Genomic DNA, 116251 nt, shown 5'->3' on the forward strand with positions numbered 1-116251 from the left:
GATAGAATTACCAGGAAATAAATCTAGGTCTTTTGGAATAATAATACATGTCAATTCTGTGATGGCTCTGCTGCCCTGTATGATGCTGCTTCAAGCCTTGGGCTTTGAGTGAGGATTAGCCTTGGGCAGTGGTGAGGACTAGCTAGAACTGGAGCAAAGGTAATAAGACCTCTGTTTTTCCCCAGATGTCTTTTCTTTCATAGCTTGAGTGGACATTTCAGAACCTGAGGTGCTGTGAAAATGCTGTAGCTGAAGTGAAAAGACCCGATTGTATCCTGAGGCTGGAATCTGTTACCAGCCCTGTTGCTATCTTGCTGGTGTGACTCAGGGCAAATTTTTAAATGACTCTTTCAGCATCTTCAGCAGTTTCTCCCTCCTACAAATACAAGATTATATAATATGAAGTATTCTGAGCTAATAATAAGAATAGTCGGGGGCTTCCCTGGTGGCGCAGTGGTTGAGAGTCCGCCTGCTGATGCAGGGGACACGGGTTCGTGCCCCGTTCCGGGAAGATCCCACATGCCGCGGAGCGGCTGGGCTCGTGAGCCATGGCCGCTGAGCCTGCGCGTCCGGAGCCTGTGCTCCGCAATGGGGGAGGCCACAACAGTGAGAGGTCCGTGTACCGCAAAAAAAAAAAAAAAAGAATAGCCGGGCTTCCCTGGTGACGCAGGGGTTAAGAATCCGCCTGCCAATGCAGGGGACACGGATTCGAGCCCGGTCCGGGAAGATCCCACATGCCGCGGAGCAACTAAGCCCGTGCGCCACAACTACTGAGCCTGAGCTCTAGAGCCCACAAGCCACAACTACTGAGCCCACGTGCCACAACTACTGAAGCCTGTGCGCCTAGAGCCCATGCTCCGCAACAAGAGAAGCCACGACAATGAGAAGCCCACGCGCCCCAGTGAAGAGTAGCCCCCGTTCACCACAACTAGAGAAAGCCCGCGCACAGCAACGAAGACCCAGCGCAGCCAAAAATAAATAAATAACATAAATTAATTTTAAAAAGAAGAATAGTCAGTTCTTCCCTGGAAATTTTGAAGAGGTTTTCCTTCCTGTCTTTATTACTTTGCAGTTCCTGGTAAGGCAGCTGGTTTTCCTGCTCTGCTGGAAAATTTCCTCTGTGGCCCTTGTATTATCTGTATCTCTCCTGGTTCCTGTCTCTCATTTTAACATTTGATCAAGTCCCTACTTTCGATGCTGAAGAGTCATGGCCCCAAGTGTGACCAAGGCAACAAAGAACAACAGGCAGCACAACAGTCTTCCTCTTTGCTGGGTCCTTCCATGTGAGAATTTAGGGGCTGAAAGTGAGTCAAGCTACCTCTGCAGCTGGACGTTGTGCTCCCCATTCCGGGCGAGGGCGCTGTTCCGGGTCAGCTATTCTAAATACTCATATTCCTGGTCTTAGGCAATATAAACAACCTTACAAGTACTATGGGCCAATGTAAGTTAAAAAAAAAAATTCTAGATGCTTCCTCTGAAAACTCAATAATCACCATAAGGAAAAGGGGAAAGTAGGCAGGAATATGAGCCTTGGAGTAGGACTGACCTGGGTTGGAATCCCCCCACCCTCTACTTTCCAGCTTCAGCAAGTTAATCTTTCTGGGCTTTGGTTTCCATAACTACAAAAGGGGATATCATACAGTTATTGTGAAGATTAAATGAGATAATGAAATGTCAGCACAAGGCCAGGCAAAGAGTTGTGAACAAGGGTAGCAATTATTATTGCCCAAGGAGCTTGGGCATAAGGCAAAAATAATTAGTTCTTTCACATGTTTACCTCCTTAGAGGACAAAGTACTATCCGATAAGGGAAAGAACCACCAACAATGGTCCAGTTTGGGAAGCAAAGTCAAAGTACCCACAGCTCTGTGTAGGTGTTCCTCCTCTTCCCTGAAACCTCTTAGTGCTGGTGTGCCCCAGGCCTCAGGGCTGCAACTCTGCTCTCCGGTTATTCTCACTCCTTCATTCCCTAGGTCATCTCATCCAGGCCCATGTCATTAAATATCAGCACCAGCGATATGTTGATACCTCCCAGATTTGCATCTCTATCCCTGACCTTTACCTTGAACTCCAGATTCATGTAGCCAACTGCCAACTCCACATCTTGTCTACTAGGCATCAAAAACAACCTACCCAGGGCTTCCCTGGTGGCGCAGTGGTTGAGAGTCCGCCTGCCGATGCAGGGGACACGGGTTCGTGCCCCGGTCTGGGAAGATCCCACATGCTGCGGAGCGGCTGGGCCCGTGAGCCATGGCCGCTGAGCCTGTGCGTCTGGAGCCTGTGCTCTGCAATGAGGGAGGCCACAATGGTGAGAGGCCCGCGTACTGCACACACAAAAAACAAAAAAACCCACAACCTACCCCAAACTGAGCTCCTGCTCTTCCTACCAAAATTGCTCCTCTGACATTCTTCCCTCTTTCCCCTCATCCCAGTCCATGTTTCCTGTTTCCACTGTGGCCACATAGGTACAAGTATTATCCTTCTGTGGTTTTATTACTGCAACAGTCTCTTAATCAGCTGGCATGCTTCTGCCCTTCCCACCTTCAGTTTATTCTCTACACAGCAGCCAGAGGGATCCCGGTTACATGGAAGCCATGATATTATTCTGTTTAGAGCCCTCCGACAGCTTTCCATCTCCCTCCTTACAGAAACCAAACTCATTTCAGCAGAGATTGTATATCTTGTTTAGTTTGTTGTCTGTCTTCAGTAACCACCCCCACTCCCATCTCCACCAGAGCAGCAAAGTTTTGCTTTTGTTTTTTTTTAAGTATTTATTTTGCTGTGTCGGGTCTTAGTTGTGGCACGCGGGATCTTTGTTGTGGCATGCGGGATGTTTTTAGTTGCGACACGCAAACTCTTAGTTGCGGCATGCATGTGGGGTCTAGTTCCCCGACCAGGGATCAAACCCGGGCCCTCTGCATTGCTAGGGCAGAGTCTTAGCCATTGGACCACCAGGTAAGTCCCCAGAGCAGCAAAGTTTATCAGCTTTGTTCAGGTTCCTGTGGCCCCAGCACCTGATACAGTGCCTGGCACACAGCAAGAGCTTCATGCAGTTCTTGAATGACTTCCAGACAAGATGTCTGAAAAGTGGGAAAGTAACTTTAAAGACTACTTAACTCAACAATCTCTTTTCTCTACAGATAAGTCTTGCTTTATTTTAGAATGATTTATAGGCTTTTCTTGCAGCAGACTTCTTCGATTCCATGATGTTGAATTCAGGCTATAAAATCAGGTTACCTTCCCTGAGGAGCCACTACCTGGCGATACCAGGTAGCTGGAACCAGCAAGCATTTCAACAATGTAGATGATCCACTTGGAAGCTTGGAGCTGGCCATTTGAAGAACATTAGCTCTAAGGAGATTCTGGACATGAGCTGCAAACTGAACGTTGTGCTGCCCCGTTTTCCACTAGATTGCTGATTTGCAGATACTTTCCAGTTGCTCTGTGACCTCGCACAAGTCACTCTTGGCCAGATGTATTGCCCGAGCTAGCAAGGCTCTGTGTAAACTGAGTAAATTTTCCTTCGTAGGTAGGGCTATTAAACCTTTAACACAGATGACACCCACCTGGTATTCCTGAGTCGGTAATACCTAACTTGGAAACCCATCAGAAGGAAAAGGAGACGAGCCTCTGTGACTACTGCTTCCCTATCCTATGGGAGGGTCGGAAAACAGGCTCTTGTGTGGGCCAGAAGCCCCTGCCTCGGAAGTCTTAGGCTGGAGACGCCTCCCTTCCATTTCCTTCATATTAACGGAAAATAAGTCGTTTTCAAGCTACGCAGGCCGGGGCCATATGTGCGCTCTGGCGGGGAGCAAAACTCGAGAAGGCCAAGCCACCAAGAAAATGCACGCCTCGCTCAACTCCAAAGACCGAAAAAGAACTAGAACCCGTGGGCCAGAGGCCAAACCACAACCCCCAGCAGCCCCGGCGGACGGAGTTGGGGGGGGAGGGAAGGGCGCCCTCCCATTGGACGCCGACGAGAGCGTGCTCTTACGTCCCACCCGCGCAGGCAAGCACCGCCCCTCCCGCCCCGCCCTCCGCCCCCCGCGCGGGGTACGCCGGGAGTGGATTCGGTGCGACCGGCCGCGGTACTCCATCTCCCGGCGGGCAGAGCGCTAAAGGCGGCGGCGCCTTTGTGAAGGCAGCGGCTCGGCGCGGAGGAAGTTCCGGTTTCCGCGGCGCTGGGTCGGTGGCAGCGGCCGAGGATTAGGAGGAGCGGGCCGCGGAGGCCGCGCTGCCTCGGTAAGGGCTTGCGGCCGTAGAGAGGGCGTGCCGGAGCCTGGGGGAAAAGAGCCGGCCTGCCAGGCCGCTCTGGACGTCGCGGGCCCGCGCGGGCTAGAAGCTGCAGCTTCGGTGTCGCGGGGCGGCCGCGGCCTCGCTCAGGAAGAGAGCCAAGTGGCGGTGTGGTGAGGGAGGCGCCGCCCACGGGAGGAACGCCCCAGAATGGTCGCGGGCCCGGGGCGGGGCCCGGCGCGGCGGTGGAATTACCGGTCCAGTCTCGGGGCGGCCGGCTGCGGTGTTTTGTAGCTGGCGCGTGGTTGCGGTTCGGTGCTCCTGGTCTGAGGAGCTCCAAGCAGGCGGCCCTTTCTTCCTCCTTTTTTCCTGCTTTTTAAAGATTCTGATACAGTTCTGAGGCATCGTTCAAGAGGGAGCTTTTTTTGTGCTTAGCATGTAGCCTCACTCTCAGACCTGGACAGACCCGAGTGGGCTCAGCCGGACCACAGGGCGCGAGAGTTCGGAGCCCGGCACTCGGGGCTGTAGAATCTGGAGCCAGGGGAGTGGTCTGGTGGGTCCTGCACCCGTTGGGCGCAGGTAGGAGGAGAGGGAAGTTTCCTCGTATTCACTTTTTAGATTCCTTTTGGCGTTGTAAATCTGTGTTTTTCTGTTAATTTTAGAATTGATGTTGTGCTTATGGGCTCAACTCTGGGCGTGCATTTTTTAATAAAACAAAGGGCCTTGTTTTGTAGGGTACATAAACTGTAAGAGTACTTGTATTTTTTGCACATTCCAGGTTTGCTTGTGAAGGTCAGAATTGCGGGGATCTAGGTGGAGTTCAGTAGACTTAGATGCGCCTGGTCACCTGATTCATTTCTGAACTCTGGATTGTGCCCTAGGTTTGTTAGTTTTCAACTTCCTGTTGAGTAGTGCCACCAATGTGAATGGTTTAATAATGTCAACATCAGCAAACTTGTGAGGACTATAGGAGAGGTATCAAGAACTGATAAGTGAGGGTAGGACTGACAATGGTATGTTAGCATTCTGGTGAAACACACAAAAGTTGGACCTGAACCTTGCCTGGTTAACAGGCATCTAACTAGGTACCTAACCTATAGAATAGGTACTAGGTCTCTGTTTCTGGACATTTGTAGCACCCTTCTTTATAGAATTCTGTTACCAGAATTGGGTTTACTTTTGTTGCCTTTAGGAGCCTAGTTTTTTGTAGCCTTTCAGAGGAGAATTGTCAATGGAGAGGTTACTAAGTGAACTCTCCAGTCTTATTGAAGATACATGGGCAAGGTTATACTCTTCTGCCGGTGTTTAAATGTATGAAATGGTGTGTTAATAATCTAACTCAGAGTTGTATTAACATTAAAGCTATTGGAAAATTCTTTTTTTGAAAAAAAATTTAAATTTTATTTATTTATTTTAGGCTGCATTGGGTCTTCGTTGCTGCGTGCAGGCTTTCTTTAGTTGCGGCGAGTGGGGGCTACTCTGTTGTGGTGTGCGGGCTTCTCATTGCAGTCCCTTCTCTTGTTGCAGAGCACAGGCTCTGGGCGCGGGCTCAGTAGTTGTGGTGCAGGGGCTTAGTTGCTCCGTGGCATGTAGGATCTTCCCAAACCAGGGCTTGAACCCGTGTTCCCTGCATCGGCAGGCGGATTCTTAACCACTGCACCACCAGGAAATTCCCGCTATTGGAAAGTTCTGAAATTTTAGAGATGATAAATCATGGACTCTTCTGGCTACATTCCAAGTGCTTAGAATTTATTTTCCTGCTAGAATTCCACAGTAGTTGTTCATCTCATCCCCGTTAGTTAACGGGGCATCTATTGGGTGCCTTTAATAACCTTCCTATCACACTGTGGGACTCAGTAGAGCAGAGTGGGTAACTGTAGGAGCTCTAAAATCTGGTAGGGTTTGAACCCCTGACTCTTCCACTACCTGAGTGACATTGGACAAATTACTTAACTTCAATTTCCTCATATGTGAAATGAGGTTAAGAAATGTAGCCACCTCGGTAGGTTGTTTTGAGGTTTATGTAATCCTTTTAGAACAGTGCCTGGTGTGTGGAAAGTGTTCACTAAATGTTAGCCATGGTTACCTTTTTAAGAAATAGCTTTGTTGAGATATAATTCACACACCATACAGTTCACCCATTTAAGGTGCTTAATTCAGTGTTTTTTTGTATATTACGTTACTTTTTTTTTTTACAAAGTTGTGATGAATGTATTTTGTTACAAACATTGTAACAAAATTTGCCATTTAAGCCATTTTTATGTGTAAACTTCACATAAAATTCATTGCATGAATTACATTCACAATGTAATGAAACCATAACCATTATCTATTTCTAAAACTTTTTCATCACCTCAAACAGAAACCCTAACCATTAAGCAAGTAACTCCTATTGCCCCCTCCCTCTAGCCCCTGGTAACATCTAATCTGTATTCTGTCTCTGTTTATTTACCAGTTCTGGGTAACCCATATAAGTGGAATCATACAATATTTGTCCTTTCATGTCTGACTTATTTCAGGTAAAAATGTTTTCATGTCATAGCGTGTGTCCAAACTTCATTCTTCTTCTTTTTTTTTTTTTAATTTATTTATTTATTTTTGGCTGCATTGGGTCTTCATTGCTGCGCGCGAGCTCTCTCTAGTTGCGGCGAGCGGGGGCAACTCTTCGTTGCGCTGCGCTGGCTTCTCATCGCGATGGCCTCTCCTGCCACAGAGCACGGGCTCTAGGCGCGCAGGCTCAGCACCTGTGGCACGGTGGCTCAGTAGTTGTGGCTCACAGGCTCTAGAACACAGGCTCAGTAGTTGTGGTGCATGGGCTTGCTCCACGGCATGTGGGATCTTCCCGGACCGGGGCTCGAACCCGTGTCCCCTGCTTTGGCAGGCAGATTCTCAACCACTGCGCCACCAGGGAAGTCCCCATTCTTTCCTTTTTAATTAAAGATTTTTTTAAAAACTGAGATGTAATTGACATCTTCATTCCCTTTTAAGGCTGAACAAAACTCAGTTGGTATGTATAGACCACATTTTGTTTAATTGTTCACTTGCTAGACAGTTGGGTTTTCACCTTTTGGCTGTTGTGAATAATGCTGATGTGAACATGGGTATACAAATATCTCTTCATGTCCCTGTTTTCAGTATCTTTGGGTATATACCCAGAAGTGGATCATATGGTAATTCTGTGTTTAGCTTTTTGAGGAACCACCATACTGTCTTCCACAGCAGTTGCATTGTTCCCACCAGTAATGCACAAGGGTTCCAACTTCTCCACATCCCAACACTTGTTTTCTGTTTTTTTGTTTTTGTTTTTTTCCGTAACCACCTAAATGGGTGTGAAGTAGTGTCTCTCTCTCTCTCTTCTCTCTCTCTCTCTCTCTCTTTCTTTAACCATTTTAATGTGTACACTTCAGTGGTATTAAGTACCTTCCCACTGTTGTGCAACCATCATTACCATCCAGCTTCAGAACTTTTTTGTCTTCTCAAACTGAACCTCTGTACCCATTAAACAATAACTTCCTATTCTCCCCTCCCCCAACCCCTGGTGCCCACCATTCTACTTTCCATCTCTATGAATTTGCTTGTCCTAGGTACCTTATATAAATAGAATCATAAATTATACAATATTTGTCCTTTCATGACTGTCTTATTTTACGTAGCAGAATGTCTCCAAGGTTCATCCATGTTATAGCATCTGTCAGAATTTCATTCCTTTTTGAGGCTGAATAGTATTCCATTATATATATATATGCTATATTATGTTTATCTTTTCATCTATTGGTGGGCATTGGGTTGTTTCCACCTTTTGACTGTTGTGAGTAATGCAGGAATGAACATGGGGGCGGGTACACATATCTACTTGAGTTCCTGCTTTCATTTCTTTTGGGTTTATACCCAGAATTGGAATTGTTGGATCACATGATAATTTTGTTTTTAATTTTTTGAGGAACTGCCATATGTTTTACACAGTGGCTGCACCATTTTACATGCCCACCAGCAACACAGAGGGTTCTGATTTCTCCACATCCTCACCAGCCTCTGTTAGGTTTGTTTGTTTGTTCGTTTATTTTTGTTTTGTTTAATAACCATCTTAATGGGTGTGAAGGCGTATCTGGTGATTTTGAGTTGCATTTCCCTAATTGCTAATGATGTTGAGAGTCTTCCTTTGTGTTTATTGACCATTTGTATGTCTTCTTTGAAGAAATGTGTGTTCATGTCCTTTGCTCATTTTTGAGTCAGGTTGTCTTTTGTTGTTGACTTTTAGTTTTCTGTATATTCTGGATGTTAATCCCTCATCAGATATGTGTATTGCAGATATTTTCTCCCATTCGTGAATTGCCTTTTTACTCTGTTGATAGTGTTCTTTGAAGCACAGAAGTTTTTAATGTTGATGAAGTCCAGTTTGTCTTTTTTTTTGACTCTGCTTTTAGTGTTATATCCAAGAGATCATTGCCAAATCCAATGCATGAAGCTTCCCCTCTCACTGTTGTGGCCTCTCCCGTTGCGGAGCACAGGCTCTGGACGCGCAGGCTCAGCGGCCATGGCTCACGGGCCCAGCCGCTCCGCGGCATGTGGGATCTTCCCGGATTGGGGCACGAACCCATGTCCCCTGCATCGGCAGGTGGACTCTCAACCACTACGCCACCAGGGAAGCCCTCTTTCCTCTTTTGAATCCTTTTTTTGAGATAACTTTTGTATACGGTGTTGGGTAAGGGCCCCACTTGATTCTTTTGCGTGTGGGTATCCAGTTTCCCTATGACCATTTGTTGCAAAGACTGTCTTTTTCCCATTGAATGGACTTGGCACCCTTGTTGAAAATAACTTGACCATGTATGTGAGGGTTTATTTCTGGGTTCTCTATTCCATTGTTCTGTATGTCTGTCCTTATACCAATACCACACTGTTTTGATTACTGTAACTTTATAGTAAGTTTTGAAATCGGGAAGTGAGAGTCCTCCAGCTATGTTCTTTTTCAAGGCTATTCAGAGACCTATGAAATTCTATACGAATTTTAGGATGGGCTTTGGAATCAGATGGTCTTGAGTTTGCATTTTGGCTTTTCCTCATATTAGTTATATTGTTTTGGGGCAAGTCTCTCAACCTATTTGAGCCTCAGTTTCATAGTCTGTAAAGTGGGGATTGTAACAGAACTTACCCCATGGAGGACCTGTGATGATTAAGTGAGAGAACCCATGTGAAATGCGCAACTGTGGCAGAGTCAGTACTCAGCTGTGCCTGCCTTTATTACTCTTGTTTCAGAGAGTAGGAATAGACATACTCAGAAAGGTCCTTTCCAGCTTAATGTTATTGTCATTTTAAACACCTGACCATAGTAGCAGTAGTAATAATATTTAATACATTGTTGCTTTAAAATTTTTCAAAACTTTTTTTTGGAGGCATAATTTACATATCATAAAATTCACTTATTGTAACAGTTCAGTTTGATGCAGTCATCACCACTATTCAGATTTAGAATATTTCCAACACCTCAAAACATTCCCTAGTTCCTGTTTGTTGTTAATCTACACTTCCCACTCTTAACTGCAAGTCCTAGCATCCACTGATCTGCTTTCTGCCTCTGTAGTTTTATGTTTTCTAGAAATTTCATATAATTGGAATGTCTGGCTTCTTTCACTTGTAATCTTTTTTGAGATTTATCCATGTTGCATTCCTTTTTACGAGTATATCACATTTGTTTATCCATCTACCTGTGGATTGACATTTGGATTCTTTTCAGTTTTTGGCTGTCATGAATAATGTTGCTATCAATGCAATTACTTCTGATGCATGATCTCATTTACTCCTTACAGTAATCATATGAGGTAGGTACCATTATTATTCCCCTTGTGTAGGAGGAGAGCTTTGAGGCATATAGAAGTTAAATATAACTTACCAAGGGTACATAGAAAGCTAAAGTTTTGGGCTTCCCTGGTGGTGCAGTGGTTAAGAATCCTCCTGCCAATGCAAGGGACACGGGTTCGAGCCCTGGTCTGGGAAGATCCCACATGCTGTGGAGCACCTAAGCCCATGCACCACAACTACTGAGCCTGCGCTCTAGAGCCCTCAAGCCACAACTACTGAAGCTCGTGTGCCTAGAGCCTGCGCTCTGCAACAAGAGAAGCCACCGCAATGAGAAACCTGCGCACTGCAACAAAGAGTAGCCCCCACACACCACAACTAGAGAAAGCCCGTGTGTAGCAATGAAGACCCAATGCAGCCAAAAATAAATTAAAAAAAAAAAAAGAAAGAAAGCTAAAGTTTTGTCTTCCTTTTTTTTTTTTTCTTTTCTCTTGGCCATGCTGCGTGGCATGCGGGATCTTAGTTCCCCAACCGGGGATGGAACCCATGCCCCGTGCAGTGGAAGCTTGGAGTCCTAACCACTGGACCACCAGGGAATTACCAGAAGCTGGAGTTTTGATTCAAACTCAGGCAGTCTGACTCTAAAACATATTCACTAGGCCAATGGTCTTGAAACCCTTTTACTCTTGAACCACCTAAAAGGATTAAAAAAAATTTTAACCCCTAAAATTTCGAAAAAATTTTTTACCACCTTGTACATTTCTATGTTGGCATCTTAACACTTCTGTCATAAATGGCTGCAAAGGATGTATTTTCTGGTATAATATATATGCTGCATATATGCTTTAAATATGTAGTTGACAAAACCTTGGAACTGCAGATTTAATTTATGGAAAATGTCTGCCATTTAATTTAATTGGCAAATCAAACTTTAATGTCAATCATTTAGCCAAACCAGACTGCATCAATGGGAACATTCCAAATCCCAATGATTGTTGAAATAAACTGTTAAAAAGAGTAATAACATTTACTGAGCATTTATTTATGAGGCACCGTTCTAGTGAATTTACATTGTCATTTTATCCTGATAACTATGAAGTAGACATCTTTATCCTGATTTTTAGAGAGAAGTAAACTGAGGCATTAAGTTAAATAACTTGCTTAAGGAGCTACATTGTGCAGAGCCAAGATTTGCCTCCAGGCAATCTAACTGAACCCCAGCAGAGTATGTCCAGAGACTGCACTCTTGTCCCTTCACCACCACACTGTGCTTTCTTATAAAACTCACTTTTAAACTAGGAACCTCACTGTAATTTGCTGGTGTAAGGGACCAGGATATAATATTTAAAATCTGGGAAATTTCTATTCACAAGAAAAAGCAGCTCTAATGAAGTATTTAAATGTCTCCCTATAGTAGTAAAGTCTTATTTGTACATGAGCTTGAGATTCCTATGGGATAGCTAAGTGGCCATTTCTGGCAGGCATTTGGACTTTATAGAGAAGTCTAAGCTGGGGATGGAGATGTGGAAATTATCATCATAGAGATGGTAGAGATAGTGGTTAAATTGGGAATGGGTAAGATTGCCCAGTGTCTTAGCTTGGGCTGCTCTAACAAAATACCCTAGACTGGGTGACTTAAACAATACAAATTTCTCATAGTTCTGGAGCCAGGGAAGTTTTTTTTTTTGTTGTTGTTGTTTTTTGGCTGTGTTGGGTCTTCGTTGCTGTGCGTGGGCTTTCTCTAGTTGTGGCGAGTGGGGGTTACTCTTTGTTGATGTGCATGGGCTTCTTATTTGTGGTGGCTTCTCTTGTTGTGGAGCGTGGGCTTTAGGCGTGAGGGCTTCAGTAGTCGTGGCTTGCGGACTCTAGATCGCAGACTCAGTAGTTGTGGTGCATGGGCTTAGTTGCTCCGTGGCATGTGGGATCTTTCTGGACCGGGGCTCTTTCCCGTGTCCCCTGCATTGGTGGGTGGATTCTTAACCACTGAGCCACCAGGGAAGTGCCGGCGGGGAAGTTTAAGATTAAGGTGCCAGACAGTATGGTTCCTGGTGAGATCCTCTTGATTTGCAGACAGCTGCCTTCCCGCTGTATGCTCACATGGCAGGGAGAGAGAGAGAGCATCTCTCTTTTGTCCCTTTTTAAAAAAAATAAAATTATTTATTTATTTTTGGCTGTTTTGGGTCTTTGTTGCTGCGTGCGGGCTTTTCTCTAGTTGCAGCAAGTGGGAGCTACTCTTTGTTGCGGTGCATGGGCTTCTCATTGCGGTGGCTTCTCTTGTTGCAGAGCACGAGCCCTAGGCGTGCAGGCTTTAGTAGTTGTGGCTTGCGGGCTCTAGAGCGCAGGCTCAGGAGTTGTGGCGCACGGGCCTAGTTGCTCTGCAGCGTGTGGAATCGACCAGGGCTCGAACGCGTGTCCCCTGCGTTGGCAGGTGGATTCTTAACCACTGCACCACCAGAGAAGTCCTCTTTTGTCCCTTCTTATAAGAGCATCAACCCCATTCCTAAGGGCTCTACCCTCATGACCTAATTACCTCCTAAAGGCCCCATCTTCAAATACCGTCACATTGGAGATTAGGACTTCAACACATGAATTTTGAGGTAACACAAACATTCAGTTTAGTCTATAGCACCAAGAGACGGCATCAAGAACCATGCTGGGGAACAGAATAGAGGCTAGGGGATTAGCAGTATTTGGTAGACGTTCATTTATATATTGAACTAATATTTAAAGGTTTTGTATTGGGTGTGTGGGTGTGTGTTTTGCATGAGGGAGACTTGAGTATGTTTACAAACAAAAAGGAAGTAGTCAGCAGAGTGGTAATATAGGTCAAAAAATGAGTTAAGTGATGGAGCAAGGTAAGGGTACGTTCTTCAGACTACAGTCTTTAATTAATGGGTACACAAAAACATCCCAGAGAGACTATGGGCATGTATATTTTTAAAGGAATCAATATGCAGAACTTGCCTTCCATAAATACTTTTCTTAAGAATGATCTGGGGACTTCTCTGGTGGTCCACTGGGTAAGACTCCACGCTCCCAATGTGGGGGGCCCAGATTCGATCCCTGCATGCTTGCCGCAACTAAGGAGTCTGTGTGCCACAACTGAAAGATGCCACATGCTGCAACTAAAGATCCTGCATGCCATAATGAAGATCCCACATGCTGCAACTAAGACCTGGTACAGCTTAAATAAATATTAAAACAAACAAAAAAAGAATGAATCTTGCTTCTGGGTGTAAGAATGAAAACTCTTAGAAGAAAACATAGGGGGAAAGCTTTATGCGTTGGGTTTGGCAATGATCGTTTAGAGGATATGACACCAAGGGCACAGTCAACAAAAGGAAAAATAGACAAATTGGACTTCATCAAAATTAAAAACTTTTGTGGTCAGTGAACACTATGAACAGAGTAAAAAGGCAACTCACAAAATGGGAGAAAATATTTTCAAATCACACGTCTGACAAGGGATTAATATCCAGAATATATAGAAAACTTCTAAACTCAACAACAACAACAAAAAACCTGAATCAAAAAATGGGCAAAGGGGGCTTCCCTGGTGGCGCAGTGGTTGAGAGTCCACCTGCCGATGCAGGGGACGCGGGTTCGTGCCCTGGTCCGGGAGGATCCCGCATGCCGCAGAGCGGCTGGGCCCGTGAGCCATGGCTGCTGGGCCTGCGCGTCCAGAGCCTGTGCTCCGCAGCGGTGAGAGGCCCGCGTACCGCCAAAAAAAAAATAAATAAAAGGGCAAAGGACTTGAATAGACATTTCTCCCAAAAAGGATATACAGCTGGCCAATAAGCACATGAAAAGATTCTCAGCATCATTATTGATTAGGGAAATGCAAATCAAAACCACAATGAGATACCACTTCATACCCATTAGGAAGGCTGTTATTAAAAAACAAAACAAAACAGAAAAACAGTATAACAAGTGTCGGTGAGGATGTGGATAAATTGGAACTTGTATTATTCTGCTAGGGCTGCCATAGCAAAATACTGCAGACTAGGTGGCTTAAACAACAGAAAATTATTTTCTCACAGTTTGGAGGCTGAAGTCTAAGATCAAGGTGTCAGCAGTTTTGGGTTTTGATGAGGCCTCTCTCCTTGGCTTGCAGAAGGCCATCTTCTGTCCATGTCCTCACATGGCCTTTTCCCTGTGCATGCATTCCTGGTGTCTCTTCCACTGATGCCAGTCCTGTTGGATTGGGGCCCCGCCCTTATGGCCTCTTTCAACCTTAATTACTTCCTCAAAGGCCCTATTTCCAAATACAGTCACATTGGGAGTTAGGGCTTCAGCATATGAATTGGAGGGGGCACAGTTCAGTCCATAACAAAACCATTGTACACTATTTGTGGGAAAGTAAAATGGTGTAGCTGCTGTGGAAAACAGTATGGTGGTTCCTCAAAAAATTAAAAATAGAATTACCATATGATCCAGCAATTCTACTTCTGGGTATATATATCCAAAAGAACTGATCTCAAAGAGATATTTGTATACCCTTGTTCATTATTCACATTATCCAAATGATGGGAGTAACCAAGTGTCCATAAGTGGATGAATAGATAAAATGTACACACAATAGAATATTATTCAGCCTTAAAAAGACATGAAATTCTGATAGCTGTTGGAATATGTATGAACCTTGAAGACATTATGGTAAATGAAATAAGCCAGAAAGAACAAATATTGTATGATTCCACTAGTATTGAGGTACTTAGAGTAGTCAAAATCATAAAGACAAAGTGGAACGGTGGTTGCCAAGGACTAGGTTAAGAGGGGAGTGGGGAGTACTGTTTAGTGGGTACAGAGTTTCTGTTTTGCAAGATGAAAAAAGTTTTGTGGGTGGATGGGGATGATATTTGCAAAACACTGTGGATGTACTTAATCCCTCGTAACTGTATACTTAAAGATGGTTAAAGTGGTAAACTTAAATTATTTTTAAAAAATGGCTCTTGTTGATTCTCCTTTTCCACTTCCTCTTTCTTACTAACCCTTCTCCCACTTTACCAAAAAGTCACCTTTGCATTTGCAATCTAACTGAAGTACATTGTGCCAGGGAGGATACCCTTTAGGACACCAAACAATGTTTATATCTCATCCCCCATTGAAGGATATTTGGGTTGTTTCCATTTTTTTTTAAAGCTATTATGAATAAAGCTGTTGTGAACATTTTTGTAGAGGTCTTTTATTTTCATTTATCTTAGGCAAATACTTTAGAAGTGGAATTGCTGGGTCATAGGGTAGTGTTTCTCAGGCCAGTTTCTAAAGTGATTGTACAATTTTGCATTCTTTGTGTGTGTGTGTGTGAACTTTTTTTTTTTTGATTTATTTATCTTATTTTATTTTTGGCTGCATTGGGTCTTCATTGCTGCACGCGGGGCTTTCTCTAGTTGCAGTGAGAGGGGGCTACTCTTCCTTGCCATGCCCGGGCGGCTTCTCTTGTTGCGGAGCACAGACTCTAGGTGCACAGACTTCAGTAGTTGTGGCTCGCGGGTTCTAGAGCACAGACTCAGTAGTTGTGGCACGTGGGCTCAGTAGTTGTGGCTCACGGGCTCTAGAGCGCAGGCTCAGTAGTGGTGGTACATGGGCTTAGTTGCTCCGCGGCATGTGGGATCTTCCCAGGCCAGGGCTTGAACCTGTGTCCCCTGCATTGACAGGCGGATTCTCAACGACTGCGCCACCAGTGAAGCCCTACAATTTTGCATTCTTTCGAGTAGTGTATGAGTTCTGATTGCTGGAAATCTTTGTGTATCTGATTTTGTGAATCTTTTTAATTTTAGCAATTCTAGTGAGTGTGTATTGGTATCTCATTGTGGTTTTAATCTTTTCCTTCTGACTAATAATAGGGAGCATTTGTCAGACATGTGTCACAAATATTTACTTGCTGTTTTGTAGTTTACCTATTCATTTTTTTAACAGTGTCTTTTTTTTTTTTTTTTTTTTTTTTTTGCGGTATGCAGGCCTCTCACTGCTGTGGCCTCTCCTGCTGCGGAGCACAGGCTCCGGACGCGCAGGCTCAGCAGCCATGGCCCACGGGCCCAGCCGCTCCGCCGCATGCGGGATCCTCCCGGACCGGGGCACGAACCCGCGTCCCCCGCATCGGCAGGCGGACTCTCAACCACTGCGCCACCAGGGAAGCCTAACAGTGTCTTTTGAAGAACAGATTTTGATTTTAATATTTTTCTTTATGGCTAATGCTTTCTAGGTCCTTGACAAAAGTCTTTGCTGATACCAAGCTCAAAAATATTTTTCCTGTGTTTTATTTTTTTGCTATGCCTCTTGGCTTGTGGCATCTTAGTTCCCTGACCAGGAATTGAACCCGGGCCACCGCAGTGAAAGCGTAAAGTCTTAACCACTGGACTGCCAGGGAATTCCCTGTGTTTTCTTTTAGAAACATTATAGTTTTAGCTTCTGCATTTATGTAGATCCACTTTTAACGTGGTATGATAGTAGGCAAAGCAAATGCCATCAGTGGGGATTTAGGATATGATTCTGGAGAGGAAGCCTGAAAAATCGCTATTACATTTGAGGAGGAATCTTTTTTTTTTAATTTATTTTATTTTATTTATTTATTTTTGCCTGTGTTGGGTCTTCATTGCTGCTCACGGGCTTTCTCTAGTTGCAGTGAGCGGGGGCTGCTCTTAACTGTGGTGCATGTGCTTCTCATTGCGGTGGTTTCTCTTGTTGCTGAACACAGCCTCCAGGGCACGTGGGCTTCAGTAGTTGTGGCTTGCGGGCTCTAGAGCACAGGCTCAGGAGTTGTGGTGCACGGGCTTAGTTGCTCCGTGGCATGTGGGATCTTACCAGACCAGGCATCGAACCTGGTTCCCCTGCATTGGCAGGTGGATTCTTAACCACTGTGCCACCAGGGAAGTCCCGAGGACAAATCTTTTTAAGTGTAATTGAAATGAATACACTTAAATTTTTTTAATGGGAATTTGCAGGGGTTGGGGGAGCAATGGTGCTTCCAGCAGTCACTAATTCTAGGTCCAATAGTGCATATTAAAATTACTGCTGTTTAAAAACTCATAGTTGGATCATAGTTGGGTAGGTGCTCACACCAGTCCTTGCCTGTTGGTGCCCCCTTGATCCTCTTAGCTGAGTGTCCTGTTTGGCTCAAAGCATTTACTTTGGAAAAAATTAGAATGTTTAAAGCAGGAACAGGCTGCTATATACCACAGCTAAAACTAACGGAATAGTACCCCTGGTTCTGCTTTGTTGGCTTTTGGAACTGAAGTCATGAGTAAGAGGGGTGGCCCTGGGTATTGGTTTTATTTTGCTGGAGGTAAATTTCTTGGATATGTGCAGAATGGACCAAAGTGAAAGTATTTGCCAAGAATTTTTTTTAATTAATTAATTTAATTTATTTTTGTCTGTGTTGTGTCGTCATTGCTGCGCGCGGGCTTTCTCTAGTTGCGGCGAGCGGGGGCTACTCTTCGTTGCGACAGGCAGGTTTTTCATTGCGGTGGCTTGTCTTGTTGCGGAGCATGGGCTCTAGGCATGCGAGCTTCAGTAGTTGTGGCACGTGGGCTCAATAGTTGTGGCTCGCAGGCTCTGGAGTGTAGGCTCAGTAGTTGTGGCGCACGGGCTTAGTTGCTCCGCGGCATGTGGGATCTTCCCGGAGCAGGGCTTGAACCTGTGTCCCCTGCCTTGGCAGGAGGATTCTTAGCCACTGCGCCACCAGGGAAGTCCCGCCAATAATGTTTTTATTAATCAAGAGTCAAAGGCAGAGGAGGCTTAGAAACAATCAGCTAACATCATCATTCTAACCTTAAAGGCTGCTGACCCTATACAATGGGGAGGCTTTATTCCCATACCCACTGGTTGGTTTCCAGGAAACCAGTCTTTATGTTCTGGAGGAGTATAATTGTAAAGCTGAAAATTAAAGGAATTGATGAGAAGGGCATCACTAGGAGTGCAATCCATGGTTTAATGTGATGCTTGCCATCTCTCAGGATTAAATGACTCCTGTTCAACCAGTATTCACGTGAAATTACTTTTCAATTCAGCATTCAGAACTCTCATTTGAGTGTCATACAGAGTGCAGTAAGTCAAAGGAAAACAAATATCTTATATTAACGCATATGTGTGAAACGTAGAAAAATGGTACAGATGAACCTGTTTGCAGGGCAGGAATAGAAACTCAGATGTAGAGAACTGATGTGTGGACGTGGGGGGGAAGGGGAGGGTGGAATGAATTGGGAGATTAGGTTTGACGTAAATACACTACCATGTGTAAAATAGATAGCTAGTGGGAACCTGCTGTATAGCACAGGAAGCTCAGCTCAGTGCTCTGTGATGAGCTAGATGGGTGGGATGAGGGGGTAGGAAGGTCCAAGAGGGAGGGGATATATGTATACATATAGCTGATTCACTTCACTGTACAGCAGAAACTAACACAACATTGTAAAGCAGTTATACTACAATAAAAACAAACAAACAAAAGCCTCTCATTTGACTATTTACTACTACCACCAAGATCTACACCTGCAGCAGCTTCACCTGGACTTACATCTCAGCCTTACCACAGGGGCCCTCTTACTCATTGCTATGTTGCATCTGTTAGGGGTGGGATCTGGGCATTTGAGGTGGCAGGCCTTCCGTTCCCACTTGCATGTTCACCGCCAGGTACGGTTGTGTAATTAGTGTTATAGTGCCACTCATTTTCAGAGTTAGGTGGTATGGCAGGTGACTTGTTATACATTCCTTAGTGGATTCTGACTTTCTTGGCTCCTGTCTTGCTGTGTATATCAACCAATATCCCTGCTGGGTTCTGATGAGCTTCAGAATTTAAAGCCTTAACCTGGCATTCAGTTCATCCCGCAGTGCCAGTTCTGTTTACCAAAAGTAGCCCTGGCTCCATGCCAGTAACTCAAGAGTTTTTGTTTGGTTTTTTTGTTTGTTTTTTTTGCGGTATGTGGGCCTCTCACTGTTGTGGCTTCTCCCGTTGCGGAGCACAGGCTCCGGACGCGCAGGCTCAGCGGCCATGGCTCACGGGCCCAGCCGCTCCGCGGCATGTGGGATCTTCCCGGACCGGGTCACGAGCCCGTGTCCCCTGCATCGGCAGGCGGACTCTCAACCACTGCGCCACCAGGGAAGCCCAACTCAAGAATTTTTACCCATTTAAAGTTTAAGGATAGTTTAACATCATTTCAGCCCCAAGACCTGTAATCATTTGCTTTGCTGGATTAAACTGTACGAAGAATTCCAGCTATTCTGAGGAAAATTTTGGAGGGAACCGCTAGATGTTTGTACATATCTTTGGCCCCATTCACACCAGTAGTATATGAGGGTTCTAATTTCTTCAAATTCTTGTCAACTTATCTTTTTATTAGAGACACCCTAGTGGATATGAAGTGGTATCTTACTGTGGTTTTTTTGTTTGTTTTGTTTTGTTTTGTTTTTTGGCTTATGGGATCTTAGTTCCCCGACCAGGGATTGAACCTGGGCCACGGCATTGAAAGTGCTGAGTCCTAACCACTGGACCACCAGGGAACTCCCTTATTATGGTTTTGATGTGCATTTCCCTTATGGGTAATGTTGAGCATTTTTCTTGTGCTTATTGGCCTTTTAAAAGTATCATCTTTGGAGAAATGTCTATTCATAGCCTTTGCCCATTTTAAAAATTGGGTTATTTTGCTACTGAGTTATAAAATAGTTCTTTATGTATTCTAGATACAGGTCCCTTATCAAATATGATTTACACAAGTTTCCTCCCATTCTGTGGGCTGTCTTCACTTTCTTGATGGTGTCCTTTAAAGCACAAAATTTAAAATTTTGATGATATCCAATTGATCTATTTTATTTTTCCTTTTGTTGCTTGTGCTTTTGGTATTCATCTTATCCAAAAAGCCATTTCTTAATCTAAGGTCATGAAGATTTATGCCTGTTCTAAGAATTTTATAGTTTTACCTCTTAAAACATTTAGGTCTTTGATCCATTTGTATTAATTTTTATACATGACATGAAGTAGGGGTTCAACTTTATGCTTCTGCATGGGGACATCCACTTGTCCCAGTACCATTTGTTGAAAAGACTGTTCTTTCTTCATTGAATTGTCTTAGAACTCTTGTCTAATACACTTGATCCTAAATGTGAGGGTTTATTTCTGGACTCTCAATTCTGTTTTATTGATCTTTGTTTATCCTTATGTCAGTGCCACACTGTCTCGATAACTGTAGCTTTGTTTTCTTTTTTTTTTAATTGGAGTATAGTTGATTTGCGATATCGTGTTCATTTCAGGTATACAGCACAGTGATTCAGTTTTTCGTATACACACACACACACACACACACACACACACACACACATACACATATTCCTTTTCAGATTCTTTTCCCTTATAGGTTATTAAAAAATACCGCGTATAGTTCCCTGTGCTATGTAGTAGGTCCTTGTTGGTCATCTATTTTATATATAGTATTGTGTATATGTTAATCCCAACCTCCCAATTTATCCCTCCCTGCATCCCCCCTTCCCCATTGGTAACAAGAAGTTTGTTTTCTATGTCTGTGAGTCGCTTTCTGTTTTGTAAATAAGTTCATTTATATCATTTATATCATTTTTTTAAGATTCCACATAGTAGCGATATCATATGATATTTGTCTTTCTCTTTCTGGCTTACTTAGAATGATAATCTAAATGTTGCTGCAAATGGCATTATTTTGTTCTTTTTTATAGCTGAGTAATATTCCATTGTATATGTATATACTACATCTTCTTTATCCATTCATGTGTCAATGGACATTTAGGTTGCTTGTAGTTAAGTTTTAGAATCAGGAAATGTGAGTCCCCTAACTTTGTGGTATGTGTTCTTTTCTATTTTGCACAGATGATACCATATTACAAATAATATTTTGCACATATTTTTAAACTTAATATATAATAGTTTATCCTATATAAATTAACATAGCTATTTCATTTTTTGAGAGTTGCATAGTATTTCAGTAGTACAAATATATTCTGTTGATGTAATATAGATTTTATAATCTTTTGCTATTACAAACAGTGCTGCACTATGTACCTTTGTAAACATGTCACCTCACATTGTAAGTTTCTAGAGAATGAATTCCTAGAAGAGGAACTAGAAAGTCAGAAGTAATATGCATTTAAAATTTTGTGAATTCTAGTTTATGTAGAAGGAAAACTATGGAAAACTGTAGAATTTTTCCTTATGTTATTGATGTCTAACTTTATCCTGTTTGGGTTAGAGAGGATACTTTGTACGGTTATTTATCTTATAAAATCTGTTGAGGCTTGTTTGTGGCCCAGCAAATGGTCCATCCTGAAGAATATCCCATGTGCACTTGACAAGATGTGATTCTACTGTTGTTGGGTGGAGTGTTCTGTGTCAATTAGATGTGTTTGGTTTATTGTGCTAAGTTCTCTGTTTTCTTACTTACATACTGTCTGGTTGATCAATTCATTATTCAAAGTGAGGTTTGAAGTTTCCAACTGTTATAGAACTGTCTACTTCTCCCTTCAGTTTCTTTCAGTTTTTGCTTCATATATTTTGAGGGTCTGTTATTAGGTGTATAATGTTTATGATTTATCTTCTTGTGTTTTTTTAACCTTTAAATTAATATATAATGTCCTTTGTCTTTTGTACCTTTTTTGATTTAAAGTCTGTTTTGTCTGATACTAGTATAGCCACCACAGATCTCATTTGGTTACTATTTGCGTGGAATATTTTTTTCTGTCTTTTCCCGTTCAACCTATTTGTGTCTTTGGATCTACAGCGAGTCTCTTGTAGACAGCGTATAGTTGGATTATGTTTTTTAATCTATTGTGCCAATCTTGTCTTTTGAGAAGAAGATTTTAAACTGTTTACATTTAAAGTGATTACTAATAAGGAGGAACTTCTGCCATTTTGCTATTTGTAATCTATATTCCTTATAGCTTTTTTCCCTTCATTTCTTCCATTATTACCTTATTTAGTGTTTAGTTGATTTTTTTATAGTGAAATGTTTGATTGCCTTCTCATTTTCTTATGTGTATATTCTAAAGATATTTTCTTTGTGGTTACCATGGGAATTACATTTAACATCGTATAGTTATAACAATTTAATTTGAATTTATACCAACTTAAGTTCAATAGCATAGAAAAACTGCTTCTATACTGTTCCTTTCCTTCCCTCTGTTTTTTTGTTTTTTAATATATTATCCCATTGCTTCTATTTATTTATTTATGTATGTATGTATGTTTGGCTGCATTGGGTCTTTGTTGCTGCACGCGGGTTTTCTCTAGTTGCAGTGAGCGGGGGCTACTCCTCGTTGCGGTGCGCAGGCCTCTCACTGCTGTGGCCTCTCTTGCTGTGGAGCACGGTCTCCAGGCACATGGGCTTCAATAGTTGTGGCTCGCGGGCTCCAGAGTGCAGGGTCAGTAGCTGTGGTGCACGGGGTCAGTTGCTCCGCGGCATGTGGGATCTTCCCAGACCAGGGCTCGAACCCTTGTCCCCTGCACTGGCAGGTGGATTCTTAACCACTGCACCACCAGTGAAGTCCCCCTTCCCTCTGTTATTGATGTCACAGATAGCATCTTTATAAATTGTGTCCCATTAACCTAGATTAATAATTTTTTTAAATAAATTTATTCATTTATTTATTTATTTTTGGCTGCGTTGGGTCTTCGTTGCTGCACGTGGGCTTTCTGTAGTTGCAGCGAGTGGGGACTACTCTTGGTTGCGGTGAGCAGGCTTCTTATTGTGGTGGCTTCTCTTGTTGCGCAGCGCGGGCTCTAGGTGCGTGGGCTCAGTAGTTGTGGCGCACGGGCTTAGTTGCTCCGCGGCATGTGGGATCTTCCCGGACCAGGCTCGAACCCGTCACCCCTGCATTGGCAGGCAGATTCTTAACCACTGCGCCACCAGGGAAGTCCCCCTTCCCTCTGTTACTGATGTCACAGATAACGTCTTTACAAATTGTGTCCCATTAACCTAGGTTAATAATTGTTTTTTATGCGTTTGTCTTTTAAATCATGTAGAAAGTAAAAACTGGAGTTAAAAATTGAAGTCACAATAATACTAGCTTTTATAATTGCTCTTGCTTTTTAAATCTTTACTGAAGCTTTATTTCTTCATATGGCTTCAAGTTACTTTTGACTTTCTTTCATTTCTTGCAGGGCCCATCTACTGGTAACAAATTCCTTCAGCTTTTGCTTATCAGGAAATGTCTTAATTTCTTACTCTTTTTTTTTTTTTTTTTTCCACGCCAAGTGGCATGCGGGACCTTAGTTCCCTGACCAGGGATTGAACCCGTGCCCCCTGCAGTGGAAACACAGAGTCTTAACCACTGGACCACCAGGGAAGTCCCTCTTTCTCATTTTTGAAGGAGAGTTTTGCTAGATATAGAATTCTTTTCCTATACCATTTTTGCAAAGGCTGTATTCCTTAGGTGTGATCACTGATACCTGTTCTCTTAGCCTTTGTTCATCTAATGTGTTAACCAAGATTTCCTTGAATTCTAGGAGCTCAAACAGATAAAACAAAAATGGACAAAAAACACACCAACAAAAATAAGAGAAAGAAAAACCCACCTCTCTTTGTTTTTGCAGATTGGTTCTGTGCTGGAGCCATTCCTTCAACACTTAGCTAGGCTTGCTCTGAACCTAGAGATCAGCCTGAGGTGAAAGCTTAGAGTCTTCTCAGGTTTTGTCTGATCATGTGTCTGGGTATGCTTGTGGTGTTCTAAATTTTCTCATATTCATGGTGCCTTGGAATGTCCTAACTCCCCAAAGTGTTTTCACCCCAACCTCTCCATATCTGTGAGTCTGTAGTCTGCTTTGCAGCTTTTATTAGCAGTGCCTGCCGCTTTTCCCCCCAGAGTTCTGAGTTAGGTAAAACAGAGGCAAGTACCTTGCATCAGTCCTTCAGATAGCCCCCATACAGATTAGAACAGATGTACACAATAATTTACAAATCAGGTTTCCCTTGGGTTTAGGGAGGGAGCTGAAAACTGGGCTGCCTTCAAGACAAGAACCACTGCCATGCTGGGGTGGGGGTGGGGCAAGGATCAGTAAAAACACCAAAAAACTTTCCTATTATTTTGAGGATGACTTTTTCATTTTTTATTCTTTTTAAAAAATATTTATTTGGCTGCGCCTGGTCTTAGTTGCGGCTCGTGGGATCTTTAGTATGGCACGTGGGATCTTTGTTGCGGCATTCGGCACCTAGTGCCGCTGACCAGGGATCGAACCCAGGCCCCCTGCGTTGGGAGCGCCGGATCTTAACCACTGGACCACCAGGGAAGTCCTGAGGATGACTTTTTCTTGACTGAGTGTTCAGTTGGTTGTTGTAAAGCTTTGACTGTTTTCTAAAGCTACAACAAAGTTGGTTCAGACTGCTTGTTTTTTGATGTTTCTGTTGAGGAATGAGGCTTTGGAATTTCATAGCCTGTTGTTTTGCTGACATGTGGGTTGTGTTTTCACTCTCTTGATAGTGTACTTGGATTCACAAAAGTTTTCAATTTTGATGAAGTCTACTTTATTTTTTCTTTCGTTGTCATAGTAAGAAACCATTGCCAAATCCAAGGTCATAAAAGTTTGCCTCTTTTTGGGAATTCCCTGGTGGTCCAGTGGTTAGGACTTGGCTCTTTCACTGCCTGGGCCCAGGTTCATTCGGGGAACTAGGCTCCCACAGGCCTCGTGGTATGGCCAAAAAAAAAAAAAGTTTGCCACTTTTTTAGTAGCTGGAGCACAGGTCCTGTGATGACTTCTCAGCCTTAGGTTACATGCCCATCTTCAAAGCAATCACTGTGGTGAGGTAATAGACTATTCTTGCTTTTTTTTTTTTTAATTTTTATTTATTTTTTGGCTGCTCTGCTTGGCATGTGGGATCTTAGTTCCCCCACCAGGGATTGAACTTGTGCCCCCTGCATTGGAAGCTTGGAGTCTTAACCACTGGGCAGCCAGGGAAGTCCCAGTAATAGACTATTCTGATTGGCCAGGCTGAATAGAGTAGGATCAGCTGCACAGACTGAGAGTGGTGTTTATGCTAAGGTGCTATTTCCGAAAAGGAAGATAGAATGGGTGCCAGAAAAATAAGTAAATATATTATGAAGCATTCTTAGTACATTGAGAAGTTGATGGTGCCCTAGAGTGCACATTTTAAATTTAAAATGTATTTGTGTTGCTATAAATTAACATGTAAATGTTTAAAAGTGACTTCCAAAAGTATACCTGCTGATGTTGTCCCTGATAAGCCAAACAGGAGGAAATTGGTTTATTCTTTACTTCATGTTCCGATGTACTCATTTTTTGTGGTTTGTTTTGTACAGGTACTGTGATAACCAGAGTTTGGTAGCAAGGATCTACTTATTGGACCCTCTTGACATAGAAAGAGATGTGGGGGGATTCTCGATCTGCTAACAGAACAGGACCTTTTCGGTAAGTCTTTAAATTTGAATATTGAAATGTCAGTATTTTAATGATACAGTATAATATTTTTGGCCTACCATAAGGAGGGATATTTTCTAGAAATAGCTCTGATTTTTTAAAAATAGAAACTATTTAAAATTTTTCTAGTCATTTCTAAAGTGATTGTGAGACTAAATACCCAGTGTGCCAAGTGTTTTGTGTTTTAGCATTTTTAAAAGCATTAACAAAATCCCCCAATTTCTAAAAATATTTTTTGTCTCTTTTAGCAAAGTAATACATATTTGATTAATAAGGAAAGCTAGTAAAAAATGTACATAAATGTATGTAAATGTTTCATTAAATTCAGTAATTTATGTCTAGAATCCAGAGCTCTGTCTTTCCTGTGACATATTGTGTTTCAGCTACCAAAAATAGTTCTGAGAAAGAAAAATTACTCGATGCAATTTTCTAAGCTACATTTCAATTTTAAGGATTACTAGGTACAAAGATAAGTGGAGAAGGTGGTACCATTCAGTTGTAAATGGATTATATTTTAGAATTGTGGGAAGTTAATTTCTTATAGCCAGTATAATAAACACTGATGATGGTATTTTAAAACTTTTGCATTGTCTTTACAATTGGAATATGATTGTTATGGCTTTAGTTGGTATATGGCAAAGAAATCTGACCTTTAAAGCTATACATTAAAAAATATTTATGCTCCAGGGAGTTCCCTGGTGGTCCAGTGGTTAGGACTCCATACTCTCACTGCCAAGGGTCTGGGTTCAGTCCCTGGTGGGGGAACTAAAATCCCACAAGCCACGTGGTGTGGCCAAAAAAAAAAATTTATGTTCTAATTGAAACTTTTGTTACTAGTAAATTTTCTTTTTGATTGGCAGTCTGCAGGATCTTCTTGTGCAAATTCAACAGATGTTTTATAATTTTGAAGCTTGGGGTTCCAATGAAAAATTAAGGGAGAGAACTAAGTTTTAAAAAAATCCGTATAGGGCTTCCCTTGTGGCGCAGTGGTTGAGAGTTCGCCTGCCGATGCAGGGGACGCAGGTTCGTGCCCCGGTCCGGGAAGATCCCACATGCCACGGAGCGGCTGGGCCCGTGAGCTATGGCCGCTGAGCCTGCGCGTCCGGAGCCTGTGCTCCGCAACGGGAGAAGCCACAGCAGTGAGAGGCCCACGTACCGCAAAAAAAAAAAAAAAAAAAAAAGTCCGTATAATATTTAGTAAAACTAGTTTCATGAATAAAGGGGTCTTTACTTTCTGCTTAGCAGTCTTTAAATTAAAGCAGTGGTGGTGATGCTGGTTATGTTTTTCCTTTCACAATATTAAGGTCTGGATCAGTGGTCAACAACAACAAGCTGTACAGCCTGCAGCTTGTTTTTGTTTTATTGGAACATAGCCCTGATCATTCATTTACAAATTGTCTATGGTTGCTTTCATGCTGCAATGGCAGAGTTGAATAGTTTTGACAGAAACTGCAAAGCCTAATACTGTCTGACTCTTTATGGGAAAAGTTTGCAGATCCCTAGTCTAGATTAGTGAGTTTGTACTTTAACATTTAAAAATCTCTCCTTTTTACTTATATTTATGGATAATTATTTGTAAGTAAGGCTGTTTCCTATAAGCCTTCAGGAATTAGGTAACTTTAGCTCTATTGCATCACTTAAAAATTTTTTTCAGAACATTTTCTCTTTGAATTTATTATTTAAAATTGTATTTCCCCACCTTAATTTTAGTTTAAATATAAGTCATTACATGCTATTTTTTAAGATCTTTGACCAGAAAGAGACATAGTTTATATAGCATAACTTTTGGGGGGACTAATTTGGGTGAAAAAGGTATCTTGCAGGAAAATAATTTTGTATTTATTTTAACAACTCATCTTCTTAAAATTTTTAAAAATTTGGTTGAAAATGATTTTCATAGCCACTGCTATTTTATACTAATAGAAGTGTTTCTTGAATAGTCTACATAAAATACAGTTCTAAGAACCCTAGTACAGTGGTTACTCTAGATCTCTTTGATCTTCTCCACTGAAGAGGGTAAGGTAATCCTTAGGGTAGTATTCAAAGACACTGTTGGATGTGTTCTGGTCAGAGAACATGTAGATTTAGATACCTCAGCACTCAGCCTGTGAGTGTCTGCTGAGGCTTAAGTCTTCCTGCAAGCTAACTATTGGGATTTTTTTCCGTTAATTTTTAAATTTTTTGTCTGTGTTGGGTCTTTGTTGCTGTGCACAGGCTTTCTCTAGTTGTGGCGAGTGGGGGCTACTCTTTGTTGCGGTGCACGGGCTTCTCATTGCAGTGGCGTCTCTTGTTGCAGAGCACGGGCTTTAGGCGCGTGAGCTTCAGTAGTTGCGGCGCGTGGGCTTCAGTAGTTGCGGCGTGTGGGCTCAATTTTTGTGGCACGCAGGCTCAATAGTTACGGCGCACGGGCTTAGTTGCTCCATGGCATGTGGGACCTTCCTGGAAGAGGGCTCGAACCCGTGTCCCCTGCATTGGCAGGTGGATTCTTAACCACTGCGCCACCAGTGAAGTCCCTAACTATTGGGATTTGAATGATTTTAAATATGGGTGACACCAGAATTAGTGGTAATGTCTTAATTTTAGTGTTATATTGTATTACTTATGAAGAACATTTAAAGTTGCTTCTCTTATGATGAACCCCATAGATATAACTAATGTTAATAGGAGCTATTGGAAGTTATCATGTTCTGAAAATCCATTAAATATGCATCATTCAACTGTTTAGGTTACTATTGTTAAATTCCTATTACTTTTTGGAAAGGGTTTGGCATTGTAACTGTTTCGCTTGCACTGAGTAACCCAGAAGCAGTTTTCTGTTGAATCTTTCTATAGCAGTGTAGTCTGAGTTCAGAAGGGTCATGTAATAGAACCTGTATATTCTGGAAGGAGAGAACTGAGTTGGACTTGATCTCTTAATACTTTTGTTTTACTGCTAAAAAGCAGGTAACCATTCAGATCATTTCATGTTTTCCTTTTTCATGCCCTTCTCTCCCCTCCCCTTCAAGCTCAGTATCCTAGGTACCTAATTGCCTATTTAAATTCCCTAATCTTTTACCAAAGTCAAAACGTATAAAATGGTCTGGAGCTTAAGACAAAGGGAGGAAGTTAGGTAGTATGAAAGATTGGGCCAATTCTCATTTATCTCTTGAGTTCTGTAAACTGAGAATGTGAATTTAATACTATGCTTATTTTAAAATATATTGTATTACCATGAAAAATTAGATGAGGCATTAGAATCTAGAAAATCAGCTTCTTTTTTGGGGACCTGGTGATAATGCTTGAAGGCCTAATGCTCTCTCTAGGTCCCTTTCAGTATTAAGCTCCTGGATGCTGTTGCTTGGTTTAGTCGACTTAACACATGCTTTGTGGCATGATTCATGCTGCCTTCTGAGATACCCTTGAGTAGTTACAATAATAGGACCCAGGTGAGAGCAGTTCTAGGCAGAGCCACTGTAGAACTAGGATTTAGATGCAGCCAGGGCTGATGCTCAGCTGGTGAACACTGGTATACTCCTAGTGATTTACAGCCAGTGTTTCTTCATTTTGGGCCTGCATCCATTCTGACTGGGTGGTGTCCATACTGTGGCTGTAATCAAATATTTTGGAATGTTACTCCTGTATGCACCAATGAGAAAGACACCTCCTGAAACCTACTGTATAAAATTTACAGTGCATTGATTTTTCTGATGTATAGGAATCATCATGCTGATCTTGGAATTCTAAGTTCCCTGGCTATAGGAAATGGAAATTTTTGTAGAGTGTCACCATTGCTAGCTTATCTGGTGTTGCGGATTTTCCCTGTTGCAGGACTGGGTGAAAGCTTTTTCTGCAGCAGTCATGTTGAAAACCTTGTGTTGACTTTCCTCGTGTTCTGAAATGGGAATATAAAAGTTTACTACGCCACTTCGTCTTAAAATAGCAAAACATTGCTGTTTTCTGCAGATCTAGGACCTTGTTACAGAACTCTGCCAAAAAAAAAAAAATGTTTACAGAAGAATGTGCTGTGATTAGAGAAGAATATGCTGGTGTGTAGATTTCAAACTCTCTGGACAATATGAATAACACTGTCTTTGTTTCTACAGTGGGAGCCAAGAAGAAAGGTTTGCTCCCGGGTGGAACAGGGATTATCCTCCTCCTCCCCTTAAGAGTCATGCTCAAGAGAGACACTCTGGCAACTTTCCTGGCAGAGATTCACTTCCCTTTGATTTCCAGGGGCATTCGGGGCCTCCCTTTGCAAATGTAGAGGAGCATTCTTTCAGCTATGGAGCTAGAGACGGACAGCATGGTGACTATCGAGGAGGGGAGGGACCTGGACATGATTTCAGGGGGGGAGATTTTTCATCTTCTGATTTCCAGAGCAGAGATTCATCACAGTTGGACTTCAGAAGTAGGGACATACATTCTGGGGATTTTCGCGATAGAGAAGGACCACCTATGGACTATAGGGGTGGGGATGGTACTTCTATGGATTATAGAGGTAGGGAGACATCTCACATGAACTACAGAGACAGGGATGCTCATACTGTTGACTTTAGAGGTAGGGATGCTCCTCCACCTGACTTCAGGGGCCGGGGCACTTATGATTTAGATTTTAGAGGCCGGGATGGATCCCATGCAGATTTTAGGGGAAGGGATTTATCAGATTTGGATTTCAGGGCCAGAGATCAGTCCCGTTCTGATTTTAGGAATAGAGATGTATCTGATTTGGACTTCAGGGACAAAGACGGAACACAGATGGACTTTAGAGGCCGAGGTTCAGGTACTAGTGATCTAGACTTTAGGGACAGGGATACACCACATTCAGATTTCAGAGGTAGACACCGGTCCAGGACTGATCAGGATTTTAGGGGCAGAGAGGTGGGACCTTGTATGGAATTTAAAGATAGGGAGATGCCCTCTGTGGATCCAAATATTTTGGATTACATTCAGCCCTCTACACAAGATAGAGAACATTCTGGTATGAATGTGAACAAGAGAGAAGAATCTGCACATGACCATACAACAGAAAGGCCTGCTTTTGGCATTCAGAAGGGAGAATTTGAGCATTCAGAAACAAGAGAAGGAGAAACACAAGGTGTAGCTTTTGAACATGAGTCTCCACCAGACTTTCAGACCAGCCAAAGTCCACTTCAAGACCAGGACAAGTCACAGCTTTCTGGAGGTGAACAACAGAGTTCAGATGCTGGTATGTTTAAAGAAGAAGGTGGTCTGGACTTCCTTGGCCGGCAAGACACTGATTACAGAAGCATGGAGTACCGTGATGTGGATCACAGGCTTCCAGGAAGCCAGATATTTGGCTATGGCCAAAGCAAGTCTTTTCCAGAGGGCAAAACTTCCCAAGATGCCCAACGGGACCTTCAGGTATGTTAATGGAGTGGATTGCTTTTTTGAATTTTGCTTTTTCGTAAGACTTTTCTGAGGGGTGAAGTGTAGAGTCCAGGACCATTAGTCCGAGGTCTTAACTTTGTACATCCATTAAAAAGCAAGATTTGTATTCAGTGTACATCTCTAGAGAAAGGGCCCTCAGTTCAGATCATATTTTTGATGTGTGTCTCTTCATTATTTTGCTTGATGGTACTGATCGAAATGCTTTGGGATAATTTAGTTTGAAAGTATTTGTCTTTGCGAGTTGGTTCTCTCAACTCTTACACGGTCAGGCCTGTGGCTGTTTAGGGCTCATTTTCTTATTTAAACTCATTTAGAGAATACCTAGGATATAGAGATAGAGAATACCTAGTTATGAGGCGGTGATATTAATGTTGCAAGTATTCTGTTGAAGCTAACTTAATTGACTTAAATGTTGAATTTCTGTATGTATAATGTATAATCTAATGTATATATAATCTAAGCGAGGAGAATTATGTTTGCAGTTGGACATTGAAAATATTATCTTTTAAAATAGGTATTACCCATCTCTATTGAAGTTTCTGTTATTTTGGACAGTAATTCTAAGACATGCTAACCAAATAATGGATTTTGAGAATGTTAGAGGTGGATGGCCATATAATTTATTGTTCAAGTCAGGACACTTTCAAGAGTAAAAGAGGGGGCTTCCCTGGTGGCACAGTGGTTGAGAGTCCGCCTGCTGATGCAGGGGACACGGGTTCGTGCCCCGGTCCGGGAAGATCCCACATGCCACGGAGCGACTGGGCCCGTGAGCCGTGGCCGCTGAGCCTGCGCGTCCGGAGCCTGTGCTCCGCAATGGGAGAGGCCACAACAGTGAGAGGCCCATGTACCGCAAAAAAAAAAAAAAAAAAAAAGAGTAAAAGAGGACACTATTTGTAATTGTGCCAGGAGAGTAGGCATAACTGGGAGGTGTGGTCACATAGTTATAGGAGACTTTTTTTTCCCAAAAGTTAAACCCTTTTTATAACTGTTGAAATGAAAGAGGATCAGTTAGAGCTGAGACTTTTTGTGTGTGTGTTGTATGCGGGCCTCTCACTGTTATGGCCTCTCCCGTTGCGGAGCACAGGCTCCGGATGCGCAGGCTAAGTGGCCATGGCTCACGGGCCCAGCCGCTCTGCGGCATGTGGGATCTTCCCGGACCGGGGCACGAACCCGCGTTCCCTGCATCGGCAGGCAGACTCTCAACCACTGCGCCACAAGGGAAGCCCTGAGAGCTGAGACTTTTGTGAATATGGAAAATGCAGATTTCTCTGAATTGTACTGTTAAGTTATATTGTCAGATGACACCTTTTGACTGTTCTGGAATTTGTTTATAGTTGACATCTTTGATAAGTGACATCTGGTTTTATTTATTTATTTGCTGTTTTATCATTCAGGAAAAGAAAATTTTAGTTTTGAGAATCTAGGTGATTTTTTTTCCTGTTTATAAAAGTCATATTCAGTGTTGTTTCTCTTAATTTTCTGCTTTACTATTTTAAAATTCCCTCAATGACCATGGGTCTTAGCACACTTGTATTCTAATGATTTGAAATCAAATTTTGGGGGAATTCCCTAGCAGTCCAGTGGTTAGGACTCAGCACTTTCACTGCTGGGGCCCGGCCTCAATCCCTGGTCGGGGAACTAAGATCCCACGAAAAAAAAAAAAAGAAAGAAAGAAATCAAATTTTGGAACTCAGAAAAATAGACAATTATAATTTTTCATATCTTCATATGATATAAGTCATTTTGATTTTTGATCCTGAGTACCTGTATTTCATGTTGTTTCATTTTGCGCATTAACATGTATTTGTTTCTAAAATAATTTTTTATTCTGGATTCAAGGATCAAGATTATAGGACTGGCCCAAGTGAGGAGAAACCAAGCAAGCTTATTCGATTAAATGGGGTGCCTGAAAATGCATCAAAAGAAGAGGTAAGGCTTATTTTCTTTTTTCCTTTTCCTTTCTTTTCATCAATTAAAATTGTTTTTTTAACTTTTTATTTTGAAAAATTGTAGATTCCCAGGAAAGCGTAAAGAAATATTCAGGGAAATCTTGATTATCCTTCACCCAGCTTTCTCCTGCCCGTCCCCCAGTGTCAACATCTTGTATTACTGTAGTACAGTAGCTAAACCAGGAAATTGGCTTTGGTGTAATCCATAGAGCTCATTCATTTTTCACCAGTTACACATGTACTCAACTGAGGTGAGGTTTGTTAAAAAAAAAAAAAAAATTATGACAAATGATTGCTGTCCTTAGGCCTGATAATCGTCCTTTAGGGGATGATCCAAGATGCAGTTACATAAAGATACATAAAGATGCAGTTTATTGACAGTAGTAAAAACTGGGATCTGCCTAACTCCTCAGTGGTAAAGGACTTGGTGACTAAACTATGGATGACCTTAAGGAAGAGTTTGGTCAGAATATACAACACAGAGCAGACAGTGCCTTACTCTGTATTAGGCAGTGTGTGATGTTTACAAGCATTAGTTCATTTAATTATCACAACATCCTATGAAACACATACTCTTTATTGATTCATTCCAAATATTAAGCACTATTGTATTCCAGGCAGTGTTCTAGGCACTGAGTGATATAGCAGTGAACATTATGAAGTCACTGCTTCCATGGATAATAAAAAAAGGAAACTAAAGTAAGGGTTTAGAGCATCATTGGGGTATAGGCTATTTTAGATTGGGTAGTTCGGGAAGACATCACTGAGGAAGTGACATTTGATCCCAGGCCTGAATGCAAGTGAGAGAACAGTCCATTTGAAAATGGGGAGAAGAACTGACCAGGCTGAGGGAGTTCAGGTGCCATGGCCCTGGACTGGAAAGAGCTCAGTGCATCATCTTATGTTTAAAAGATGAGAATCCGGATGCTGAAAGGTTACACAGCACATGAGCAGGAGAGGCTTGGAATACAGGCAGTCTGATTTCAGAGCTTGAGTTCTTGAGGTTATGCTCTTCTGCTTTTTTTATGTACTTGAGAATTTTTAAATAATTATGTTCTACTTATTCAGCAGTTTTTGAATGCCTGGAGTGTGTATGGCTCAATTTTGCCTTTGTAAAGTAATCATAGCTTTAAATTATGTAGAATAAAAGCCACTAGGGGAAATATAATATTCAGTATTTGATTATGATGTGTATCATTACTGTACATACCATATTCTTGCAGATTCTTAATGCCTTTCGGACTCCTGATGGCACGCCTGTAAAGGACTTGCAGTTGAAGGAGTATAACACAGGTGAGTTTCATGACTTGCATGCAGCCTTGGGTTAGGAAGAGTCTTTGTCAGATCTCTGCATCTTGTGCTACTCAAAATTTTTTTAAGAAACCATAGTTAAGATTTTCGGAAGTCTCCTGTTGATGCCTTCAAATAACAGCCAGCTTTAGTGTTAGCTGTGGTTCTTTGTGGATGTTCTTCCACGCATGGGCAATAAAGATGCATGTTCCAGTTCTTCTGAGTGCCTGTGAGATATAAAGTGAGTGTTGTAGCATTTGTCCCCAAATATATTTTATATAATTGAATCATTAAACTTACTGCTTATGTTCTTCATGGTGGTGGAATGTTTACGTTTGAGCCTGGTAAGATTTTAATTATCTTACTATATGTAAACTTTTACATTTCATTTCTTCAGCGTGGAATTTTCAACTTTCCAGAGAAATTGTACAAATTAGTGGTTTCTTGAAATTTTAGTCTTATTCTGCGAACAGACTCCTGCAACAGCTATTTTGTTGAAACCCATGAATAGATCCAGAAGAGCTTTCTTTTTGACCTCTGTTCTGTGGTCTGAACTGCTGATTAGACTTTCAGAATATCCTCCTAGTATTTTAGAGTACCAGGTTTGGTCAGTTTCTTCAAATCTTATTACAGAAAAAGTAATCAAAAGTGAAATGCCATGCACTCAAGGTATTGGACCAATATTTTTAGGACTACACATATGAAATGGTTTAAAAAGGTAATATTTAAGTGATCTATTTTGCAGAATTTTAAATTGAAGAAGTAGAGCATTAGTCTTTTCACAAAACTTAGAATTTCAGTAATTCATATTAAAGAACTCTTCAAGTAAGAGTAAGCCATATTTTTGAGTAGTTTACTTTTAAACAGTTTACCATGGAATAAAATTTTTGCATTAACTAGATAGCTTCTTTCGATTGGTTCTACAGAGGAAAACGATCCACAAATTTCAAGCACAAATAAATTTTTGTGCTTGAAATAATCTGGTGTTTGAGTTAAGTACAGAATTTTTTTTTCTGTAATTTGACAACAAACTCAGAAGCATTATTTCTCAGAAAGCTATTGTTCCTTTGTTTTAAATATGTCAACTCTAAATTTTTGGAAGCGTGACTAAGAGTAGTTAAGTTGTTCTTGCACACCACTTTTTTGGCAGGGAGGGGCATGTGTCTCATACATACTTTCTTGATTTACTATTAACTTTGGGAATTAAAAATAGAATTTATAGGCTGCCGTTGCTTTTTGACTCATAGGGTAATAATTTCAGCTTTTATGTTGTTTCATGAACTGTGCTTTCGTTAAGTATTGGTATTTTTAGGAAAAAGACATGTCTTGATGTTTAAATACCAGCAATTGCAGTTCTTCCATTTCTGTAGTAGTCATTGACTTTCTATGTGTATTGTCAGATTTATTAGCAGAGTAAAACCTACATTAACTTACATGGTTCACAGAGGGAGTTCTTAAATTTCCTGGCTGTGGTAGCTATTAAAATTGTAGCTGGCACACCAGAGATACTGATACACATGTGAAATCATTCAAGACAGGACAGTGGTTTAAAAAAAAAAATCAGCTTTCAGGAAATGCACTTTTCTTGACATTTTAATATATGAAGTGATAGTGTAATAAAAAAATATATATGCACATACATATATGTGTATATATATATATACCTTTTGAAATGAATGGATTGGATTACCAGTCCCATGTTATCCATATTACATCACTGTGTGGCAAGTAGAATGAACTTTTTAAATTATCAGTCAGATCATGTTATTCCCCTGCCTAACACCCTTTAACACCTTTCCATCTCAGTTGGAAGAAATTCCCAACTTCTTGTTTTGACTTACACAGTCTTGCATGAGTTTGCCCTTGGCTGTTTGTCTGACCTCATCCCATACTGCTCTCCACCTTTCTTATTATACTGTAGCCACACTGAGCCTTTCTCTAGTCCTTGGCGAATAAAGACTTCTTTCTCTGTCAAGGCCTTTGCACTGCTCTTCCCACTGATCCTCACTTGTCTTTTGGGGTTTAGTTCTTGACTTCAGTTTCAACTCTCAGAGACCTTGCCTCACCATCCAATCTGAAATCACTCCTCAGTCATTTTTTATTGTATCTTGGTTTGTCATCATAGGATTTATCACTTTGATATTTTTCTCAGCGGTTTTGTGTGTCTTATTCCTCTCACTAGAGAGTTAGCTCCATGATAGCAGGAGCCTCGTCTGTCTTGTTCCCTCCTGTTTACCCAGTTCTTGACACTCTGCCAGGCCCTGATGGGTTCCCAGCATGCCTGGAATGAATAACGTGGTGTATGTGGAGTAATGTATATGGAGAGCAGCTGTGGTCTCCTTTCAGGTGAGGTGCATTAAAGGGTAGTTTAGGTTTCACAGCCATGCACTCTTATATATCTGCTGAAGAACATACCTTGAAACAATCAGATGTTCTGAGAACTTTAACATTTACTTGTTCAAAGGTTTTGTGTGAATTTTAGTAGAAATGGTGTCTTTTATAAATGGCAGTCAATTTTTTAGGCTAGGATAACCTGCAGAGACCATGTAGGATGGATGTTGATCATAAGAGGGGGATTGTGGGGTAGAGTTCATCCTTTTAGTTGATGTATTGGGGAGCTAGTCTGTAACAGAGAAAACATTAATGCCTCTTCACTGACTCAAGTAATATCAGTTTAATTTTTGTCTCATTTAGAGCTGTGTAAGTACAGGGCCACAACTTCTATCCAAAATCTGTGGGATCAGATGAATTTATGAATTTTTTTGAATATAGAAAGGTAATGTGGTACATAGCTCATACATGAATTATTTCTCCCAGTGGGATGTGTATCAGACGTAATACTTCTGCAGCAAAATGAATATTCTTACTAAGAAGATGACTATAAAGAGACTAAGTGTAGTATATAGATCAAGATTTGTCTCCAAATGACTTCACTGAAAATTTACCAAAAACTTGGTATTTAGGGGATATTTAGATTTTGGAATTGCAGATAAGGGACTGTGAACCTACACATATTGTGTACGTTTGAGTTTTTCTATTGCCATGTGCAAATATATAATAACCCTATTAGTTGTAAAAGTACCTTGACTTACATGATTATATTCCTGGGGAAAGTACCAGGAATGAAATGTCTTTTGGTGACTGAGCAAATAAACTCTGATATACACATACAATGGAATACTACTCAGCAGCAAAAATGATGAAACTATGTGTGCATGTAATAACATGGATGAATCTCAAAGGCATTATGCTAAGTGAAAGAAACTAGACTCAAAAGGCTACATACTGCCCTGAAAAGAAATAAAGTACTGATACATGCTACAACTTGAATGAACCTTGAAAACATTATGCTCAGTGAAGGAACCAGGCACAAAAGACCACATATTGTCTGATTGCATTTATGTGAAATATCCAGAATAGGCATATCTGTAGAGACAGAAAATGGATTGGGTAGTTTGGTGGTGGTTAGGGGCTGGAGAAGAGGGAAAAGGGGAGTGACTGCTTAATGGGTATGGGGTTTCCTTTTGGGGTGATAAAAATGTTCTTCTGGAACTAGATAGTGCTGATGGTTGCATAACACGGTGAATGTACTTAATGTCACTGAATTGTACACTTTAAAATGGTACATTTTGTGTTCTCTGTACTTGATTATAATTTTAAAAAATACTGCATACTGTATGATCCTATTTATATGACATTCTGGCAAAAGAAAAATTATAGTAATAGAAGATAGTGGTTGCCAAGGTATTGGGGGAGGAGTTGACTGTAAAATGGAAGCATAAGGGAATTGGGGGGCATAATGGAACTGTTTTATATATTGATTGTGGCAGTGGTGTATCAATGTTAAATTCACTGAAGTTGGTAACTACTGTGGTTATGTAAGAGAACATCCTTATTCTTAGGAAATACACAGTGAAGTTTTTAGAAGTAAAGGACCATGATGTATGCAGTTTTCTCTCATGGGGTTTAGAAAAAAAATTTGATGAATATGGAGAAGCAAGGGAGTAGATATGACAACATGTATCAATAGATGAAACTGGTAATGGGCATATGAGTGTGTTCTTTGTACTGTTCTTGCAACTTTTTTTGTAACTTGGAAATTATTTCCAATAAAAATATGAAAAACTGACATAAATCTGATGTATCCTATTTTAAAACAATCAGCAGAAATCTCGCAAGATAAAGACTACAATGAACTATTTCTGTCAACAAACTATAGAGCAGTGGTCCTCAGAGTGGATCCTGGACCAGCAGTGTCAGTACTACCTCTCACTTGTTAGAAATACATATTTTCAGATTCCTTTCTAGTCCTTCTGAATCAGGAACTCTGGGGGTGGGGCCTACCAATCTCTGCTTTAACAAGCCCTCCATGCGATTTTTTTTTTAATGCTTATTTTATGTATTTATTTGGTCGTGCCGGGTCTTAGATGCGGCAGGCAGGCTCCTTAGTTGTGGCATGTGAACTCTTAGTTGCAGCATGCATGTGGGATCTAGTTCCCCGATCAGGGATCAGACTGGGGCCCCCTGCATTGGGAGTGTGGAGTCTTAACCACTGTGCCACCAGGGAAGTCCCTCCATACGATTTTTTTTTTTTTTTTTTTTTGTGGTACACGGGCCTCTCACTGTTGTGGCCTCTCCCGTTGCGGAGCACAGGCTCCGGATGCGCAGGCTCAGTGGCCATGGCTCACGGGCCCAGCCACTCCGCGGCATGTGGGATCTTCCCGGACTGGGGCACGAACCAGTGTCCCCTGCATCGGCAGGTGGACTTTCAACGACTGCGCCACCAGGGAAGCCCCCTCCATGCGATTTTTGATGCACCCTGAATTGTGAGAATGATTGCATTTGATTATTTGTTTATAGTCTTTATTCTAGAACTTTTTTGCACCGTTTAAAATAGACAGTAAGCAAGTGGACCTTCAGTAAGTAGAAAAGCCTAATGCATATGTGCCTTAGGAGCCCATGGCAGGGCCTTGCCTACCTGATATCAGTTCTCCTGTACAGAGCTGGGGCAGGAACTGGAGTAGTGTTGATGTTATTTTATGTTCTTAGTTGTTCTTTCTGTTTATGTAGCATACTTCCTCCAGAGGTCTTGGAATCGTTGTAGATGTTCGCATTCTCACAGTGTTTTTCTGATATTTGAATGCAGACAGAACTGCTGTTGATTTTTAGATGGACTTGAATACTGACAGTATAAAGCTTGCTGTGATTTTTTTCCCAAAGGAATTTGTATCATTTAAGTAAAAACAATATAGCTTATGGATTATGTTTCCTAATAAGTCTCAGACATAGAAAGTAACTCTCTTACAGTAAACTGCAGTACTACAGAATTGTTTTAGTACTGCTTCATTAAGTAGTGTCAGAAAGTTAGAAGGTTAATAGGGTGGTGTTAGTAGGAAGAAGCAATATCTTGCTTTGATTCTGTCAGTGTTCATATAGTGAGTGGACACAGTTTTTGTGACCCTGTGAAGGAAATTTCTTCTTAGGAAGTAAGCATTTGCAGCAACCAAGTCACTTGGTCTCGTACCCTAGCATTTTGGGTATATTGAAAGTGTCAGAGGCTCTCTGCATTTGTTAAGGGAATAGGCTCATATCCTTTCATTTTTCACAATTGAAATGGTTTGAGTTTTTACGTCTGTGTTGATGAAACAGAAGTGCCTTCCTTAAGAAAAGAAAAAACTCTAAGAGAATCTTTCAGTTTAGGGGCAGAAATCCATTGTGAAATGGGTTGACATGGATGATACAAAACATGCATAGTTTATGGTATTCCAGATGGAGTAGCTCAACATCATTTAGAAAAAATAAATTATAGTTGGAAAATGCAAATACACATTTTTGGGTTTTTTTCCTGGCACTTACAGAATAGACAAGTAAAACTTTTAGTTCTTAGGGGAAAACTGACAAATCAGAAAATATCACACTTACTGTCACATCTCTAAAACTACAGAAGATCTTTTCAGCCAGGAGACTTACTGGGTTTGGTACCACATTTGGGGAGGGTGTTTACAGATGAGCCTTAAGGAAAGGTGGCTGAGCTTTAAAAATAAGAATGTCTGGAAAGCCAAGAGGCACTTTTTAGGGCTGGGTGGGTCTTGTGGAGGCAGTGGATGGACTCTATGGCTGAGTGGAGAACAGTACACCTGGAGAAGAATCCTGTGATGCGGTCCTAGAGGGATCAGGTGAACTGGGGAGAGGTGCTGGAACTAGGGTTAATTTTAGTCATCCTTGGCATTACCTGGGGATTGGTCTTGTTTATTTCATTTTTAACGTTTCCCATCCCAAAGACTTTGAGTAGAAGGTCCTGTTAGAGAATATGGATGTTTTGTGACTCTTACCCTCACTTTAAGGGATTACCTCTCCTGAGAGATTACCTTGGTGTAGACTCTGGAAATGGACAACTTGGCTAAGTACCATGAGCAGAGACATGAGCGAGTTGTCTCTGATGATGATGTATTCTGAACCTCATTAGGTGGTGTGGTACTTACTGCAGAATAGGGGCTCACTGGACTATTGGGAATGATAGCTTGAGGTCCCTGTAGAATTTATAGGAGCAGTAAGGCACTAAGGGTTAGTGACTAAGGGAAGTTTGAGTTTAGGTCTGTCAGCTAGTAAGGGGAGGGGTAGCCTAAGAGGATATAAGTATGTTTTCAGGGCTTGGTCAGGGCTGGGTACTTTTGAGGGTTTGTTGCTGACTTTAAAGTAGAATCCCAGTACTGTTTTGGAAAGCAAGACTTTATAATTTCTGGTTTTACTTAATCTTTTTCTTTGGGGTAGTTAACTTTCCTAACACTTAAGATGAAACTCATTTTGTATTCTGGGAGCTGGCTTATTCTTCAATTTAAGCTTCCTTATTAAAACCCCTTAAGTTAGCAAGGATGGTTAGTGGTAGTTTGCAGCCCTGGTAGGGAAGTTTTAATATTTTTATTGACTTTTTTATTGGGCTCCCTGCATGCTACCTTTCCTTGGGGCTTTTGGGTGTCGAGTCTTTTTTTTTAATATGGTATTAATTAATTGATTGATTGATTAATTTATTTATTTATGGCTGTGTTGGGTCTCCGTTGCTGTGCGCGGGCTTTCTGTAGTTGCGGCGAGCAGGGGCTACTCTTTGTTGTGGTGTGCGGGCTTCTCATTGCAGTGGCTTCTCTTGTTGCGGACCACGGGCTCTAGGCACGCAGGTCAGTAGTTGTGGCTCATGGGCTCTAGAGCTTCTCACTGCAGTGGCTTCTCTTGTTGCGGAACACGGGCTCTAGTCACACAGGTCAGTAGTTGTGGCTCACAGGCTCTAGAGCGCAGGCTCAGTAGTTGTGGTGCACGGGCTTAGTTGCTCTGCAGCATGTGGAATCTTCCTGTACCAGGACTCAAACCTGTGTCTCCTGCGTTGGCAGGCAGATTCTTAACCACTGCGCCACAAGGAAGTCCTGGGTGTAGAGTCTTAATCTGGATCTGAGAATGGGACATCTTTCGCAACCCAAGGCATCAGTTATTCATAAGCAGGGACCACCAGCTTGGCAGTTTTTGGTTGGTAGACTATGTAGCATTGGAGGTCTCTATCTAAACCACACAGGACATCTGTAGGTAGAACAGACAGGTGACAGTATAGCATGACAGTGATGAGCAGATGCCTTAATTGGCAAGTTATATTCTCTTCCCTAGAACTCTTTGGCTGAGATGGAATTTGCCTCTCTGAAATGCAGAAGGTGTTTGAACTCTGTTTATAGCCCTGTGTCAGTTCACTGCCTTTCTGAGTTCCTCACTCTTCTTTAGGTAGAATTGCTATAGTCCTCACTTGTCTTTTTGGTCAAATGCTTAGGTGGCTTTGGCCGAATCTTAGTTTGTATAAGGCTGTATGGGGTTTCCTGTGCCTTTTGGTAGTTAGAAGAATTCACTGAAGAGTTCCCTCTGATGGGGTAGCAAGAAGAAAAGAGTCGTTAATCAGCCTGCATAGTGCAGGAGCCTGCTTGAGTCCCAGCTTCAGTCCAGGGAGGAAAAGTCATTTATACAGTTACCTTCAATGGGAAGTAGATAGAGGCCATCCATAAAAACTATTTATGGGATTTAAAGTACATTGGCTTCTTCCTTTAACTTTCCCCTTGCAGAACATCTGATTTGTACTCGCCCTTTCTAGCTTACATTCTCTACCCTCAGAATGTAAATTAAAGCAATTTTTCCCTACTTCCATGTTTCTTACTTAGGTTATCACTTAGGTCTTCTATCTAATTTAAATACAAGCCTCTTAGGAACTATTTGGTGGTTATGGTTACACTACTTTGTGAATACACTACTGAATTGTACACTACTGAATTACACTACTTTGTGAATATACCACTGCATTTTATGGTATGTGAATTACATCTCAATTTTAAAAAATAAGCCTTCTTGAAAACTGGTTGACAACTTTTAGAGGCAACAGGATTAAAAGAGAATAACACCTAAGTGAATGCTTGAAAGTAATCACTGGTCAAAGAGATCAGCAAATAAAGTGATGTCCCCTGAGTTTCAGAGAAGTAAAATAAATCAAGACTTTTCATGGGTATTATAGGAAATGATCAGACAAGAAGTAGAGAAAAATGCATACAGATGGACCTTTTTTGTGTGCTTTCTGGAAGGCTCATTGTACCTCTGTTCCAATGCATTTTTTAAAAAATAAACATGATCCAACTATATGCTGTCTATGAAAGACTCACTTTATTTTATTTTTATTTTTTATTATATTTTTTTATTTTTGGTTGTGTTGGGTCTTCGTTGCTGTCCACGGGATTTCTCTGGTTACGGCGAGCGGGGGCCACTCTTCGTTGCGGTGCAAGGGCTTCCCATTGCAGTGACTTCTCCTGTTGGGAGCACGGGCTCTAGGCATGTGGGCTCAGTAGTTGTGGCACACAGGTTTAGTTACGCTGCGGCATGTGGGATCTTCCTGGGCCAGGGCTCGAACCCATGTCGCCTGCATTGGAAGGCAGATTCTTAACCACTCCGCCACCAGGGAAGCCCCCAATGCATATTTTTTAAAAAGAATATTTTCAACCTCTAAAAATGTAGTTGGGTTGTAAGAATTTGTAAATTCTCAGAGAGAAGCTGTTTTCTACATAGGAGACCTTTGGAGGCCTTGAAGGTCTTGGTTATTTCAGTCTCAGTATTGGGGAAGTTTCTCTACTATTTCTCCTTACTAAAAGAGGGCTGCTTTGCCTTCAGGGGAGTTTTTAAATGATCTGGAGCACTTTGAGATGTTTAGAGTGGTCTGAAATGTGACTTCTAAACCACCTCAAAATGTACCTTAGGAACCAGGATAGGGGAAATGGTAATATTTCGTTTGTAGAACTTAGTCCTGGCTCTGTTGAAAGAATGTTAGTTTTGTTGTGGTATTGCCTCTTTTGGTTTTGTGGGACCTACTGTTTTTTTTTGCGGTACGCAGGCCTTTCACCGTTGTGGCCTCTCCTGTTGCGGAGCACAGGCTCTGGACGCGCAGGCTCAGCGGCCATGGCTCACGGGCCCAGCCACTCCGCGGCAGGCGGGATCTTCCCGGACCGGGTCACAAACCCGTGTCCCCTGCATCGGCAGGCAGACTCTCAACCACTGCGCCACCAGGGAAGCCCTTGTTTTTGTTTTGACCACGATTTTAAAAACTAGATTTGGACTGGAAAGAGAAAAAAAAGATATTTATTGGCTTGGTTTATATCTTTCATGGTTCATTCAGTTGTTTTAGGGGCAGGGGGAACAGGAAAAACAAAGTAAAACAAAACAAAAAATTCCTTTCATGTTTATTTGAATGCCCACCAGTGCTTTTGCATTTACCAGAAATGAATGTTGGTTGTCACAGTCGTCAGATACATGTTAGAAAATCCCATGGTACAGGAGTTGGGGTGGGAGCTGCTGAATAGTACTTCATAGCTCTCTGGTGAGGGAAAGTGACAAGATAAGATGATTTTAATTTTATTTATTTATTTTTTAACTGAAGTATAGTTGATTTACAATGTTGTGCCAGTCTCTGCTGTACAGCACAGTGACTCAGCTATATACATATAGACATTCTTTTTTAATATTCTTTTCCATGATGATTTATCAAAAGTATTGAATATAGTCCCCTGTGCTATACAGTAGGACCTTGTTGTTTAGATAACATCATTTTCAAAAATGAATCAAATGTCCCTGACAGGGTAGGAAAATCATTGCTTAATAAATGAAGCTTAAGCTTCATTAGTTTTTTCCTAATAACCGAGCAATTGAATTTGTGTCACAAATTAAATGATTTCCTGCCTTTGCTTGTCTTCAAATCAAAGAAGAAAATATTAGCCAAGCTACAAAAATTCCTGGTAGCAATGTGTGAGGTTATGTGTGAATTGGTGGTTAAATAATATTTGTGTAAGTATTGGAATATGTTTCTTCAACCTGAAAGTATTAGTTAACATTAGTTAACATGTATGTGCTAACTTTGGAAATAAAATATTGGATGAGTAGATCCTCTCAAGAAATTTTTGTCAAAAATTCTGACATACTTAATTTTAATTTCTAAAACTATGCAATGGTGTTATGTTGAGGGAGTAGAGTGTTCTGTTTGTATAATTGTAAGTAATTTAAAATTCTATATTTTTTAGAAAATTTTTCATTTTAGCTTTCAGATTAATATCAAGTCCTAGAAAGTGCTCACCTTGTTTATCAGACAATGAGTATGTTTGACAATGTACAAGCATATCTGATGAAAGGTTTTGGTAAATCTTAATCAAGAATAGTCCTGTATTTTACTTATTTTTTTAAATATTATTATTATTATTTTTTTGCGGTACACGGACCTCTCACTGCTGTGGCCTCTCCCGTTGCGGAGCACAGGCTCCGGACGAGCAGGCTCAGCGGCCATGGCTCACGGGCCTAGCCGCTCCGCAGCATGTGGGATCTTCCCGGACCGGGGCATGAACCTGTGTCCCCTGCATCGGCAGGCGGACTCTCAACCACTGAGCCACCAGGGAAGCCCAGTCCTGTAATTTAAAATGGCTGCATGGTGGACAAGTGCTGTCAGTAAGTTAGCAGCAATACAGGGGCAGCTGTCTCATCTTTAGTCCCTGAGAGTGCTTTGTAATAGAAGCACAGGGGTACTGAAATGTATTATCTCATGCACCCCTGAAACCACCCTGCAAAGGAGTTACCATCATTGCTACTTGGCATATGAGATAACCCAAGCCCAGAGAGAAGTGCCTTGCCTGAGGGCACATGATGAATTAGCTGTAGCTTCTTGCCTATGTACATAACTGTAGAAGTTACTTTGTGTGTTGCTCCAGTGAAGATACTCATTACAAGTGATGTGGCGTTGACTGAGCGCCACCGTGTGCCGGGTATTATGCTAGTGTTGGGTGTACAGAAATGAAAATATCCCCCTCCCCCACTTAGTCTGGGACCTCTATTGTTCTGGCATCATCTCTCTGCATGGGCAGTTTGCTTCAGCATTGATCCTACTCCTCTCTTGGGTGATCCTTTTGCCACTCCTGTACCATCTTTCCTGTCAGGTTGGAGTGTTCTTAGCTGGGGGGAGAAACTCAGATCTTATTCCTGATGGTTGCTCTGTAGGTTTTTTTGTTTGTTTTCAAGTGAACAAAAATTGAACTAGATCATTGGCTCTAAAAAGAGTAGTTGTTCCCAGATTTTTAAAAAGTCCTGGGGATTTAATATACAGGGTTGTGACTATAGTTAACAGTACTGTATTGGATATTTGAAGGTTGCAGTAAGAGTTGATCTTTAAAGTTCCCATCACAAGGAAAACAAATCGTAACTGTGTATGGTGATGGATGTTAACTAAACTTATTGTGGTAATCATTTTGCCGTATATACATATATCAAATCATCATGTTGTATCCTAAAAGTAATACAATATTATTTGTCAATTATAGTTCAGAAAAAAAAAAGTTCCCTTTTTTGACTTACATAGCATTTTGAGATGGTGTATGCTTATCTACTTGTCATAACTCTTCCATTAGGCTAAGCTCTCTGAGGGCTAGGACACTCCCCTCCTCTGTGCTCACATAGCGTTGTAAATGTCAGTGGAAACTAATGAGTTGAATAAGGGTGAGAATTTCCTAACAAATGTTAATCTGGGCCCGAGGATCATCAGGATGAAGTGGCCCTAAGATTAATTTTGGATTTTGAAAACTACTTGAAAATACAAACCAATAAAAAATATTAAAAAAAAATAACCATCTGGTGCAGATGGAAAGCTAGATAAAATAGAACCATATGCAGTTTTCAAAAATTTAGCAAGTAATCATCAGTGCATATCTTCGTAGTTTCATCTGTCTTATTATAAACCAGCAATCCTTATATGCATAGTTGAAGGAGAGAGAATTGAAAGTGCTTATAAGATGTCAAAGTGATGATTTCATATAGGCCAATTTCATTCTTCCCAGATGGTATTTTGACATGTAAGTCAGATATTTTCCTAATTTTCCTAATGAAAGCTGCAGGTACATACTCATTTGAGGTTTTAACATAGCAAAGTACCTGTTGGAAATCTTTCACACAGGCCTCCTTTGTCATGTTATTTCCATTGATGGGAATTCAGATACCTGGATCAGTTCTGTTTGACTTTTGTTAAAATCTCTAACCTGATAATATTTTACTTTTCTTCTAAACACCTATATTCCCAGTGAAATGGAATTAAGAAAACAAGACCGATAGAACTAAGCCCTCTTGAATCTCTATTAATATTTTTCATGGTGCTTTTTATATTCATAATGCTTTGTTTCCACAGAAATATTACTCCTTGTTTAAAGGGGGAAATCCCTGTGTTTTCTTTTTCCTCAAAGATACCCAATAACATTTAAAAAATTAATTTTTCCCTCTGCCTGTGTCCTTTAAAATCCTGATTCTTTTTTACATTTCATAGTTGGTATGTATATTCTGGCCTTTTTCAAAGTCAACCAGTACTCTCCTAATGGGAAATTCAACTGGACTTGTTTATGTTTAGTTGGGTTTTTCTTGGTCAGTTTGAATATAGGGCTGCTCATCTCATTTGCCTAAATAAAAATCTTGGTGTATAACGGTTACGAAAACAGGGCTTGGTATAGACTAACTGTTGGCTTGAATGATCAAGGGCCATGTTTGTCAGCATCACTGAGTCAGCTTTTCTAGGGACAGAGACTAAAGAATTAGTTCTGGGATTGGATATTATTTATCAGGGCTTTGTTTTCTGTACCTTGTTTTCCCCTAAGCACCTGGTTAGCTATTATCACAGATACTTTTTTGGGGAACAGGCAACCACATGGTTAATGAAGATGGAGAAGAATTGAAAATTTAATATTAGCTTTATAGATTTCCTTCCTTTGCCTTGTTCTCATCCTTCTCAACTGCAAAAAAAAGTATAAGGAGCATTCACATTTCTATGAGAAATCTATACATTTAGGTTAGGAAATGGAGAAAGATATGCTTTTTAATAGTCATACAAATAAGCCACAAAGACCCATCAGCCCACCAGGTTTCTTCCCAGCATGTGATGATGGAAGAAAAAGGTAATAAAAGAGGTTTTTTTATTACTCTTTTTAGGTGAGAATTTGTCTGTGGGACTGTTAACACTGAGTTTACCATCTTGATGATTCCAGATGGTTCCTAGCAATTCTGAATGCAAGGTTGGTTGGTAGTCTTCAGAACATTTAGGTCTCTGAGTGGAACATCTTCTGTGTCTACTAGAACTTTTTCTGTGAATTATAAAATTACATTTGAGAACTAAAGGAAAAAAATCACAATTAGCTCAATACAACCACTGTAATCATTTTTGTTTACAGTTGTGTCACATTACATCATTTTCAGATTTCTGTATATTCACTTGTGCTTGCTCAACTCCTCTCCCCTACCCCACACCCCATTTTCCCTCTCATGGAGTGAGCATGAGAGGTGGGGTGTGACTCGGCTATGACTTCAGGTGGTCTCTCCAGTTTTCTCTGAGTATGAGCGTTCACTATGCTGGCTGTGATTCTGTCATTTAAAGTGATATATTTTTCATACGTTATGGCCCTTAAATGCAAGCCAACCTCTTCATCTGGTGTCAGCCAAAAGAAAAGTGATCTGTTGCGACGCTGGAGGAAAAACTGGCAGTGTTGGACTTAACCTATATTGAGAGATGGTATGTTGTTCTTCACCTTGGGGTGTTCAAGTATGATATTGAAAATGCATGGTTTTCATCTCATATGCTGACTTTTGTCTCTGACCTCTGAATTAGATGCAACTTCATTGTATTTAATTCTAGTTCTTTTTCCTATACACATTTTATATAATTGTTCTCAATTTTAAAGTTTTTAAAATATACTATATTCAATATACTATATCAAGTATCTTATCATATTGTAATTTTTATAGCCATCATTTACAACAAGACTTTTGGGGTTTTGTCTTTTCAGAAGAATTTTGATAGCCAGTATATTCAGTCCATGAAAGTGAATGCTTTCTAACTTGCACAGTCAGGCCCACTCACAATGGTTCTGCCATAGATATTTTAGAATAAAAATAACTGTTGTGCTCAAATTTCAATATTTCTTAACTGTAGACATAGTCTTATCTGTGCTTAGGCATGTGGGATCCTTTCTGTGATTGGGCTCCGTGGAGGTTGGAAATCAGATTAATTTATACAGTGTAGTGGTTAATAGCATCAGTTTGAATCTGGACTGACTGGGTTTGAAGCCAGGTATTGCTCCTTACCATTGAGGTGATTTTGAACAAATTACTTGTTCCTTCTTTGACTGCTTCCCCATGATGGGTAAAATGAGGTTAATAATATTTACCTTATAGGATAGTCATGTGAGGATTAACTATATGTAAAATATTTAGAATACAGTCTTGCACCTACAAGTGCTTTGTAAATATTACTTGATATCATCACCCGTTTTGGCAATTTATGAAAATCCTTATAGTACAACTCTGTGTCTTGGACACACAAAATGCTTTGGATCAAGATTGGGTCCTTTTTAATTTTTATTTATTTATTTTTAAAGTTTTAGGTATTATAGTTAAACTTTTTTGCTTTTTCTGGCCACACTGCATGGTTTGCAGCACCTTAGTTCCCTGACCAGGGATCAAACCTGGACGCCAGCAGTGAGAGCACAAAGTCATAACCACTGGACTGCCAGGGAATTCCCTAAACTTTAAATTTCTGTTTTTGTTTCATAAAGTTTCAGGCAGAAGAAGTTGAATGTTGGGCTTATAAATTTAAATATTATATCTGAAGTACATTGTCAACATATAATATCTCAGGAATGTATAGAGATGCTATTAGATGCTCATTATGTCTGCTCTAGATGCTCATTATGTCTCCTCTAGTATCTTTTCCTTTGCAGTGACATTAGTATCAAAGTCTGTTTGTTCTTTAGCAAAGTATGAATGTTGCCATGAATCCTTTCTTTTTCTGCACATAGATTCTGTGTGCTCCTCTGGGCCACAATAGTTACTTCTTTAAGAACAGAAAGGAAACTCAGGGCTTTGCCAATTTGGTGTTGGTGTTCTGTGTTTTTCATTTTGGCAGCTATGGAGAGGGTTTGCTTTCCACACACCTGGATGCTCCTTTGACAATGTTCTGTAGAGGTAATCAACACACTTTAGAGTATATCTGCTTGTTCTGTGGCTGCCCCTTTCTGATTGTGGACATACATTTGAATGTTTACAGTAGATACTTGGTGATAAAAGGCACTTTAGTTGCTTCTGCTCTTATGCAGTGTTTCCCAAAAACACTCAGAGCCCTTTACAAAATGCAGAATGTTTTATGTATGAGATGTTCACTGAGTTGAATCAAGAAATCCACTTGAAAGGAAATATGTAACAAAACAATTTCTCCTGTTAATAGGGTATGTACAAATGCATATACTGTTTCTCTAAAGTAGTTTCATTTCTCTAAATAGTTACTAATTAGAGAAGACTGATTTTGTTGTGGTAAGTTTAAATAGAGATTCCAGGGGTTAGTTCTAATCTGTGTTGGTCAAAGCTGTGAAATCAGGTAGAAAGTTTGTCCACCTAAGGGGGTGCTGAGATTTCTAGTAGCTTTCTTTTCTTCCTGGTCATTTCCTAAAATTCAAAGGAAGAATCAAATTATACCATTGTAACATTTCATAATGAACTTGGAGTATGTAACAGATCTAAAGCCTTACCTATATCATAATAAAACATTTCAGGCCATTCATTCCATGTGACAAGGGATCCAACCCATTTCACCAAGTTTGGTCTGTTTTTAAGTTATATTTTCTCTTGCCCTAGCTTTTTTGTTGTTGTTTTCCTTTTCCCTTTTTTTTTTCTTTTTCTTTTTTTGGCCTTTATTACCTTGATTCAATGATACCAGTTTTCTATTATTATATATACTTTGTGCTCAAAATTGACCTAGGTTTTGTGTGGTTACTCTTTCCCTGAGTTTTATTTCTTTTTTTAAAAAAAATAAATTTATTTGTGTCGTTTAAAAAATTTTTGGCTGTGTTGGGTCTTTATTGCTGCACGCGGGGCTTTCTCTAGTTGTGGCGAGCGGGGGCTACTCTTCATTGCGGTGCGCAGGCTTCTCATTGTCGTGGCTTCTCTTGTTGCAGAGCACGGGCTCTAGAGCTCAGGCTCAGTAGTTCTGGCACATGGGCTTAGCTGCTCCGCGGCATGTGGGATCTTCCCGGGCCAGGGATCGAACCCGTATCCCCTGCATTGGCAGGAGGATTCTTAACCACTGCACCACCAGGGAAGCCCCTGAGTTTTATTTCTTATTTGAGCAAATCACATCTTTTTCTTGGTGTTCCATCTGCACAGTGTCACTCCTAAAGATGAACTTCTTTATCCTGTGACGCAGTAGAGTGGCAGAAACATGGAAGCCACTTGTGGAGCATTGCTTTAATAAGTATATTTTTGTAGTCATATGGTGGCAGTATCAAGGAAATTATAGGATGGGGTTAGTGTTAGAGTTTGTCAGCTTGTAAATCCCATGACTTCCCATCTCATGGGTCACGAGAGTCACAAATGACACTTGCTCAGGAAAATGGTGAAGGGTGTTTTGTGCTCTGATGGTACATACAATTCTTGAACATGTACTGATTGCTAACAATTCCTGTCTCTCCCCCAGCCTACCCCAACTTTGTGCATAAGCACAGTTTTGGACCCAGCCATTTGTACTTACTTATGCTTTTACACCTTCTTCCTTTCATAAAGATTTTAGCTGGCTTATGACTTGAGTTGAAACAAGGAAAAAAGAGGAGACCTGATATGGTCTGTCCCCTGCCAACCAGAAGCTTCCTGTGGTATATAGTTGCCTCAGTCTGTCAGCACTTCTGTCTTTGAAGGTGGTTTCTGCTTGATAAGTGGTGACTATTAGTATAGCTTTGAGATAATTGCTTCTCCTTCTTCTCTCGGTATACATTTTTTTTTCCAGATACTTTCCTGTTCTTGTTGACCTTGTTTTTCCAGAAGACTCAGCCTGTGGTTAAAATGTTTCGGGTCCCCCTTTGAACTTTCTGTGGGATTACCCAATTCTGGGGCACCCTCACCAGATCAACAGTGCTAAAGAGGGCAAAGAATCTTCTTGGTTAATAGAAAAGGCCATTTTGGAATGACTTTCTAAGTCCAGAAACATCCAGACTTTCCTTCAGTACTTTTTTCTGTTTGGGGTAGCAGCTTTGCCTAGTACAGGGGAGGGGGGGGGCTATGGGGAGGGCTTGTGTTTAAGGGGTTCAGAAACAGGGGATTTAAGTGTGTCTTTTGTGTTTTCAAGGCACTAACACCACTCCCGTCTGTATTTAAATGCTGTCCCCAGGTTACGACTATGGCTATGTCTGCGTGGAGTTTTCACTCTTGGAAGATGCCATCGGATGCATGGAGGCCAACCAGGTTGCTTTATACTTCGGTCAAATGATGCTGGAAGGATATATTTTTTATGTATGGGGAGGGAGGGCTTCAAATGATTAAACTTTGGAAAGGCACCAGAAATATGTATTTGGAGCATACCACATTCCAACCAGGAGAAACTTTAAAAGAAGCTGGGAAGGTTTCTCTAGAAGAGTTAATGGGCACAGAGTGTATTTTAAAAAATAGCATTCAGTTGTAGTTGCACCATATTCCAAGGACAGTAGATGGAAAAAAATGACAGGTCTGGAGTGCTTCCCTTTGGGATGTGACTGAGCTTGGGATCCAGATGCAAAGAATGATCCTTGCCTGTCTGTGATCTGAAGGAACTTCCTGGCACAGGAATTCTAGGTCAGTACTTAACACCCAGACCTAGGGTGAAGACCACTGATGGCAACTCCTGTGGCACTCAGGTCCTGCCTGCAAGTGCTACTTTTGGAAGAGGGCCAATGGGGAGAAGAGAGTTAGTTGTTGATTGTTGGGGTCTTTTGCATTCATCATTGTTCTTTGCAAATTGGGGTTTCGTACTCAAGTTCTTAGCTGCATATAGTCAGAGCTGGTGAATCTGAATCTGTATTTACCTTATGTTTTAAACACCTAGATGTATTTAGCTTGCCACCTAGAACTGTCATCTGGGTCTTTAATTGAACGCTGCCTGGTAGTTTTGGGAGGAATTATGAAATGGATAGAATCCTTGTCATCGTGTTTCCTTGGGGAAAGTTGTTTTCTCTGTGGTGTGTTAGTTCCTCCATCTGTAAAGTGGGAGAAAGAAGCTTAGTGATACAGTTTGATTTTTATGTACCCACTGCCTGTGCTTAACATTGTGATTGCGATGCACCCAGAATCTTAAAAGAAGGTTCTGCCAGAGAAGAGTAGTATTGCATGAGAACTGTTTCTCTTTCATAGCCGAATGCCCTTTCATCAGCTTTGTTCCATTCAGCATGGCTCATCACACTTAACTTTTTCCCTTCTTTGACCATGTTCCCCCTTTATGGCAATGGAGATGACATGCTCTAAATCCTCTGGGATCAAGAAGTAATTAGAGGAAACTTGATGTATCCATTCCTATTGTTAGTAGTATAAATACTGTTAGATCCTCAGAAAATGACTGCAATAGGACTATATCCCCTTCACAGAGTTCTCGTTGCCTGATTTGTTCAGTGTCCATCATTGAGTCAGTCATTTAACAGATACTAATTATGTGTCAGAAAATGCTATCTGCCAATATTTGGAGAGAGGAATAAAAGTCCTAGTCTGTATGCTTATGGTTGATTCCATTCTAGCAATCTGTCCTAATTTGAGAACATTCATTTAATTCATAAGCATCTTGTCTTTATCAGTGAGTAATCTTTAAATCCTTTGACACTGTACTAAAGAATATTGTGAGCGGTAGAAACATAAATGGGGAGCCATGGCAGATGCCATTTCTTTAGTATCATTCTCCCAACTGTGTGTTTCTCCTAGAGGGATGTTGCTTTTTATCAGAGCTATATAATCTTAAAAATAACCATATTGTGTCTTAACTGCCTCTTCCTTCTATCCCCCAAAAAATCCTATCTAAAGTATCCAGCCTCCTAAAGAGTAATGTCAAATAGAACTAGGGCAGCCTTCTTTAAAAATAAGGATTATCATAATGCTGGATTTCTGTTAGAGGTACATCTAGAAAAATGTTCATTTACACAAGCAGTGTCAAGGGGGTGTGGCCTATAGACATATCTCCCCCCACCCTTCCCACCCATTCTTTGAACACTCTCCCAGATCCCTCATGAATGACCTTTGCCCAGTGAATGGGACACCAGAATAAAGCAGGAGCAAGGCCAGAATTTTTCTAGATGTGAAATAGAATGTCTTGACGGGTAACCATGCTCTTGCATATGTCACTCTGTGCAGGAGAGCAAATAAGAGACAGCCTCTGTCTTCTAGGACTTTATAATCTCATACTAAGAAAGGTGACAGAGATTATGTGGTACTCATGGATTCCATAGAGTGTTCTCTCAGATAAACTCCAAATTCTGTCCGATAACATTTTCAGTATTCACTGGAGTTATTTCTTTTTCGTTATTTTTTTGTTTTTTTTGCGGGACGCAGGCCTCTCACTGCTGTGGCCTCTTCCCATTGCGGAGCACAGGCTCCGGATGCGCAGGCTCAGCGGCCATGGCTTACGGGCCCAGCCACTCCGCGGCATGTGGGATCTTCCCGAACCGGGTCACGAACCCGTGTCCCCTGCATCGGCAGGCGGACTCTCAACCACTGCGCCACCAGGGAAGCCCTGGAGTTATTTCTTAATAAGATATCACCATATCCTTATTCAGTCAACCCGATTTCCTAGATTTTTATTCTTCCCCTAGCCATGGGACAGAGGTCACACTGCTAACACTGCCATGCAATAGAATCCTCTCGCTGAACTGCATAGACTTCATGACCCAGTCAGTATTCTTCTAACAACCTTTACCACAGCTCAGATGTATACAAATCATTCTGATGAGAAAAATTTTGAGAATGGAATATTCAGGGGGATTTTTGTAATTAGGTAGTATAGCATAGAAAAGAGGAGTGTAGGTTCTATAGTCAGATGTTACTTCCTAGCTGGGTTGTCTCTGGCAAATTTCTTAACCTCCCTTGGCCTCAGTTCCCTCTGTTACCAGTACCTCATGGGACCCTGGAGTGGATTAAACGAGATCATGCGTTCACGAGTGCCTGCTGTGTACTAGGCACCTTTCTGGATGCTGGAGATGCTGCAGTAAACGAGACAGATTATATAACTTCTGTTTTAGTGATAGAAGTCAGAGCATAAGCAAGTAGACAAATTTAAAATAATATATGATAATGCTAAGTGCTATAAAGATAATGAAGCAGGGTATTGAGAGAATGCATATGAGGGCAGTTTTAGATGAGGTGGTTAGGGAAACTTCTTGAGGAATAACATAGAATTTGAGTAGTGACTCTTGGTGCATAATGTATACAGGACACTTAGCATAGCATCTGATACCTAGTAAGCATTTGAAATTAGACAGTCGTCTCCTCCTCCTCCTCTTCTTCTTCTTCATGTCAAGTAATTTCCAATCATAATTCTGGGAAAAAAAATTTTATATCTGGATTTTCCTTAAGGAAATGGATGTGGATCAAGCTCCCAATAACACAGCAGTTTAAAATCTTATGAGAGACATAAGAATGTGAGGGACGAAGTCCTTACTCCTTGGAGTAAGGTGCAAGTGTTTGTGGAAGATGTCTATTCATCCATTCTCCTTCCGTCCAACTTTTACTTATAGACAAAATTAGTATGAATTCTGAGTCACCATCTACAGGGCACCTTTGAGTAGTCTGTGTATATGCTTCTGAGGAGGGTTCTATGAAATGCTTTGGGTTGAGATTTTTATAACTCTTCACTATCCTGACTCTTGATGTGAAATGTCTTTTATTTATCATTGACTGATACTTATAAGTCTGGGGAAGGGGATAAAGGAGGCTTCTGTCAGCTTCGTTTGTCAGATACTGTGGGGTATGTGTGCATAATGAGGTTGTTCAGGATGATAACTAAGGCCCCTCTAGCCCTTTCCCAGTGCCTTAATGGAGACATCAAACTAGTAGGATGCTCTGCAGCAGTACTGAGGATGGTGTCCAAGGGGACTCATCAGGGCATCACTTAGCCAGCAGCTGTCTGTCTGGGAAAGTAATTTCCTACAGAGGTCTGTCAGCTCATACCTTCACCATCTCTGTCTAGGAGAAGTATAAAGCCAGCAAACACTGTGAGATGCAGAACCTTTTATTCTATCCCTTCCTGGGAAAGGTATTTCTAGCAGTGTCATATACCCTTGGCTTTCTTTATTGTCCAAGTCCCTGAGGATTGAGAGTGACTATTATCTCCTTTCTCTTTGTGTGCCATTGCACTGGGACTTGGGGAGAGGAGTAAGAGGCATTGTGTTAGAATATCTCTCAATGGTTGCCCAGTTGTGCTAGTTCTCTCAAACCGTTGTCATTTGGTCTGCAGCATTTTATTTTCTCAAATTTGCAGGTATGATGTTTGTTGCCTATTTCTGTTTGACCAAATAGTCACTAAAGTGCCCTTATAAAAGGGCTCTGGGAGAATAATTCATTTCTCTGCAGTTTTTACTCAACCTTATTAGCATCAGTGACCTTCTTTACTAAGGATGACTTGGCTACATGACAGAATCAGCCTGACTTTATAAAGTGCAAGGGAAAAGGATGCTGTTATCACCTAACATGAAAATTCCTTCAGACACTGGCTTTTTCTAGTATGTGGAATGAAGACTGTAGAATACATGAAGTTTTATGAAATAGTGTTTTTTTGTGTCAACAAACTTAAGAGAGTTTGAGTTTTTGAAGATACCAGGACGGCCAGGGTATTTCTGAAGGTATGTGAAGGAAGCCAAATCTTAAATAGGATCCGTCCTTGTGATTAAAATGAGATGAATAGGGAACGCTTATGTTTTGGGGGATGGGAAAGACTTTGTTGAGGCCATGATGGAAAAAATGAGCTGAGACTCAGTTTGTTGGAATCTTATTTAAGTTGTTAGCAATATTGTATGAAACATTTCAGTACTTGAATTGTGTGCTTTCCAGGTAACAAAAAAAAATAATCTTTATAAATACCTGCAAGGCTTGTGGCGTTGCCTAAACCTGCAAGGCTTGTGGCGTTGCCTAAACCCTCACCCTAAAACTACTTCACTGAAGAGAATGTGGCATCCTGGCCAGAGCTCAGCTGTATAACTTGTGGCTTGAGTCATGCCATTCTTTCTGGAAATCTCAATTTCAGTACCCTCTCTTGAGTGCCCTCAGTAGAGGTATTGGTGGGAAACAGAAAGGAAAATGAATTCTAAAATGTGTGTAAATCAACAATTGAAGATTCTCACTCACCAGAGAGTTGGGGAATTCTGGAGAATTAAAAATGATTTTAAGGGGGACTTCCCTTGTGTCGCAGTGGTTGAGACTGAGCTCCCAATGCTGGGGGCCCAGGTTCAATACTGGGTCAGGGAACTAGATCCCACATGCATGCTGCAACTAAGAGTTTGCATGCCACAACTAAGGAGCCCGCCTGCTGCAACTAAGACCCGGCACAACCAACCAAATAAATAAATAAATAAAATATTTTTTAAAAATGATTGTAAGGATTGATGATCTGATTATGCAGTTTGGTTACCTGTCCAGTGATTGAGTCTTGGCTGGGCACCAGCCAATATATCATAGTAGTTAAATATATGGACTCTGATCTCCATCCAACTAGCTCAGTAGGTAAATACGTGGACTCTGGAGGCAGACTGCTCAGGGTTGCTTCTCAGCTCTGTAACTTGGGCAAGTGGCATAACATAACATCTCTGTGTCTCAATGTCCTCTCATACTTCTAGGGATTAAATGAGTTAATGCATGTAAGGTGATTCGAACTGGGCCTGGCACGCAGTGAACATTGAGTGTTTATTTGTTATTAGCACACAACTTCTTATCTGACTGGACAAGAAAGTCCTAAATTATAGCAGCTCCAGTTTTGGCTTCATGGAGTATATGGTTAAAAAGAGGATTTGGTGGCAGTGTCCAGGGGATTATTTTTACATCAACAATACTTCTTATTTAGCCTGCTGATTGGGACTGATTATCAGGTCTTTCTAGGTGTTTCTCCTGCCTCAGTGATCAAATCTTAAATTTTCTCAAGAGGAAGTGCAAGAGACATACCACATGTGGGGCATGGAGTATGGTTAGACCACACTGGGAATCTAGCCTGTGACCTTAAAACCCTAAACTCTGGTAACTAGCCACTGGCGTTGCCTATCTCAGATTTTTTCCAATAATTGTAAAAGGTACTCTAAATTGGAGTCAGTTTAGTTTTCTTGAATTTGAAAAGTAAATATTTATCATTTGGCAGTTTTAAGGGAAATTTCCAATGTGTCTCCTATAATGAGATTTATGATTATTTTTGTTACACATGGTTCATTTCTGTGGTTGGAAGAAATTTAGTTCCTAATTTGTTCTGAATTGGGCATGTGCCTGTATATTTTAACCTTGTGCTTTGTTGTTGCCATATTTCTTTCAGCTTGTATTTTTTTTAAAATTAATTAATTTATTTATTTATTTTTGGCTGCGTTGGGTCTTCGTTGCTGCACGTGGGCTTTCTTTAGTTGCAGCGAGCCGGGGCTACTCTTCGTTGTGGTGCGCGGGCTTCTCATCGTGGTGGCTTCTCTTGTTGCGGAGCACGGGCTCTAGGCATGCATGCTTCAGCAGTTGCAGCACTCGGGCTCAGTAGTTGTGGCTTGCGAGCTCTAGAGCGCAGGCTCAGTAGTTGTGGTGCACGGATTTAGTTGCTCTGCGACATGTGCGATCTTCCAAGACCAGGGCTCGAACCCGTGTCCTCTGCATTGGCAGGTGGATTCTTAACGAGTGCACCACCAGGGAGGCCCCCAGCTTGTATTTTTAGTTAATGTTTGACTTTTTATAAAAATTGGGATTGTGCAAAGTGCTAATTTTGGAACTTGATTACAGACAGTTATTGAAAAAAAACAAGCAGAATTTGTATAATTCTAACTAACTAGTACAGGGGTTATACAAAGGCACAGTTCCCTTTGTGGTCTTGGTTATAGCTTTGGTTTATGACTTTGTATACCTCCAGACAGTATAGTGTTAAGAGCACAGACAGGTTTAAGATTCCAGCTTCATCAGTTCCTAGCTCTTGTAACTTCTGAAGCTCAGTTTCCTCATCTATAAAATGGAGGGATAATCACAGTACCTACCTCAGAGCAGTTGTGAGATTAAAGTATGTAATGTATGTGAAGTGCTTGGTATGGCAGCTAGCATATGGTATATACTCAGTAGTACAGGGTGATTCTATAACACTGGACTCTACTTGGTTGCCTTCCTTTTTCTTGGCTGCTTATATACCTCTTGGGACGCAGAGATGCCTGAAAAGTGGAGGCAGTGCTTTGGGTGTCAGCTAGATCTTTTGACAGCCAGTTCTGTGTTGCTGCACAGTGTCTCTCCCATGAAACTTGGGGTGTCTGGACTGAAAGTGAAAGAGGCTGGGTAGCACCTGTCTTGACAGTGTCTGAGGGATGAGTGCACAGGCATCCAGGCATGTGAGGGCAGACGATCATGGCCATACCAGCACTCATATGGTGGAGAGCCTTGTTTCTGAATCTAGCATTGCTGGTAGTTTTGTCACAGAATTCACTTAGGCCACAGGTGGCATTGAATGTTTATTGGGTGTCTTCTCCATTCAAGTTGAACTTGGAGGTTATCATGTGTCTTTGTGTCTCCGTTCTCCACAGGGCTAATTGTTCAGATATTGTCATTCCGCCCTCTAGCTCATTTGTATGTGAGCTAGATACATAAATATGTGTCTATGTAATATGTATTATATATAATATGTACATATTTCTTGTTAAGAGTATTGATGGTATGACTTTGATAATCATGGATAAGCTTATCTAGATTAATAATTATCTTTGGGACTTCCCTGGTGGCTCAGTGGTTAAGAATCCTCCTGCCAATGCAGGGGAAAATGAGTTCAAGCCCTGATCCGGGAAGATCCCACATGCCATGGAGCAACTAAGCCCGTGCGCCACAGCTACTGAGCCTGCACTCTAGAGCCCGCGAGCCACAACTACCAAGCCCACGTGCCACAGCTACTGAAGCCCGTGCGCCTAGAGTCTGTGCTCCGCAACAAGAGAAGCAACCGCAATGAGAAGCTGGCACCACAACGAAGGATAGCCCCTGCTCGCCACAGCTAGAGAAAGCCCATGCGCGGCAAAGAACACCCGATGCAGCCAAAAATAAATAAATAAATGTATTAAAAAATAATTATCTTTAATCTCTCATGGTGAGATTTAGTAATGCTGATGTTGTATACTAATGATACATATTTTACCAAAATCTATGACCAAGTGAAATTTGTATTTAATCTGTATGAACACCATTTCCAAAGGAAAATATAAAGAGAAAAAGAGGTCTATCACAGAAAGTAGATAATTGGTTACCAGGTTCTTATAGAGAGGGGGAAAGCAAGAAGGAATAGTGAGTGACTGCTAATGGGTAATAGGGGCTCTTTCTGAGGTGGTAAAAATGTTCTAGTATTAGTTGGTGGTGATGGTTGACCAACCTTGTGAATATACTAAAACCCACTGAATTGTACAAAGTACCAAAGAAGAGTGAATTTTATGGTATGCGAACTATATCTCAAGTTTTAAAGTCTTTAAACTTAGCATGGAATTTAGTTCAGGATCCCAGCCTGACAGGAATGAATCCGGGTCTAAAATAAAATACAGATTCACTTACAGAAAAAAAGGTGGTATGTCAGTTTGTCTGGAAGCTAGAGATTTAAAGCTTTGATCGTAAAATGTCTGAAGAATTTTTTTGTTAATGGTATCTACATGCCACAGAAGAACATTTAAACTAAATGTCTGAAAGGTGATGGATGGAATTGGTAACAAGCCACATCTGAAGTGGCCACGTAGCTTGTGCACAGTAGTTGCTCAACACAGTAGTTGCACAGTAGTTGCTCAGTAGTGCACAGTAGTTGCTCAGTACAGAGTGGGCTTTCTGTTTTAGTATACACACAGTTAGAAATAAAGGAAAGGGGAATTCCCTGGCCGTCTAGTGGTTAGGACTCAGCGATTTCACTGCTGAGGACCTGGGTTCGATCCCTGGTCGGGGAACTAAGATCCCACAAGCCTCGCGGCACAGCCCAAGAAAAGAAAAAAAAGAAGGAAAAAAAGAAAGAAAGGAAAGGACTATTTTGAAGTATTGATAGATTTGAAATGAAAGTGCTGCTGGGAAATCCTTGGGCTTTTTTTTTTTTTTTTTACAGAGACAACATTCCTGTAACCGAATGCTTTGTAGGTACCAACATGGATCTTTCCTGGTTTCCTGGAATTGTTAACCAAAGCTCAAAACTGGAATGTGGGTAGAGAAGAACAAATCACTGCTGAGGGAGTTTCCCTCCCTGTATCTTTCTCAGAGGCTTCTTTTCGGCAGGTTTTTTTTTTTTTTTTAATTCTTTTTTTGGGGGGAGGCTGCGTTGGGTCTTCGTTGCTGCGCGAGTGGGGCTACTCTTTGTTGCGGTGCGCTGGCTTCTCTTTGCGGTGGCTTCTCTTGTTACAGAGCACAGACTCTTAAGAGTGAGGGCTTCAGTAGTTGTGGCATGTGGGCTCTAGAGCGCAGGCTCAGTAGTTCTGGCGCATGGGCTTATTAGTTGCTCCACGGTATGTGGGACCTTCCCAGACCAGGGATCGAACCCATGTCCTCTGCATTGACAGGCAGATTCTCAACCACTGTGACACCAGGGAAGTCCCTTTTCAGCAGTATTGACACTGTAGCTGTCATCTTTGACCTCTAGTACCAGAGGGTCACAGAGGTTCTTTTTTTTTAAAGAAAAAAATTATTACGATAATTTAAGTATCATAAAATTCACCCATTTTAAGTATATAATTCAGTGATTTTTAGTAAATTTACCAAGTCGTGCAACCATAAAGTGATTTCAGACTTAAAAGTTGTAAAAACAGTACAAAGACTTTCTATGTGCTTTGCACACACAGTCCCCAAATGTTAACATTTTACCACATATGGGTTTTTTTGGGTTTTTTTTAATTTGTTTATTTTAAAACATGAAACCCAAGCTGAATAGAAACCACAGAAATTACATTGACGAGATTTTTAGTATTTGCCAAGAAAAATAAAGCCCCCAGAGAAATAAAAATCAAACCCCAAACCCAGTTAAAAAAACCCAGAAACACAGCGGCAGCACATATAGCCATGGGCCTACGGAAGCTGGAGAATGCCAAGCGATTCAGGCCTCAGTTCCTCGCTCAGGATGCTAAATCACTTTGTGGAGGGATGCAAGGACCAGGAGAGAAACCCGGGAGGGGGAGTCTTAACAAATGCAGAGATTTTTGAATGATCCCTTCTCTTGAAGAGGCATCATTTAACTTGTCTTCCCATCACACCTCCTCCCTTGGTGGTTTGAGGTACTCTTTGGTTGGGGAAAGTAAGTAAATTTCTGGTGGGTTGAGTGGATGCTTTGGAAAGTGATGAGGGCTTAAGCTATCTTGTCAGCGCTCCCAAGAGGGTTGGTCCCCTGCTGGGCAGAGCTGAGGTTGGGGGTTGGGGTTGGAGGATGGGAAATAGGACCAGATTCAAATCTCCCACTCCTGCACACTGTAAGGTTTTTGTGGGGCTTAAAAAAAAACCCAACAAATGTTTTCCCCCGTGAGAGACCTGGCATTTGGATGCCTGATACACAAAGAAGGACTTGTGTGCTAGCTAGCATTAGACCAAGAAGCAACAGCAGCCAGGGGAAAGGCAAAGCAAGCTTACATCCATTGGCCTGATGTTTTTTTGTAATACAGTGGTTCTTAACAGTGGGGAGAGGGCGGGGGGAAGGCAGTTTGGATATCCTTTTCTCCCCTCCCCAGCCACTGGACATTTGGCAATATCCAGAGACATTTTCGGTTGTCACTACTGGCACTAGTGAGTAGAGCCCAGGGATGCTGCTAAACATCCTACAACACACAGGACAGCCCCCGTAGTGAATTATCTGGCCCAAAATTTAAACAGTGCCAAGTTTGAGAAACCCTGGTATAAGGGGACGGGAGTTATGGTTAGCCATAGAGAGGATGACCCAACTTGCCATGGGTTGACTTTTTTTTTTTTTTTTTTGCGGTACGCGGGCCTTTCACTGCCGTGGCCTCTCCCGCTGCGGAGCACAGGCTCCGGACGCACAGGTCCAGCGGCCATGGCTTACGGGCCCAGCCACTCCGCGGCACGCGGGATCCTCCCAGACCGGGGCACGAACCCGTGTCCCCCGCATCGGCAGGCGGGCTCTCAACCACTGCACCACCAGGGAAGCCCCATGGGTTGACTTTTTTTTTTTTTTTTTTTGGGGGTTGACTTTTAATGAATCACCTTTCTCTTTACCTTCCTCCTGGTCCTAACAGAATGGGGAGTGGTGGGTGGGGTTAAGAGTGTAGTGATAGAGTGCAGACATGGCTCCTGCCCACCTTCCAGACTGCCAGTCACAAGCCTAGCCTGTGCCCTTGGGGTAGGAGCTTCAGAATGAGACCTACTTGATATATTGCCCAGAATAAGTTCTTTAAAGAACCAAAGGGTTTTATGGGGTTTTTTTTTTTTTTTTTGGTTTTTGGTTTTGGCCATGCTGCGCACCTTGCAGGGTCTTAGTTCCCCTACCAGGGATTGAACCTGGGCTTGGCAGTGAAAGCTCCAACTCCTAACCACTAGGCCACCAGAGAACTCCCCCCCAAAGGTGATTTTTAGAATCAGTCTGAGAAATGACTAAGATATTCTGTTATCCAGCAGACATACCAGCTGGATATGGGGCTTGAGGGTCAGCAGATCACACACATTTGATAGCAGTTGCTAGAAAAACAAGTTGAGAATTCCCTAAACAGATTGTATTTCACTTGTCAGTTTTCCAGGGAGTATTTAAAATATGGGTGCTGATTTTCATAGCCCTTGGTTATAGTGTATCAAATATTGGAAGCCAAATGAATATCTTTTCATTTGGCTTTATTTTGGAAGAAGGTTTCACAGAGCCTTATAACTGGAGCCAGCATGTTGAACTAGTTATAGAGACTCAACTCAAAGTAAAAGATGCATATATTTTATCTTAATATAATAGCATTTTACTGTAAATGGGACATACCCTCCTGTGCAAAACTGGTTGGTCTGTCTGGAATCATGTTGGATATATCAGAAATAACTCATTTTAACTTTTGTTAACATGGTGAATACTGAGCTCTTCTATGTGTAAGACCTTGGACTAAGTAGTATACATTTATTAATGAAAAAATGGACATGTCTCCTTATGGTCTAGTGGGGTGACACTGTTTAAAATTTTTTAATTTTTAAAACTTTTCATTTTGAAATAATCTCAGTCTTTCAAGGGGGTACAAAGTAGTGGAAAGAATACCAATACTCTTCAACATTTCATAATCATTAAGTTAACATAGATATAATATTATCTAATATACATAACTTTTCAGATTTTGCCAGTTGTCCGCTAATGTCGTTTCTCTGGTTTAGTATGCAAGCCAGGATCATATGTTGCATTGAGTTGTGATATCTCCTTTTATTCTCTGTGACACTCCTCAGTTTTTCTTTGTCTTTGATGGCCTCGACACTTTAGAAAAGTACTGGCAGTTATTTTGTAGGACATTTCTCTGTTTGGATTTGTCTGTTTCCTTGTGATTAAATTCAGGTTATGCATTTTTTGGCAAGAATACCCCAGGAGTGATGTGTGTCTTTCCTTATATATCATCAGGTAGCACATGGTTTTGTCCTATTACTAGTGATATTAAGTTAGACCACTTGGTTAAGGTGGTGTTTGTCAGGTTTTACCACTGTAAAGTTACTATTTTAGGTATAATTAACTTACTATTATAAGTTATAATTAATTAATTATAAATTATAATTATTATAATTAATAAGTATTTTGTGGGGGCATACTTTGAGATTATAAATATCCTATTTCTCAGCATGCCTTTTTCACTTAATAATTTTAGCATCCATTGATAGCTTTTGCACATAAAGTTACTACTGTGGGTTTTTGTCTAAGGGCAATTTTCTATTTCCATCATTTCTTACACATTTGTTAGAATTCTACTATAAGGTTGAAGCATCCCATCTCCCTTATTTTATGTAGTGAATAGAACTAAAAAATACGGTGTATACACACATATGCATTTTTATATCTATCTGTGTATATATATTAAAAACCATGATTTCATGATGTTATAAATTCCAATTCTAATCCAATATCACAGTGTTCATTCTAGCTTTACCTCATTCCTTATTTGTAATTCTTTTTGCTAATAGTAAAAATCCTGGCTTTCATTATCCACAATATGTTTACTTATTTGCTCAATCCCAGAGTATACATAAAGTAGTTTCAGATTGTTAATTCATCCCCCTGTGAAAAACTAGAATCCAGTATTTGGGTACAGTTCTTTTTGTCTTTAGCCTGAGAGTATATAGTCAAAATACTGTTTCCCAAAGTTAGTTAGGGTGGTTCTTCACCACCTCACCCACTCTTCTATGTGGTTGTTACTCATTTTACTGTAGAAAAAGTAGAAAGCACGGGTTAAGAGAAAAGGGTTAGTATCTCCAGTGATCTCTATATTGCTTTTTATTTATTTATTTTTGGCTGCATTGGGTCTTCGTTGCTGCACGCAGGCTTTCTTTAGTTGCGGCGAGTAGGGGCCACTTTTCGTTGCGGTTTGCAGGCTTCTTATTGTGGTGGCTTCTCTTGTTGGGGAGCACGGGCTCTAGGCACGCAGGCTCAGTAGTTGTGGCGCATGGGCTTAGTTGCTCTGCGGCATGTGGGATCTTCCTGGACCAGGGCTCGAACCTGTGTCCCCTGCATTGGCAGGCGGATTCTTAACCACTGTGCCACTAGGGGAGCCCTATATTGCTTTTTTTAAAAAAATAAATTAATGGACTTTTTCTTTTCTCCTTTTAGATAGACTTTGTTTTTTAGAGCAGTTTTAGGCTCGCAAAAAAATTGAGCATCCCACCTCCAACACCACACCCAGAGCCTTCTTCACCATCCACTGTGTACACTTATTACAATCAGTGAAACAACATTGATACATCATTGTCAACTCAAAGTCCATAGTTTACATGAGGGTTCACTCTTGGTGTTGTAGATTTGTGAGTTTGGACAAATTGATAATGACATATATCAACCATTATAGTACATGCAGAGTTGTTTCATTGCCCTAAAAATCCTCTGTGCTTTACCTGTTCATCCTTTCCTCAATGGTTGCTGGATTGCAAACCCCTAGCAACCATTTTCTTTTTACTGTCTCCATAGTTTGTTCCAGAATCTCATGTAGTTGGAATCATACAATATGTAGCTTTTTACAGATTGGTTTCTTTCACATAGTAATATGCACTTGCTAGTAATTGTCTTCTTTCACTTAGTAATATGGATTTAAGTTTCCTCCATGTCTTTTTGTGTTTTGATAGCTCCTTTTTTTTTTGAAGCTCTGAATAATACTTTATTGTCTGAATGTACCACAATTTGTTTATTCATTCACCTAAAGGGCAACTTAGTTGCTTCTGAGTTTTGGCAGTTATGAATAAAGCTGCTATAGGATACATCCATACGTAGGGTTTTGTATGGGCATAAGTTTCCATTTATTTGGGTAATACTAAGGAGTGCAGTTCCTGGATTTCACGGTAAGAGTATGTTTAGTTTTGTAAGAAACTGCCAAACTGTCTTCCAGAGTAGCTGTAGCATTTTGCATTCCCACCAGCAGTGAATGAGAATTCCTGTTGCTCCACATCCTCACCAGCATTTGATGTCAGTATTCAGGACATTCTAATAGCTATGTAATGGTGTCTCATTTTAATTTGTACTTCCCTGTTGACATAGAATGTGAGCATCTTTTCATAAGCTTATTTGCCAGCTCTAGGGTTCTGCCCCACCCCTCTCCACCCGCATTGTTCTTTAGCAAGTAGAAGAGGTTCCCATCTATTCTAGTTTGCTGAGAGTTTTTATCATGAATGGCTGTTGGATTTTGTAAATGCTTTTTCTGCTTCTATTGATATGACCTTGTAATTCTTTTCTTTTTTTTTAGCCTGTTGATGTGATGGATTATATTAATTGATTTTTCAAAGTTGAACCAACCTTGCATTGCATACCTGGAATAAATTCCAGTTGTTTATGGCATATAATTCTTTGCATACATTGTTGGATTTGCTTTGCTAATACTTTGTTGAGGAGTTTTACATCTACCCTCATGGGAGATATTGGTTTTTTTCTTGTAATATCTTTGTCTGGTTTTAGTATTAGGGTGATGTCTGCCTCATAGAATGAGTTAGAAAATGTGTCCTCTACTTCTGTCTTCTGGAAGAGACTGTAGAAAATTAGTATAAATTCCTTAAATGTTTGGTAGCCTTCATCAGTGAACTCATCGGGGCCTGGTGCTTTCAGTTTTGGAAGATTATTATTGATCCAATTTCATTAGTAGATATAGACCTATACAGATTGTCTTTTTCTTCTTGTGTGAGTTTTAACAGGTTGTGTTTTTCTAAGAATTGCTCCTATTCACCAGGGTTATCAAATTTGTGGGCATGGAGTTGTTCATAATATTCCTTTGTTATCCTTTTATTGTCAATGAAATCAGTACTGATGGCCCCTATTTCATTTTTGCTATTAGTAATTTGTATCTTTCTTTTTTTTAGTTAGCCTGGTTAGGTGTTTATCCATTTTATTGATATTTTTAAAAACCTAACTTTTAGTTTCATTGATATTTCTCTATGAATTCTCTGTTTTCAGTATAATTGATTTCTGTGCTTATTTTTATCATTTCTTTTGCTCTTTTTGGATTTAACTTGCTCTTCTTTTTATAGTTTTCTAAGGTGGAGGTTTAGATCTTCATTTTTTCTATTATGTGCATTCAGTGCTATAAATTTCCTTCTGAGCACTGCTTTCCCTGCATCCCACAAATTTCAACAAGTTGTGTTTTCAGCTTCATTTAGTTTCAAATTTTAAAAAAAAGTTCTCTTGAGAGATTTCTTCTTTGATCCATGTGTTATTTAGAAATGTGTTGTTTAATCTCCAGGTATTTGGAGATTTTACAGCTATCTTTCTGTTATTGATTTCTAGTTTTATTATGTTGTGGTCTGAGAACATACATTTATAATTTCTATTTTAAATGTGATAAGGTGTGTTTTTTGGCCCAGAATGTTGTCTGTGTTAGTGAATGTTCCATCTAAGCTTGAGAAGAATGTGTATTCTTCTATTTTTGGATGAAATAGTCTATAAACATTGAATAGATTATTGCTGTTATTTTGATGTGTACCCTTTCAAATTTTCCTATGTACATATCATCCATAACCTTTGTATTTACAAAGTAGGATAATCTTGTACACGTGATTTTATAACCTTTTCTTTTCAAGTATTGTGGGCATATTTCCTTGTCATTAAATACATTTTTATCATACCACTTTTAATGGCTCTGTAATGCTCCATAGTATAGATTACCATGATTTAACGAGTTCTTCATTTGATATTTTGAGATTATTTCTTTATTTTATTAAAGAATGCTATGATGAATCTCCTTGCAGCTAAATAGCCATACATCCTTAATTACTTCTTTAAGTTAATTCCTCCAGGTAGACTTACCAGATTAAGAGGTAAGCATATTTTATGACTTAATAAATATAGTCAAATTGCCATCCAGAAATTTCCTGACTTATTTTTTACCAACAGTGTTTGAGAGTACCTGTCTTCCCTGCATCCCAATGGGTGCCAAGTGTTAATAACAAAATATTTTTATTGAGTGGTGGTACATGGATGTGTGTTATTGTGTTCTCTAACTTGCTGTATGTTTGAAATATTTCATAATTTTTAAAAAAAATGTTGCCCGTGTAGCAAAGAAGGGAGTGATTTAATCTTCTGTCTTAGGTTATTAGTGAAATAGAATGTTTTTACATTTGATTACTAGTTATTTGTATTTCTTTTGTAAATTGTTGGTTCCTGATGAATATTCAGCTAAAAGTGAAAAAAAGAAGACATCTTAGTTACCCTGTCTAGTCTTAAGGGATATCTATTAGACTTTTTGAAATGTTGAAATTAGGTATATTACCTGAATATGACATGGGGTTTCTCAAAACTTTATCCCTCAGAAAAGAGAATCCTTTTTTTTTTTTCAAGCAGGCAAAGAAATTTAACACAGTTTTGGTGATTATTCCAGGGTTATAATCTCAAAAATAAAAAGTTGGATAACATGTTTAATAAAACAAGTATTCAAATTCACTTACAGGACCATTGAAAGAATTGACTATTGTAGTTTCATGCCAAAAAATACTCGGGCTTACGATAAACTTCCCCACAATAACATTATTCACAGATTCAAAATGTGGTATATCTTCTTAAAATTTATTTTATTGAAGTTTAATTGATTTACAATGTTGTGTTAATTTCTGCTGTACAGCAAAGTGATTCCATTATACATATATATACATTCTTTTTCATATTCTTTTCCATTATGGTTTATCACAGGATATTGAATAGAGTTCCCTGTGCTATAAAGTAGGACCTTGTCGTTTATCCATTCTATATACAATAGTTTGCATCTGCTAATCCCAAACTCCCAATCCGTCCCTCCCCCACCCCTCTTCCCCCTTGTCAACCACAAGTCTGTTCTCTATGTCTGTGAGTCGGTTTCTGTTTCTTTCTCTCTCTTTTTTTTTAATTTGGTTGTGCTGGGTCTTAGTTACGGCAGGCGGGCTCCTTAGTTGTGGCATGCGAACTATTAGTTGCAGCATGCATGCAGGATCTAGTTCCCCAACCAGGGATCGAACCTGGGCCCCCTGCATTGGGAGCACAGAGTCTTACCCACTGGACCACCAGGGAAGTCTCCCAACATGTTTTGATTGAAGTGAAGACTTGCTACATAAAGCATTTATTAGCATTATCAGCAGCTCCAAACAGCATGATCTGTATGTCTTGGGCTTCGGTTGTACAAATGGTTCCCTTTTTAGAGCACATCATTTTAATTGCCATCAAATTTGCTTAAGATATACCACATTTTGTGGGCAGAAGACCTAAATAGACATTTCTCCAAAAAAGACATACAGATGGCTAACAGGCACATGAAAAGATGCTCAACATCACTAATTATTAGAGAAATGAAAATCAAAACTACAATGAGGTACTACCTCACACTGGTCAGAATGGCCATCATTAAAAAATCTACAAATAACAAATGCTGGAGAGGGTGTGGAGAAAAGGGAACCCTCCTACACAGTTGGTGGGAACGTAAATTGGTGTAGCCACTGTGGAAAACAGTATACAGGTTCCTCAGAACCTAGAGTTGTTATATGATCCAGTAATCCTACACCCGGGCATATATCTGGATAAAACTATAATTCAAAAAGATACATGCACCGCTATGTTCATAGCACTGTTCACAATAGTCAAGACATGGAAACAACCTAAATAAGTGTCCATTGACAGAAGAATGGGTAAAGAAGTTGTGGTACATATATATAATGAAATACTACTCAGCCATAAAAAAGAATGAAATAATGCCATTTGCAGCTACATGGATGGACCTAGAGATTATCATACTAAGTCAGAATCTAAAATATGACACAAATGAACTTTTTTTTTTTTTTTTTTGTGGTATGCGGGCCTCTCACTGTTGTGGCCTCTCCCGTTGCGGAGCACAGGCTCCCGACGCGCAGGCTCAATGGCCATGGCTCACGGGCCTAGCCGCTCTGCGGCATCTGGGATCTTCCCAAACCGGGGCATGAACCCGTGTCCCCTGCATCGGCAGGCAGACTCTCAACCACTGCGCCACCAGGGAAGCCCAAATGAACTTATTTTTGAAACAGAAACCGACTCACAGACGTAGAGGAAACTTGTGGTTTCCAAGGGGGAAGGGGAGTGGGAGAGGGAGGGATGGACTGAGAGTTTGGGATTAGCAAATGCAAACTATTACGTATAGAATGGATAAACAACAAGGTCCTACTGTATAGCACAGGGAACTCAGTATTCAATATCCTTGATAAATCATAATGTCAAAGAATATGAAAAAGAATGTATATATATGTATAATGGAATCACTTTGCTGTACAGCAGAAATTAACACAGCATTGTAAATCAACTAAACTTCAATAAAATAAATTTTTAAAAAATGATGTGTTTGGACTTCCCTGGTGGTGCAGTGGTTAAGAATCCGCCTGCCAATGCAGGGGATATGGGTTCAAGCCCTGGTCTGGGAAGATCCCACATGCCATGGAGCAGCTAAGCCTGTGCACAACTACTGAGCCTGCGCTCTAGAGCCCACGAGCCACAACTACTTAGCCTGTGTGCCACAACTACTGAAACCCATGTGCCTAGAGCCCTGCTCCACAACAAAAAGAAGCCACCGCGATGAGAAGCCCATGCACTGCATCGAAGAGTAGCCCCCACTTGCCACGACTAGAGAATGCCAGCATGCAACAACGAAGACCCAACGCAGCCATAAATAAATGAATGAATGATGTGCTCTAGAGAACTGCTAGATGACCTAAAATGGCTCTGTTGGTGATTAAAAATGCAGCATGTAAAAAGCTTGAATAAAATAGAAGTGTACAAATGGAAGGGGTACTGTCTCTAAATCATTATTTCTTCTCTCTCTTCTTTGCTTTTTGAAGTATCACGTACTTACAGTAAAGAGCAGAGATCATAAGCATACTATTCAGTGAATTGTCACAAGTTGAATACACCTGTTGTCTTAGTTTGGGTGCTATAACAAAATATCATAGACTGGTTACAGTACTTAAATAGTAGAAATTTGTCACAGTTTTGGAGACTGAAAAGTCCAAGATCATGGTGCCAGCCAGTATGTTTCCCTGTGGGGGCCCTCTTCCTGGTTTGCAGATTGCTGCCTTGTTGTGTATCCTCACATGGTAGAGCGAAAGATTCTCTCTTGTTTGTCTCTTAGAGTACTAATCTCATTCATGAAGGCTCTACCCTCATGACCTAATTACATCCTACCTCCAGGTACCATCACATTGGGGATTAGGGCTTCAACATATGATTTGGGGTAGGGGGGTGGACACAAACGTTCTGTCCAAGGACCTATGTAACTGCAGCCCAGGTTAATAAACAGGATGCTGCTCCATGTGAAGAAGCCTCTCCTGGTCATTAATCTTTCTCCCCTTCCCAGAGGTAGTCACTGTCCTAAGTTGTCATTCTGTAGAGTCCTTTGACTTGCTTTTGATCCTTATGTATATGGAATCACACATGATGTGTTCTTCTACCTGACTTTTATACTGAGTATTGTTTTTAAAATTCATTTTGTGTTTAAGTGGGATGTGTTCATTTTCATTGTTGTACGGTCTTCCAGTATAAGAACATACCACAGGGATTTCCCTGGCAGTCCAGTGGTTAAGAATCCCCCTTCGAATGCAGGGGACACGGTTTCAACCTCTGGTCAGGGAACTAAGATCCCACATGCCACAGGGCAACTAAGCTCATGTGCCACAACTACTGAGCACTCGGGCCACAACTACAGAGCCCACGTGCTCTGGAGCCTGCGTGTCGCAACTAGAGAGCCCTTAAACTGCACCTGCTGAGCCCACGTGCCCCAGCGGAGAATCCTGCATGCCACAACAAAGATCCTGCCTGCCGCGACTAAGACCCAATGTAGCCAAAAATTAAATAAATAAATAAACAAACAAATATTTAAAGAAAGAAAAAGAACATACCACAATTTATTCATTGGTTCCACTGTCAAAGAACATGGAGGGTTGGGTTTTGTTTGGTTTTTTTTCCATTTGGGGCTATTTCGTAGTTATTACTTCTCTTGGTGAATAGGTACACTCATTCCTGTTAACATATACCCATTGGTGGACTTGGATTTTGAGTGTATCCTCAGTCTGTCACCTAGTAGTTTAAACTTCATTGATTGCTGCCTAGATACAGTCATTCAGTAGCTGCTGAGCTCCTTGCTGTGTTTATATGCCTGCCAGTGTATAGGTATTGGGGGTACAGTTGTAATTCAGACCATGTTGTTTTATAATTTAAACATATAAAACTAATTAATAAATTAAGTAGACATTTGGCTATCCCTAAAGTTTATTCATTCAAGGTTGGTCAAATTGGGCTTCCCTGGTGGCGCAGTGGTTGGGAACCTGCCTGGCAACACAGGGGACACGGGTTCAAGCCCTGGTCCGGGAAGATCCCACATGCCACGGAGCAACTAAGCCCATGCGCCACAACTACTGAGCCTGCACTCTAGAACCCGCGAGCCACAACTACTGAGCCCACGTGCCACAACTACTGAAGCCCGTGCACCTGGGGCCTGTGCTCCACAACAAGAGAAGCCACCACGACAAAAAGCCCGCGCACACCGCAACCAAGAGTAGACCCCGCTTGCCGCAACTAGAGAAAGCCCACACGCAGCAATGAAGACCCAATACAGCCAAAAATAAATTTATTTTTTTAAAAAAAAAAGGTTGGTCAAATTGCCTTTTGCAGCCAAAAATAAAGACCCAATGCAGCCAAAAATAAATAAATAAATAAAATAAATTTTTTTAAAAAAGGTTGGTCAAGTTGCCTTTTGGCCATCTTTTTGTTGGGAAAATGGATGTTCCCTTCTAGTTAGAGTTCTCTAATTTTCAGTTATATATGGTCATTGGGAACCAGAGCTTTGGGCAAGAATTGAGGTGTGCTAAGGAGGATGAGTGTGGCAGTGGTATGCACAGTTAGAGGAGAAAAGGCTGGGGGCAGAGTACTCACTGAGAGGCTGTGAGGTGGGGACAGGTTAAGTGGGCCAGGGTATGGCAAAGAGAGAGGAATGAAATAAATGAATGTCTTTGTTCTGGCAATAGTCTTGCAGCCCTGAAAGCTTTTTTTGTTTTGGTTTGTTTTAATTAAGATATAGTCCACATATCTTAAAATTCACCGTTTTAAAGTGTACAGTTTAAGTGGCATTTAGTATAATATATTCACAGAGTTATGCAGCCATCACCACTATCTAACTCGTGAACATTTTCATCACCCCAAAAGAAACCTGCACCCATTAGCAGTTGCTCCCATTTCCCTTCACCTTTCCCTGTTTCATGCTTTTACCGTCCACTAATATACTTTCTTTTTTTCTTTTTTCGGCCGTGCTGTGCATGGCATGCGGGATCTTAGTTCCCAGACCAGGGATCGTACCCATGCCCCGTGAAGTGGAAGCATGGAGTCTTAAACACTGGACTGCCAGGGAAGTCCCCTAATCTACTTTCTGTCTCTATAGATTTGCCTGTTTGAGATGTTTCATATAAATGGGATCATACACTTTTTTGTGACTGACTTCTTTCACTTAGCATAAAGCTTTCAAAGTTCATTCATGTTGTAGTATGAATTAGTACTTCATTTCTTTTTATAGTTGAATATTCCATTGTATGGTTGTAATACATTTTCTTTATCCGTTAGTTGATAGACATTTGGGTTGTTTCCACTTTTGGCTATTATGAATAATGCTACTATGAATATTCATCTACAAATTTTTGTGTAAACATACATTTTCAGTTCTCTTGGATGTATGTCTAGGAGTGGAAATGCTGAAGTTTTCAGGTATTTTTTTCAAGAGCTTTCTCCAAATGGATTAGGCCCCATATTGGAGTGGTGTGTTATTGAAAACATGGAATACTCACAGTTCCAATGGCCAGGTTTCAGTTCTGTTTTGGATGCCTTTGGGCATTCATGCTGCCATTTTGAATTCTCCCTTGGACTATGGATTGTTTTTTTGTTGTTGGGTTTTTTGTCTTGTTTCATGTTGTTTTGTTTTGTTATTTTCAGCCAGATGCCTCAGGGCACTTGTTGCCCTGGACATAGATCAGCCTTTGTTATTTGGGTTTTGAGCATATCCAGGATTTGCAGTTGATGGTTGAACAGCTAGTTTTCTTCTTTCCATTCCTTATAGGTTCTCCTTCTCATAGTCAACTGTTAAATGGCACATTTATTATTTCTGCCTATGCATCTGATAATGCTCAGGTTGTCTAATTCCTGAGGTTTTTTTTTTTTTTAAATAAATCTATTTATTTTATTTATTTATTTTTGGCTGTGCTGGGTCTTCGTAGCTGCGCGGTCTGGGCTACTCTTCGTTGCGGTGCACGGTCTTCTAATTGCAGTGGCTTCTCTTGTTGCAGAGCATATGCTCTAGGCACACGAGCTTCAGTAGTTGTGGCACATGGGCTCAGTAGTTGTGGCTCACAGGCTCCAGAGCGCAGGCTCAGTAGTTGTGGCACACGGGCTTAGTTGCTCCACGGCATGTGGGATCTTCCTGGACCAGGGCCTGAACCCTTGTCCCCTGCATTGGCAAACGGATTCCCAACCACTGCGCCACCAGGGAAGCCCCTCCTGAGGTATTTTAAAGATATAAAGGTCTTTTTCTTTCTTCTTCGATGTGATTCTTGTGCACTGTGAATCCAGAGCAATGCAGGATATGTTTGGTTCCCTATAAACTGGAGGAGTGCCAGCTCAGAGAAATGTTTGTGTTTGTTCCTATCTGGTTTCTAAGCTCAGCTGGACCTCTTTAAGGTCAGAGAACATTAGTTTGGGCGCCTTGCCTAGGAAAATTCTTCTTGTGGCTCATTTGAGTGCTTGGGAGGAACGGGACTCTGTGTTGTCAGGCGTTTGCTTAGGTAGTTTCAAGATAGCACTGGAACCCTGAGAAATACGGAATAAAGGTGTAAATAGCTAAACCAGACAAAGTGCCCAGGTCATGACTAACAAAGATCTATGTACAGTAAAGCAGGTGTTACCAGAAATAGACGTCTCTGGATTTAAAGATCCAAGGGGGCAGGGACTGTTTCTTTTTTTCACTTTTATTTCCTTCACTGCCTAAATGGTTTAGACCTATAACTGGCAACACATGATGTGCTAAATAAATATTTGTTTCTGGATATTAATACAACTTAAAAGTAGTTTCTGACTCTGTATTCCTTCTTCATAAGCCTTTAGTGATCTTTTTAGTCTCTGCATAATGTAGAAGTCTCTTGTTCTCCCAACCTGAGTAGCCTCTTGACTTGCCAGATTCTGGTACTTCTATTAGGCTTCTACCTTGTTATCTTTGATAGCAGATAGTAATATACTGTTTCTATTCTAACAGAGGTTGCCACATCTTGTTTGTTCTAATTTCCAAGTTTCTGTTTGATTATTGTCCTCATACTCCAGGAATTAGTGAAAGGAATAGCTTGGAAAGTGCAAGGTAGGTTGTCAAGGGCCTTACATTTAGTCTTTAATTTAAAAACATGAGGGAACCACAAGAATGTAACAAAGTCAAAATGACACTATAGGGAAACTCTTCTTGTGGTAGTATATAGACTTGACTAGAGGGGTGAAACTGAAGAGGAAAAGGTCTTTTAGAATCTGGAGCAGAAATTGAGATGTGAGGAGATGATGGCTTCCACTAGGGGCTGGGAGCAGGTATGTAATGAAGAAGTTAGGTTTGAAAGAAGACTCTCTGAGGTTTGGTAACACTGGATATTGGACAGAGGGGCAAGAGGGAGGGTAGACTCAGAGGCCACTCAGAGGTTAGAAGAACGGTAGTACCTTGAACAGAAATAAAACATCTGGAAAAGGAAGGCATTTGGAAGGGAGGGACGAAGATGGTTGTTGAGTGTGAAGTGACAGCAGGACCTTTAGGTAACTGATAGAGATACAAGATTGATGCCTGGCAGAATAAACATGCAGTTTTTTCACTGTCATTTTTTGTATCTTTCGTTTCACTATTTAACTAATTTACAGCTTTCTTTTTATTTCATAGTCTTTACGGCAAAATACCTACCTCTGCCTATCACCAATAATTTCCAAAAGCATCTCTATCAGTTAGGATTAGATTTGGTGAGTGACAAAACACTAGAAATAACGGTGGCTTAAAATGAGGTGATTTATTTCTCTTTACCGTAAATGAAGTCTAAGCCATCCAGGTTTTCTTATGGTGGTATGATCATCAGGGACCCAGTCTCTTTTAGTTGTGTAACCCTATCATCCTCAACCTGTGACTTCTACCTGCTTGAGTGTCAGCCATCACTTTGACTTGCTGACCAGTGGAAAAGAAGAAGGGATGAAAATGGACATGGTTCTCCCTTCAAGAATAGTTCCTGAACTTTGCAAGTACTATTTCTGCTTATGTCCAGTGTATTAGAATTTATGGCTTCACTTAACTGCAGGGAGGGCTGGAAAACTTCTTTATTTCAGGCAGCCATGTACCCAGTTAAAAATCAGGGGTTTGCTTCCAAGAAAAAGAAAGCAAATAGGCATTGGGAGACTACTTGTAGTCTCTTAATTTTCCAGGCTAAGAACCAGATTCCAAATTCTTTTAGGTTATGGAACTTATTTCTTCAAACTTTAGTTATCCTGATAATAATAATAAATATACTAAACAATAATAAACTATATAATTAAAATGTATGCTTCTGTTTTTGTATTTTTTAAAATGTCACATAGACTTACGACTAGTAGCTAAAGCTTATGATGTGGAATAGACCAGTGTTGATGTCAGTGTCTAAAATTTGAATATAAGATCAATAGATTCAGAAGCTAGAGAAGTTATAGTATGATAAAGACCATATTTTACCTAGGCAGCTTTGGATGTAGTTTTTCTGTATGAGTTATTCTACAACTTATTATATGTAAACTGTAAGATTTATAGAGGGCAGAAGTAGAATGCCCCATTCCTGAAGGCACTAGCATTTCTGCCAGGCCCGTCTTAGCAAGAAAAAGAATATATCTTGATCTTATTTATTTCTGGCTCTCTTACTCTTCTTTCTTTCTTTTTTAAGATTTATGTATTATTTATTTATTTTATTATTTATTTTTGGCTGTGTCGGGTCTTAGTTGAGGCATGTGGGATCTTTTGATGCAGTGTGCGGGCCTCTTTCTAGCTGTGGCATGCGGGTTTTCTCTTCTCTAGTTGTGGCGCGGAGGCTCCAGGGTGCGTGGGCTCCAGAGCAATGTGGGCTCTGTAGTTTGCGGCACGCAGGCTCTCTTGTTGACGCGCACGAGCTCAGTAGTTGTGGCGTGCGGGCCTAGTTGCCCCGCGGCATGTGGGATCTTAGTTTCCTGACCAAGGATCTAACCCGCGTCCCCTGTGTTGGAAGGTAGATTCTTTACCACTGGACCACCAGGGAAGTCCCTCTCTCACTTTTTTTTTTTTCAATATAAATTATTTTATTTTATTTTTGGCTGTGTTGGGTCTTCATTGCTGCTTGCGGGCTTTCTCTAGTTGCAGCGAGCGGGGGCTACTCTTCGTTGCAGTGCACGGACTTCTCATTGTGGTGGCTTCTCTTGTTGCGGAGCACGGGCTCTAGGCACGCGGGCTTCAGTAGTTGCAGCACGAGGGCTCAGTAGTTGTGGCTCACAGACTCTAGAGTTCAGGCTCAGTAGTTGTGGCACACAGGCTTAGTTGCTCTGCGGCATGTGGAATCTTCCTGGACCAGGGCTTGAACCCGTTTCCCCTGCATTGGCAGGCGGACTCCTGACCACTGAGCCGCCAGGGAAGCCAGCCTCTCTCACTTTTCTTAAGTGTGGTTTATCATTTTCTCCTCTCTGGGTCACATCCAGCTTTGTCCATTGTATGTGCTGCTCACAGTGCACTTTATACCTGGTGAACTGTGTCACACAGTTGACCTCTTAGCATAAACTTTCTCACTCTCCTTTTGTCCCTCTTCACTTCTGGCAATATTAAAGAACACTTTCCATTCTGTATTTCTCCTGATAAGAATTTCAGATAGAGATATGTGCTGTTTATTTGTTTAAAACTGTACTTGTTTGTTGTCCTAGTGCTTTAAAAAATAATCTTCATGAGAGCCTTGCTAGGTTTTGTTCACCACTGAACCCCCCCATGCCTAGTCTGCTGTGAGAAAACAGTTGTTCTTGAATAATGAATACATAGCCTGTTCTGGCTACTGATTTTGGGGGATGAGGAGTCGGTAGGCAAAGGGTAAAGGCATTTTTTAATCTATAAAACTCTAGAAGTCTTTCCACAAGAAGAAATAATCTTAGTGTATTGAACTGAAATCTTTTGGAGAGGAGCCAGCTGTGTTGTAACGTTAACCATCTTCAAATGTCAAATTGGTTTGCGTTGCCTGACACATAGCCTTTTTTTTTTTTTTTTTTTTTTTTTGCGGTACGCAGGCCTCTCACTGTTGTGGCCTCTCCCATTGCGGAGCACAGGCTCCGGACGCGCAGGCTTAGCGGCCATGGCTCACGAGCCCAGCCACTCCGCGACATGTGGGATCTTCCTGGACCGGGGCACGAACCCATGTCCCCTGCATCGGCAGGTGGACTCTCAACCACTGCGCCACCAGGGAAGCCCCACATAGCCTTTTGATAGGACAAAACATGAAGTTGGAACTTTCTTAAAAAATCTAGACATACCTGCTATTCTGTGTGCTAGAAACCTCAAGATGCTTCCTGACACTGCTCAAGGCTCTCCCCTTTTTAGTGTGTTTTTTTCCCCAGTTTTTCTTATAAAGAGGAGAAATTTTCAATTACATGATCACTTATCTTGGTTATTTTGGTGGTCTTCAAACAAATATAAGGGATGCCTTTTAATACATTGGATGGTGTATCTTAGGTCTTGAGAGTGTTTCAAGGCATCCAAGGGTTAAGTCTCTGTTATATTTCCAGGGCACACAGGTCTGACCAGGAGGGTTTCTTCATGGCCAGAGGCTGTGCCTTTGTAGCACTTGATAGTACCTCTAGCTGGGATAGTGTTAGAGACCCGCTGGCTTTGTCTTCTCCCAAACTCCTGGATTACCAGAGATTTCTGCGCTGTGCAGAGATCATTCCCTCATTCTCTATATGTATCTGTTGCAATGGCAGCCATGATATTACAGCTCAGCAGATGTTGCTTCCTCAGTATGGACTAATTTAATGTGGGCACATCTTCCATGTGAAAAGCCATCCCTTGTTTTTATTAGGGGCTGAAGTTTGATAATTCTGTTATTTGCATGTGAGAATGAGTAGATCTAAGAGTTAGGAGGACTTCCCTGGTGGCGCAGTGGTTAAGAATCCACCTGCCAATGCAGGGGACACGAGTTCAAACCCTGGTCCGGGAATATCCCACATGCCGCGGAGCAACTAAGCCCATGTGCCACAACTACTGAAGCCTGTGCGCCTAGAGCCCGTGCTCCGCAACAGGAGAAACCACCGCAGTGAGAAGCCCACGCACCGCAACGAAGAGTAGCCCCTGCTCACCGCAACTAGAGAAAGCCCGGGCGCAGCAATGAAGACCCAACACAACCAAAAATTAATTAATTAATTAATTAAAAGAGTTAGGGATCCAACTTGTTCTAGTGGACCTTTTCTGACTTGAAACTTCCATTGTTAGTCTTGTAGCTTCTGTCAGAGTGGCAGTGGGTCTATAGCTTTTTGACTAAGAAATAAAGAATGGTGGGTGGTTACTTCTGCTAAAATGGCAGTTGAACAGTGAGTGTTCAGAAGTCTGGCAGCTTTGTATTTTATTCATCTTTTCAAGGCCCTGTTTCTGCAGAAAGTATGTTAGCAGGATTCTCTGAAGTGTCTGAGCCCAGAACACTGAAGCCAGAGAGGCTAATAGAGACCACCTTCAAGAGAGCTAAGATTCTTGGGTGGGAGGTAGTAGGTAAAGAGCCAGGAGAAATAATCTCTTTTCAATGGTGAGGCCAGAAGAATAGCTGCTGGTTCTTTGGGGGATGCCTGGGGAATATTGTGCAGCCTTTGTGGTAGGCTCAGCAGTGTGGCCTACTTGTGGGCCTCATCTGCTCTCTTGGCTGTTCCTGCTACCTCCAGTCGTCAGCTCTGTAAGAAAAAGAAATGAGAGAGAAATGGTTTGAACGTTATTCAGCAAACAAAGCAAAATAAGAAGCTGTATATTCTCCACATTGATTTTAGCAACTTGCTTTTTCTTCCCCTACGGTGACTCAGTTTAGAGACCTAGACAATGAAGCATGAGTATATGTTGAATTTAGGGTCCACTTTTCCCAGAAGAAAAGAGCCAGGGGATCTAGAACAATAGTCATCTTAGAATATGAAAGAATAAAATGGAGGTTATAGAAACCGGAATTCTGAAAGGAATTCTGAGGATATCAGTAAGATATGTTCAAACCTAATTTTCTAATTCCACTAAGAACTAGATGGTATCTTTATTTGGAAATAAGTAATTGAATAATCAGGGAAATCTTAACTAAACTGAGGTCTCTATAAACATTGGCTGAAACATTGTTCTAAAACATACAAAATTATAACAAACTGAAAGTTTCAAAAGTATTTGCATTTTAGTGGTTCACAGTTGTTTGATTATTCTAAGCACTGTTAACTGGAGCTTGTAAATTGTTTCTTTATGGTAAGATATTTGTGGTGAGGGACTTTGCTGAGTGCCCCATCTGCCTGGCAGTCTCAGTCTTTGTAATAGGACCTCATCTTCTCACAAGGAACGAAAAGACTTTTGGCTGTTTTGATTATTTATTTGTTTGTTTGTTTATGTTTTCCCTCTTTGTTTTTGACTCAAATGACTCTTAGAATAGAAGTCTCTCATAGATCCCCTGGTAGATGAGTCTATCCATCCTAAGTCTTCCAGGACCTAAGTTAATGAAATCATCTCCAAGACTGCAGATCACTGATTTTCTTTCACAATGATAGAGGCATTTTATGGGATCTTACTTTAAAATACACAAAAGAATGGCAGGGAATGGTGGTGGAGTGGGTGGAATATATTCTCAGCACCAGATGCCTGTGTCGTCAGCGCCTGTGTTGTGTTTCTGGAACAGAGACCTTACTTCCACCAACTCTGAGCCTGGTGAGTAGGGCCCAGTGAAACACAGGTCAGCCATACTGCTTCAAAGAGCACAAATAAGGTTTTAGTTTTAGCAAGAGGTAGGTTGTGTCCTCTTAGGAAATGACAGTTAAACTGGTCAGGCAGTAAACAGTGTTATTAAGTAGCATTTTAGAAAACGTGTTTGTTGTGCTTTTGTCTGGAGAAGAAAAGATATCCAGATAAGTAGCCGCCCAGAGGGCAGTGTCTCCTTGCTTCTCAATCTTTTTTTTTTTTTTTTAACATCTTTATTGGTGTGTAATTGCTTTACAAGTGAATCAGCTATACATATACATATATCCTCATATCTCCTTCCTCTTGTGTCTCCCTCCCACCCTCCCTATCCCACCCCTCTAGGTGGTCACAGAGCAGCGAGCTGATCTCCCTGTGCTATGCGACAGCTTCCCACTAGCTATTTTACATCTGGTAGTGTATATATGTCCATGCCACTCTCTCACTTTGTCCCAGCTTACCCTTCCCCCTCCCCATATCCTCAAGTCCATTCTCTACATCTGCGTCTTTATTCCTGTCCTGCCCCTAGGTTCTTCATAACCAATTTTTTTCTTTTTGGTTCCATATGTACGTGTTAGCATACAGTATTTGTTTTTCTCTTTCTGACTTACTTCACTCTGTATGACAGACTCTAGGTCCATCCACCTCCCTACAAATAACTCAATTTCATTTCTTTTTATGGCTGAGTAATATTCCATTGTATATATGTGTCACATCTTCTTTATCCATTCATCTGTCAGTGGACACTTAGGTTGCTTCCATGTCCTGGCTATTGTAAATAGAGCTGCAGTGAACATTGTGGTACGTGACTCTTTTTGAATTGTGGTTTTCTCAGGGTATATGCCCAGTAGTGGGATTGCTGGGTCGTATGGTAGTTCTATTTTTGCTCCTCAGTATTAATTGGACCCTCAAGTGCTATTTTGTTTCTGGTGGAGTTTCCATCTGGTGGCTGCCCTCCTGGTGGCTCAGAGGGCAACTCAGCTTCTGTTGGGTGAAAGGCCATTCTAAGCAGAGGGTACATGGCAGTCAGTGGACCAAGCTAGAGTTGTTGTCAGTGGACCAAGCTAGAGGTGTCACAGAGCCTTCTGTGTACTTCCTTCAGGATTTTTGGCCTCTACTTCCCTCCTTCCTTCCTTTCCTTTTCTCTTTCTGTCTCATTCTGGTTTTGGCCTTTGGGGATACTGAGTTTTACAAGATGTTTGAACTGTAACTTATCCTTGTACCAGAAGGAATGAGCCTAGCTGCTATGCAAAAGAGTTCTATAAAAACTACCCTTTTATACTGAGGGGAATGACATATGGTCAGCCCTCCATATGCACAGGTTCTGCATCTGCAGATACAGAAGGCCAGCTATACTACACCATTTTATTTTGTTTTATTTTTTGTATAAATTTATTTATTTTATTTATTTTTGGCTGCATTGGGTCTTCGTTGCTGCACACGGGCTTTTCTCTAGTTGCAGCGAGCGGGGGCTACTCTTCCTTGTGGTGCACGGGCTTATTGCTGTGGCTTCTCTTGTGGAGAATGGGCTCTAGGCACACGGGCTTCAGTAGTTTTGGTTCGCGGGCTCTAGAGCACAAGCTCAGTAGTTGTGGCTCACGGACTTAGTTGCTCTGCGGCATGTGGGATCTTCCCAGACCAGGTCCCGAACCCCTGTCTCCTGCATTGGCAGGCGGATTCTTAACCACTGCGCCACCAGGGAAGCCCTACTAGAGGCTTTTAGATGAGACTTCAGCATCCTTGGATTTTGGTATCCGTGGGGGTCCTGAAACCAATCTCCCACAGTTACCAAGAGATACATCTGTTTTAAACCTGTTATTTTGTTCCTCTTGCTTTACTCTTTCAGCAGGTCCATTTGATTGTTGTTGGTGTTGAAATTCCTGGTAATGTACTTACTAGCAGCCCTCTTTGGCTTAGACACAGCACCTAAAGTAATTGTAGGTACTTTAAGAACATAAAGAGCACCTTGAGCAGGCCAGTTGGAGGATTGGCAGTGCTATCAAGAAACAGAGTCTTTATGGCAGTCTCTCTAAAAACTCCCTGTGGGGCCATTGCCTGTAAATTTCTTTAGACTTGCCTTGTGCACCTTTTCATCAGAAACCACCTGTTTTTTTTTTTTTGGCTGTGTTGGGTCTTTGTTGCTGCACGCAGACTTTCTCTACTTGTGGCGAGCGGGGCCTACTCTTCACTGTGGTGCACAGGCTTCTCATTGCGGTGGCTTCTCTTGTGTAGCATGGGCTCTAGGCGCACGTGCTTCAGTAGTTGCAGCACGTGGGCTTACTAGTTGCGGCACGCGGGCTTCAGTAGAGAAGCCACCTCTTTGGTGTGGCAAGTATTATGAGTTGACTGACACCTTGGAAGTTTAAAAACAAAGAAAAGCAATATGATGAAAAGAAAACCTGACATTCAGTCCCATATAAGTTGCTAACTAACTCTATAATCTTGGGCAGGGTGCTCCATGTATCTCAGCCATACTTTCCCATGTGGAAGCAGGTATTATTTATGTCCTATTGTGAGGATTTATCAAGATGACATTTGTGAAGAATGCCTTTATAAACTGTAATTGCTTTGTGAATAAAGATTACTATCTCTGATAGACAGTACCAGTTCTCAGCCACCAGTAACTTGATTCTCCCATCCTGTGTTTGGAAGAAGCACAAATCTGCAAAGAGGGCTTGCTCATTTTTCAGCGTGAGTTGTATTCACAAGGCTCACATACTTTCCCCCTGCCTTTGATCCTGTCTGTCTCCCTCTCTCTCCATATTTGAATGGGGTGATCTTTTATGCCACACAGCAATCATATTCTCAATACAGAGTATAACTGTGACTCTGCTTGTGGGAGATCTTCAGAAAAGATGCAAAGCTGCTGGCCAGAAACGTTCTTTCCTTTCCATTTTCTCTTGTACCTCCCCAGTACCTTAAGAATCCTTGGGCTTGGTTATAAACCAGCTGGAAGTTACGATAGGGTCTCAATTCTCTGACCCAAGTCCTTTTCACAGGTTAACAGTCACAAAATGGAGTTATGAAGTCTCCAAGAGCAGCAGATGAAAAGGGAAATGGAAATGTGAATGTTGAATTTAGCAGCCCTCAGACCCAGAATATGCTACTCTCTAGTGTCCCTGAGGTGGAGAGTAAGGACTCGCTTTGCTCTTCAGGAGTGTGATTATCTCTCGCTGCTTGCAGCTTTTTCACATTAAGACCTTTTGAAATATACTTAGGGACACATATATGTGACTTTGTCAAGTGAGAGCTTTGGGCTTGGGAGGATTCTAGCAGGTTTTAATCTAATTTACGCCTAATCTAACACGACTGAGAAAGGGGGTGTCTTTGGTTTTACTTTCAAATATATGGTGGTACATCTTTAGAAGCCAGATGTGGTTAATCAGACTTGTCTTCATGGTACCTTTGCTTCAAGTGGCTTAATAAATAACCCAATAATTCAAATGATGAATAAAAATTCTAGTGTGTGAAGGTGGTGGGTAATAGACAATTAAAAGTGGTTATCCGGGCTTCCCCGGTGGCGCAGTGGTTAAGAGTCCGCCTGCTGATGCAGGGGACACGGGTTCGTGCCCCGGTCTGGGAAGATCCCACATGCCGCGGAGCGGCTAGGCCTGTGAGCCGCTGAGCCTGCGCGTCCAGAGACTGTGCTCCGCAACGGGAGAGGCCACAACAGTGAGAGGCCCGCGTACCGCAAAAAAAAAAAAAAGTGGTCAACCAAAAAGTTACAAAATCATCCTACCCACTTATTAATCCAACTCCCCACAGGTTGTTTCCTTAGGAGACACTGGCATATCTTTATGAAATCTGAACAAAAGACCTGACAGGAATGGGGAGGAGTACAGTATAAGTCACGCCTGTGCTTGGTACATCTGGGCAGCCGCTGTATAACACCTGGGGAATCAAATCATAAATCAACCTGATTGTTCTTATTTGAGTTTTTTGTGTCTGTTTATTCTTTTCTTCTTAGAATTTTTTAAAAAACATATTTATTTATTGATTTGTTTTGGGCTGCATCGGGTCTTAGTTGCAGTACGTGGGATTCTCCACTGCAACACACAGGCTCCTCATTGCGGGGCATGGGCTTCTCTCTAGTTGTGGTGCATGGGCTCAGTAGTTGTGGGGCCTGGGCTTAGTTGCCCCGAGGCAGTGGGATTTTAGTTCCCCCACCAGGGATCAAACCTGTGTCCCCTGAATTGGAAGGCAGATTCTTAACCATTGGACCACCAGGGAAGTCCCGTGTCTGTTTATTCTTATTAAAACAGTTGGCTCCTGGGCTTCCCTGGTGGCACAGTGGTTAAGAATCTGCCTGCCAATGCAGGACACATGGGTTCGAGCCCTTGTCTGGGAGGATCCCACATGCCGCGGAGCAAATAAGCCCGTGCGCCACAACTACTGAGCCTGCACTCTAGAGCCTTCGAGCCACAGCTACTGAAGCCCGCGTGCCTAGAGCCCGTGCTCCACAACAAGAGAGGCCACCGCAATGAGAAGACCCCATGCAGCCATAAATAAATTTATAAAAAATCAATTCGCTCTGTTCTTCAATAGTGATGGGTTTAACAGCCATTTTGTATTCTTTAGCAGTGGTGTCTGGTAGCCTCATGTCTAACCATGTGCACATTGAAAAGAAAGGGCCGCCTCAGTTGTAGGGGGCTCTGAGGAATAAGAAATCAGTGGTTAGGACTCTGCACTTCCGTTGCAGGGGGTACGGGTTCAATCCCTGGTCCGAGAACTAGGATCCTGAAAGCCTCGTGGTGCTGCCAAAAAAAAAAAAGAAATCATGCATGCCATTGTAACACATGAATTGAAGGTAATCTTCTCAAATTGATATGCTGTGAGTACTCCTAGCAGGGCGAGTTCCCTAGCTTCGACAGAAAGTCATCAACAGCTTCTGGAACATCATATTTGTTATCTGATAAGTATAACGTGCTCCTTGCCTTAGGAATTCCTGAGTCTACTGATGCCTCCCAGTGGTACAATCAGAATTTGCAATTGACTGCAATTCACAGTATTGCCTTGTTCTGATGGCACTGTTCACTGTTCAAATGGCAACCCCCGTGTTTTATGGACTGGGTGTACAGGTGTACACGACAGCAGTACCTTCCTCTAGAGCCGCTGTGTGCTAAAGCACTCCAGTCTTCCAGGGATAGTTGGATCCATTCAGTCTTTTTTTCGTTCCATAACTGCTTATTAAGCTCCTTTTCTGTACCAAGTACTGAGCTTGGTACTGATAATAAAAGACCAGCAAGATTTAGCCTGGTTGATCAGATTTGGCCCAGCATTTGAAAACTAACACTAAGCGCTGTCATAAAGATACAGGTTCTGACATGCAGTGACCATTCCCTTATGAGAGCTTAGTCTTTCAGTAGATTGAAATGGAGTGTGAAGTATTATCACCTGACAAGCAAGTAAGATGAAGTGAGTAGCTAATCTGATGAATGAGTGACTAGTCCTTTTCTAGCACTTAGGGCTCGAAATACAGGTATTGAGCCCTAACTATATCCCATGCTAAGCACTTGACATGTATTAATTTACTTAATCTTCATAACCACCTTATGAAGTAGGTACTGTTATTCCTACTTTACAAATGAGGAAACTGAAGCGCAGAGAAGTTAAGGACCTTGCTGATGAAGGTCATGGAGTGGAGTCAGGATGCAAGTTTAGGGAACCTGACCCAGAGTCCATATTCTTAAATGACATGATATACTGCCTCTGGGTGGAAGGGTATCATCTTGACCAACCTCCTGTATAGGTAGAGCTTGGCAGAGTGATAATCCCCCGACCCTCCCTGTCTGCAGAGCTTTTTCTCTTTCCTGGATTGGCTCCTAGAGCAGATTACCTATCCCTAAGAGTGAGCAGGAGTTGCCAAATGCAGCAGGCAGTCCCTTATCTACAGCCCCAGAAGTGAATCTGCCTCTCCCTTTCACCAGCTGGGTAACCTTACCTCTCTGAGCATGTTTCGTCATCTGTAAAATGGAGATAATGATCATGGGATCATTTAGGGGTTAAATGAGATAACATACTTAACAGTTTCTGGCTCTGAGTAAGCACTTAAAAAATGTTAGCAAATTTTTATTATCATTGTCCTCTAGCCTTGAGAACAAACCATGAAACAGTTTCTCAGAGACCAGATTCTAGGACTTAGGTAGGTGGGCAGGTTTTTTTTTGTTTTGTTTTGTTTTCACAAGACAATAATTTTATTCTATGTATTTCTCTTGACTCTTTTGGTGTGAAAAGCAGAGAGGTAAAGCATTATTTGACAGATGTATGGATTCAAGCAAGAAACTGAGGTCCAATTGCAAAGAAATGCCTTGTATAACTCAGAGCCCTGTCTGAGGAGACACAGAGGACCCTAGAGGGCGGAGAATGAACACAGCGCAGGGGCTAGTTCCAGAGTCGCATCCTCGGTTAGTTCACTTGCAAGTGTGGGTGAGGGTCCCTTGTCAGTAGGCAGAGATTTTTTTTTCCTCTGCTCTAACACATATCTGCTGTCTAGTGTTTATTAAACAAAATTTATTTTTTTCTTGATGTGAAAGAATTCGTGTCTTGTCCAAAATGCAGAGGCAAAGGAGCTCTGTAACTGCAGGCTTGTTGAACCCCTTTTCCCACCTGTTCTGGTGCCAGGCTTTCCCAAAGTGCTTATTTGCCAATGGTTGCTCCTCAGTTCTCATGGCCAGCTCACTCTGAAGGCTCCAAGCCACAGTGATGCTGCTGCCACCACCGCCACTATCACCACTGCTGCCACCACCAGCCATTCAGTTTCCTGCTCTAAGGATGTGACCTGCCGTGAAGCTTTCACATTCCTCTTTTCTTCCTGTCTTCGGTGTTGTACCTCTTTCTTTTGGTGCTTTTGCCATGCAGCAGTATTGCAAAAAAAGTTTTCAGGCACCAAAGTTAGCCCTTACTACCTCACCAAGGGGATTTGAGTTAGCCATGGAAAAGAAGATAATTGAGAGGGCTCCTGTGCCTCTGTGCTTCAGAAGGAAAGAGTTTGCTTCTTGACAGTGTGCCAGCTCCCTAGCCAGGTGGGGGACGTGCTGGGACTACATGACCTCTGGAGGAGTAGACTGGGCCTAACCTGCCCAAAGACAGCGCCCCAACCCACAGGAGCCAAGGCTGAAGACTGATTTCACCTTCTCCCATTCCCTTTCCCTAAGCTTAAGCTTGCTCTGCCACACTGTCCCAAGTCTGTGGCTTATAACAGCCATTTCCTTTTGCTGATGAATAAGCCCACTCTTTGTAAAATGTTTCAACTTAGGGACTGGAAAGGCTCTCTGTGCTTTCCTGTCTCTTTGTTTCTCCAAAGGTTAATGTTAATGGCTTCTGTCTTTGTCTTTACAGGGAACTCTAATGATCCATGACAAAGAGGTCACCCTTGAGTATGTACCAAGCCTGGATTTTTGGTACTGCAAACGGGTAAGTGCCAAGAATTCCTCTCCTTAGAAGTAAGGATCCAGCATCACAGCTCCTCCATGTCTACAGGAATGCTGCCTGGTGTAGTATGCATTGCCAAGGGCAAAGCTCTTCTTCCTTGGTTCACTTCAGATGAACTGGAGGTCAGGGCAAGATCATCTATAATTTCTGCTTCCCAGCTACTGCCTGTGGCCATAGAGGGTTCTGGGCCTGTAGTTGGAGACCTTTTCCCAAGGACATATGCCATGCTTTCTGTTGATTACAAACTGAAAGAAAAACAGTCCCTTGACTTATAACCTCTCCCCAGTTACCCTTCCTGGGGTAAAGAGGATTTATTAGTGTTTGGAATGATGTATATAAAGAGGCTGGTTCTGTGAGAGATACACTTTTTTTTTGGATATTCAGGGGTTTCCAAGGATATAGAACTTTAGGTACCATGGTATTTTTCCTCTCTTCAACTTCATATTGTTCTTGAATGGCATATATAAAGATTTTAGGCTCTACTCTTTTTTTTTTTTTTTTTTTTGCGATACGTAGGCCTCTCACGTTGCGGAGCACAGGCTCCGGACGCGCAGGCTCAGCGGCAATGGCTCACGGGCCCAGCCGCTCCGCGGCATGTGGGATCTTCCCGGACTGGGGCACGAACCCGTGTCCCCTGCATTGGCAGGCGGACTCTCAACCACTGCGCCACCAGGGAAGCCCCAGGCTATACTCTTTTTAGAAGTCCAGTTTGATTGCAAATGAGCATGAAAATATATTTTGTCATTTTTCATTGCTACTGTTTAGTTTCAAAAATAAATTTGAAAAATCTATATAAAGTTTCTGAACCAAGATTCATTAAAAGTGTTGTAGAACTTGATAAAATTAAGTAAAAGTTTTAGCTTTACATTTTTGAATACAATTTGAATAGCTGTGATTGTCATTGACCAAAGTATTCATAGTTCATGGATGTAGTACCTTAAGCTGTCAATTTAGGAAAACATTTAACTATTTTTTAAAAGGTGGTGAAATACACATAACATTAAATTTACCATTTTAACCATTTTAAAGCATATAATTCAATAGCCTTAAGTACATTCACAATGAAGTGCAATCATCAACACTGTCTAATTCTATAACTTTTTCATCATCCTAAAAGGAAACCCCATATCTATTAAACAGTCTCTCCCCATTCCCCTTTCCCTCAGTTTCTGGAAACCACTATGACTACTCTGTTTTTTATCTCTATGAATGTGCCTATTCTGAACATTTCATGTAAGTAGAACCATATATTATGTGACCTTTTGTGTCTGCCTTCTTTCACTTAGCATGTTTTCAAGGTTCATCCATGTTATAGTGTGTATCAGTACTGCATTTATTTTTATGGCTGAATAATATTATATGGATATACCACATCTTGTTTATCTGTTCATCAGTTGATGGACATTTGAGTTGTTTCTACTTCTTGGCTATTGAATATTCATGTGCAAATTTTTGTTTGAAAACCTGTTTTCAGTTCTTTCGGAAGTGCCCAGGAGTAGAATTGTTGGGTCATGTGGTACTTTTCATTTTTTAACTCTTTGAGGAACCAATAAACTGTTTTCCACAGACAGCAGCTGCACCATTTTGCATTCCCTCCAGCAGTGTCTGAGGGTTCCAATTTCTCCACATCCTTGCCAACATTTGTTATATTCCTTTTTTTTTTTTGATAGTAGCCATCAAACTATTTCACAACCACCAGTGAGTATGAAATAGTATCTCATCATCATGATTATGATGATGATTTGCATTCCCCTAATGACTAATGATGTTGAGCATCTTTTCTTGTGTTTGTAGCCACTAGTATATCTTCTTTGGAAAAACGTTTCTTCAAGTCCATTTTTGATTAGGTTGTCTTTTTTTTTTTTTTTTGGAGTGTAGTTGATTTACAATGTTGTGTTAGTTTCAGGTGTACAGGAAAGTGAATCAGTTATACATATATTTATATCCACTCTTTTTTAGATTCTTTTCCCATATAGGCCATTACAGAGTATTGAGTAGAGTTCCCTGTGCTATACAGTGTAGGTCCTTATTAGTTAATCTATTTTATATATAGTAGTGTGTGTATGTCAATCCCAATCTTCCAATATATCCCTCCCCTCTGTCTTCTTGTTAATTTGTAAGAGTTCTTGGGAATTCCCTGGTGGTCCAGTGGTTAGGACTTGGTGCTTTGACTGCAGTGGCAATCCTTGGTCGGGGAACTAAGATCCCAGAAGCTGTGCAGTGTGGCCAAAAAAAAAAAAAAAGAAAAAGTTGTAAGAGTTCTTTATATTTTCTGGATGTTTATCCCTTATCAGATACGTGATTTGCAAATATTTTCTCCCATTCTGTGTGTTGTCTTTCACTTGCTTGATAGTGTCCTTTGATACACAAGGTTTTAATTTTGATAAAGTCCAATTCATCTATTTTTTTTCTTTTTTAAAAAAAATTTATTTATATATTTATTTATTTTGGGCTGTGTTGGGTCTTCGTTGCTGTGCACGGTCTTTCTCTAGTTGCAGTGAACGGGGGCTGCTCTTCATTGGGATGCGCGGACTTCTCATTGCGGTGGCTTCTCTTGTTACAGAGCGCGGGCTTCAGTAGTTGTGTCTCATGGGCTCTAGAGTGCAGGCTCAGTAGTTGTGGTGCACGGGCTTAGGTGCTCCACAGCATGTGGGATCTTCCTGGACCAGGGCTCAAACCTGTGTCTCCTGCATTGGCAGGCGGATTCTTAACCACTGCACCACCAGGGAAGCCCCTATTTTTTTTTCTTTTATTGCTTGTCCTTTGGTGTCATGAAACCATTGCCAAAGCCAAGGTCTTGAAGACTTATCCGTATGTTTTCTTCTAAGAAATTTATAGTTTTGGCTTTTATGTTTAGATCTTTGGTCTATTTTGAGTTAATTTTTGTTCCAGGTATGAGGTAAGGGTCCAGTTTCATTCTTTGGAATGTGGATATTCAGTTTTCCCAGCACCATTTGTTGAATTAACTATTATTTCCCCATTGAATGGTTTTGGTACTCTTGTTGGAAATCATTTGACCATAGATGTATAGGTTTATTTCTGTAGACTCTCAGTTTTATTCTGTTGATCTATATTTTTATCCTTATGCCAGTACCACACTGTTTTTGTGTTTTTGGCTGCGTTGGGTCGTCGTTGCTGCGCATGGGCCCTCTCCAGTTGCAGCGAGCAGGGGCACTCTTGGCTGTGGTGCGGTGGCTTTGCCTGTTGTGGCACACAGGCTCTAGGCACGCGGTCCTCAGCAGTTGCAGCATATGGGCTCAGTAGTTGTGGCTCATGAGGGCTCAGTAGTTGTGGCTCGTGAGAGCTCAGTAGTTGTGGCACACAGGCCCAGCTGCTCCACGGCATGTGGGATCTTCCCAGACCAGGGCTCGAACCCGCGTCCCCCGCATTGGCAGGCATATTCTTAACCACTGCGCCACCAGGGAAACCCACCACACTGTTTTGATTACTGTAACTCTTTAGTAAGTTTTGCAGTCGGGAAGTGTGAGTCCTTCGATTTTGTTCTTCTTTTTCAAAACTGTTTTGGCTACTCAGGGTCCCTTGCAATTGCATATACATTTGAGGATCTGCTTTTCCATTTCTGCAAAAAAGGCCATTAGAATTTTGAGAACATTTTGCATTTTAATAGTGACTGCCTCTACGTCTTAGAATTATGAGTGATTTTCCCCTGTCTCTTAAACTTTCCATTATTAGCTATAATGCACACGTATTGTTTATTTTATAATCAAGAGATGGAGGGAGCTAGCATTAAAGGGAAAGTTTTGAACTCTATTTTCTGTTAACCAGCAGACAAAAATGTTAATATCTGACATCAGAATTATGTAGCTGTTGCCAAGGCTGTTGCTTGAAAGAACAGAATAGCTTGGTTAAATTGTTCCCTAAAATGGCAGGCCACTTGTTCAGCTGTTTCAGAGATACTTTGTAATTTTTGTGCTTTTCTGGAAGAGTTGAGGTGCCAACCCTGCATATGTGATCTTTGGCCTGATGTGAAATGCACTGACTTTTAAAAAAATTCATAGCAGTATTACTCATAATAACCAAAAAGTAGAAGCAACCCAAATGCCCATCAACTGATGAATGGATAAACAAAATGTGGTATAGCCATACAGTGGAATGCTATTTAGCAGTAAAAAGGAATGAAGTACTGATAGGTGCTACAACATGAATGAACTGGGAAAAGACTATGCCAGACGCAAAAGATTAATTCTATAGGACTGGGGGTGAGAATGGGAGATGACTCCACCAGGTTTCTTTTGGGGATGAAGAAAATGTTCTAAAGTTAGATTATGGTGATGATTGTATTATATATATGCTAGAAATCATTGAATTGGACACTTAAAACTGATGGATTTTATGGTATTTAAATTATACCTACTCAGGTTAGGATCCTGATTCCCCCACTTACAGCTCTGCTGTACAGTCATCCAATGGTATCTGTGGGGGATTGAGTCCAAGACACCCTGCTGATATCAAAATCCACAGATGCTCAAGTCTCTTGTATAGAATGATGTAGTATTTGCACATAACCTAGGCACATCCTCTCGTGTACTTTAAATCATCTCTAGATTACTTATAGTAGATAATACAATGTAAATGCTATGTGAATAGCTGCCGGCATGTGGCAAATTCAAGTTTTGCTTTTTGGGACTTTCTGGAATTTTTTTCCCCCAAATATATTTGATCTGTAGTTGGTTAATCTGCAGATGTGGAACCTGTGGATATGGAGGGCCAACTGTAATAACAAATAGCCCTCAAATCCTAGTGATTTACATTGACAAACATATTCTTCGCTCACATTACATGTCCAGGGGCTGTGGGCAGTTGCTGCAGTTCGGCTCGGCTGCTCAGTCTGGGACCCAGGTGGAAGGAGTTAGTCCCGCATCGGGACTCCTGGCCAAGGGAAAGAACAGGACGCTCATCTACACAAGCATTGGCTCTTAAAGCTTCTACCAGACCTGTGTAGATCACGTTCACTCATGCTCCATTGACCAAAGCAAGACATGTGGCAAGGCTGACAGTGAAGTCACTCACCCTACAGGGAGGCACCACAGTCACTTGACAGTGGGCAGGGCTGTGTGTATGATCTGCTTACAGAGAAGGGAACAATATAGTAATTGACTTTAATCACCTTGCTCAAGTGACTTAACCTCTCCAGGCCTCAGTTTCATTATCTACAAATTGGGGAGATAATAGTTGTTTGGATCAGCAAGTGACCACATGTAAAGTAAGCCCAGTACATGCTGTGTGCTGTTTAATCATTAGCTGCTGCTGCTTTTATTATTATTCTCTCCTCCTCCATTTGGTATTCTTTTACTCAACCTACAAGACCCTACTCATAGAATCCTTTTCATGGTTCCTGCTCTTTTGGTTTCTTACCAGTCAACTCTGCCCTTCTAACACTCTGAGCTCAGTGGCAAAAGTTCAGGTTTGGGGCTGTGTTTGGGGTTGGGCAATGATAGACTTGCCTATTTGTTCATAGGTTCAGATAAGAAGAACTACACTCACAATGCAAAGTGTCTCTTCCCTTGTTCTAGGGTAGTGAATGTAACTTTTCCTTTTAACATCCTCAGAATAGCTGCCAGAGACACTACTTATGGATCATCCTCCTCCTTCTGTGCCCTTTTTAAAATCAGTGTTTGAGAAAGGAATTGATCACTGGATTCTTCTCAGTTCCAGCCAAGCCTGAATAGGGTTGTCATAACCAGTTCAGGATCAAATTTTGGATGCAGACTGAGTGGTAACAGCTTTAGGGCAGTATATCCTATAAACCACTCAATAGTCCAGTCTTCTTAGTCAAGTTTACTTCCTGTAGAAATCCTTGTCCAGAGCAAAAGCATTTGGGGCTGCTCCAAGGTCCATATACCCTGTTAGAGGCAGCTCTCAAACACCAGCTCATCAGAGTCCACGTCAGCTCTGATGAGTGGAAGACATCAGACTGATAAGGTTTTAAGGTGATCTGGGATATGGCTTATTTCTTTCATTTTTTGGCAGTTGTTGCTGTGTTGGATATAAGTAAGATTTTAAAAAAAAATTTTTTTTTGGTCAATTTGAATTCTTTTCCTTTCCCTTGTAGTGTAAGGCCAGCACTGGTGGACACCGATCTTCATGTTCATTCTGCAAGTGCCCAAGGGAAGGTGAGTGGTGGTAGAGATGGAGGTGGTAGTTTTTATTTTGTGCACTGAGCAAAACAAATTTCATGCTTTCCTTGGCTTCAAAGAGTGATCATCCCTAAATACAAGATGATCTGTAAAGCTCTTAAAAGTGCAGTGTGATAGCTAACTTCGTGTGACCTGTTAGTAAATCGTTTTGGATCTCAGAGTTCTGCCAGGGGAATGAGATGGGTTATGGGCTCCTTATCCATAACACAGCTGACCAGATGTCAGTAGTATTGTTACTCAGAATACATTTTAAGGATATTAGACTGAGAAGGAGTCTACATGGCATTAGTCCATGTGGACACCCCACCCACCCTACCCCAGCTTCTTTGAAGTTATTGGGAATAATTTGCTATTGTTATTATTTTCTCATTTACGTTCTAAACATTTGAGGATCTTCAACACAAAAACATTTGTTAAAGTAACAGTAAAAATATAAACAAGAGACAATAATCAGGATTGAGGGTTTGTGTTATTTTTATAGAGTAATAAACCTAACAGCTTCTCAGTAACTTGGTTTTAAAGTTAATTTCTCCTGAGAACCTGTAGGTAAACAACCTTGAAGAGTGTGTCAAGGCATCTGTAACAATAGTCCTATAACAATGACTGTTATGTGCCTCTTTCTGATATTATTCTGTAAGGAAAGCTAGTGCATGACCATAAAATACAGTTCAGTGCTGGGATCCTGTTAGTCTTCTGAAAGATCTGTTTGTTCCAAGGTTAGAACTTAGCATGCCTACAAAGAATTCCTTAGCTGGGCTTTTGGCCTATAGTGGAGATTCTACTCTCTAGTGAGGGCTGTGAAGCAGGTGTTCTGAAAATCTTTGGGGAAGGCTCTACATGCTCTAGAGACCAAACCAGCATATGGGAAGGTGAGTAAATAACTTCCCCATGGACAGGTTGGAGATTTTTAGCTTGTTGTATTACTTCAATTAGGCAAAATTGTACTTTTTCCCTTAAGAAAGACTTCTTTCTCAGTCTACTCTAACAAATGAACAGATGGTTTATAAAAACCCTTGAGCACCATACCACTAAGATGGCTGAAACAACTTTAACATGGAAACATACATAGGAAGTATTCATTGGTTGCCTGTCACTGCTGTTAAGTAATCTCTACACTGCTCCCATAGAATGTCTTTTTGAGCCTCATGACTTCCTCTAAGAATGAATTAATTGCAGAAATACCTCCAATTAACTGGACAAATTATCCTGCTTTAGAAAGAGATTTGAAATGAGTCATTTATATTTTGAAGGACATTTGCCCATTGTAATTATTTGCATATAAATGAGCTGTGTGCAGGTAGGTCTCTTCTTAGCTTCGCCGGAGAATAGGGTGTCTGGTTCTACAGAATTTGAGCAGCTATCTTAGTACCGTAACACTGGAAGAAGCAAGGCCCCTAGCCATACACGTTTGAGATAAGTGTTTCTAGCAAACTTCTAGCAAGGGCCATATCTTTGGTAATTTTGTCCCCAGATCTGTTCTATCATTGGTTATAATAATAAAGATCAGGGTCTCATGAAAGATTTAAATGTTGGGGAAGTGATAGAAAACTCGTAAGATTAAATTTTTTAAATACTGGGTAGTTTCTTCTGTTAACTATTTTATATGCTGTCTTATTAGCCATGCTTAAAGTCTGTCAGAGGACTTTTTTGTAGGTATTTCTTTGACTTTTAAAACTATTCCAGGGAATTCCCTGGTGGTCCAGTGGTTAGGACTTGGTGCTTTCACTGCTGTGGCCCAGGTTCAGTCCCTCGTCGGGGAACTAAGATCTCTCATGCCACGTGGTGCAGCGAAACAAAACAAAATAAAAGCATTCCAGTATAAGTATTTGGTGGCAGGTAAGGAGGAATCACAGTGTTTGGGGGGATAAAACCTGTTGGAGATTCTCTTTCTGTTCTGTTCCTCTAGCGACAGAGGCCAAGCAAGAATTAATAACCTACCCTCAGCCTCAGAAAACATCCATACCAGTACCGTCAGAAAAACAACCCAGCCAACCAAGGTCAGCTGATAAGGAATCTGAACCCAAGAAGCGGGAAGAAGGACAAGAACCACGCTTGGGACATCAAAAGAGAGAAGCAGAAAGGTATCTCCCTCCTTCGCGGAGGGAAGGGCTCACCTTCCGAAGAGACCGAGAGAAGGAGCCATGGTCTGGGGAGACACGCCAGGATGGGGAAAGCAAAAGTAAGTGGTTTGTTGGGGCATGTACCAGACCGTGACCACTGTGGTTGGAACATAGATTGCTTGTGTTGTGGCTCTGGACCAGCAGCTTCCTACACCCTAGTAAAACTGCTCGGCCTGATTGAAGAGGCTCTTGCTTTTCCCGGCCTCTCTGAAGTAATCTATATCTTCCAAATAGCAAGTTGCTATTCAGATGCAGCAAAGCATAACTTTAGATATCTAAGTATTGGGGAAGAAAAATATGAAGTATTTGACTAGCATTTTGTTATAGAACCAGCCTTGGTAGAGCAGGGTAACATCTGCAGTCATCTGCAGTAAAAAAAAAAATACACACACACACACACGCGCGCGCGCGCGCACACGCGCACACACACACACACACTCTCTCAGGCTCTGAGGACTTCAAAAATGTAAACCTTTCTCTCTCTCTCCTTTCTCCTCTCCCATTTGTGCTTGGTTTGTTCAGCAATCATGCTAAAACGCATCTATCGTTCCACTCCACCTGAGGTGATAGTGGAAGTGCTGGAGCCCTACGTCCGCCTTACTACTGCTAACGTCCGTATCATCAAGAACAGAACAGGCCCCATGGGCCACACCTATGGCTTTATTGACCTTGACTCCCATGCGGTGAGTCGTAGTTATCCGTCACCACCACCCCCGCCCCCTGGATCCCTCACCTCCTACTACCTCAGCCAGGGATGGCTGGCTATAGAAACCTCCAGAAGGTTTGAAGGACTTTAATCTTGGAATTCTCATTTGCTACTTGGTACCATAACCCCTCTTACTCTTTTCTTGGGGTTCATTCAGGTGAAATGACTGCCCTTGAAAGTTGGAACTCTGAGTGGTTTTCCAGATCCATTTTTGTCTTGTGGCATTTACAGTTTCCAGTTAAAATAAAGTGACAGCTTAGTCACTTGTGGAAAATCTGAGGACTAAACCTTTTCAAGATTTTAGTGAATTTTCTGATTTCTTAAAATCATTTTGCCTGGCCACAGACAGTTTTATGTTTGATGGAAACAGAGCATTTCCTCTTTTTCCTCAAAGTGTTGCTTTAATAGATTTCTTGTGGCTTGAAGTTTTAGTTGTGGGGCCCTTTTCTATGGAAGTAATGTGAGGATAGCAATGAAAATCATTGATATTTCTTAGATTTCACAGGATAGCAATGAAAATCATTGATATTTCTTAGATTTCATGCTCAGAAATCACAAGAGACTTTGTAAACTGAATCTGATGCAATGACAGTTGCAGACTAGAAGAGGATTTGAATTTCTGAAATTTATACCAAGAACTGATGTCTACTCTGACCATTATTCTGATCAACCCTTCATTAAGAGTTGCCTGTTTTTGCCAGTGTGCTCTTAGTATTACAGTTATGACCAGAACATAATGTTTAGAAATTTTTCTTTTTTTTTTGCGGTATGCGGGCCTCTCATTGTTGTGGCCTCTCCCGTTGCGGAGCACAGGCTCAGCGGCCATGGCTCACGGGCCCAGCCGCTCCGCGGCATGAGGGATCTTCCCGGACCAGGGCACAAACCTGTGTCCCCTGCATCGGCAGGTGGACTCTCAACCACTGCGCCACCAGGGAAGCCCTAGAAATTTTTCTTTTGAGAAGGAAAATCCATGTTCAGTTTTCTTTCAAGGGACATGTCCTTTTCCCTCTTTGGGTTCAAATGAGTCTTTGCTTCCCCAGGAAGCTCTTCGCGTAGTGAAGATCTTGCAGAACCTTGATCCACCATTTAGCATTGATGGGAAGATGGTAGCTGTAAACCTGGCCACTGGAAAACGAAGGTAAAGCAGAGGGGTGCTACCCCCACTCAGGTTTTTGGGAGGAAACTCTTATTCCTGGCTGGAGAGACAGGTAGTAAAACGTGGTGCTTTCCCAGTATGAGTTGCTTCAGGTACGTGTGTATGTTTTCTTTTTCTGAAGCTTGCCTTGTTCTGACTCTAGGTTTTTGTTTTTCTCTTTAAATAGCAGTACTAGGTACTTCTGTTTTTTCCCTCTTGATTCTCTGGTATCTTTGGGTCCCAGGTGATGGTACAGTCTTGGATGTGCAGGGAAAAAATTGCAATATATGCTTGCCCCTTGGAATCCTAAGAAAATGCTGTCTTGACTTTGTTCATACCCCCATAGTGCTGGGAAATCTTATTCTTCTTTACTCCTTCATTCATCTTGACCCAGGAGTGGTAACTGGGAAATGGCTGCATCAGAGAGGCAAGCTTACAGGGATGGGGCAGATCTTGCTCTGGCACCCTCAACTCAGTTGCTGTTTTGCTTCAGCCGATAGCTTTGTAGGAGTCCCACTGCCCCTCCCCTCGGGAGTCTCTGCATCACCAGACTTGCTTACTGTCTGGGTTGGTTCCTTTCCATACAAAAGAGGGAAAAGAGTTTCTCAGCAAATCTGTAGGGTTGGGCACTCCTCAAGTGGCTTTTGGTAGCAGGCTCAAGACATGTTGTATTGTTTGTTGCAGAAATGATTCTGGGGACCATTCTGACCACATGCACTACTATCAGGTAGGCTTCAGCAGTTGGGGGGTGCTCTATTAAAATCCTCAAGTGACTGAAAGAGTGATCTTAAATTTTCTCTAGTGGGTAATTGTTAAGGTAAATGGCTATCAGAAGTTCCATAATTTTAACTTGTCTTTCTGTGATAGGGTAAAAAATATTTCCGAGATAGGCGGGGAGGTGGCAGAAATTCAGACTGGTCTTCAGATACAAATCGACAAGGACAACAGTGTGAGTGACCTTTGTCTTATTTCTATTGTTCTTTTTGGCTTGACTACTCATTCATTGAAATCTTCATGGTCACAAAGTTGGCAAGAGATGCAGTTGACTAGGGGTTATGTCTCAGAGAGCATCGTCTACAGGTTCTGTACTGTTTTGGGTTGGGCAGCCTCGTTCTTAGATTGTTCTTGATGAGTCCCCAGCAAGGGCTTCATTGGACAGGGACTAACACTGGCTCTGGTTTTATTCCCTCTAGCTTCATCTGACTGCTACATATATGATTCTGCTACTGGCTACTATTATGACCCCTTGGCAGGAACTTATTATGACCCCAATACCCAGGTGAGTTTTTGGCTTTGTTATTTTGTCAGTGATTCTTTTGAGAAAAGTACCTGTGATTTGTTACTTTGAAGGTTTTATTCCCTGTATTCTCTGGTTGCTCATTACATGAAAAGTATAAAAGTTTACATCTATATAAGCTGAATATTTCTCCATTCAAGGCAGCTGCTCCACTGTTGTACTATGTGTACCTCATGTCTACTTCTTGTTTTAAAAAGTCCAGGTTTTATATTGAGTTATATTTATTTAGGTGGATTTTAAAGATGATAATCTTCATGTTAACTGTTGTACATATAGAAAATCAATGCGTTGTGGCATTACAGGCAAGAACAGTGCTGTTCTTGGAAAAATGGACAGTGAGTGGTCTGGCTACATCCTGGCCCCTGAAGTGGAGTTTTCGATTGTTTGATATGGTCTCTTCTTAGGCTTGAGGGAGAGAGCTGTTCTTTCCCTCAGAAGGGAACTGTGCTCCTTAGATCTGGAATTACTGGGAAAGTAAAACGTTCTGTAGACTTAACTGTTTCCAACTGTATTGCAGCAAGAAGTCTATGTGCCCCAGGACCCTGGGTCACCTGAGGAAGAAGACATCAAGGAAAAGAAACCCACCAGTCAAGGAAAGTCAAGCAGCAGGAAGGAAACGTCTAAAAGAGATAGCAAGGAGAAAAAAGACCGAGGAGTGACAAGGGTAAGATGACTTGTGAATCTGCTCCCTTTTCACCACATAATTACAGATTAAAAGAAAAGAGTCATAGACGAGGTCTGGGTTTGAGGTGTAGAGTTACTAAAAAAGCAGGCAGTCCACTAGCCTCTTACAGCCTGTCGTCACTCTCTTTTCTAAATACAGAAACTGTGGATGGTGGAACAAAGTGGCTCAGCTCAAACCCCAATACCTCAGCTCCACACAGTTTCACTTTCCTACATCCCTTTTCAGGGCTTGACTCCGTATACACACTTCTATAGGCAGGGGATACCATTTTCTATTCTTTATTCACTTTATATTTGATCATAAGTATTTTTTCATGTTTGTATAATACTCTTTATTACTTCCATGCCTGTATGGTAAAAATTCATAGTAAAACTGTGACCTTGTTTTCTTCATCATTCCTACATTGTTTGTCTCTTCTTTCTAATCTTATTCTGTTATAATATACAGCATTTAACATTTTATTTTTTCTTTTTTAAATTACTTCCTTAGGATAAGTTTTCAAGAACAAAGATGATGAACATTTTTACATTTCCTGACATAAAATCAAATTGTTTTCCAAAGAATTATATTGATTCACCCTGACACCAGTTATGCATTAATGCAAATGGATGAATTAGCCTGTGGCTTAATTCATAACTTGTCTTTTTTTTCCCCCCCCTTCTAATACTACTAGTGTTTATGCAGATACATATATATAGAGAAAGAATCTGTCTGAGAACTTTTTTCTTCTAATTTTGTTGAGATATAATTAATATACAGCACTGTATAAGTTTAAGGTATACAGCATAATGATTTGACTTATATACATGATGAAATGATTACCACAGTAAGTTTAGTGAACATCCATTGTCTCATAAAGAAACAAAATAAAAGGAAAAAAATGTTTTTTTCTTGTGATGAGAACTCTTCAGATTTATCCTCTTAACAGCTTTCATATATAACATACAGCACTGTTCATGTCTAGTATTTATGTATATTATAATTGGAAGTTCTTACCTTTTGACCACCTTCATCCAATTTCCCCACCCCCTACTCCCACCCTGCCTCTGGTAACTACAAATCTGATCTCTTTTTCTTTGAGTTTGTTTGTTTGTTTGGGTGTTTTGTTATGTTTTTCTTTTGTTTCCCTACAACACTATGTTAGTTTTGGTTCACAACATAGTGATTCAAAATTTCTATACATTACAAAATGATCACCACTGAAAACTTAGACTTTAAAGTTATACTGGCTTAATATGTGGGTTTTTTTTTGTTTTCTTTATAAATTTATTTATTTTCATCTGTGTTGGGTCTTCATTGCTGCGTGCGGGCTTTCTCTAGTTGCGGCGGGTGGGGGCTACTCTTCATTGCAGTGCGCAGGCTTCTTATTGCGGTGGCTTCTCTCGTTGTGGAGCATGGGCACGCAGGCTTCAGTAGTTGTGGCACATGGGCTCAATAGTTATGGCTCATGGGCTCTAGAGCATGGGCTCAGTAGTTGTGGTGCACGGACTTAGTTGCTCTGCGGCATGTGGGATCTTCCCAGACCAGGGATCAAACCCATGTACCCTGCATTGGCAGGCGGATTCTCGACCACTGTGCCACCAGGGAAGCCCCTGGCTTAATACTTGGATTCTGCTTTTGCCCCTTATTCTTTCTAACCATATTCTCAATCATTTGTAAAATGAGCATATTGATGCCTATTTAGAAGGATTATAGTAAAGGCTGAAGGAGATAATGTATATAAATGCATCATCTGGTGCCTGACATATAGTAATCACTCAATATATACTAAATGTGATGTTTTTAAAGTTTTTTTTTTTAATTTTGGAATCATTATAGTAACATTACAGATATTTCACAAATTAAGAGGTTTGGAAAATCAGACTCATTTCAACAGGGTTAACTCTAAACCCAGCTTTTATAAGTATCATATAAAAATTATCTGGGATTTTGATCAGTTTCAGGAAAATGCCAGTGAGGGGACAGCTCCCCCAGAAGATGTCTTTAAGAAGCCTCTGCCTCCCACTGTGAAGAAGGAAGAGAGTCCTCCACCAGTAAGGCTAAGCTGATGCACTGGGCTAGGGCTGGGGCTGGTTCCGAATGGGAAGGGAAGTTCAAAGGTTGATGCCTCACTTTGGTGTTGGTCCTTTAGCTCTCTGTGTCTCACAGACAAGACTCTTCTTGAGTATAAGCATGAGGTAAATTTTCCTGTCTGCTAATAGGGGTATTGATGGAGAATCAAAGGCAGTTATCTGTCCTCTTTCCCTCTGCCTTGTGACATTCCCACCAGACTGGCTCTTTTTAAGTTAGAATCTCGGTCTTGTTAATTCTTCTCTTCTAAATGACCAAGGAAACCCATTTTCCTGGCCCTGATGTTTCCTACCTTTTGGTGCTGCATGAGAATCTCTTAGATGTCGAGTGCATGCATGGTCATTTTTATAGTTTGCCTCCAGAGTGAACAATGCTAACATTCGTACCCATTTTTTAGATGCCTTTAAGTGATAGTGTCAATCTAATCACAAGTTATTTCGATTAAATACAAATATATAACAATAGAGACCCTCTGTTTTTATTTTGATTGATCATATGCCAGTGATCATGCATCATTATTTAACATTTCCTATAAGCTACTGATCAATACTTTTTGCCTGCTCTACATTATTGATTCAGTTCACTATAACATCTGTCCTAACCATGCCTTTGTCTTTGCCTTACTCAGGAACTGAATCTGTCTACCTGAGTGTTTATCCTTCAGTTGCTTTTAGTCCATCTCCTAAATCTCTTTTGCTCTAGGAGTTACTGTAGCCTTGATGAAAGTTATCTTTCCTTTTCTCCATGGGTTACAGTGACTTGGAGGTGGTTGCTATCTCTGCCTCTTCAAAAGTAACTTTTAAACTCTCCCTGTGGTCTCTGTCAGTTTCCCTTTCTCTTCCTTCTCATCACTGTTCTGTTGCTAGAGTCACTCCTAAGGGAAACTTTCTGGCTTATCTCAGTGGACAAGGAGAACAGTCAAGCTCGAGCCATGTTGCTTCCATCTGGGAAATGAGCAACATGGTCAGTGGGCCTGTTTTGAACCCAGTTCATTATTCAGGCTAAAAGAAATGAGATGCCCATATCAGAATATCCAGAAAACAGGCCCCAAATATAGGTTGAGTTTGCGTTAATCCCTGGCCTTCTCCTACCAGCCTAAAGTGGTAAACCCACTGATCGGCCTCCTGGGTGAATATGGAGGAGACAGTGACTATGAGGAGGAAGAGGAGGAGGAGCAGACCCCTCCTCCACAGCCCCGCACAGCACAGCCCCAGCAGCGGGAGGAGCTGACCAAGAAGGAGAATGAAGAAGACAAACTCACTGACTGGAATAAACTGGCTTGTCTGCTCTGCAGAAGGCAGTTTCCCAATAAAGAAGTTCTGAGCAAACACCAGCAGCTTTCAGACCTGCACAAGGTATTAAGGGAAGGGCCCTGACCTTTCGAACTTTTGACTCTTTATCACTGTTGAGCATTACAGTGACTAAAGAAGCTTATGCTGTCCTCCTCAGCCTGTATCTTCCCCAACTCCTCTAATTAAATCAGTTTAATTCAAAAATGAGTTGCTGGGACTTCCCTGTGGTCCAGTGGTTAAGACTTCACCTTCCACTGCAGGGGCCGCAGGTTCGATCCCTGGTTGGGCAATTAAGATCCCACATGCCATAAAGCGCGGCCAAAAAAAAAAAAAAGACAAAAATGAGTTGTTCCTCCACCTTTTGTTCATGAGTTGCTCTACATTAAGATGGTGCCTACCTTCAAAAAACTTCAGGGTGTAGACCCAAGGCAAGCATCATGGCTGTGGCTGGGGCACCAAACATGGAAGCTGTGCTGAAGACAGGAGGAGAAGGGGTCGTGGAAAAGGAAACTCACCTGCTGGGTTTCTCATCTTAGCTCTACCATTAACCTAAGAGTTGGACTTCAGATAAGGCCCTTTTCTTCTTTGATACTTGGTGGCTTCACCTGGTTCCATCTAGCTCTGACAGTGTGTGGTTTTCCCCAAGGGTGAGTCACATTCTGCCATCTCTTCATGTAGTGAGTTATTGCTATAAGCCATGGCACAAAAACTATTCTTGGGGTGTTAAACTGACATACATTGGTCCTCCCTTGCAGTCTTCTCATTTATATGTACTGGCCAAGGAGCCAAATTCTGGACAAGTAAAGCCCCTAGATGGACTCGTGTTCTCAGTATAAAGTAATTTCTTTCACACTCCTTTTCCAGCAGATGTTGCTAGAGCACGTGAGGGGATAAGATTTAGACTTTCTCTCAATATAAAACCCAAAGTCCTATGTAGCTAAAAGCTGAAAAGCTCTGCTTTCATGATAGGCACACCTCTTCTTCCAGCTGCCTCTGTTGAGGCTCTGCAAAGTTTCTAGGATTCTGAGAGGCTCCTTCTGACAACCCCTGCAACAGACTACCTCCAAGTTCCTTTGACCTTCTGGAATTCTGAGTCATCAGACAAAACATTTAAAATTCAGCTCTCTTATGAAAGTGCTAATAAATTGCTAAAGAGATTAAAAAGTTGTTGTCAGGAAAGAGGAGCCAGAGGTCTGATGAATCCACAAACTGAACTAGCCCTGGGACAGTGGAACGTGGACTATAGCACTTTTCCTTTCCTTGCAGTAATCCAATGCAAAGAATCCCCTTTCTGTACAAGAGCTGCTCTGGACACCTTAAGTTTCTTATATATGCCAGAAGGAGCCACGCTTCAGGAGTGTAGGACCCTCAAGGAGTACAGGACTCTCAGAGAAATCTGTTCATTTGTGACCTTGGAGTTCCTTTTCCTGTTTCTCTGTGGGCTTGAATAGTGCCCACAGAGAATAGTATCTGAGGATGGCAGGTGGTAGTGGTGGTAGGCAGAGCATGTGGGCATTTGGTTTTCTTCACTGGTGTAGTCAGATTCCCCTCTCCCATTTTTACCTTAGGTAAAGAGATATAAACCAGATTTGTGTCTTCTACACTTTGGAGAGAAGTAGGATAAAATTCTGTCTTGTGTCACAACATGTAACTAATCTATGTGACAAGCCAGTGTTAGAACCTGGGTTCCCATTGGTGAGCCTAACGCAAGACCAGTTAGGGATTGTTGCTTGCATGGTGCCGTGATCACTTGGGAGGGTTGGTCAGTGAAAGGAGCTACAGTCCTAGAGCAGCTATCAGGAAAGGCCTAGAGCATTTCTAGGACCACTTTTTTTAGACCTACACTCATAGAATTCCCTCTCTTCTCAGCAAAACCTGGAAATCCATCGGAAGATAAAACAGTCTGAGCAGGAGCTAGCCTATCTGGAGAGGAGAGAACGGGAGGTAAGATTTGGTGACTTGTTACTCCCTTGACCCCCAACTCTTTTTGCTTTCTGGTATAGCATTTGTAGGCTGTGCTGAAGATAAAGAACGAAGAAGCCCCAAAAGATGGTGTATATATTTCTCAAAACTCATCAAACTACATTAAAGTGGGTACATTTTATAGTTTATAAATTATACCTTAGTAAAGTTGCTTTTTTTAAAGGTGATGTTAGGGTCTTTGGGTAGGTGAAATAACATTCCTCTTTCCTGCCCAGCTTTTAAAATCAATGAAGGAGTGTTGGATAGGGCTGCTGAAATAGCATCTTTTACTGTTAAAGGCCAAGTTGGAGGAAGTAGCTTAGAGTGAGAGGCAAATGGACTTGCTATCTAGACCAATTAGGCAGACTCACTTACCCAGCTACAGGCTTCACTGGCCCATGACAGGTCTTATGTGACGGTCAAGAATCCACCTGTGGAGGCGTATTGGAGAGCACCTCCTCCTCAGAAGAGGAAAAGATAGCCTCTTCTTCCCAAATTTACCAGTTAGAGAAGCCACTACTTTCTCAAGAAGAATGTTTGAAGGAATGAGAGATTCCAGGAGTTACCAGTTGAATCCCTTCACATTAGAAGAAATATCGGGAATAAAGTGAAGCTTTCGCACTCTCCCACCCCCTCAGATGGGAGTCTCAGATCTGTTCTTCTGCTTACCAACAGGGAAGGTTTAAAGAAAGAGGAAATGATCGCAGGGAAAAGCTCCAATCTTTTGATTCTCCAGAAAGGAAACGAATTAAATACTCCAGGGAAACTGACAGGTAAGCTAGAAACTCTTCACTCAGCCTAGGTCTCAAGCCTAATGATGAAACCATCACTTTCTTTAACATGCTGCCTTTTTCTCTCTCGGGGAGTGAGGTTATCGGGAGCAGGTTCTGTCTGAACTCTTGAGCATGAAGTTCACCCCAGCCTTTTTACCACCTGTCTTAACACAGGGAATATGTATGTTTGCATGTAAGAATCACTGGCTACTTAGCTGCTCAAAACCAGGGCTGGAGTGGCTATAGTTGGGAACCCTTTCTCTCCTCATCAGTAACACTGTACCTCCGTATTAGCCTGATAAGAATGTCACACTCTTGGACTTTTTTCTCTAGGGAACCTCCATTCTCACACATTAGGTGCTGAATAAATGGTTGGCTGCTGATAGAAATATATGATCTCTAGCTTCCTGTGCTTGTTTCTGGTCAGAGAGCTCCCAAGTTGTGAGTCCAGAGTTATACAGAATTTGCTGATAGCCCACTGTGTACAGGTACTGCACCAAGGGCAAGGAATATTCATGTGGACAAGACACGTATTATCCTTGACTGTCTGAACAGGGAATAGGAAGGCTTAGGTGGTACTTTGTCTTGTAGGGCAGACACAGAAATCCGGTGGAGAAGGGGAGGGCATTTCAATTGGAGGGAACTGCATGCTTCATGGATGAAAGAGAGAGAGGTCATGATGCATTTGAGAAGCTGTAAGTAGCTTGATGGGCTGAACACTGAAGATAAGTGGTTGAGTGACAAGGAGATGAGGCTGGCTCAACAGACACAGTCCAGTTCTTGAAGTTCATGCTCCTTTAACACCTTGCTAAGACTTTGTCTTAGGGCAGTGGGAGGTTATGAAATGGTTTTAGGCAGGGTATTGATCTAGTGAAACTTGAACAAGTCTCTACATTGGTAAGCAAAAGAACTAGTAGCGAGGGTAGAGTATGCCTGTGGGGAAAGGGGAGATAATTGATGGAGAAAGTCCCCTAAGAAGTCTAGGTGGGGTCTGGGGCTCTGGCATTCCAACTTATTTGTTCACAGCCCTCAATAAGAGATTATTTTGAATCATGGCCCAGAATATATGTATGTGTGTAAATAACTGAAAAAGAAATCTTCATGAAAAATACTTCCTTACTGTGCAATAAACGCTGACATTTTTATTTTAGTCTATTCTATTCGCATTTGTAAGCAGTGCTAAGTTGGGACCACTTAATCAATGTAGCATCCCATTGGGTCATTCTCTGCAATTTGAAATACACTGAACGATGACAAAACTGAAGGAGTCAGCCAGGAGGAGGAAGAGCACCTTAGCCCTGAGTCAATTGGCTGTAGCTGGGTGTAGAAAGAGATGCCTCTCTATTCTCAGCACCCATCACATCACATTCTACTGGCTCTCCTCCTTCTAAGTCTTCTCTCCTGCTCCTCTTCCTTTTCTGGGTTATTCCAGATATTCTCCAGGACTCTGCCCTCAGTTTTCCTTTATTCTTGCTCCTCCATCCTCTTGACTTGGACTGCCTACGGTACCCAAGGCTTTAGCCACCACTCACAGGCTAACAAGTCCTATGGCTCCATCTCAAGTCATTTCTGTTTTCTGAGCTCAAAATCATTATTTCTGTTTACCTTCTGGGCATATCCTCTTGGCCACTCCTCAGCCTCCTCACACTAAACAATTACTCAATATTATATTCCACATTATTTTCTAGTCCAGTCCTGCTAAACCTGCTGTATTCCTATTTCAGAGTAGTAACATCATCGCATCATGGTCTACCTGGTCTGTCCCAATCTTCCTCCTTTATCCTCTGTATCGTTAGTGGCCACATCCATAATTAAGCCTTGCCCCAATTCCTAGCTCACCTCCAAACTGGACTGCTTACTCCCCATCTTTGCTCTTCAGTCTTTCTACCCTACCATCAAAATGACCTTTATAAACAGAAATCTCCTAAAACTAGCCTTTTTGTGAACATATACCTTGCCTAAAGGGAGGCCTGGGTTCTAGAGATTCTTTGCCTGAAGTATGAAGTACAGAGTCATGATTTAGCATGATGTTCAAGGCTTTTCACAATCTGGCTCAAGCAGCCTTTTATCAATTCCTGCCACTCTTCCTCTGGACAAATTGTATTCTTTCACTTCTCCTTGCTTGTGTCCTCCTTTCCTCCCATGCTTTTTCTAGCTCACAACCTCCTCATTTGTTAAGACCCAGTTCAGGTATACCCTCCTGTTAGAATTCCTCATTTTTGGTGATGCCCCTTCAGGTTTGTGTTCCCTGTTTGTATTTCCATAGTAGGTATATACTGTTGCTACATCCATGGCTGAGCTCTTCAATGTGCTGTAAGCATCTATTCACATATTATCCTTCTCACATCCTTCCCCATGAACAGAGTCAGGTCTTGGTCATCTCTGTATCCTCAGGACAAAGCCAGTTTCATAGATAGCAGGCACTCAAAGATACTGTTTAATATTCTTAAGAGGAGGCAAATCTGAATCAAGAGGACAGAGGTTTTTATTGGGCTCACAAGCATGTCACTTTGAAAGTGCTGGTGTCTAAGTATGTATGCTTCTTTTGCAGTGATCGTAAGCCTGTTGGTAAAGAAGGCATCGACAATAGCAGCAAAGGAGGCTGTGTCCAACAGGCCACTGGCTGGAGGAAGGGGGCAGGCCTCGGATATGGCCATCCTGGATTGGCTTCAGCAGAGGAGGTGAAATGGTTTCCATCTTGTTAGGGGTGGCATGAACCTGGCATATACTTAGTTTCCTCTCATTCTGTGGCCCAGAGCTATGTCCTTGCCTATTAGCTGGGCTTTCACCACTGCTGGCAAAGAACGTGAGAGCTGAGAAGCCTGTCAGTCTTTTTTTTTTTTTTTTAAAAAAGAAGATGTCGGGGGTAGGAGTTTATTAATTTATTTTTACTGTGTTGGGTCTTCGTTTCTGTGCGAGGGCTTTCGCTAGTTGTGGTAAGCGGGGGCCACTCTTCATCGCAGTGCACGGGCCTCTCTTGTTGCGGAGCACAGGCTCCAGACACGCAGGCTCAGTATTGTGGCTCACGGGCCTAGTTGCTCCGCGGCATGTGTGTTCCTCCCAGACCAGGGCTCGAACCCATGTCCCCTGCATTAGCAGGCAGATTCTCAACCACTGCGCCACCAGGAAAGCCCCGAAGGCTGTCAGTCTTTTTTTTTCTTTTTTTTACATCTTTATTGGAATATAATTGCTTTACAATGGTGTGTTAGTTTCTGTTTTATAACAAAGTGAATCAGTTATACATATACATATGTTCCCATATCTCTTCCCTCTTGCATCTCCCTCCCTCCCACTCTCCCTATCCCACCCCTCCAGGGGGTCACAAAGCACTGAGCTGATCTCCCTGTGCTATGCGGCTGCTTCCCACTAGCTATATATTTTACGTTTGGTAGTGTATATATGTCCATGCCATTCTCTCACTTTGTCCCAGCTTACCCTTCCCCCTCCCCATATCCTCAAGTCCGTTCTCTAGTAGGTCTGTGTCTTTATTCCTGTCTTACTCCTAGGTTCTTCATGACATTTTTTTTTCTTAAATTCCATATATATGTGTTAGCGTACGGTATTTGTCTTTCTCTTTCTTTTTTTTTTTTAACATCTTTATTGGGGTATAATTGCTTTACAATGGTGTGTTAGTGTCTGCTTTATAACAAAGTGAATCAGTTATACATATACATATGTTCCCATATCTCTTCCGTCTTGCGTCTCCCTCCCTCCCACCCTCCCTATCCCACCCCTCCAGGCGGTCACAAAGCACCGAGCCGATATCCCTGTGCCATGCGGCTGCTTCCCACTAGCTATCTACCTTACGTTTGTTAGTGTGTATATGTCCATGACTCTCTCTCGCCCTGTCACAGCTCACCCTTCTCCCTCCCCATATCCTCAAGTTCGTTCTCCAGTAGGTCTGTGTCTTTATTCCTGTCTTACCCGAAGGTTCTTCATGACATTTTTTTTTCTTAAATTCCGTATATATGTGTTAGCATATGGTATTTGTCTTTCTCTTTCTGACTTACTTCACTCTGTATGACAGACTAGTCCTGGGTCCCATGAAGGGCCTCACCCCTCATGTTTAAGGAAAAGAAGAGAAGATAGAAAAGGTGATAAGAGGGAACCCTCTCCATTTTGTGTTGTCTTAGTCCCTGTCTGAAAATGCCACATATATGAGATGGGCTTCTCATATTTCTGGTGTTGAATCCTGTATCCTGAAATCATGGCATCGCCACCCTCCTTATTCATCTTGAGTGTTTGTTTATTAAGCATTCTTTAAAAATTCTCCTATATCCTGCTCCTTACTAGTCCAGAAATGCTTATAGTCAAAGACCAGCCCTGAGGCTAATTAATTCATAGAGCTCACTTCATTGTTTGTCTTTGTTTTACAGACTGAAAGCCGGATGAGGGGTCCCAATGTGGGAGCTCCAGGAAGAACCAGCAAGAGACAGTCCAATGAGACTTACCGAGACGCTGTGCGAAGAGTCATGTTTGCTCGGTATAAAGAACTCGATTAAAGAGTGGAGACAAGTCCCACAGGACACAGCCTCCTTCTTGTTTTGTTTGTCCGTCTCTCCTTTTGTTTTGTTACTGTTCTTGCTGCTAGAACTTTTTTAAATAAACTTTTTTTCAATGTGACTTCTTTTGGTGGTTAAATTTTTCTCCCATGGGTGGGGGGGTGGGGCTAATGGTAGGAGGAAGAGAGTCCCTTGGTGTGGGTCCATTTGAGGTGACGCTGAAATGGCAACAAGGGCTGTAGTGAGCCCTGGAACAGTGCCTGCTATCAGTGTGAGTGGACTGGTTGCAGTGACCGTTGAACTCTGGCTTGTACGAATACTGTCAGATTTTTAAAAATTATTTTCCTAATCTAATTAGTGAAAATAGCATCACACATTATTGTAACTGCTAAGGCTGAACATATTTCCATATGTTGGTTTACTAGTCATTAGACCTTCAGAAGTCCTCTTCTGACTTTGTTGGGGGACGGGGGGAGGCAGTGTTGTGACAGCTCTTTTTCTGAGTGTCTGCTGGATGTTCACTGCTTCACACATTGTGGTCACCACAGCAAGTTGGCATAATAAGAATTACCACTTCTCTCCAGCCACTGCCCCAGCTTTTCCTTTCCTCCATGGCTAGAACTCTCCAAAGAGATGTCTGCCCTCTTTCAAATCTTTATTGCCCACCATATCAGTCATACCATTTCACAGAATTTGCTTCAAAAGTGAGTTTTTTGTGTGTTTTTAATTCTTTATAGTTAAAAAGACTGCTATATCCTAGGCATCTATTAAAACTTTAAAAAATAATTTCTCAAGGGAACATATGGTACTAAGAATTGCACTTTTCAGGTATCTCAGGGGAAGAATGTTTCTTAGAACTGCATGTTTTGAAGAACATCTTGATTGTATAAGGTAGGGGTTTGTGAACTTTTCTGTAAAGAGCCAGAGAGTCAATATTCTAGACTTCATATTATAGGTCATATGATCTCTGTTGCAACTACTCAGCTCTTTTGTAGTAAGAAAGCAGCCACAGGCAATACACAAACAAGTGATTCTGGCTGTGGTCCAATAAAACTTTATTTACAAAAACAGGTCACAGGCCAGAATTGGCCCAGGGGTTGTGGCTTTTCCCAACCCTTGGTCTAACGACATAGTCTGGATGCATAAGGCAGGACCAAGGAGGGTTTTGTAAAAATTGAGTGGGAGTATTGGCATTTTGGAGAGGATGAGCAGTGAGGGGTGGGAGAGGTAAGGAGAGGTGGGAGTATACCAAGGAGAAAACATTTCTAGCAACAGGAATGGTAAATGTGAATTTAAATTGTTTGCCATGCTGTGTCCAAATATCCCTTTCTCTTAATCTTTAATGTATCTTTTTACCCCTTCGAAAAAGGAAAACAAACAGGAGTACATTGGCTTAGGGATCAAAAGCCCCTAGTTCTGGGCCTTGCTACCATTAGTGCAGCATTTTAGAAGATGGGCTATTTGGATCTTTCAGCCCCAGACAGATGTACTCCAAGAGCCCTTCTGGTCTAACTGTTGGTCTGCAGGTGCATCTATGGTGTGTCCAGTTACTCTCTGTCTGACCTTCACTGAATAGGTCAAAACATTTTTTGGAAGTTTCCAAATTTGTCCTGAACTGGTCAGACTAGGTTTTCCTCCTAACTTTGTGTCACCCTGTTTGGCTGTGAAACACATCCAATGCTTCAGTATTGAAGATCCTGTAGAGGCTACTTGGTTGACCCAGGTTATTGGCTGCCCAGCAGTAGCATCATCAAGTTATTAAGTGGTCATTGAATGTTTTGAAAGCCTACTTGTTACTGGGCTTATAGCAAGATCAGTGTGGGTCTCTGTGACCATGGGACTCAGTCCTCTGGGGAAGATGGACGTTGCACAATTTCTGATGTGATGAGAGATGCAAGGGAGAAGTATAGCAAGCTACTGGGATGGTATGACACGGACTTAATTCTCATTTGATGGCAGCAGCATCTTCTCTGATGTGTTTAAACTCAGACCTCCGGACTAGTTTAGGCCACTGCCTAGTTTTGTTTTGGTTTGTCTTCTGGTTTTATTTTGCCACTTTCGTGGAGATTTTATGGTTGGAAATAAGGTCTAAAGTATTTCATACATTTTTAAAGCAGTACTTTGGGTATTGTATGAAACTCGGAATGGGTGTGAAAAGTATGTCACCCTAAGATGTCCCTAGGAGGTTCCCTGAGTCCTCTGATCAGAATGCCAGCTACATAAGGGCAGAGATCTTGGGTAATTTTCTTCACTACTATATCCCTAGGGCCTGGCCCAGGGCCTAACACAGTTGGCACCCAATAAATGAGTGAATAATGCTGAACTCATAGGTCTATGGTAAATACTTGTTGAATTAAATTTTGATTGCATATCTCTCAGTTTAAGCCCATCTCTGACAAAATTAAATATTTTGGTTTCTTGGTATAGGCAAGAGTTCTCACGTTGTCTTTTTTTTTTTTTCTTCCCCACATGAGCCTTTTTACTAATTCTAAAGCAGTAGTTCCCAGCCTGGGACCAAAACATGTGAACTAGTTTTTTTTTTTTGTCAAGTGGTGAGAAATTAAGAAAAAGACCTAAGATCGTTTCATTAAGAGAACTTTTTTTTTTTTCCATCAAAAAAGTAGTAAAGGCAGGGCTTCCCTGGTGGTGCAGCGGTTGAGAGTCCGCCTGCCGATGCAGGGCACATGGGTTCGTGCCCTGGTCCAGGAAGATACCACATGCCGCGGAGCAGTTGGGCCCGTGAGCCATGGCTGCTGAGCCTGCGCGTCCGGAGCCTGTGCTCCGCAACGGGAGAGGCCACGACAGTGAGAGGCCCGCGTACCGCAAAAAAAAAAAAAGTAGTAAAGGCAAACTTAAAGGACTGTCTTCTATATTGAACATCTGTGGCTTTCTTTAAAACAAAAAAACAACTCATTCTGTTGTCTTTGTTTTCCTTAATTGGCCAGGAACTTGTTAAACTTTTCCAGACTCACATCAGCTGCCAGACAGGCCTTTGGGGGCACAGCTCTGGAACTCAACAGGGCAGTGTCCACAAGGAAGGTCAGCTACCAGAGAATTTTGAGGATGGCATTTTGCTCTGGTGGAATCCATCTTTTTTTCTAGACACCTCCTTCAAGTATTTAAGAATGATTTTGTACCATTTATGAACAGCTATATAGCTTTTATGGCTGGTGACAAGCCCAGCCCAGCAGGCACCTCAGGGATGCTCAGAAGTGCTTGTTTAACTGCTTTGGAAATGAGCAGACTTCTAGTGACCATTAAGTCTAGCAAGTTCTGGGTTCTCGGCATCTGCATTATCCATTGCAGGGTTTGCAATGACCCATCTATATTTAAGTTTTAAATATCATTAAACTAATATTGGAGTTCCGAGGGTCACATACATTTACTTTATTCTGATGATAAAAGTTTTACATATATATGTGTGTGTATATATATATATACATATATACACTCCCCCATAAGTTGGATATTATATACAGATACATACATACATATGAAAATGTAGAAAAATATGTGTGTGTAGGTAGTCTATGGTCTGAATGCTTGTCTTTCCCCACAACCACCACCAACACCTATCCCCAAAGGTGATGATATTAGTAGGTGAAGTCTTTGGGAAGTCTTTGGGTCATGAAGACAGAGCTGTCATAACTGGGATTAGTGCTCTTATAAAAGAGATCCCACAGAGCTCCCTAGACCCTTTCACCATGTGAATATACAATAAGAAGTTTGCAGCCCGGAAGAGGGCTCTCACCCAACCATGCTGGCACCTTGATCTTGGACTTCGCAGCCTCCGGGACTGTAAGAAAAACTTTTCTGTTGTTTACAAGCTACCCAGTCTGTGGTATTTTGTTATAGCAGCCTGAACAGACATAGGTAGGTAGGTAGGTGGATAGATAGCAAGATAGAAATAGAGATGAGGAGAGAGAGAAAAGTTACCCATTATTCTAAAATCCAGAAATTCCTACCTTTCCACCTATTGTCATGTTTTTAATTATCCAAAGAGTTTCCAGTGTCATCACTTAATGCCCTCGACGTAGAAGGATAAGCCATAGTTAGAACATGTTTAAAGATGCTTTTCCAAGGAAAAGATTTTCCAGTATATCTGGAGCTTCTGGTTTGAAATCTCTTTGACGTCCTTCTACTTATTCTTTTTTTTCTTTATTTTTATTTTATTAATTTTTGGCTGCCATTGGGTCTTAGTTTCGGCACGTGGGATCTTTTGTTGCGGTGCATGGGTTTTCTCTCTCTAGTTCTGGCGTGCGGGCTCCAGGGCACGCGGGCTCTAGTTGAGGTGCGCGAGCTCAATAGTCGCAGCGTGTGGGCTTAGTTGCCCTGTGGCATGTGGGATCTTAGTTCCCTGACCAGGGAACGAACCCACATCCCCTGCACTGGAGGTGGATTCTTTACCACTGGACCACCAGGGAAGTCCCCCTTCTACTTATTCTTAAAAGATTTCTTTTTATTCAGAAAAAGAGTATTAAATGTGGTTTTCCACATCTAATATCTTCCTCTGCCTTGTCATGGTCTAATTATTCAATCTGTATATGTGACCTAAAAAATCAGTTCCACTAAATCTATATCTATAAATAATGCCAGTGGGCAAGTTATGCTAACTGGATACATAGAAATACCACCATATGACTGATGAGTGAGGGTCCAAAATATCTCTCTGAATTGCTGAAGGATCCCTGGTTCTTTCTGCCACAAATATTGCACTTTTAGCTTTGGTAGTGGATTCATTTGTTCATTCAACAAATATTTACTGAGTGCATACCACGTGCCTGGCAGCAGTAGAGGCACTGGGGATATAGTAGTGAACTAAACAGACAAAAGTCTCTCTCCTTCTGGAGTTTACATTCTAGTGAATGAGGGCGTGGACTCAAATTAAACTTAACTAGTTCAAATCCCAGTTCCACCACTATAGTTTGGAATCTATAGTGTG

The 116251-nt window shown here is 41.4% G+C and overlaps 1 protein-coding gene and 1 non-coding gene across 4 annotated transcripts; one reads left to right on the forward strand and one right to left on the reverse strand.

Annotated features, from left to right (window-relative positions):
• The first annotated feature begins 4071 nt into the window (after nucleotides 1-4071).
• RBM6 (RNA binding motif protein 6) lies at nucleotides 4072-111430 on the forward strand. 3 transcript variants are annotated; one of them, XM_027098732.1, is made up of 22 exons: nucleotides 4072-4241; nucleotides 25296-25404; nucleotides 29496-30774; nucleotides 32641-32730; nucleotides 33974-34043; nucleotides 51775-51848; nucleotides 87416-87582; nucleotides 88517-88591; nucleotides 94683-94743; nucleotides 96674-96946; nucleotides 97410-97570; nucleotides 98634-98731; nucleotides 99413-99455; nucleotides 99596-99677; nucleotides 99922-100007; nucleotides 100543-100689; nucleotides 102648-102743; nucleotides 103875-104135; nucleotides 105942-106016; nucleotides 106710-106807; nucleotides 109359-109488; nucleotides 111184-111430. In XM_027098732.1, exons 8-22 carry the CDS (start codon nucleotides 88526-88528, stop codon nucleotides 111307-111309), a joined length of 1803 nt encoding a protein of 600 aa, XP_026954533.1. In that variant the 5' UTR covers nucleotides 4072-4241; nucleotides 25296-25404; nucleotides 29496-30774; nucleotides 32641-32730; nucleotides 33974-34043; nucleotides 51775-51848; nucleotides 87416-87582; nucleotides 88517-88525; the 3' UTR covers nucleotides 111310-111430. The 3 variants fall into 3 exon arrangements, with proteins under 3 accessions (XP_026954533.1, XP_026954532.1, XP_026954534.1); XM_027098731.1 differs by lacking the exon at nucleotides 87416-87582; XM_027098733.1 differs by lacking the exons at nucleotides 51775-51848; nucleotides 87416-87582.
• Nucleotides 19449-19520, reverse strand: TRNAE-UUC (transfer RNA glutamic acid (anticodon UUC)). The gene has a single exon. It is a non-coding gene; the product is annotated as a tRNA-Glu (tRNA).
• Nucleotides 111431-116251: the final 4821 nt, after the last annotated feature.

Source organism: Aethalodelphis obliquidens, unplaced genomic scaffold (assembly GCF_003676395.1).
Source record: "Aethalodelphis obliquidens isolate GAN/ISIS:26980383/991018 unplaced genomic scaffold, ASM367639v1 scaffold125, whole genome shotgun sequence".
NCBI classification, from domain to species: Eukaryota; Metazoa; Chordata; class Mammalia; order Artiodactyla; family Delphinidae; genus Aethalodelphis; species Aethalodelphis obliquidens.

What these genes read in the sequence shown, in the direction of transcription:
- RBM6 (XM_027098731.1), top strand. Translation starts at nt 25,361, where the DNA reads ATGTGGGGGGATTCTCGATCTGCTAACAGAACAGGACCTTTTCG. An exon ending in ATGCCCAACGGGACCTTCAG is followed by an intron (nt 30,775 to 32,640) that starts GTATGTTAATGG and finishes TCTGGATTCAAG; the next exon opens with GATCAAGATTATAGGACTGG. An exon ending in GATTGGCTTCAGCAGAGGAG is followed by an intron (nt 109,489 to 111,183) that starts GTGAAATGGTTT and finishes TTTGTTTTACAG; the next exon opens with ACTGAAAGCCGGATGAGGGG.